This window comes from Episyrphus balteatus, chromosome 3 (genome assembly GCF_945859705.1).
Source record: "Episyrphus balteatus chromosome 3, idEpiBalt1.1, whole genome shotgun sequence".
NCBI lineage: Eukaryota > Metazoa > Arthropoda > Insecta > Diptera > Syrphidae > Episyrphus > Episyrphus balteatus.
Genome location: NC_079136.1, coordinates 41,868,872 through 41,987,284, shown reverse-complemented (window position 1 = coordinate 41,987,284; position 118,413 = coordinate 41,868,872). Strand labels below are relative to the sequence as shown.

Here is a 118,413-nt window from a genome sequence, read left to right as displayed (position 1 = left end):
TTTGAATAAAAGTGGGTTACGCACGCCACTATTTTTCTCATAGCCATAAATCTACTTAGCTAAATCTCGAATTTAAGGTAGGTATTATCATACAAAATATTAGAGGCGTTTCATTGGACGTGGTAGTTTACTCATGAGTATCAATGAAAAACGTAAATAACTAATACTTACTAGTGTGTTGATGTTTGAAAACTAAGTAACGGCAGAGTTATAAAAAAAATACGGCTTGATATCCAAGCTTTAAAGCTCGAAAGAAAGACCTAATTACGTAATAATTTAATGTAAAAAGTCACTGTGGCGTATGTGTAACATTTGTTAACAGAAATAATCGTTCTAGTGTGCGCACTGTCATACATTTTCATTCTAATTAAGAGACCGACTAAATTGTCGGCCGATAGATAGTTTGTAGTGTGCGGGGGCTCCTTTGATTGTGTAAGCTCTTCTTTTGTTTTCAAAAGACTATTACTAAAAAAAAAACACTACAAAATAAGGAGAACTAAAGTGTTATTTTTCGTAAGAATTTTTCAGTTCTATTTTTTTCTCATTTTCGGTATCCATTAATTTTAATATCATTTACATAATCTGACAACCGATTCAAAGACATTTATATATTTGCTACTAATTTTTTTTTAACCTTATTTACTTACTTCAAGATAATAAAAATGTACAAATCATCTGCTTGAAGCTTGGACAGAATTCAATATAAACAAAGAGAGACTATTAAAGTTTATACAAAATTTTATTTTAAAATAAATAATTGGTAAATCAGAACATAACAATTCACTGATACATTTAATTAAATCTTAATATGCATACAACTATCTTAAATGTATAAACAATTTTCAAAAGACAAGAAAAGAGATACAAAATTAAACAAAGTAGTAGTTTACAAATTGTATTTCTTTAATAAAAAAAAACACAATATAAAAAAAATTAGAAAACAATTTTTATGAAAAAGGAAAAAGAAACTCAGCACCATTTATCTACCCTTTCAGACAAAAAACAGTTTAACATTTAAGCTTCATACAAAAAAAATAAAACAAAAAGACTGGCAAAGTTTGCTCATGCATTAAATGAAGAAAGTGCAGTGCAGTTAGATGATGTTACAGACTAAGTGATCAGAGGGTGCATCTCTTAGAATCCAGCCTGTCCGGCCTGATATCTCAGATTTTCTTGTGCATACGGATTTATACCATGATTCAGTGCTAAAACTTTACTAATTATATTAAGTTCAGGAATATGATCAAAACGTATACCTGACTGATAAGAAGCTGCAACATTTTGCAACTGATTTGTATTTGGAGTTATTAGTTGTTGTCTGTAGAAATTCTGATTCTGACTTGGTGTTAATTGATTCAAACCGAAATTTCCTGTTTGTGAATCTTGTCGGAATTGACGAGATCGATGAAGCTGTTGTTGTTGTTGTTGATTTTCCTGTTGTTGAAGGAAATTATTGGCACCGTTTAGGAATGGAAGGTTTTGAAAGGCTTGATAGTTATTTTGGGGAAGGTTTTGGAAGGGAGATAGTTCTGGAGGCTGTTGAACTAAAGTTTCTGATAGATTTGGCAGGAATGGAAGTTGATTTGATGGCTGAATTTGAACAATCGATTGTCGTTGGGCGCCATTTAAACCAAACACATTTGGATTTCTATTTTGCAAGAATGCTTGGTTTCCATTGTTGCTTGTTCCAAAAGCATTGTTGTTTGTATTGAAGAATTCATTAGAGTTAAATTGATTTCTGTTCGAATCGCTATTGAACTTTGGAGAATCCTTCAAAGGAAGTTGTTGGTTTGACGACAGACCAAAATTGTCTGCTGAGTTACTGACAGTAGGAACAAATTCAATAGATGGCCGAATTGTAAATCCAGTGTTTGAACTTTTCTGGATGTTTGAAGTGCTTTGGGTTGGCAAACTTGACTCTGGTGTTTGAAGTTGTTGGTGTTGTTGCTGTTGCTGCTGTTGCTGCTGACGTTGTTGCTCGAGAAGCTGCAGTTGTCTTGTGATTTGTTCTTGTTGTTGTTTAGCTTGAAGTTGAAGCTGGTAGATTTGTTGTTCCAATGTGCGCTGTCTCTCAATTAAGTAATTATCGACTAATGGAAAACTAGGACTTTGTTGGCCGTTCTGAAATGAAAAAATAATAAAAAGGATTTCTTGGGTTTTCAAAGAAAGTAAAACAAAAATGTGTCAAACCGTATCTGGTTCGGGAATTCGGCTGGCCACTGTTGCTGGTGGAGCAGATTTTTGCTGTGGTACTTCATTTCTTGAATACTGTGCAGAATTTTCTGAACGAAGTGCTGGCGGCAGTAATTCCCCAGATGGAAGGACATTAAGCCTAGCTATAGTTGCTCCAAGCCTTGGGATGGCTTCTGGTTTCTTGGTTGTTGTTGAATACCGTTCAATAATGGGTATGACATTTTTGGCAGCACCTCTTTCATCAAGATCTACTGTGAAAGCAGTCACTAGAGGAGCTGCTTGAATTTTTATGTCATCCTTGTCTACCAGCTCAATATTTTCACCATCTTCATTGTGAGTAGGCCTTGGAGTAGTAGTTGTTGTGGTGGTTGTTGTTGTAGTAGTAGTTGTTGTTGTAGTTGGTGGTACAGGCTTCTTTTTCACTTTGGTTATTTGAAATTGAATTTCGGCCTTACTCTCCGACGAAATTTCATTTGTACGATCAGATGCTACACTGCGAGTGGACTGCAGTTTATCGGGTGAAATTAAGGCAGTTCCAGTAAGAACAACGGGAGAGCCTAGACTCACTTTAGCTAAGATTTTCTTCTTTAATTGTTTTTCTTTACTAATAAACGATATAAGAGGTTGTTCTTTTGACAACTTTTCATCAAATGATGCAGTGAAAAATTGCACAGTTGGTGCAACATCAGGAGTTGTACTCTCCTCGAGAATTTCTTCAGGTACACTTGTAGTTGTTGATATTTCAACAACTCTGGCTGGGAACTCAGGCTCTTCATCAGTATTTTCATCATTGTTTGTTGTATCCTCGTCAGAGGAATATGATGTTTGCTTTTGTAGTTTGTCTATGGCACGAAGGAGAGCTTGACGAACAGTGTCGTCAATGTTTTTGATTGATTCTTTGGGAATGATTTCATTATTTTCTGTTGAAGTGTTATCATCTCCAATGGCAGTTGATGAAAGAATTAAAAGGAGAAAACAAGTGAAGGTGTTCTGAAAATAAAAATAAAATCATCATCATTTAATGTTATGTTCAAAAGAAAGGTAGGCAGAGGGAAGTTGAGGGAATCACTTAAAGGGCCGGATTGGTCTCTAAAAGCCTGGAGTTGGCAATGCAATCCTTTCACCAAAAAATTTCATTATCAAAAGAACAATTCGTAGAAAGCTCAGGGAATAAAAATTTAAAAAAATTAAATTCTTAAAGGAACATTTTGGTATGCGTCTTTCCTTTTTCATATTTAAAGTTTCAGTGCAATAAATTGCAATAGACCGTTGGCGTCGATCAAGCTCAATGAAGATACAATTTTCTCATACACTTGCCCTCAAACAAACTTTAGGGAAAATAAATTTATGTATATTTTGAATTACAAAGTCAATTGCACCTATGCAACCAATATTTCAGTTCCATTCAACAAAACAGCTCAATCAAAATGTGTTGGGTATTGTAGATTGTAGATAAAAAAAATGTTTAATTTCTCACTTGATTGAGTTGAGTCTTGAGTATATGCCTTCTTCAAAAATTACACTATAGCTGAAATTGCCTCCATAAAGCAGGTGCCTGAGTTTTTCTTTAAGTTTTTTTTTTTTTATTTTCAATAGAAACATGTATCTGCGAGCACCTTATTGCTACAAAGAAGAAAGAAACAAAACAACCGACTTTGAGTGAATAAAATGTCTCGCCCTTTGGCGTGAACCCTAGAAGATTGTAATTTCACGTAATTGCTGGTAGAGTATAGTTAATAGGTGGAATTTAGTAACCGAGACGTTTCAGTTTCACTCCCACCTGAAGTGGCAAAACTCAATTAAATGGGTCACCACAGGGTTATGCAATGGTACGTTTATTATACTTGCTTCAAAGAGTGCTTGGTTAGTATGAGTGCGTTACTATCGGGCGTTATGTTGCTACAGGGGTCAGATTGAAGTTAATAATAATTCATTGGTGTGTTTTTTTTTTTGTCTATATTTCCTTCACCTTAAGCCATTAAATAATGTTATGTTGCTTAAAAATGTAATTGGCATTTAGTCTTTTAAATAGAGATTTTAAGTTAGAAAAAAAAACATAAAACTATATGAATCTACCCGCAAAAGATACATTTTATTAGAAGACATTATAATTATCAAAGTCTTAAAAGGGGATTCTCATCTTTCTTCTACATTAGTAGCTTCTCTTTGTTCTTCATGGCAACAGAAGCTTTTATCAATAAATTATTTATTGATTATAATAATCTTTGTGAACATGATGAAATATAACACTATTTAGCTTCTCAAAACCATTATCAATCATACTATTGAGATTTATATTCTTTCACCACCTTTGTATATTTTATATAGTGTTTAGTATTTAGTTAGCTTATGCTCGTTTACATATTTCTGATAATTTTATGCCTCTATTGACACAATGGAAATTAATGTCCCTTGAAAGTCTGAAACTTTAATGAATTTTAAATATTTCTTCATCATCATCTTAAAGATCTTAAATTATTATTTCGAGCTCAGTAAAAAATGTACAGATCCGGTGATTGTATTTGAGGGTTTTTATAGTTAATTGAAATGCGGAGAAGAAGTACCTATATATGTACCTTACGCACTTTGCCTCATCCATTTTCGATATGCATTCTTTAAATATAGTATAAGAAAAAAATATCATTTTAAGATATCTTGGAGCTAAATTTATTTTAAAAATTAACTTATTGTTACTCCAAGAAGAAAATTGCTTCTTATATCAGGGCCCTATTGCACCAACCACTTTGCACTTTGCATTTTGCAACTTTGCATTTTGCAACTTTGCAAAACAATACATTTCTGCAAAGTAAAAGTACAAAGTGTTTCACCAAAAATTAAAAGTTCCCCACTTTGCACTTTGCAATTTTTGATGTTTTTTTTGCAAAGCAAAAAGTGCGGGCGTTGCACCAACTTAAAATGGAACTTTGCGTAATTTGAAAATTGGCAAAGTAAAGCGATAAATAGTTTCAACATTTTTTCGTTGTTAAAAAAGGTTGAAATCTTCTTTTTTTACTTAAACAACGATATCTTTTGAAAATTTGTTGTACTTTACTCTATCATTTTTAATTTTGTTGGTTATGGTTACTTAGACTGTTGCTTTGCTGTAATTTATTTAAAGAAGAAAATAATAGAATTTTTAATATCAATATAATATTATTATTTCAACTATAAATTGCAATCATTCTTTGAATGACGGATAATTTTTAATAAGGTGGTTGGCATTTAGAGGAGGCTATGTGGCCATGAAGCAGAGGGCAGAGGTGCGTTCTTTATTTTACCATAGTTTACTTATGTTTATAATATCGAACTAAATGGTCTATTGTTTAGTTAAAATTTCTAACTATTTGACATAGTTCCTAGACTCCTTTGTCAAATAGTGTCAAATAGTCACGATTCTTAACTATTTCCAACTCACTTCCATGATACGAGTTTAGTGAGTTGTTGATCTAAGAAAAAAGGTGTTTGGTTTTCATGACAATTCAAACATTTTTATTACTTTTATTAATCAGCGGAAAAATTAAATTAAAATGGAATTTTTGAAATGATGGGAAAAAATTTATTTTGAATAAAAACATGATTTTTGGTTATAATAAAGGAATTGAATTATTCTAAAAAAAATTGGTCATTTGACAGTTTAACATTATCTAACAACAAATCGTTCCTAAATGATTTTTAAAAAGAACACAACAAATTCTAATAATGCCACTTCAACTTCTTTTCACATACTAACCATAGATTAATATTCCCAATATTTAATTATTCCTAATTTCAAAATTCATTCTTAATTTTACATCACTCACGTACCTATTACTATACTCTTTATCTTCAAAAAGTCATTCAATGCGATTCATTTTAAATTATCATTTATTATACCCGAACTTTACACGAGAAATGGCCATCCGCAAATGAAATTTTGACTTTGCATTATTGCAAAACTTTGCAGAATTTGATATGGAAAGTGCAAAGTTTTTTTGGTTGGTGCAACGAAATCGAAGAATTCTCTGCAAATTGGCAAAACTTTGCACTTTTCAGAAAAGTACTTTGTGCTTTGCAAATTTGTGGTTGGTGCAACAAAATTTGCAAAGAAGGAATTTTTGTTTTACTTTTCAAAAAAATAATTTCCTCTTTGCAAATTGGAGTTTGGTGCAACAGAATTTGCAAAGTTAAAGTGCAAATTTGCAAAATGCAAAGTGCAAAGTGGTTGGTGCAATAGGGCCCAGGTCTTGTTTCTAAGTTGAAAATTTATCGTTGTTCTACTTTGTTTTTAAAATTATCGACTTCAAAGTATTTTTCGTTAATTTTTAATTGTTTTTTTCCCTCAGTGTACAACATCACTTCGCGAGCTGCGAATTTGATGCTACCTATCATCGATATCAAACTCAATATCGATGTCTAAACGTTATTCATGAATGAATTTGAAAAATATAATTCAAATGATAATATAACATATGATGCATGGCTATTAACCAATTTTTGTCTTCCCATATCAAAGCCCCAAATTTTGTGTATGAAAAATTTAATTAGCCATTTAAACAAGCATTTAAATTAGGATTGGCCAGTAGATTATGTAGATTTGCCTTAACGTGCATTATAATGCTTAACAATATTTCAAATTATTGATTTTGTTTTTTTAATAAGTTGCGTTTGGAGCATATCAAAATATCAAATCATTTAAAGAAAACAATATGTTTTTCATTTTTATGTTATTGAATTAATTAACGACTTTTGATTATGAATATTGAGACATATGGGTAGGTCAGTTTATTGATTGACATTATGGTTTCATTTGAATTTTAGCCATCTGTTGTGTCAAAGAAATACAAATATACCCTTGTCCCGAATTTAAGTGAAATTTGCACAACAAAAATGTTTGTTTTGTTTGTATGATGATCAAGAAGTGCTAATTTAACACTTAAAATACAAGTGTTTCCATGATGTCTAGCTTAAAAATATTTGAATTTTAATGAATTTTTCTTTCTCAATAAATTACTATACTTTAAGTGCAAATTAACTTCGTCTGATCCAAATAAATTAATTTATGTTTAGTTTGATATTGAATAAATTTTGCATGCAAGTTAAACTTTATGCATCTTTGGCAAAAACATAACAGAAAAGTGTTAAGGTTTTTAGACTTATTTAAAAGCTCATTAATTTTAATTAATTTTTAATCTGAATGACAAAAGTTCAAATTTTGGTGGTTGGCCTTTCAATATTATGAAAACAAGAATTAAATAAATTTAAGAAAAAAAAATCTTCTGAAAGCTGTCAATAATGACAAAAATCCCTCAATTTTGACTGTTTTGGACTATGAACGAGGAAGAAAAACGTAATCCTAATTTTGTTTTCTTTATTTATTTTTTTATTTTTAGGGGAGTATTTGAAAACGAGGTATAATAATAGTTGGAGTCAGTTGTTTTCCTTGCCAAGTACATGTGTAAACATTTATCACGAAAACATCACACATCATCAATTCACTATAATTTGGACAATAACTCAAATCAAATACGCCTACTGTTTTAACTGAATTCATGAATAATTCCCAAACATTTATTGTTTCCGTTAAGTATGTTATCTTTACATTAATTTTAAAGCCTTTTAAACTAGTTAACACACCAATAAAAACAGAGTGACTTGGAAGATATGATGGCAATCCAAAAGATATCTCCTAAATTCAAATGATTGTTTAAATGCATACAAAATGCAAATGTAACTTTGTTCGTAATTATTTAAATTGGACCTTTTATGAATCAAAATTTACTTTATTAAACCGAACCGAGCGATTTAGATTGATATTTATTGGTTTTAATTGATATTTTGATGGGAGAAGTTTAAATCATATGGAAATAGTCCGATTGAATAAGTCGATTGTTTGTATATAATAAGCAGATGTCCATAATTTGCGTGATAAGTAAGTATGGTATTGGAAAACCTTGGCAGAGATATCAAATTGCATGAAATCTGATCATAATGGTTGAAATTGATCCCAATATTTAATGGCCATTTAGACTTTTGGAAGAGATTGATTCAAAATTATATTGATAGTTATTTTATTAATATGCATCTACCTCTCTTAAGAGCACTTAAAATATTTATTTTTGTTGTGCATTATTTTACCTTCATTCCTTCAAGGTTCAACAATAGGTACACGAAACTTTTTCAAAACGTATATCCATATGATGACTCATTGCTTCCATAATTGATTGATTGGATATATTGGATTTTGAGAACAATTGGTGGAGTTCTAATGAGTAATAGTACATTAAAATTCTAATGATTGCTCACAAAAAGTCCTAACCCTATTCTGTTATCTGATCAATTTTTTGTACACTGAGGGAAAAACCGTTGATTTAATGTTGAAAAACTAACATGAAATATCTTTAAATTAAAATGGAAACAACTTAAGAATTTTTTTTATTTTTCTTGGAGTTCAGCTTTTGTAGCATTTTATCACCTTAATTTTCAACAGTGAGATAGCACAGTGGTAAAGCATTCGGCTAGTGACCCAAGAGTTGTATGTTCGATCCCCAGCAGCTGCCAATTTTTTTCTTTTTTTTTTATTAAATTGATGTTTTTTTTTTTCAAAGTTGAAACAATTTTGGTTTGAAAATGTTTTAAACGGCAAACCACTTTAAACTAACGTTGTTCTACTTTGATTTTAAAATTTTCGTCTTCAAAGCAAAAATAGTAGAAAATAGTTGAATCAACGTGGTTTTCGTTGATTTTAAGTTGTTTTTTCCCTCAGTGTATGTATGTATATGCATTCTTGAATCACAGCTTTTAGTTTGGCCGAAAAATGATTAATGACGCAAAATGTACTAGGTGAGAAGTTCTCACTGAGAACTTCCTTAAATTCGTACAGTTGTGAGAAAAAATAACAAAATTTCAAAACGTTCAAAATATAGAAATATGGGTATCAATCGATAAGACGTCATTAAGTTCATTTGACGAAAGTACCCAAGAAAAAAAAATGGTTTTTAGATAACTAATGTTTTGGGAAATATGCACTCAAATGAAAAACCATGGATAAAAATATTTATTAGGTTGTAAGTTCTACTTTCAAGAGAAAGAGCTATAAAGTAGATGTGGAATACCAGCATATTTTATATGTTGACCGTTCTACTCCTAAGAAACTTTTGAGTATAATTCACTGTACATGCAAAACATCAAAGGATTATACATACATTACAACGAAGTGTACAAGTTGATTGTATTTATTCTCATGATCCAAACGAAGACGATGCACAGTGTGTCGAGCCCATACAAAAGTTTATCATAAATACTTGCAGCTAAGATTTTGGAGTTTTAATATCTTTTTTTGTGTTTTTATGGCAGGAATAGAAAAAAAATTACAAATTAAACAACCTATTACTTTTTACTTGCGATATAGGTACTATAGGGCAAGTTTAGGATTCGTAAAAAAAATCGAACTCGAGATAACAATTTTACATGACATTACGATGATGGAGAATGCCAAAAAAGTGGGTCCGGCAATTCTGTCTGTCTGTCTGTCTGTCTGTCTGTCTGTCTGTCTGTCTGTCTGTCTGTCTGTCTGTCTGTCTGTCTGTCTGTCTGTCTGTCTGTCTGTCTCTCTGTGTGTCTGTCTCTATCTGGAGCTGCAGCCTAAACGAGTGAAGTGATTTTCTTCAAACTTGGTAGTTAGCAGTTTTTGGTGATTCCCTAGAGGGGAAATTGAAATTTTTTTTTTATCACCAAAACTAACGGTACCTGCCATATAACGGAAATAGAAAAGTTAATTTTTTTCAAAAACGGCTCTAACGATTTTGATTAAAATTTTTGTGTGTAGTACTACACATAAGGGCCAACTTTTTAAATAAAAAAAATATTTTTTGTACCGTTATTAACGGTACCTGTCATAGAACGGTTTTTTTCGTTTCTGAATATCTCGTACAAAATTAACCCGATTTAAATGAAAATTTTTATACAAAAGTGTGTAAGTAAAGATAATATTAAAATTTTAGAAAATTTTCAAAAAACGCATTTTTGGTTTTTTTAAAAATATTTCAAAATTTTTTTTTGAAAAATCAATTTTTTGAAAACGGATCAATGAAAAATTTTGAAATTTAGTTCTTATGTGTAAATTAATTATTTCTTCAAAATGGCATACCAACTTTTTTTTTGAAAAATGTTAAAAAAATTTTATATATAAAAAATTATTTTTTTAAAAAACGGCTCCTACAATTTTCAAAATTTTTTTTCTAAAAATACCTTTTTATACGAGAAATAAAATGGCATATTTGTTTTTTTTTTTTAAGATATTTTAAAACGGAGTTTTATTAATTATAAAAACAGATTTAATTTTTTTATACTACTTATGAAATTTCTTCAAAATATCGAATTTTAATTTTCTTGAATAAAAAGCTTTAACATTATAGTTACTTTAAGCATAAGAGCAAGTACGTGCGACCCCAGTCGTGCAATTTATTTTTTTAGTATAATTTATGAAATTAACATTTATTGAAGAAGCCACTTGTGAGCAAAATTAATTTTTTTTCTATATAAACAAAAATATACTTTTCGTAAGGTTTTTGGTGTGCTGAACTCGAATCCGAAGTCAGAAAAATTCTATCATATCACGTTTTTGAAATATTCCCGTTAGAATATTTGAAATGTCGTTTTTTAACAGTTTTTAAGGTTATGTTCTTGAACGTGGTGATTTATTTTTAATAAATTTGTGACAGTTTCTAAAAGAACTAAATGTTTTCTTTTAAAGCCCGTTTAAATCTTTTCAATATCTTTTTTCTACTTTGAAAAATCTTAAGTTGAAGTCAACTTGTTTTGTTTATCTTCTCTCTCGAATAGTTTTTTGTCAATCGCTTTCAAACTTTGAAATAACGTTTTATTTGCATTTTCGTAAATTCTTATATCGGCGAGGTTGGTAAATACGCTATAATACACAGTAGAGCGTGGCCGGGTCAAGTAATTATATTAAAAATTTAGTATGCAGAAAAATATAATTTTTTTCTTGTTGAAAACAATATTTAAAATATTTTTAATTACATAAACAGCTTTTTGTCACTTGTGTATGGCTAAAAATTATTAAAAACATCGATTTTTTCATTTTTGTGATCCCCTTGAAAATGTTTCTCAAAAAATGAATTATTTTGAGTACTTGACTCGTAGCACATAAATGTGAATATCTCTGGTAATCGCAAACTGAAGCAGACCAAACTTTGCCAATATTAAGTATAGGCCTAAGGCAAAATAATATAAAAAAATTATCAATATGATTTTATAAGTTTTTTTTTAAATTAAGTTTAAAAATTAAATTTTTTTTTTTGGCCATTTATCAAAGAAATTTTAATAACTCATATATAATTTTATAAATTTAATTTTTGTTTGTAATACGTTTTACAACAACACTCAAATAAACAAAATAACATTAACAAAATTTTTCAAACAATTACCAAACGTAAAATATACACTCTCAAAGATTCCCATAAATTCCTCAAAATATTTTCGATTTCCGAGGTACTCATGTTTCGGAGCTTATTTTGAATACATAACCTGGGTTATTTTGTAAGATAAATATGTTTTCATATGAGTTGACACTTCTAAATTATATTTTAATAGCAAAAATATTAATTTTTAACAAAAAAAAAAAGTGATTTATCATAAGGGGACGACACACTGTGCGATGGTTGATGTCTGGTAAAAATTTAATTTTAAAAGTATCTACAAAAAACTTATCATAATAAATCACATCAACAATAATTACATTTTCTTCAATTTTTATATTTGATAAAATTTTGTCACAACTTAAAATAGTATATTTCATACAAAAAAAAAGTAAGTAGGTATACGCCCAAGTGAACACATTATAATATCTACCTAAAACGTCCCGTATTATGGTCTTTTGTTGAACTTAAGTACTTGTGCATCATTCCAGCATACGGCTCTAAAACTACTTGAAAAACAGTTGAACAGCAGATCATCTCTAAATACTTTGAAATTAGTTGTCTTCTTCTTAACTTTTAGTTCTGTCAAAAATGTTGGGATTTGTCTTTATGCTGACTTTTCACGAGTCGATTGTCACTTTAGTCACCTGCAGCTTACGTTCACACGAGTCGAATTACGCCGAAAAGCCTCAAAAAACAACTGAAGAAAAGGCTCCAAAGTCAATCCCTACTGCATTCTTTTCACTGAATTTTTAAAATAAACTATTGCTTTTCAAGATTTTGTAAATATGTGTTTATCATAAAAATCACGCCATTTTATTCCATCCTATTTTATTTCTTTTTTGGTTTAATTTCAAAAACCACTAATTTTGTTCGTATTTAGATTCCAACCTTGAATCGTCAACTTTTCCCTGAATTTGCTCCCACTGAGTACCCACAGAGTTCCTGGGGATTTATTTCCTTGTACCTACTGAATTATTTTGATAAGACAAAAGGAAAAAGGACGAAGTTTGAAGTTTAAATATGAAAACTATTCTCAACAAAAAAGATCATAAGAAAGTTGAAATTCTATTAAATTTTAATTTTAACACTACCTTATACTCCTAGGGACTGTTTAAAACTTTTTGCTATAAGATCGAAATGTTAGTGTTATTTTAATATCAATTATGTTTGTCATTTATAAATCCAGTAAAAATATGAAATTGCTTTTTGCCAAATCAAGAACTTATAAAAATAAAATTTACCAAACGAAATTATTTTTTTTTTTTTTTTTATTCATAAATGTTAAACGTTACTTTTAACAAATTTTAATTTAGACAGTCATACATCCAGCCAAACATAAAAATTAAAACAAAAACCATTACTTACATCGGTGATAATAGTTGCACATCATCTTGTTTATTTTAAGTTGCCACACCATATTACATAACTTGTAAAAAGACTGGTTACGCTTACGGTATGTAAGCAGATGAGTGCACGTTTTACCAAATGAATAAACCAACAACTATTAACCAAAAAAAAAAAAAACAAAAACAAAAAGGCGCATCGAGGATGCATTCCGACTATAAACTTTCTCCCTGTCAGCAAAGCAACAGCAGCATCATCTTCAATGAACGACGACCAGGAGATCCAACTCAAAAAGTTGCTTTGAATGTTGAATTATAAACGGCCACCGAGAAGAAGACGACATTGGTTTAAAAATCTGTAATGATCTGTGCTGTTATGTCTGTCGTCTTCTTGGGTTTTACCCAATTCACAAGTTTTAAATGTTTTTTTTTTTTTTTAAGGGAAAAATATTGAACTGAATACAAAGTCTTCAAGACCTTACCAAACCACCAATTTTCAATTTATGTTCAATTTAAGAAACCATCTTATGACTATGATCATAAGCCGCCCTTTAATAGGCTTGAAGCTGATACTGATACTTCTGGCATTTTTATTGCCTGCAATTTTCGGTTAAGTACAAAGTTTTTTTTTTATTTTTTTTTTTATTTCTCCGTGCAAGCATTGAAATTTCACTACGTCTTGAAATATTTATATGGGAATCCAAACCACGAACATCCAACAGTAAAGTCAATGGCATCTCAATGGATTGGGATTTCACTTTGCGCTGTTAAAAACAACACTACAATAAAAAAAAAAAAAAAATAACAAAAAGACATGAAGTGAGCATCTTCACCTTGCAAACCTTTGGCTAAGAGCAGGGTTACCACCAGTTTTGACAACTTTACAGCTATTGGAGAAAAGACCCTCTAAAAGACATTCAAAATAATTCGCTGATTCGATTCTTTCTAAAACTAATGTAAAGAAATTTTTGCAAGACCTTAATATCTGAGTTTAAAAGAGCTTTATAGTAAGATTGAGTTGATCAAAAGAAAGCTCAATCTATGTACCTTTAGTGACTATGAATTAGCCCTTTGTTGGTAACCCTGGACTTATTTTGCACCTAAAATTGTTATAGCAGGATACAAATAAGATGCTCGGTGATAATAACTCAATGTGAGGTCTTTAATTAATTTCTCATTTAGCGTCGAAGTACAAAAATACAATAAATCTATGATTGTTCCGTCAGATATTTTTTTCAGCTATCGATCACTATATCGGATATCTGCTATGCTCTCTGTGACTTGATTGTGATTTGTGACCTTTGTGAAACTGCACATAAAGTCGATAATGAAAATGGAATTTATTGGATAGGAACTATTTATACTCCAATACAACTCTCGGAACGTGCGGCAAGATGTAATTATGATGTAAGAAATCTTTTAAGTTGGTCATTTACTCGTACTTCCACTTCACTTTCTACAAGGAATGCTGTGGTGTGTGTATGAGATGAGGAAAACACATCATCTCTGATGCGAAAGCAGAGATTCATAATTTTATGTGAATGAAATATAATGAAGTTAAGAGAAAAACAAAAATGTCTGCCAGATATGTGAACGATTGGAATTTTACTTGGAAAAGAGGGAAGTAATAACATAAAGTACCTGATCTGAACAAAATTGAAGATGAATTATCAGGTATTACACAAAAGTAAAGTAGGTAAGCAGTGGTACCACTTTACTTCAATTGAAGTAGATCTACTTCTTTTTTTCAAAAAAAATTTAAATCTACTCCCTACTTCGCACCATCACAAAAATATCGAAATCTACTTCATTTTAAAATCTCTGTTCCAATCTACTTCAAATTATCAAAATATAAGCCAATTCTACTTCTTTTTGCAGAAAACCAAATATTTGACTAAAAATTGTTATAAAATAATGTATAGAAATATATTTATACCGAAATTATATAGTTTGAAAGAATTCTAAACTTTGGTTTTAGTTGTTTTTACTAATTAAATTATTTAACTTAGGGCCAATTTTTCAACAGTCAGTTAAACAGTCAGTTAGTACTTATTCTCCTGATAGAGGAAAAATCATTTTTTCAACAGGCAGATATAGCTTATTCCTATAAATAAAACTATCTGCTTCTTTCAGAGACGAATAAAAATTATTCTAAGGAATAATATCAATAAAAATACTGTGTCAATTGTCAAAGCTGCTTTGAAATAATTTTGACAAAGAATACAGAGGAACACAAGAAAACAAAAACAATTATTAATAAAAAAGACGTTTAGTTTTGAATATTATTGAATTTGACAATTTTTTTTTTTGTTATTCTGTAGAATAAATTATTTTTGATTGAAAAATTCAATGTTGTTATCCGATTGTTTATGAGCCTAATAAATTTATTCGTCGAACAGTTAACTGACTGTTTATTAGAAGATGGAAAAATCGGCTCTTAAAGAAATTTAAGAGAATAATTTTTTTTTTAAATAGATTTTTATTAAAAAAAGGATATTTTGAAATCTACTTCGATTTTTCTCAATCTACTTCCATTTTTTCTTCAAATCTACTTCGACTTTTTTTCTGCAAGTGGTAACGCTGTAGGTAAGTTATTTTTATGACTAAAGAGTAGTGGGATAACATCACTCAAACTAAAGTCAAATGAAATCGACAAATAAATATTCCAACTAGTGAATATAATTATTTTGAGTTCACACCTAATAAGCAAAATAAGTTGGTAGTATGTAGTAGTGATGCATATGTTTTTGGAATTAGCATCTCTGTGGCCCGTTCTTTTATTAAATAAAGTCAACTTTGGTTGTTGTGTCAAAAAAATCGTTGTATTTGTTTTTGTTAGATTTTGTTAAAAAATTTCAACTTTGATTTAGGAACGACTAATGTTACATTTTGTTGATATGTCAAAACAAAAGTTTTTGAGATCAATTTTATGAATAAATAAACAATAATTAATTTGGTACTGAAATAATTCTTTTAAATTGAATCACAACAAAAACATTTCTGTTAAAAAAGAGCCGAGTTCTCCTATGTTGAAGTTATGCTAGCACAAAAAGTACTGAAATGTAAAAGTGTACCAAGTTCTAAAGCTTGGCTGTAAATTTGTATAGGTACATAAAATGTTGATTGTTCTCTTGACAATTTTTCTTTAAATTACCGATTTGTAAAGCTATTTGAAAAATTGCCAAGTAAACAATCAACATTTTATGTATACAAGCTTTAGAACTTGGTACACTTTTACATTTCAGTACTTTTTGTGCTAGCATAACTTCAACATAGGAGAACTTGGCTCTTTTTTAACAGTAATGTTTTTGTTGTGATTTCACTACTTTTTGCAAGGTATTGCTCAGAGAAAATGGGCGGTTACCACGACCCTTGTCTAAAATTGTCAAGTTTTAAATTTTTTCTTTTGTATAAACTACCATGTCTACCATTCTACCAAATTTTAATGTTCTACGAAAGTTAGAAATGCTCTATAATATTTGATGAAAATTCACCGGAAATGGGCGGTTGCCACGCCCCCTGGCTGAAATTCTCAAATTTTAATTTTTTTCCTTTGTATAAACTACCAGCTCTACCATTCTACCAAATTTCAAGGTTCTACGATAGTCGGAAGTGCTCTATAATATTTTATGAAAATTCAGCGGAAATGGGCGGATGCCACGCCCCCTGAATTGAAAATCTCAAGTTTTCGATTTTTTCCTTTGTATACACCACAAGCCCTATCACCGTGTAAAATTTCAAGTTTCTACGATATCGGGAAGTTCTCCATAATTTTTATGATCTGTCAGTGAGTCAGTGAGTCAGTGAATCAGTGAGTCAGTGAGTCAGTGAGTCAGTGAGTCAGTTACGGTTTTTGCGATTTTTAAAGCCCTATATCTCAGAAACTACTCATCGTAGGAGGCTGAAATTTTGCGAGTTTGAAATTTTTTGACCAGCTCAACAAATGTAGCGAGTTTGAAATTTCTAGCATCTTTGGTGTGGAAGTTAGAGGGGGGTCAAAAATGGCCTGAGTTGTTTCCTGTAAATAAGGGTGTAGTGCCAAAGTTGCTAGAGAACTTGGCTGGGCACTACCGTGCCCCTTGATTCTAAGCAAATTGAAGCAAAAATATGAATTAAATAATTTCAAATTTGAAAACAAACAAAAAATTCTCTTCTCACATCTTCCCCTCTCTTCCTCATTTAGTTGTGTTTGACAGATTAACATTGAAACTCAAGTCCAGAAGCTGAGTTGGAAAAAGTTACAAAATGTAACTATTTGACACTTCAACATTGGATTTAGGAACGATGTTGTGACGTCACGATGCGATGTTACATTTCGTAACTTTTTTCTCATTTAGGAACGATGAAAGTTAACTATTATTAACAATAGTTAACATCGGCGAATAAAAGAACGCACTTCAGTGCAGAAAGGAATTAAATATCATGGGTGCTGAACATGTAATGGATTATATCTTGAAAGTCAATTTAATCTATAAAATTTCAAAATTCAATGTTTATCTAAAAAATGAAAAAAAAAATTTATTATTTTAAAAGTGTAGGAGAAAAAAATGCTATTTGGTAAAGAGTGTTAAATTGAAGTCAGAGCGAAACGCTTTTTACAGCTTTATTATTAAGAGTTTTTAGATACGTGTAGGTTTATCATTTCATTACATAAGGAATGAATGTACAAATTGGCGTTACTAACTCGTAAGAAAACATGCCTGCAGCCTCAGTATTGTCTGCTCGATCCTTAAGAAAGAAGAAACTCTAAAGGTTGTTAACTACAGGGGAATCAGCAAATCCTCTTGACATCGCCTATAACATCCTCTCTGACGTAATATTTGAACATCTTAAGCCCTTCGTCAACAATCTGAAACATTACTGCAGATCTTGGAAAAAACCTATGAACATCACCTATCCATCAATTTCAAGATATCATATGATTGTATCTAAAGAGGCGTGCTGTATAGAACCATGCACGTCCGGTTGTGCAAGATGACGATGGAGAATGCACGCTTTTCCGTCAGCGTCGACAAGGACTTCACTGAAAACTTCGATGTTTAAAGAGATTTTAGGTGTCTCTATAGAAGACTCTTATCATCCCAGTTTCGAGAGAAAAGTTCTTCAGATGATTTTTGCATTGATAGTGATTGGATAAGAAGGTATGTACAACATGAACCTAGCCAAGAGAGTAAAAGTGCAGCACCTGAGATGGCTAGGTCATGAGGAGCGCATGGACAAGAATATGATACACTGTCTTCTCGTATATAATGAACACCCGGCGCACAGTGGAACGTCTAGTACAAAATTCCGGACATTGGGTGAAAATTTTTTTTTCATTCTTGTAAATATTTTTTGTTTGTTAATCATAGAAAATTGTCCCTTCTTTCATAATCCACAAGTTATTTTTATCAAAATGTTTTGGTTTCCAAGATACAGAGTCTCAAGTGGGGACTATTTCACAAGAAAAAAAAGATGTTTTTCTTAGAAATTTTCATACTCTTATATCTGGCTCATTTTTTAAGATATCTTCTTGAAATAAATTTTGTTGATAAGATACTGATATCTAAAATATATATTTAAGAAAAAAATCCTAAAATTATATTTCTAAATAATTCTAAAACACGTTTTTCTATAACCCTTTTTGAAAATTTCTCTTCAACTTTGAAAATGCTTTTAAAAAATGCTTACATATGCCCGCTCTCTTAGTAGTCTAGAATGAAAGCTTAATAGTTTGGGTGTAATATTTTAAAACATTTGGATCCAACCGAATCCGACCCCGTTTTTTAGAGCACCATCTTTATAAATTTAACCCTTTAGGTAGTATTTTTTTATTTATTTTTTTATTTTTTCCTATCTGTAAAGGGGAGGGTTGGTGTTATTTGGCTAGCTTAAAGTGTCATGGGGTATTTTAATCGAAGAATATAACTACTGAATACATAACGTAAGGCAGATTGACCAAAAAACTAAAGAAAGAGTGAGTAAAAACAATTAATTTTTAAGGTTTTTTAAGAGTAAAGCACTGTCAGAGCGATCAACGAATGAACCAACTGATGTAATTTTTTATGCTTATGTATTTTCTAACAAAATCTGGATAATAAAGTAAGAATCTAACTAAAGTTTAAATTAAAAAAAATATATATATTTCAATTTCTAAAGCGAAACGGAAATTTGTATAAAAAAACAGCAGAACGAAAAATTTTGTTATGCTTTTCGTTTCACAGCACACGAGATTGACAAACGATATTATTACCTGTACTTGAATACTTGGAAAGTTTTCAATAATGTTTCACTAATGTTTTTTCAGATAAAATTCCTTGGTCCAAAAGAATTTTGCACCTTGTGAATTTTAATTTCTTCAAAATTATTTTCAAGTTTTAATTTATTGACATTATTTAATTTTGACTTTCGTTGCTGACTTTGGAGGCTTAGAAACATTTTCGTTTCGCTTCAGCAGCGTACTAGGTTAGCTTAAAATAATGTCATGGCTTCGAAATAAAATTTGTCTTACAAACAATTTGTTCTCTGAATTGTTTCTTATTTAAGAAAATAAAATGTATTTTTTTTTTTGGTTTTTTGAAAAATTTAAACTCCAGTTTTTTGTTAAGAAATTTGTTCTAAAAATATGTACAATTTCATTTGTTCGTTCATTTGATCATTCGTTGGTCGCTCTTATGTACATTGTACATTTTAATCCATCATTTTCTTTTAAATTAATTTCATTATTAAGTTGAAAATATTTATATTTTATCATATTTTTTATGTTTATGTTGGTATTTTCATAATAATACCAATTCATTTTAAAATAACACATATTTACATAAGATAATCCTTTTTAAGCTATTTTTTATTCATAATAATTTTTTTTTGCAAAAAATCGGTATTTTAAAAGACTGTTAACAAAATGTGTAAACGCTTTTTTTTACTTAATAAATAAGACAATAACGTGAAGTATTAATTTTATGTGTAGTAAAATAAGGATTTGGTAGTTTTTGTATGTTAACAGCTATTTTAAGTAAAAAAAAATTAAAGAACTAAACATTTTTTTGATTTTTTCATTAGATTTGGTTAGATCAGAAGTTACAGTCCCATGACCACTTTTTCATAGTTTCGATCCACTGTGCGCGGTTAAAAAATTATACCAATTTTCGAAAATTTAGCGATAGTGGTGAAAAACTATTTATTTGAGTTTGAAAAATACACAATAAATCTATGCATACAATTCACCACTAAATTATTCTGATTTAAAATTTGAGACGAAGTTTATTTTTTCAACCTCAAACAGTTTTATGAACTAAAACTTGCAACATTTATGGAATAAATGAAAATGAATTTTCATTCACTTGCATAATATGGCAATAAGAAAATTATGAATAAATATGAAATTGAGTCATTGAGTGCCTAATTTAATTGAGTGAACGAAGCAAATTCTGTCTACTGATTTTGGATCCTACCCCGTCTAAAACTCGAGCGCCTCTAATATTTCAAAGAATTATTGAAAATAAGTTTTTCAAAAATTATAATTTCTTTTGTTGTTTTTACATCTTTTAAGAAACGGTCCGTTATAAACCGAACAAAAACATTAAGAATGTGGGATAATTAAGTCGATATATGTATAAGTAAAATAATTAATCGCTGTCTTTATTTTTAAAATGGCGGCCAGCCAAATAATGTATTTTTTTTCCAGAAAAATATGGCGTCTCCCACTTATGTAGTTTGGTGAATTTTATTTCTCCAAGGTGTACTTGTACTTCCTACACCAAAGTATAGTGTACAAAATATACCATTTTGGTTGCTTTCAGAATCGAATAATTAAATGCACGAATAATGGTGTTTTTATAAAAACAACTCAAATTTTGCACTGAATTTTAAAAGAACTGTTGAAATTTTGGACCGAAAAGACAATGGTATAATTTTTACACCACTTTTTTTTACAAATACGTCATTTTTTTCAATTTTTCTAAATTTTACACTAAAATTTATGAATTTATACCAATTTATACACCAGTTTGCTACTCGACTTATTAAAATGACATATATTTACTTATATACACATTCATAGATTTGAGCTAATAGTATGCGAATATACCCTTACTGACAAAAAAAAAAAAACAAAAATTAGGGACTTGTAGTTTAGATCCCTCCAATTCTGTAATCTGAATTTGTCTGATTAATTGCTCAAGAATAGAACAAATAGCATTAAACTTTGAAATTTGTTAGTAAAAATAATGTTCCACATACACCACAGTGACCCACTAAGTGTAGAAATTAACTAAAAGTTTTGCCAATATTGTTTGTTTCGTAAAATGTACTGCTTCAGAGTTATTTGATGAATAACCTTTTTGTGCATTTTTAACTCAAAATGGTGGATCGAACATTCCCTTGAGGTTGAAAGATTTCAGTTTTCATAAGAGTCAATGATGTAAAAAATTGGAACCATTTTTTCCTTTTGAAGAGCAAAACTACCCACTGATTCGCGTCCTTTGCTTAAAAAAGTATTGACAAAAATGCTAGATTTGGACGGAGTTCGAAAAGCAATATTTTGGAAACAAATCGTGGACACAAAGCCAAAACCACGAATCTGCAAAATTGTAGTTTTGAGAAAAACGGCTTCAAAGTTTTGGAAACTCATGCATTCTTATGGAAACTCGTGCAACGGAAATTGATATTTTAGGCTCTTATGCAACAGCTGAAGGATTGGGATAGAGGCAGTGAATAGAGGGACCGATAACAAGTAAAATGACGCATTAAAGTGAAAATGTCCAAAAATGCAGATTCGCGGTTTTGGCGTTGTGCCGACGAAATAAGCTTACAGTTATGGTTCAAGGCTCATATGTACTATAGGAAATTTTATCTATTTAAAGGCCGTGATAAATTATTTTGATGACCAACTAGCCCTCAGAAAAGACTGAAAAACTCGAGTATTTTTTTGACATGTTATGCATGTTTGACAAAAATGCGTTTGACTTATTTGTCTGAAAACTAAGGATGTTCATTATTCCATAACTATAATTGTTTATATAGTTATGGAAAATCAAATATCAGAATTACCAGATTTAACGCACCGTCTGATTTATAAATTTACTGTACCTATACTAATGTACATAATAAAAAAATTCACATATAGGCGTATTCATTGTTCAAATTATTAACATAATCAATGTTATTTTAATTTCTTCAACAATAGTCCAGTAATTTTAGGTTTTATCTGCGGAAAAATTCCTACTGGGCTGAATTTTGGTATACAGCTTAATGACGGCTTTGTTATGAAGATGTGAAAAATCGACATTGATATCGTGTCCGCGTTAAGAGTTATAGGGGTCAAAAGGTCACAAAAACTGGTTTTTCACGATTTTCAGCAAAACGGTAAGTCTTATCAAAAAATTTTCAAAGCAAGAATTGTAGACCAGATTATTATATATAAAAAGTGTCATGACACTTTTTTTCCTAAGACCCACCGTTTCTTAGGTATAACGATTCAAAAAGTTGAAGTTTAGTTGTAATCTTCATAATCCTATTCCTGAAAAAAAAACTCCTAACTGAAAAGTTCCTGAAATTTCATTATTTTTTTAGCTTGAATTTCGTTCCTCAACTGTTAAGAATATGGGGAAACCAAAAAAAAATGGAAATTTTCGCCATTTTTCCAATTGGGGCCCTTCTCCCGAAACCATTTCCCTGGGAATTTTTGTTTAGAATATGTCTGAAAATATACAGGGTGTGCAATAGAGAATGGACAACCCTAAAACGGCTTATAGCTACACTTATGATTGTTCTAAAAACAGATAGAAAAAAGTTCTATCGCAACCAGTTCATAAAATATGGACTTTTTTTCGTTCAGTGTATTTTAAATTTTATCATCTTATGTTTTCGTTCACTACAACCACGAATGAATGAATTTTATTTATTTCTTTTTTTTATAATTTTCTACAATAATTGGATAAGTACATAAACACTTTAAAAATTTCATAGCTATTGCACATTTTCGTAAAAAAAATTTTGAAATCTGTTTTTTGATGCAAAATGCAAAAAAAGTATTTTATGAAAAATTTTAAACACCTGTGATATAAAATAAATCTATAGAAACCTAGGTTGCCATCTTTCTTAAAAATATTCTCCTTATACCAGAATATTTTTAAGAAAGTTGGCCACCTAGGTTTCTATAGATTTATTTTATATCACAGGTGTTTAAAATTTTTCATAAAATACTTTTTTTGCATTTTGCATCAAAAAACAGATTTCAAAATTTTTTTTACGAAAATGTGCAATAGCTATGAAATTTTTAAAGTGTTTATGTACTTATCCAATTATTGTAGAAAATTATAAAAAAAAGAAATAAATAAAATTCATTCATTCGTGGTTGTAGTGAACGAAAACATAAGATGATAAAATTTAAAATACACTGAACGAAAAAAAGTCCATATTTTATGAACTGGTTGCGATAGAACTTTTTTCTATCTGTTTTTAGAACAATCATAAGTGTAGCTATAAGCCGTTTTAGGGTTGTCCATTCTCTATTGCACACCCTGTATATTTTCAGACATATTCTAAACAAAAATTCCCAGGGAAATGGTTTCGGGAGAAGGGCCCCAATTGGAAAAATGGCGAAAATTTCCATTTTTTTTTGGTTTCCCCATATTCTTAACAGTTGAGGAACGAAATTCAAGCTAAAAAAATAATGAAATTTCAGGAACTTTTCAGTTAGGAGTTTTTTTTTCAGGAATAGGATTATGAAGATTACAACTAAACTTCAACTTTTTGAATCGTTATACCTAAGAAACGGTGGGTCTTAGGAAAAAAAGTGTCATGACACTTTTTATATATAATAATCTGGTCTACAATTCTTGCTTTGAAAATTTTTTGATAAGACTTACCGTTTTGCTGAAAATCGTGAAAAACCAGTTTTTGTGACCTTTTGACCCCTATAACTCTTAACGCGGACACGATATCAATGTCGATTTTTCACATCTTCATAACAAAGCCGTCATTAAGCTGTATACCAAAATTCAGCCCAGTAGGAATTTTTCCGCAGATTGGGCTTAAAAATGACTAAAATGACTGGGCTACAATAGAATACAATAAAATACAATACTGTGTTTGGGTGTGTTACAAATAATAATAAAAAAAAATATATTATTAATATTGATTTCGATAAAACACGTCTATTTAGTGGCTATAAAATCAATAATGAAAAACAATATTTAATCTGGCAACCATTTTTATTGATCATGGGAAATTATTTATTAAATAAAGTTATGTAGGAATAATAATAGCTGTGTTATTGGCTATTATTGAAAAGAAACTTTTTGACTACTGTTTGAAGAAATATGATAAAGTATATCTAATTTAACAAAAGGTTTCAACAGCTTTACTAATTTTTCTCTTGTAAAATGTGTAGGCGTTTTATTAATGTTAATGTAAAAGAAACTCGTTATTTAACTACTTAGAAACACAGCTTAATTAATAAATTAAGTACCGTTAGTTATTAGCTAAAAATTTATATCTTTTATGAGAAAGTTGGAATGCACTTCATACAGAGGAAGAATGTACCAATATAATTAGTTAGTTTATAGAAGATCTGATAAGGATTATTTACCAGTAGACCGTCAACTTTAATACATATGTTTCGATTGAAATTACCTTTTTTGTAACTTCCTAATATAAAAGCTTTGATGTATTATGCATTTTATATTAAAGCTGTTGATAACTAAATTTGCATTCGAACACAAAATTATAATATGTAGATAATTAATTTGTGGTTTTAAAACTCTTCGGTCTTCTTCCTATAAATTTAAAAATGTTAAAATGTCTTATTTTATTTAATGCTTGCAACTCTTGGATATAAACGATGAATATTCTCAACGATGAATATTCTAAATGTCAAATAAAGCCTATTTTGAAATAAAAAATAAATTAAGCATCCTTAGCAGAGGCTTAGTCATTGATTAACTGCAATGATAAGCAGCTTTGCATAAATTTAATATTTGATGTTCAAATAAAAATGGGAGGCATTAAATTTATTAATGACCCCATGTGTAAATAAAGCATAATTGTTGACATCTTTATTGATAATTTTGTGCACATAATTATGCATAATCTGAGAAAATATGCTATGGATCTTTCAACAGCAATGTTAATTTTCACAGACTTGTAACTGACCCAAATTATTAAACTTGTCAGATTGGTCAGATTTTGGCGATTTGGTTTTGTATAATAAGAAAACAGACTACATATCATGAAATTAATAATAATGTGTTAATTGCTTATTAAACTACTATGTATAGTACATTGGAATTTATGGGAATATTATTTTGAGCAAATTGGTATTAAATGTGAAAGCTGGAAATGAATATATAATTTAAGCTAACAAGTTTACCACTTTAAGTCATTGTCAATAAAATAACAGTATTTATTTAAAAAAAGATTTTTTATTGCGTCACAAACTAAAATCCGACAGTAATGACATTAAACTATGTATATAAGTGTACAAGAATGTAAATTTAAATCAAACATTGATATTTGGACAGTGAGTGAATTTTTTTGAAATATTATGAAAGCTAATAAGGTGTTACATACAAAAGTTAGTCTATATCCCGACAAACAATTTTGGTTCTATAAAGCTTTACACATGCAATTGTTGCTTCTGTAAAGCATTATAGCAGCAAAATTGTTAGTAGGGATGTATGTATACTTTCAAGCGTATTTATAAATTAATGAAATAGATTTTAGGGCAGACCTTTTTACATATTTTGAAAATTTGGAGCTCTGCTTCACTTTAAACCTTCGTTTCGAATTTCATTAAATGGGCAATAACTTTTCTTAGAGCAATTGTATTTACTTGATTTTGATATCATTATCAATATCAAAATCAAAATATCAAAAAATTTACTAAAACATGTGTCATATCGATACCTTTCCGTAAGAATGTATTGAGGCACATTTTTGGGCCACGTTTTGGTACATTATTTTGGTATATTATGATAATATTGCATAAACTACTTTTTACTTGCTCTATAGGGCAAGTATTGGTTTCGTGTAGAAAAAAAAATCGAGGTTTTAATCAAAACCAAAATTACGATGATGGAGAAGACCAAAAAAGTAGTTTTCGTCATGCCGTCCGTCGCCGTCGGTCTGTGCGTCCATCTGTACATCGAGCTAGGGCCTAAACGGATGGATGGATTTGATTGAAACTTGGTACAGATGATTTTTACGTAATTCCCTAGACCCTTTTTTTTTATTTTTTTAATATCACGTTTTTAACGCATATCTCCCATATAACGTTTTCGAGGTATTGCAACTTTCTCGAAAACGGCTCTAACGATTAAATTTGGTGTACGTAATAATCTTATTGATTCTAACAAAACTGCGTTTTTAGTTTTTCCCAAAAAATTCGGAGAACGGAAATATGGCGTTGCCGTTTTTCAAAAATTGACATATTTTTTAAGTTCATATATTTCATCAAAGCATAAGTCAATTTTATTAAAAATTTACAGAAATCATTTTAAAGTGTCAAATGTAAAAAAAAAAAAAAAAATTTTGAAAAAAAATTTTTCTATAACGTGTTTGAAAAAAAGATTTTTTTAACTTTCAATTTTTTTTTTTTTAATTTGTTTCTCGAGACTAAACAAAATCTTAAATTTCCAATAGATATTTAAGATAAAGATACTTTGAACTACAAGAGCAAGTACCTACGTGCGAACCAGTCGTGCATTTTATTTTCACTTTTTTGATGACCTAACATCCAGTCTCTTCCACTTAATTTTTTTTTTTAAGACTCTTTTGATCCTTGTTTCTTATTCCGAAAGGTTTTTTTTTACATATACATATGTACAAACCTACTTCAAATATATTTACATTTCTAATTTTGTTTCTTTTTTTTATTGCAATTAAACCAACTTTTGTGAAGCAAAGATAGATGTATATTCACTCTGACTGGACTAAAATGGAAATGAAATAAATTGAAATAATTTTATTTTTACAATGACTAAAGCTATCTCTTGATTCATTGATAACATCCAATTACATTGTTATTGGTTTAAATTGTGGGAATTTAATGTGATTTAATTAACATTTATTAATTAGTTTAGGGTGGTTCCATTAACCACCAACTCCTGCTTAAATGATATCTGTGCATACATTTCTAGGTCAGGTTTAACTCTGTGTCGGCAACGACACTTTTTCTCAGTGACATTGTCTAATAACTAGCAATTAGAAATTTTTTTTTTTCAAAATAAATGCAAGACAATATAAGAAGGTACTTTTGCATATCGTGATTGTTTATGAGTTAATGTTGGCATTCGTGACGTGCTCTAAGAGAAGGTCGGTGTAGCATCCATCTGTTTGTTCATTTATTGCCTCCTTCTCAAAGGCAAAAAATAAAATCTTTTGTTATGCTCAACAGATGACTCTGCTATTTGTTATTCGAAACCAAAAAACGACACATTGGAGTGTGGGTTTTGTGCCAAGCACGTTCAGCGTACCTACATCTTATTATTTATTTTTTTGCATGTTAAAAAAAAAAAGAAATAGAAAATGAAATGAATGAATAAAGCCATCTTAAGATTTATCACGAATTCGCTGTCATAACATGAGGAGAGATGTCAGTATTTTTTTTTTGTTTCTTTAAAAAAAACTTAAGACATTTCTGTTAGTAAAATATTTAAATCTACCAATATTTTGGAATCAATGGACCTAGACAAAATGCCATTACTCTCCCACAAGCTGTCCCACAGGTTTCCATATGAATTATGATCACCTTTATGACCTACGAGTGATCATTCATTCTTGATTAAAAGGCGGTACAAACAAAAAACGAAGATGAAGGTAGAAAAAGATGGATATTATAGATACAGGTACCTACATAATATACGTGCAGTGGTTTCAGAGCTAAACATTGCGTGCGAAAAATCTTCGTTAAACAAATTACTTTTCAGCACATTTTTGCATACAAAAAAACGAAGCTGTTGAAAGGCGATCAGAGGTGCCGGAACAGTTGATTATTGGTAAACTATTATAAGAGAGGCTACTCGTACAGGCTGGAACATATTATGGTTATTTTCATTTTGTTTCTTTTGCTATACCTACGAGCCAATATGAGGAAACAATACCTACCAACTACTATTTATTAATGGGTTCAATAACACTATAGCTATTTTTATTAAAACGATAAGTTTTAAGATTTCTGTGGCTAATTAAGAAAAATTTATATTAAATATTTGAAATAAAATGGATATTAAATAAATTTTTATAACTAGATTCAGGTTCAAACAGAAAATAATTTTTTGTTATTTTTATATAATTACTTGGAATTTTAACTATTGTTATCTTATTAAAGCTAAAATTTGTGGTAGAAGAAAAAAAATAAAAAAACATCTTGAAAATAAAATGCACGACTGGCACGCACGTATTTGATCTTATAATTCAAAGTACATAAATATTATTTAACCTTTCAATTTGAAAATTGGAATACCGAGAATCATTTAAAGTAAAAAGAAAAATTTGTCTGTAAAGTTTGAATAAAATCGGTCCAGCCTTCAACGAAACATAGTTAAATAACCAAAATGTCAGTTTTCGCAAAAAAAAAAAAAAAAAAAAAATATGTATCATATTTCCACTATCCATTTTTTTCTGAGAAAAACTAAAAACTCAGTTTTGTAATAATAATTCAGACTAAAACCAAATTCTTTTAAAATCTTTAGAGCCGTTTTTGAGGTACAAGAGAGATAAAAATGATCTGCGCCAAATTTCAAGAAAATCCATCCAACCGTTTAGCCTCTAGCTCGTTGTACAGATGGATGAACCATAACGAAAACCGCTTTTTTTTAAGTCTCCATCAACGGTAAAAATATATTTAATATAGCAGATAGGTTGCACTTTTCAAATAAAAAAATATTTGAGACCATTATTAATGGTAATGGCCTTACAAACGTTTTCTTGATGCCTGAATTTCTCGTAAACGATGACGTGACCGATTTCTATGAATTTTTTTGTACAAAAACGTAGCTCTAACGTTAAAATTAAGATTTTTTTGAAAAATCAATGTTTTTAAAACGGAATTTTATTGAAATGTTGTTATACTCGTATGTGTCGATTAATATTTTCTTTTGAATGGCAAATCATTTTTCTTTTTTTTTGAAAATGTTTGAAAACTTTTATATTAAAAAAAAAAACAATATAAAAAAAGGGCCAACATTATTTTTCTAAACATTTTTTTTTATGGCATACTTCATTTGTAGGTTTAAGCCATTTAAAGGTATGTTCTTGTTACTTGCATTTAAATTTTGTATTCAATTTTTTATTTCTTAAAAAAAAATTCTGCTATGAATTTTTAAAATTATATTCCAAGCAACTTTTGACATAAGATCAAGTACGTGCGACCCAGTCGGGCATTTTTTTTTACATCTTAACCTCTTTATATAGGCGGGTGTTAAGTAACCTGAGAAGAAAATTCTAAAAAAGATTTTTTTTCCCTAAAAAAAATTCCATGTCCCGTTTTTGAAAAATAAAAATTTTAAAAAATCCAAAAATGTACTTTTTTTAAACATTGTTTTTGAATAATATTTAGGATAGATGGAACAAAAAATTTTGTACAGAAAAATTTTATTTAAAACTGGCCTTGTCACTAACTTAATTTTGTGACTTCATTTCAGAATTCTTAAAACTGTATGTTTTTAACTTTAACTAACCTCGTTTTTTCATGAAAAGGATCAACGAACAAAATTACAAGATCTTGCATTGAAATCTTTACTTACGTAAAATACATACACATATTTTTAATGAACATTTTATTTTTACCTACTTTAATATGAAGATGAACCTACCAAAGCACCTATCGTCAGAAGTCAGATGAATTCCAAATAGTTTGTTATTTTGTTGTTGAAAAATCTATATTGCCGCAACTAATAAGCAGCAAATTACCTATGGCAAATTAGTTAACAACTAAATAAAATATACTTAATTGTATAACTTACATGTTGAATGTAATTAACTTTAATTTGTAAAACATCTCTTTCAATTAGATAGAATAAAATGAAAACAAATGAAAGGGAAAAATATTTTCTTGACTAATTGGGAGAGAATTCATGCAAAAATATTCAATTTAACTGAAAGTATAGAGGAGTTAAACAAAAATGTTGAGGAAAAACAGAAATAAAATTAACGCTTTTACCTTTGCAATGATTCTCCAAATTTCGCTTACCTACTCTTTATTTCAAATTATATACATATGTTAATTTGATAACTCCTTATATTGAATTTATGATCAAAATTTTACACAATTTTTACAATTTTACTCTCTTTTTGGAAAAGCTATAGAGAAGAGCCATTTTCAAAAAGAGAGAAAGGGAATTTAAAAAATATATTTTTCCAAAAATTATATTTTCTTGGTGTGTATTTTTCGTGTAGTTAAATTCAGGATTACAATTTCGATAAATGAATTGCACTTTTTAAGTTTACAAAGAATACGATTAACATTTTCGATCCAAAACAAAATACTTTCCGAAAAATCAAATATACATAAAACAATTAATTAATAATAATAAGCATTGGTATGGGTCACTGTGGTGTATGCGCACTATTTTTTATTTTTTCAAAAGTCCATAAATATTTCATTTTTTTTTTGTCTTTAACAGATCAAACTGGTAAGTTAAAGAAACATTATGAATCATTTTTTACTCTCCTAAATGATGTAAATCTTATCTAATAGATAACATCATGATGGGCGCTATAAAAGTCAAGCTCAATATAAACACCGAAATGATGCCCATAAACTTAAACAATCACACCATTATATCTAGCATTTTAAATAGCCTAAGCTAAATTATTACATTAAAATGTGTAACCTAGTAGCTTTTACCAATGAAATAAATAAACCAACAGAAAAAAAAAGTCACATTACTTTACTTTCCCACATTTATCTTCCCAAAGCAAGAAAAATAATTCAAGACCAAAAAAAAAAAAAAAAAACGATAAAAAACTCACCATCAACTGCATTTTTAATTCCTATTTTTTTTCTGTCTGTACTGGTTTTTTTTTCAGTTACAATTAGAAACTTACAAATTATAGTAATTTCTTTTTTTTACCACAAAAAAATAAAAAAAAATTAAATTTCTACAAACAATTTCAAAGTAAAAACCGCAGCGTGAACAAAAAAAATCGAACCGAGATCGTGTCTCAAACTAAATTGAAGATCACCTTTTAACGAAACAATGTTTAACCACCAGGTTTCTTCTTTTTCAAAAGTAAACAAACCGTCAGTCACTCGTCACAAATTTACAAAAAAAAAATTAGAAAAAATAACAAACTCAAATGTAAAATAATTGAGTTTGCGCGCTTTTGAAATTTCTCAGGTTGAAAATTATTCAAAATCTCAGGGCAATATTGGGACTCATACGGATGATCTTATATTGAAACTCCTTTTATAGAGTTGCTATAGGAGCGTTTCAGTGTTTACAGTTGGAAAGTTATTTGCAGACTGTTTGTCTGCAGAAATCACAAGCAAACAGAAGACGTTCCATGTCAAACTTACCAACCAAAAAGGCAAAAAGATGTTCGACTGCTTCTGCGGGTGGCTTACCACGATTGGTGTTAGTCTTGGTGGGTAGTTGTTTGGTGGCTTGAAACTCTAAGAAGTCTGAAGAAAAGACACCAACTAATTGAAAACACCGAAAAATTATCCGAAGATAAACAGAAATGAGTGTCATGATGTTTGCAAAAGATACTTTTTTTGTTAAGTTTTCACATTGCTGTATAGTCTTTATCTTCATGATCATCATCAAGCCCGCACCCCTTTCTTTTTATTCAACTTTTGACATTAAAAAACCAAACTCTTCGATGGATTTTTATTGTTAACTGCATCAACAAAGTGGCTATAAGGTGTGGACAGTATGCATTTATCATTTCGTGAACCTTTTGTCCGAATAAGATCAGAGAAGGTCGTGTGATTTGAGACTTAAGCTAATGATAATGCACCTCGAAGCTATTATAGTAGGTATATTGCATTGTCACAAGATCTTTTGTATTTGATTACACTGGTCAACAAAATTTGACTTTTTTTTGCCACAAGAACCAAAATATACTTATCTAGTATTTTTCGGGGTGCTGAATCCGAATCTGAAGTCAGAAAAATTTGATTGGCCTCCGTTTTTGAAATATTACCGTTATAAAATGCTAAAAAACGTCATTTTGGCTGTTTTCGAGGTTCTGTTTTTATGTGGGGTAATTCATTAGAAACAAATTTTTAACGGTTATTATAAGAACTGATATTCTAATTTCAAAAACTGTTTAAATTTTCCCGATATCTCTTTTATTGCTCGAGATATCTTAAGTTTCAGTTAATAAGCCAAAGAGAAACTAAACTTAATTTAAAGATTAAGTCTCTGATCACAGAATTTTTGCCACAAGAACCAAAATATACTTTTCTGAAGGTTTTTGGGTTGCTGAGCACGAATCCGCAATCAGAAAAATTCTATTAGCCTCCGTTCTTGAAATATAACCGTTATAAAAAAAAACTTTTTTTGCACTTTATAACGGTAATATTTCAAGAACTAAGGCTAATAAAATTTTTCTGATTGCGGATTCGAGCTCAGCAACCCAAAAACCTTCAGAAAAGTATATTTTGGTTCTTGTGGCAAAAAAAGTTTAATTTGGTTTGCCAGTGTTGTTTCTGATTCAAAGACCGCTGCTTAAATTTTAAATATCTCGGGCAGTAAAACAGATATCGGAAAGATTTAAACATTTTTTGAAAGAATAAAATCAGTTCTTATAGCCACCGTTACAAATTTATTCACAATGTATTACCCCACATAAAAACAAAACCTCGAAAGCAGCCAAAATTACGTTTTTTTACATTTTCTAACGGTAATATTTAAAAAACGGAGGCCAATAACAATTTTCTGACTTCAGATTCGAGTTCAGCACATCAAAAACTACTAGAAAAGTATATTTTGGTTGTTGTGGCAAAAACCTTGTTGACCAGTGTTATTTACACTTCATTACTTGGTCAACGGAAGTAACACTTAGTTTGATTTGTTTGCCATTTTATTTGTTTGAGGATGTGAGACTAGTTGGGTTTTTTTTTCTCCAATTTTATTATAATTTTGTTTTGTTATTTTATAATAATGATCAATAAATATGAAATTACACTGCGGTGTTGAAGTTTGGTTAATCCAAAGAGAAAGTTGCAAATTTAATTTGCACTGCTCTGCATTAAGCACTTTTCTACTTTATTGATTGCAAACTTATACCATTATTTAATTTAGTATTTAATTTTGACCCAACGCCTGTATTCAGCTAGAGTCAATTTTCTCCAACACGTTTTGATTATTTCAGAGCAAAATATTGTTGTAAACGAACAAATTTTTTAGGGGTAGGCAATCCTCAATCACTGTATGTATCTCATTAAAATCAACCATGGAAAGAATTGAAATTATTTTTTAGGACAAGACTTGACGGTAGGTACTTGCCATAAAACAAAAATGGAAAAGTTTGTTTTGCTCAAAAACGACTTAACATTTAGTTTTTAAAGGTATGTATATTCGAAAACTGTTAATGTATTCCAATGTTTTGTTTTGTATTTGATTTATCAAGGGGCACAGTAGTGCCCAGCCAAGTTCTCTAGCAACTTTGGCACTACACCCTTATTAACAGGAAAGAACTCAGGCCATTTTCGACCCCCCTATAACTTCTATACTTCTTATGATGAGTAGTTTCTGAGATATAGAGCTTCGAAAATCGCAAAAACCGTAACTGACTGACTCACTCACTCACTGACAGATCATCAAAATTATAAAGAACTTTCCGCTATAGCAGAAACTTAAAATTGTATACGTTGATGGGGCTTGTAGTTATAGGTACAAAGGAAAAAGTCGAAAATTTGAGAATTTCAATTCAGGGGGCGTGGTAACCGCCCATTTTCGCCGAATTTTCATCAATTATTAAAGAGCACTTCTGATTGTCGTAGAATCTTGGTAAAAGGATAGAGCTGGTAGTTTATACAAAGGAAAAAAATTTAAATCTGACAATTTCAGTCAGGGGACGTGGCAACCGCCCATTTTCGTTAAATTTTCATCAAAAATAGAGATTTTAAATTCTACCGCAATACCTGGCAAAAAGTAGTGAAATCACAACAAAAACATTACTGTTAAAAAAGAGCCAAGTTCTCCTATGTTGAAATTATGCTGGCACAAAAAGTACTGAGATATAAAAGTGTACCAAGTTCTAAAGTTTGGTTTCAAATTTGTATCAATAATGATTGTTTACTTGGCAATTTTTAAAATAACTTTAAAAATCGGCAATTAAAAGAAAAATTGTCAAGAGAACAACCAAAATTTATTGAACACGTGGTACTCCGCGAAAAGTTAATGAAAGACTGCGAAATTTAACAAATGAGTAAAAGCTTTCTTGATTCAGCATAAATAGAACAATAAAACTGTTTATAAAAAAAATTCCAAAACACAAAATGTAGCTTAAAACGGTCTCCGAACTCTAAAAAAAAGGTGAAAAAATGTGGAAGGAGTATAGCCCGACTCAGGACTACACGACTTTGTACACCCCGACTCACGACAGCCCGATTCAACCCATAGCCCGACTCAAGATGTTGTACTTTGAGATTCAGCCCATAAAATCTACACCCAATTTGGTGCTTGAGCATAATAAAAAAATATTTTCGAAAAAAACCAGTACTCCTCTATTTAGAACTGTAAAAAAATCTGAATTTGACCGAAAAATGGCTGAGTAAAAAATCGTTGAAATCTGAAAATATTGAAAAACGGTTTTTTGACGATAACTTGAAATTTTGATGGTCTTCAAAAAATTTCAAGTGCCGAAATATGATGTACATACTCAGTAATACCTACAACCTCTCCTAGGTCATTTCCAAAGTAATTGACATGATTTTTGTTTTGTAACAGTGTTATTAACATTCCTGTTAAAGTACGATTTTCTTGATTTCTGATTTTAATTCTAAACTGTAAATGAAGATTTTTATTCAAAAAATTTTGAGTAGCTGAAATATTAAAATTTTTTTTTTTTAATTTTGTCTGTTCCATATTTTTTGAAAAATGTTTGAATATATTATATAAATCATAATTAATTGGCAAACTTATTTAAATTTTGAATATTTCTTCATGTTTACAAAATTCTAAAGAAACTTCCATTTTTTGAATTTCATTTTATCATATTTTTGTCAAAATAAAACAAATCAGCTGTTCCTTGACACTTCTCACTCATTTGCTCTACCTTAAAAGTAAGAGCAGAAAATTTGAACTAAACTGTACTGAAAAACTTCATGGAACACAAAATGACAGTTTGTAGAACAGTTTAGGACAAGGTTTTCCTTCATGGAACACAGAAACCTGTACTTTTTGGATCCTTTCTGTGGCGGATCAGATTTATTAAACACACCTTATGTTTCAAATAAATGGCTTAACAATTTTCCAAAAAAAAAAATTAATTCTTTGATACAATAAACTAAATAGCACACGTTAGCGTTTGGGGGTGTAACAGTTCAAAAAAATGTTTTAATTTCATTTCTTTTAAACTTTTTTTTAATTATTCATTTAAGAATTTTTACAAAGCTATAACATTCTAAGTACATCTACATAGGTAGTTACCTGCGATCCAATCTTGTATTTTATTTTATTTATGTATATAAATAGGTACGAATGCATTCAGTTGTTAATCTCAGACAAGTTACAAGTAAAGCCTGGTACGCTGCTCGCGCTAAATTTTAGCTCCCATACAAATTATCGAAAATTTTTAGCCGAGATAAAATGGATCCCATACAAGTTATCGATAACTGGTATGGGAATTTTATCTCATCTAAAATTTAGCGCGAGCAGCGTACCAGGCTTAAATATGAAAATAAATTAGTAGACAACAATTTTATGTCCAATGAACGAGTATGTGCTCTTCTTAAGTCAGGATCGTATATACACATACGTAAACCTTTTATTAAATCTTTTGCCCTTAACATTTAAAAAAATGAAGAATCACTTAAATATTATTAACCTTTGTGAAAGAATTATAAATTTATCATAGGTATTTATATATTTTTTAATACGGAATTTAGTAGGTGTTTAATGTATTGTAGTATAGTAAAGACTGTAACTAAATAGATAGAGTAGACATGCGTCTAATGTCTAATGGACTTACATAGTGAAAATGATAAATTACTTTTTAACAATATTCAAGGTGTACCTACCTACGTACGAATATGATCAAACCCACACAAAATTTACAATGGACTTACGACCTTATATCAAATTTATGTCTCGGGCCGATATCGAATTTCAAAAAATATAGATATCATAAAAATTATTATGTTATGTAATGATTTTATTTATCATAACTTTTTTTAAGAAAAGAAAAGAAAATAAACACAGTTTATACAATTATCCAAAGATCACTCTTAGAAATATTGATATTTAATTTATATTCCACGACGGACTTGACTAAATGTAGATGTCTTGGAGACCATGAGACCAACAGAAAATAAAACGCAATGGTTAAATATAAAGTGTAAAATCCAAAATCAATAAATGTGATTCCATACTGTTTTGTAGAGTACATAGAGCAAAATTAGGCACTTAGAATTAAGATGAAATTAGAGTGTTTTCATTTTAATACGAATTTTCTAAGTAAAAAGATTTCTCATTGATTTTATGTGCATGCTTTTTGAAATTAAAAGATTTTACAAAAATAAAAGGATGTACAGTTAAATTTAAATGTATTCATTTCTATCAATTTTGATTGGGCATACCTTTTGTATTTTTTAAACGCAAGAAATTTAAGAAGATTTGTCCGCTTTTTTTTCTTGGCAAAAAAACATGTAAAAATCCGCTTAGTTTAAAACAAATTCTTTTTGTCTTTTAGCTCGTCTTTTTTCTCCGTGTATACACACCTTTCAAAAATGCGAAATGAAAAGCACGGAAACAGTTTGGAGTTATTGGGTTATATATCCATATCCATATACTTAATTTTTTCTAAGTATCATCCTTATTTTTAAAATTACATTGTTAATACCGTGAGTCCTTAGTCTATCAAGAGCATTTTGCTTAAAACGGCGTAATTTAAAAAACAATCTAACCTCATATCACTGGGTGTTTTTCGACGCTGGACCTCATGGGAAAGTTTGCCTGAAAATAATATTAAGAATCGTCATAGCAAGTTCTGGAGATAGTGTTTTTTTTAGAAAAAAATTCATATTTGTTATTTACGATTGATCTCATAAATAAGTATCATTTTAATTGATGCTTTTTTTCCATATATTTTTAGGCCTTCTCTTTAAAACTTCGAGCATCAAAATATTTAAATTTTGTTTGCAAGCATCGAATACTCGCTTACCACACTATTCGAAAAGAACATTCTCATCAATCTCGAAGTAATCGACTTGAATTTTCTTATGCCTCGTCTTCGCGATCGTGTTGGAACCTAGAACATTATACGATATTGCCTTTTTACTCCTTCTGTATTGTGAAGCATCTTCAACTCAGGCAGCGTTAAATTACTTTAACACATTTTGTACATTGTCCAAATGAACGTACATAAGTGCTAAACGAACTGCAGCAGCTGTGTAATTTTAGCTAAAAGCGAAATAGCCCATTGTGACACAGAAAACGAACTTTTCGCACTAATATGGTATCAATTTTCCTCCATTCACCCTTAGATTACTTTATATATAATGGTTCCATTGCATCTTCAGCCAAGAATTGCTTATAGCATAGTGCAATCAATCATGAGGATGTCAGGTCAGAAGAGCGTTTTTGTGAATTTAACAAAAAAAAAACTTTTTTTCTTTTATTAACAATTATTATAGAATTAATTTATTATTTCTTTCAGATTTTTTTATATAAATTCTTAAATATTGATCCTACACGAACACTATAAAAAATAAATCGTGTCCCTTTTTTCAACCATTTTTTTTTTTTGGCATATCCTTCAGAATGAATGTATATTGTATATACTCGTATTATAATGTTTCTACTGATATTATATTTAGAATTTGTTTAATAAAAAAAATATATATTTTATCTATTTATTGCATTTTTTAAATTAATACTAAGAAAAAATTAATATCTATCTTATAATTATAGTTTTAATAATAAAATAAAAAAAATATATATATAAATCAACAAAAATAATGTGAACTTAACACGAAGTCAAGAATAATAATAATAATATAATTAAATTCGTGTCTGGTATATGGACTAATTTGTGTCTTATAATTTTTTTCTTATTGTCCTTAAAAATTTGATTTTTTTTTTTTAATTAATAACTATAAATGGAATATAAGTAATGTATTTGTTTTGTCTCTACTTTATATATGAATAACAATGATTATGTATTTTGTTGGAATGAAAAAAGAATTTAGTTAATAGAAAGCCTCTTCCTCATAGAAATTAAACTATTTTTCATAACTCGAAACAGACTGTGAATCTGATTTCGAGTCAGAAGACTCTGAGTTGCTTGATTTTGTTCGCTTTTTCGCCGCCCATTCAACAACGCAAAAGCATGCTGTGCCAATTGTTCCAAAAACAACCAAAATACTCAGTTGAGCTCTCAAACCCAAATATGGTGAATAGAAGAAACTGATTGCTGCAGCAACAGACTGAAATTAATAAAAAAAAAGAGGTGAGAATAATGAAAGCTTTCAAGATATAATAATTGGCTTACCTGTGTGAATTTAAAGAGTGCAAAAGCTCCAACAGAATTCTTCACAAAAACTCCTCCCAACATTGAGTAAATTTGTGTATTAAAACAAGCATCGCCGAAACCAAGCAAAAAAGCACACAACAAAGCCAACCAAGCCTTTGGTGGATCCAAATAAGAGATGTCTGTTGTGCTTTGGAAAGGAGCAGCGTCAGGAAGATTCAAGAATATCAGGAAAAACGCAATGAGATGTATTATATATCCGACAATCACAATTGGATCACGACCATATCGTGTAGTTTTGGAACCCAAAAGTCCGAATAGACCTCCTCCCAGGACTTCACCAATTCCAATGAATATTCCAGCTAAACCAACAATTTCTTTTGGAGTTTCCGATATGGCAGATGTGAATCCAATTGATGAACCATAAACTCCACTGAAGAATGACAACTCAAGACCTAGAATTTCAAAATTAAAACCAGTTCATTAAATAAAGAAAAAAAATTATTACCTGAATAGAAAAATGCCAAACTAAGAAGCAACATATCTCTGGTCATAAACAATTCCCCAGCGGATTTCATAGCATATAGAGCACTTCCAAATCCAGATTTAACTTCATGGAGTTCTCTATCTGGTGTTGAGTTGTCCTCGACTGTTCTCAAAGTGGCCAAAAAGGCGATACCCAAGATTGCAACAGCAATGAGAACTCCAATGACAAGTTGCCTTGTTTCAGCATCGATAGTGCTTTTATCCTGAAACTGGAAGTAAACGAAGAGATTTCCAAAGAACATACTGCATTGAAGGAGGGCCCAGAAAATTCCTGAGTTTCTCGAAATATTCGTTGGGTCACTGCATCGAGCCAGGAATGTACCTTGGCCAGTCCATGTGATTGAAGCTCCAGCTCCAAGAATTGCACTGGCTACATAGAGAAGCCATGTGCTTGGCCATAGAAATACGACCATAAAGAGGCTGTAAGGGATTAAATGAATGAGATTAGTTTAAACTTTCAAAAGATTTATCTGTTCGACTCACGTATAGGTTAAAGACCCTACAAGCATTGCACATCTTGGACCAGTAAATGATAAAAATGACGGCGCTAACCAATTGGATAATGCAAATGATGCATAGATGACAGCTAGACTTGTGTAGCCATCACCTTTAAAGGTTTTATCTTCTTCAGCTATACTGTCTAGGATGGTTTTCTGCAAAAAAAGAAAAACGAAGATTAAAAAAATGCATCCAAATTATTTTTAGTGAATACAATTGTTGTAATGGCAGTTCTGCTTACAACCTTGCATCAATCATATAAAGAAAGTTTGTATTACGCCATTGCAATACAAGAAACGATATCAGGGCTACATATAAATCAAGTTTCATAGCCATAGGCAAGCTCAATCATTCCTATGACTAAATATAACAACGTTAAGTGAAGATTAAACTATAGATCTCTAAACTTTAAGAATTCTTCAAGTAACTAAAAAAAAACTTGCATAAAGTTCAAAATTTATGTTATCATTTATTTATTAGCCTAGTTGACTTTTTTTAAACAAAAGCTGTTTCGTAAAAGCACCTGCAAGCATACTTTGATTGTTTTGCAGACTCCTTGAAGTATGCACAGAAAAAAGGGGTTATTATTTAATGTTCGTTACGATTTTAAATAGTAACACAGATATTAATTTCTATACGATATTAATCCGCATTGGATGTGAACCAAATGAAACCAAAAACGCGTTTTTGTTTTTATTATTTTCACCTGGTGGTAATTTTGACTGTTTTAATTTGTAAACACCTACAGTCACTCACATAAATATTGGGCCAAATGAAAATAAAAAAAAAAAACAAATATTTACAATAATATGCTGATAGCAAATAGATGTAGGGGAGAGTGGGGAACTTTTGAACACGGGGAACATTTGAACACTGCGTATGAAATATCAATTTTTTTAAAAGTAATTCGATATTTGAACCCGTCAACACCATGTCCATAAATGTCAATGATTTTACTTGGTTTTCTCAGCTGGTTTTCAGATTTATAGGTGGAAGGTGATTTTTATATTGGTTATATTATATGGCTCGCAAAACCTGGTTCAAACTATATGAAGTGGACTAAAAACGGTATAATATAAAACAGTTAATCAATAAAATACTGAAACAGAAGTTAAACTGAAACTACAGTGCCCAAACTCGAATTTGGATTTTTGGCCGAATAGTTTTGTGGCGTTTTAGACTGCTTTTTATAATTTATATATTTTTGTTTGATTTTGCTTGAAAAATATACAAATATCTAAGCATTTTTCAAAACATTTTATGTATTCCTTATTTATTTTTTTCAGACATTTAACTCAAGACAAAGATTTGGCCCAATAATTTCGTGACTGACTGTATAATAAACGTGGTGATACATTTGAATAGGATTCTGAAACTTTTAAGGTGTTTTCGTAATTTTAAAAACAACTTAAAACTCTTTTACGTTTCTTTTGAAATTACATGATGATACAATTAGATTAAGATTATATATTATTTTATAAAAAGCTTAAACATACTAAGGGCCAGTTTGTTGAAAGTGGGTTAAATCTCCAATTTGTTTATTACGGATTCCCATTAATTGAGAATTAAGAATCTCTGATAATCAAAGAGCGTTTGTTCACATTTTTTTCACCTTGATTAGCAAATCATAGTTTTTCCACAAATCTTTCCAATTTCCAATCTATCTGTCAATTTGTTTGTCGAAACTTAATCAAGAGTTAAGTTTTTTTTGTCATTTAGTTGACGTTTGTGATATTTTGTGAATTTGAATTATTTTAAAGCGCTAAAAGTAAGGAAGGTAAAAATAAATACTTATTTACAACCATTAACTTTATCTTTTTGGCTTACAGAAAAAAGAAAAAAACATTTATAAAAAAAAAGACGCAATCAAGTCCAACCAAAAGAACGAGAAAAGAAATATTCTGTACAGATGGCGGCCTATTACCCCCAACACAAAAGAAGCAAAGCCCGCTCCTCAATAAGCTTAGCGATATCATGTGCATTGTGTTGATGTGTTAATTTGAATTTAAATTAAATGATAGATTTCATTAAAATATATCAAAGTTTTGTGGTCAGTAATTTTCTTTTGTTTTGGCTTTTTGCTTTTAAGATATATTCAATGATGTGCTTTAAGAAGTGCCAGAAAATAACCGGTAAATAACTCTGTACGAATGTTGTCGTTTTTATATGGTGCTATCCTGGCTTCAAGCTCATTGGTGGAATCTTTTCATTAAAATCGACTACCTATATTATGAAGAACTGCCGTTGCCGCAATAACATTTTGGACAGTTTTTGCTCAAAACAACAACAACGCATATTTTTTTACTGTGTTGAGGGATAAAAAAATATTTATTTTACCTTTCACCAATGTAGATAATCTATATCATGCCAGTGCGAAAATCAAGCATGAATAAACTGAATTCCAGTATATCCTTGGTTAAATGGTCCTAATCGAGCAAAATTGGATGATTAAGAAAATCTCAAATTAACTTCTCTAATAACACGGTGTTACAAAAATGAGGTTTTAAAATATACGCGGGCGGAGACCTATCAGGTTTTGTAGAGCTAGTCGCACTGAATACGAAACGGTATTTGAAAATCCCCTAACACCCCCAAAATCTGGAGTTACGGGCAAAAAACGGTTTTTTGGACCTTCACCCATTTACAAAATTCTAGCTTCGACAATTTTTTACCCATTTTCGATTTTTTTATAGTTTCTGATAGAAGATAAATATACCTTTTTAACAATGTATAAAACATGTAACTCGGTTAAACCACTTAGAATTTATAAGATGTCAAAGTTCAAAAATTCAATTTTTTTTGTCATTTGCCCAACTTCGGCATCAATTTAAAGTATATGTTTTCAAAACAACATGCTATTTAAAAAATATATTCTAAAACTATATCTATTTCCCAATTGATCGATGTATTTTTTATGAAAATCACTTCAAAATTGGCTTAGAAAAAAAAATTTTTCGATTTCAACCCAGATACAGAAATTCGAACTTTTAGGTATAAAACAAAAATGTTGCTTCGGCACGTAGAAGGATAAGTTGGACGCCAGGATTTGATGAAGAGTTTTTGTAGAGGAGCTCAATACAAACATTTTTTTTCTTTAAGAGGGGGGTCTATCTCCCCCCGTTTAGGTGGGAGGGGCATTTTTCTAAAAAAAAATTATCAAAATAAAAAAAAAATATTAAAAAACAACGGCAACACTTACAGTTATAAATGATACCATTTCCAAAAGGCAAAGTTGTGCATTTGATTCTAATTTTTAAATCAATATAATATTACTAATAGTTTTTGAAATAATCGATTTCAAAGTTAAAAATAGGGGAAAAAAAATTTTTGAAAACTCATTTTATACTATTTTTGTCCAGACTGTGAATTTTAGTAAATAAATCACTCCCACAGAAAACTGCTTCAATTGATTCCTTAAAGAACAGTGAAAATTATATGTTTCTATGTCTTCTAGTTTTTGAGTAAATTGAAAAATTATTTTATCAGATTTTTCTTTTTTCAAAATATTTTTTGTTTTTATTTGTTTTTATTTTTCAATTTTCTCAAAAACTAGAAGACATAGAAACATATAGTTTTCACTGTTCGATAAGGAATTAATTGAGGCAGTTTTCTGTTTACGTAATTTATTTACTAAAATTCACAGTCTGGACAAAAATAGTATAAAATGAGTTTTCAAAAATTTTGTTTCCCCTATTTTTAACTTTGAAATCGATTATTTCAAAAACTATTGGTAATATTATATTGATTTAAAAATTAGAATCAAATGCACAATTTTGCCTTTGGAAATGGTATCATTTATAACTGTAAGTGTTGCCGTTGTTTTTTAATATTTTTTTTTTATTTTGATAATTTTTTTTTAGAAAAATGCCCCTCCCACCTAAACGGGGGGAGATAGACCCCCCTCTTAAAGAAAAAAAATGTTTGTATTGAGCTCCTCTACAAAAACTCTTCATCAAATCCTGGCGTCCAACTTATCCTACTACGTGTCGAAACAACATTTTTGTTCTATACCTAAAAGTTCGAATTTCTGTATCTGGGTTGAAATCGAAAAATTTTTTTTTCTAAGCCAATTTTGAAGTGATTTTCATAAAAAATACATCGATCAATTGGGAAATAGATATAGTTTTAGAATATATTTTTTAAATAGCATGTTGTTTTGAAAACATATACTTTAAATTGATGCCGAAGTTGGGCAAATGACAAAAAAAATTGAATTTTTGAACTTTGACATCTTATAAATTCTAAGTGGTTTAACCGAGTTACATGTTTTATACATTGTTAAAAAGGTATATTTATCTTCTATCAGAAACTATAAAAAAATCGAAAATGGGTAAAAAATAGTCGAAGCTAGAATTTTTTCAATGGGTGAAGGCCCAAAAAACCGTTTTTTGCCCGTAACTCCAGATTTTGGGGGTGTTAGGGGATTTTCAAATACCGTTTCGTATTCAGTGTGACTAGCTCTACAAAACCTGATAGGTCTCCGCCCGCGTATATTTTGAGTGTTACACCGTGTAATGGATTAATTGATTACAATTATTGTGAACAAACGAATTCTACGATTATCAACTGGAATAATCCTTGATTAAAGATAATCGATTGTCAACAAACCGGCCCTAAGATCGTAAAAATAACTTTGAGAGAATAAACGTAGAAAAGTTAGTTTCTTGTATTTTATGTTGAAAACTGTTTTTCGTTAATGTTAATAAATTATTAAAATAAATAAAAGAATGGAAACATTTTTATGCTTTAATAAAATAAAAAAGTTCACCAAACCGCTTTGATGTGGCGGTGCGGTTAATGATTTTAAGAGGTGGATGAAAATCTTATAAATCTGACCACTATTCTACAAGTATTTTCAAGGTCAAGACAACAGCTAGTTGCAATTATTATTCTTAACGACTTAGTTTAACAACGAACCTATTGCTCTTAGATCTGGTCAGTTATTTTGACTAATCTGCTAAGATATTTTTATGCAATTTTGCACATGCAAAAACAATACCAAACGGGTTTGGCAATTGATCGGCCAAGGTTGCTCCAATATCAAGGTCACCATTATTTTTTTTTTTTTTTTTTCAAAATCAAAAAAATTTAGATTAGAAAATTCACACAGTCTGTAACACTTGAATAGCATCAATTGTAGTACAATTTTAAATTGTGCGTTTGTACTTTTTTGATGTTATTTCAAGAGGATAATAGACAATGTCTTTTTGAGCATTAAGGGGAGTTAATATTTCTTACACAACTTTTTTTTTAAATAAAGCAAAAAACATTGTTTTGAGAGTATTATAAATTGAGACTATTCAAGTGGTGCGAAGTGTTAATAAATTTCAAACACGTTCTTACAACAAAAGTTACTAGATCAATTAAAATTACGTCTTATGAGATATCATGGATATAATTTTAATTGATCTTACAGACTTGATCTAATGTAGCACTAAACTATTGTTGTATAGTAGGAGCACATGAAGAATTATTTTTATATAAGTAATATGTAGTTTAATTAAGGAAGCAGCCAGATCTAAAATTTTAATTTGTAACATCTAATTGAATCTCCAAATTTCAATGAAGTTCAATCGTAGATACATTTTTCTTTAACTTTTCCACTTAGAAGACGGAAGTCATGATCGTAGATGCATTTTAATCAAGAATTATTCAATTCTAATAATGTTGAACGTCAGTGCTGTAGGAGATAATTTGCTTCGCGAACCCATCAACCACCTGAAGTTCGACACTGTTCGCTCATTTTTTTTTTTTTGTAAGTGCGCATTTCAATTAGTCGTTGCTTTTGCAACACATTTATAGAATTGACAATGACAAATTGCTTATGTCAAAAATCAGACATATATAAGTCGCTTCTTTTTATCTTAAATTATGTGTCAAACCTGATAAAAGGTTATTATAATTTGCATTGAATATCATAATGTTTATCTTTTAACGGAAGACATTAAACCCATTTAAATGTGCTAAAAATGGCCGACAAAACGTCAAGTCTTCCTGTTCTAGAGTTTAACTTACTTCCGCTAATTAAAACTCGACCGTGATAAACTATGAATACTAAACTTTAGCATAACCTTGGGCGTAACAACTTGCACTATTTCACCCATGGTAAAAAAAAAAATAAAAGATGAACAAATTGTATCTATTCATTTGAGACAGGATACAAAAACAAGATAATAACGATGAAACCAAAAGGTTAATCTTTCGCCTTTTAAACAAAGGTTTTAGCTTTTTTTTATTGTGTTTGTTTTCATTTAAATCAATTTAGGTTAACGTTCACATTATCATGTTTTTCACATTTGTATGTATGTATTTTCAATCGCATCGCATGCGATGTGTCATCTGCCACTCTCACAATAAATATTGGTTGAATGCACTGTTCACACAAACAATTTGTTGTGATTTTGAATAAAAAAGAAAACAGTTTTTTTGTTTGTTTTGGTTAAATCAAGCTGTAATAAAATTTAAAATATTTAAATGGTACTAAAATTTTCAGATCACGTTCAATGACAACATGGGCAAGGCCACAATGTATCAATAGAAGTTGTGGACACAAAAAATGGTTATCGCATTATATTCCGAAAACAGATTGAACACCACATATAATAATTATTACTTTACACTGAGGGAAAAGCCACCATAAAACAACGTAAAATCAATTAAAACCACATTGATTTAACTATTATTCGGAATGATTTTGCGTTGAAGATGAACATTTTAAAATCAACGTTGAAAAAATGTTAATTTTTGATGGTTTCGTATTTTAAAGTCACATAAATCAAAGTAGCTCATCCTTGAAACAACGACGTTTCAACTTCAATTTATTTTTTCCCTCAGTGTATTTACTAGTGTTGCCGTTGTCTGATCTTATCTTTGCTTCTTTACGGTAAAAAAAAAAAAAATGATTTCAAGTACGCTTAAGATAATCAAGAATCAAATGAGTTAATGTTCATTTATTAATAAAAGGTTATTTCAAAGATGCAGGAAAAGATTGGAACATTTTCATCAAATTTTAAAAAATATACAAAATGTATGTCTGATATATTTTTTACATATTCCTAATACCCTCTAAAAAGATGGAAATGAGTCGCACATACTTGCTCTTATTAGTAGAGTAACTAAAGCAAATTATTAGGGAACCCGGCCGAACAGCTCTGATTTTGATGATTTTTTTGTTCAAACGTAGGTAATTAAAAATACTTTAAAGTCTATAGATTAAAAATTGCCGGTGTTGCCGTATTGTTTTTTTTAAATTAAAATTAATTTTTTTTAACAAAACCATTTTTTTTGCTTAAATTTCATAAAACAAATGATAGCAAAAGATTCTCTAGGTAATTTAAGGAAAATATATAAAAGTCAGTAAGGGACAATCTTCCATCGTTTAAGCAATAAATGCAATTTTCTAACATTCTGACCTCAAACACAAAAAAAATATTTAGAAAACAACGGCAACACCTACAATATTTTAAAATACATTTTTAAAAAGCCAGAAGCTCATTCTTATCTCTTAAATTTAAATCCACTAAATTTAATCAAGACTTTTTGAAAAAATGGTCCTCAAACTCAGAATTAAAAAAAAAATGTTATTAGAAAAATTTAAAATGACTTTTTTCCAAACTTTTTCTAATAAAATATGAATTTATTTAAAAAAAATTTTTGGCCATAAATATTATCAGTTGAATTTCGAAGCAAAAAAGGTAAAATATATCACACTTTTGAAAAAAAAAATGAAAAATTACTTCATTTCAATGGTTTTTTTTTATTAAAACTGAATTTTTGCATTGAAATAATTAATTTTCTCAAAGACTGTGGTAAATAGGAACTTTAAATTTTTGCGTTTTAACTTTCAACAGTAAGGGTTATTAAATGAATAAAAAATAATTTTATGTTTAGATGTTGAACTTAAAAAAAAAAATAAGTTACATTTTTTTTCAAAACTTTTATTAAAAAAAGTTCTTCGAAAATGAAATACTTTTTAATTTTTTTCATAAACCGTAATACATATTGACATTTCCTTTTATAATTTAAAATCATAATAAATGCGGCCAAAAAAATTTGAAAATAAATGCATTTAATATTACGACCAAGTTTAAAAAACGAAATGTTAAAATTTTTTCAATAATTTTTTTTTTTCAAAAATCTGAGTTCAATTACCATTCTTTCAAAAGCCGTTCATTCAATTAACTTAATTTTAATTTTACATATATGACTAAGCTTCTAGCTTTTAAAAAATGTATATTTGAATATTGTAGGTGTTGCCGTTGTGTTCAAATATTTTTTTTTTGTATTTGAAGTCAATTAATAAGAAAATTGCATCTATCGCTTGAACGATGGAAGATTGTCCCTCACTCCCATATATTTTTTTTCCTTGAATTTCCTAGACAATCTTTTGGCATCAATTAATTTATGAAATTTAAGAAAAATTTTTGAAAAAAATTTGTTTTTGTTCACAAAAATCTTCAATTAAATTTAAAAAATCAAAACGGCAACAATTTTTAATCTATAGACTTTAAAGTATTTTTAATTACCGACGTTTGAAAAAAAAGATCATCAAATTCTAAGCTGTTCGGCCGGGTTCCCTAATATTGCCAATTTTTGAGCTTTAGTTACTCCACTATATAGGAAAATATGATTGCAATATTTAAGCTTTTTATTTAAAAGATATTTAAAAAATATTTTTAATTTAATTTTAAAAATTATTTAATATTAAACAAAAATAAAATGTTTTATTACAAAACATATTTTTAAATGTTTTGAACTTCAAACCGAGTACATATGAAATTTTATTTTCTTGTATAACAAAGAACTTATAGAAAAATGTTGGAGTTGTTTTTTTTTTCAAAAATTGTTTTTATCTATAAAAAATTTCAAACAAAAGTGGTTTGCCTATAAGAAGAAATAGTTATACCTAGACAAAAAAAAAATTTTCCGTTTTCAAAAATTGAATTTTCAATAATAAACTTTTTTTCGGATTTTCTACCGTCGTAATGTCATGTCTGATTGTGATTCGATTCGATTTTTTTTACGAATCTTAAACTTACTCAATAGTACGAGTACCTAATGTACCTATATCGCAAGTAAAAATTGGTCACCGTATCCATAATGTTTCACAGTAATTCATGCAAACGACTTGAGTCTTAAAACAACAAACATAAAACATTTAAAATTCAATTTCAATTTCAATTTATTTAGAACCATTGTACAAGAAGTAAGACTTAGTCTTTTATAGTACCTAACATAGGCTATTGATTATGTAGTTTAGAAAGGAACTAAGACGTTCACGGGTTTTTATCGCAGTAATCGTTCAATGGGTTATAAAAGAAGATAAAACCGCGGATTGCTATTAAATGAGAGGGTGGAAATTGAAGATAGGGGTGCAAAAGCCCCCCTTTTGGTTTTTTCAATATACCTCGTAAACCAAGCAAAATTTTGATAAATTCCACATAAAACTTTTTGTAGAGAATTAAATTTCCTATTGAAATAATGTTTTATAAAAATTGAAAACAAAATTTCCATACCAAAATAGTCCAAACAATCATACAAAAAATATCAAAAAAATCGATTTTTTGAGTTTTTTTGCTTTTTTAGTTGTAAATTTTTTTTGGGTTGAGATAGACATAAACATTGCTCCAAAGAAAAAAAGAAGATTAAATTTGCTTTAAAATGCTGTACTCAATAAATTTTTTCATTGAAAATTGACCGAAGTATGGCCATTTTAATCTATCTTTTTTTTTCGCATTTTTAGTTTCACTTAAGTAAAACAGAAACATTTGAGGGAAAAGTACGATTACTTGAGCACCAAGAACTGATAATGAGATTTTGTAGAGGGGTTAAATACAATCATTGTTTACTATGGGAGGGAGGGTCAATGTCCCCCCGTTTTGGAGGGAGGGGCAATTTTCTAAAAAAAAATACTTAAAATTAAAAAAAAATATTAAAAAACAACGGCAACACTTACATTTTTGATTGATACTTTTTTCAAAAGCTAGAATTATAAACTTAATATTAATTTTAAAATTAGTTGTTTTAATCAATTCTTTTTGAATTGAATTTTGAAAAGCAAAAAAACTCAAAAAATCGATTTTTTTGATTTTTTTTGTTTCGACTATTTTGGTATGGAAATTTTTTTTTTTTTTATTTTTAAAAAATATTATTCCAATTGGAAATTTAATTCTCTACAAAATGTTTTATGTGCAATATATCAAAATTTTACTTGGTTTACGAGGTATATTGAAAAAACCAAAAAGGGCGCTTTTGCACCCCTATCTTCAGTTTCCACCCTCTCATTTAATAGCACTCCGCGGTTTTATCTTCTTTTATAATCCATTGAACGATTCCTACAATAAAAACCCGTGAACGTCTAAGTTCCTTATTACCCTGTTTTTTTTTTCGACATAATCAATAGCCTAAAAATATGGATAGTAATAATGTAATAATATATAATAATAAAATTATTAAAATAGTTACTCAAGTGGCAAGTACGAACTTATAAACCCATTCATTTTATTCATAACAAGAAGTTCTATTAAATAATGTTTTCTTTAAGTTAGTATTAAAACAGAATGATGTAACTCGAGCTTTAGTTCGTTGTACGTAAAACTGTTAAAGGTGAAAAGTGGTATAGCTAGTTAGAAAGAAATGTTCCGTTTAGCAGATACTTACAGCTACATTAACATTTAACTATAATTTTGTAAACGACCAGTAAGTCTTCTGCTTATCTACTCAGCTGTTTTGTATGTGGTGAATGTGTTGTCCATAGAAATTGAACATATTAGTTTCTTTAATGCTAACTAATCAGTTGATTCTATGGATCAGATCATATTAAATTCCTTTCACTCGCAAATCCACTAATCCAACATCTCAGTTAACATGACAGCAAGCTTTGGGTGCACACTACACTACACACCCACTTTTCACTTCATTATACTACTACCATTGCGGCGGGCACTGTCTAGTTATCTACGTATTACTTGTACTATACTAAATTTTATTCAATAGCTTAGTCAGTAACAAACTACCACATCAAAAAAGCAAAAAAAAAAATCTCTTGGGGGTAATTGCAATTTCTATCAACAACGGCATTTATAAGATAAATTGTTCCATATAACCGAGATACAATGAATTTATTATCGGATTTTTGCGCAGCAAAATATAAAATCGCTGCAAATTATATTTTAAAAGGGAATTCCAAGAACTGGTGCAGTTTTGTTGTCTTTTTTGTTGTCTTTTTTGGATTTGCTTCATTGACTTTTATCGAAATACCTACTTAAATTTTGACCAATAAATACTCTTGTAAAATTGAAGCAGGCAAACTTGTTTTGAAAGCTATTTTATGGGAAACCATCAAGGCCGTCCTATTTTTGTTCGAAAATTAAAAAAAATACAAAAAAAAAATAAGAAATAAAAAGAAAAAATAAGAAAAAAAAAAATTAATGCCATTTTGCAATCAGCCACGCGATGAATTTTTACGCGAACTCCTATACAAATCAACTTTTTCCTATAAAACAGCAAACTTTAAACTTGTATAGTTGAATCATTGCTGAACTTTAAATTTCATTGAATCTTTACAAAAAAATGTTTGCTTTTGTTATTAATTTTTTTTGTTTTAATAACAATAGCAAACATTTTTTTTTGAAAATTAACACAAAACAAAAAATGTCAATGATCCGTTTAATCATCAATGAGATCATATTGATCTCGTTTTTAATTATAGGTACATATGTAGGTAAGGTACGTCAATTGAAAAATGAATAAATTTACATCAATAATTTTTAATTAAGAATTTGATTAGCTTACTACTTAGATCTTGACCAAAATTCTAAAGTGTTTATTTTTTTTTTACTGTCGTTATCACTCAACAAGACCTTGTTAAGAAAATTATTGTTAAAAAATTTTTATTGATGAGGTAGCCTTTTAGCAGTTAATATTGGATTTGTTTTGAAAAATGTAAACATGTTTGCAAATAAAGTGGTTATTGGTCAAGATTTTGTTCGTGTGATGGAAATCACATTTTGATAAATAGGCCAAGGATATATTCTATAACAACTTTGAAACGTCAAAAGCGATAAGACTCGTGCAGTTAGAAAAGATGTTTTTTTTTTTTGTTGATATAATTTTATAACAAGTTTAAGTTGATGTATTAATATAGATTCTATTGAGTCTGTGGTTTTAAATTCTTATGCAATGATGGGCGGTTTCCAGAATTATCAATATGAAAATGGATAGAATTTTGTATTTGAACATCTGTTTTTTCTTTAAGGTACTGCAAAAAATCGACAACGCAAATTCTTTATTTAGACGCAAATCGAATTTTGTTGGCAAAAAAATAACTCAGTTATTGCAACGTTTTGAGATATTTCGTTGTTACACATTAAATACAATAACATTTTTTTCAATTCGTCTTAAGCTTATAACTTTAAAAATCGTCTCAAACTGCATTTTTTCAAGTCAAATTTTCTAAATTGAAAATAAAATGTTAAATTTTGTTGAAGAATCTTAGTAAAAGCATTTTATCAGAACATTTATCTTAACATTTTTTCAACCGTGTTCCAAATATTTATCTTATGATAACATTAACTTGTTTAGACATAAACAGAGTAAGTTCAACAATTTTGTCGGTGAACTGACTTTTATTTATTGTTATCATTAGTGTTGTTTTATGTAAATATTATTTTATTTTTTATCAATGCAATTAATCGGAAGGCTTTTAATTGAAAATATGATCGGTTCATTGATTCTATCAATAAGGTAATGCAATCAAATAAATACTGTGCGTCGGTATTTAAACAAAACAAAAATCTGATAATATAGATAACGTCAAAATGCACTTTGATTTTTTCTATTTAAGTGGACTAAAATATTAATGTCAGATACAATCAATCGCATAGCCTCGTTTCGCTATCAAAAGTGTATTGATAAATGTTATCTCTAATTGAATTGTTTTGACCAGTTAACGGGATAAAGCTTTACTACTATCATAAGTGAAAGTTATTTGTGGTCTTAAGTAAAAAATATTGCCGGTTATTAATTTTAGCTTTAAACATATTAAGACGTTTTTAGCAACAACAATAAAAAAAACCTTAAACAAGTTCGTTGCATGAGGCTTTTTAGAGAAAACAAACATAGGTATAGTTTATAATAATATCAGCAAAAAGTTGCATAATTTTTCTTTAGCCAAATTAAGCCATTAAGTTGAATAAAATCTAGATCTTGAGTATATTTTTATTCAATGAACCCTAAAAAAAAACCTTTATTACAAGGCCAGCATGTCAAATTACCTATATCTAAAAGCAAGCTGCAAAGATCAATATCCTATCCTGTTATAAAGGTGTTCATTTGCAAAATCTCGTGAATCCACTCTCAAAGGATATAGTGGCCAAAGCAAATTTCAACTCAATTTATAACAAGTTTAACATTTTAATGGTTTTAAATGAAAAAAAAATTCAATTGAAGGTCAATTGTTAGGCCATAAAGTTTATTTATGAGAACCAGTTTGACAAGAAAAATCAAATGTTAATTTATTAGCTTGTCATGGATTACTCTCATTTATTATTTTTAAATTATCCATTATCTCCAACAAAGTTATAAATAGTTTATAAAAGAAATAAGTCAATAAACTTACAAGCACTTTTTTGTTGTTGTAAAAATGTTTGTATTGCAAATCATACTGACATTTATTGCTTGGCTTACCATTTACCAACCAGTTACAATCAAGGTTGGTTTAGTAGATGCGCCCCCATTTGGCTTGAATAGAAAGGAAAAATAAATAAAAATAAAAACCACTTTCAGTCAAAGTGGTTAATTTTTATATATATGGTTAAGCTGCATTTCGAACCACAAAACCATCATCATCAGTAACTTTTGTGTGGTGAATGAAATTTAATTCGATTGTATTCGATTTGATTTGATATTTATGTGTAATGTTATTATGTTCATTAGTTTGTTTTAGGTTAATGAACTTACAGCACATTCGATATTAATATCATTTCTTTTTATTTGTATGGGTACTTTTTTGATTATTTATTTCATATAGAAATATTTGATAATACGAGAGTGATGAAAGTTTGATGAAAATTGCACAGTATTTTTGTAGATTTTAAATTAAATGTAAGTGCAAAATATAAGGTTTTATACAATATACATATATCTATAATAAAAATTTTAGATTTTAGTTTTAGATAAATTTAAGCAAAAAGAGTACATTGAAATAAGCAAGTTATTTCAAATTTGGACTCGATAAATTTAAGCTTTGTTACTTTGGGAAGTGGCAAAGTACTCCTAGTACTTTACCAGCGATTTTCAATGGAACGCACTTTCAACGAATTCCATACAAATCGTATCTACTCGGGAAGAAGAGCATGATTAGATGATAGTACTAGATTGATAGGAAGATTTGGTTGGTTACTTTTCTTTTCTAAATTAAACTTCTTATTTTTTTCTCACGCATTATAATAAATTTTTGAATTTGGTTCGACCGTTCAACCCAAATTTCAGAAAGCTTGCGAAAATCATGTAGTTTTGAGAGATTGTAGTGCATATTAGCTTTTATTTTAAAATCTTTTTTTTCGCAGGACATCGATTGGGCAAGTGTTCCCCTTTTTAAAGAATATCAACGAAAATGAATTATTGAAAATTCACTCCTGTTTTCAACTTCAGTTAGTGAATACAAATAGTTGAACAAATAAATCCAGTATTTAATTTCGACATCAACTTTCCGAAAACATTGAAGTGAATAACTTCGACAATTTTAAATCGGGTCTACTCGTTTCTGCTCAAATAGAGAGGTCCTTAAACTCATTTAAGACGCTTTTTAAAGACAATCGCAAGAGCCTGTTTCCTGAAAACTATACAAAAAAAAATGTTGGTAGTTCAATAAGTTCATAATTAAATATCAAGCTCTTTTTTCTTTTTAATCCCTTGATTGTGCGATTATAATAAAAAAGGGCACAATTTAAACCAGTATCTATCAGTTTTTTTAATAAATCGGAATAATTTCCAAGAAAAAAAAAAAGCTTTATTACTCTGACTAAGGTTTAACATGAAAGTTGAATATTTCATGCTAAATAAAATAGTTTGAAATGGATGTCAAACTAGTTAATATTATATTTAATTTCTTACTTATCGGTGACTTTTTAATGTTGAATAAACAAACCGAGACAAAAGTGTTCTAATTTAAGAAAGTAAAATATCAAAAACAAACAATAAAACACCTGCTTTCAATGGTTTTGTTGCTAAAAGATTAATATGGATATAACAAGTGATAAAAAGTTAGTAATTTATTAAAATTATTCAAAACAAACGTATGTTCTATAACAAAAAGACAGTCTTTGGCACCATTTCACGTAGATATTTTATACCATTTTTTAACAGTTTCTGTATCATTTTAATATATTCTTAAACTCGTACAAGTTTATATAACATTCCCCAGGTAAAAAAAAAGAAGAAAAAAAAACAAATTCAAAAATATGTATAATGCTGTATCGTCGTGACCTTGAAAACAGCTCCAATTTTTAGTACCTGCTGTTTTATTGCCAAAAAAATTAACACTTATGTATTTAAATATACGAGTGATAAGAGTATGGTGTTTCATTATTTTGGGCAAAATAAACAAATATCATTTGAACCCATTTTTCTCTTACAAATATTTTTTATAAAAAAATTATTTTTTTAATTAAATAAAGTATTGAGTAACGTAGGAGTCACTTATTTTATTCCTTAGAAACTCCTAAATTAGTTTGCACTTTGAACCTGCTTACTATCAGAAATCAAAATCCCACAAACACCTACGAAATTGTTTTGTTTTTCTGAATAATTTCGTTTTATCAGAATAAAGAAAAAAAAAATTCCAATACACATTGTTGCATCATTCAATTATGTAGATTATCTTAAGCGTCATTTTGTTGATAAGATCAATAAAAATTAATAAGCGAACCCAAACCCATACTCGTAAATAATAATAATAATCGGAGTAGATTGGAGGATACCCTCATTAAATGAAACTTATCTCTATGGCTCGTTAAACAATTTATTGATCAAATCTCAAATATGGCATCAAGCAGTCATTTCAAATTTACAACACTAGACTTTATAAAAATACTTTAAAAATAAAACAAAAGCATAATATTATTTCAATCTTTTGATAAGTTTGGAACACGAAATTCTTTTATCAACAAAAGTGATAGAAAAGCTATAAAATAAACACAAATACACCGACAGAATATAATAAAAGCGAATCTGAAAAAAAAAAATAAAATTTGGCTTGATCTTCTAAGGTCAATGAATTTAATCAACACACAAGAAGAATTAGTAATTTGCAAACATTTTTGGACTTGACTTGTGTTTATTTGTTTATATTTTCAGGTTTATTCGCGCTCGAAATTGATGGCTTGAAGCTTGAAGGTTCGCAAGAAACTAGACAACTTCTTCTAAATATGGCTTTTGCAACTATATACATCAGGTTTTAAGGTGGTTTGACATTTTTGATGCAGTCTTTGAGGTTGAAGCTTTGAATATAAAGTGCGTAGAAAAATTGTATAGGTAGCTTTTGGTATAGCGAAGTAGAGGTCTTGCAACGTATAAAAGAGTATTTTTATGTTTAGAAGAAAAGTATATTGTTTTTTATATTACCATAACAAAAGTAACCCCTTGAACATTTAAAAGATTTTGAATCTCGAAAAGAGTTTGTTGTAAACTAGTTTATAACGAAGGAAAAATAATAAAAATTATTTTTATTTTAAGTGGAGCGATTGAATATAATTCAATTTTAAAGTTCAAGTGACCTCAGCTCCAAAGCTTTTCGCCCACGTACGACAGTGGTTTTATCAGTTAGATCTGTCTTAGTAAGGGTACGTAAGGGACCTGGGCGAAACGCTTTGGAGTTGAGGTCACTTGAACTTTAAAATTGAAGTAAACTACCTAGTTCATTTTCATCAAAGTCTAAAAACTTCGTACCCTTTTAAATCTCAGTGGTTCTTGGGGCAATTTTGTCCTTAGTATGTACGACCAGAACCATCACTGTGCGAAATTTTAAGTTCCTACTTACTAACTAACTATCGTGAGTAACAGTTTTTTATGATTTTTGAACCCCTGAATCTCAGAAACTACTCAATCTATGGATGATTAAGTTATATTTAGCTGAACAAATAATGCGGGTATTAAGTTTTTGACTTTTTTGGTAGGTATAGAATATAAGCGTTCGAAAGTGGAAATTTGTCCGATTTTATACGAAAAGGAGAGTTTTTACCTGTAGGAAGCATATCTCGAAGCATGATTCGTATAATACAAATTGGCTGACATGTCTTTTTGTAGGTATGTAAATCAATTAGTTTTCCTGCTCCTCTTTTATTATGTCCTTTGAAAATGACAAGATTTTATATTTTACGTTTTAACTTTTGATACTCTTTGTTGAGTTTGTGTAATCAAAATATTGAGTAGTTCCATTCTAAGTTAAAGCAAATACGTTAGTTTACAAGCAAGCGCAGTTTTCGAAGTGATCATGGAATCAATCATGAATGTTATGTAAAGATAACTCATTGAAGTGTTTCATAATTCTTTAAGAAACTGATTTGTCATTGCACTTTACCTAGGAAACGGTCCCGATACATCCTATAGAAGATTAACGTATTTGTTATCCTTATCACTATTAATGGACCTCCTTATTGTAAAATGAATATGAATTAGTTACCTCACATAAGAAAAAATGGTTTAAAGAATTGACATTCGATATATTTCTTTATTATTGATTCGATTTGCATGAGAACTTGAGACTGGCAACCAGTTTTACCAAAATACTGCTATAACTTTATCCTACTTCTTAGATTCCCTTCGAGCTAAGTAGGACATACCTATACCGCTGATCTTCGGCTCTATTCTTCTATTTGATTCACGTGAATTTCTAAAATAAGAAGCGTTTAAATGGGCCCATTAAGCAATTTTTTTCTAAAACAAACGGAAGCAACGCTTTGCTTTCGATAAATTAAAGGTTTTTCAAAGCCAGTTTGACATGACAAAGGAAGAACATCTTTGGATTCAAATGAATCGAATAGCAGAATAGGGCTGATTGCCTATAACAGGGATGGTTAACCTTTTTAGAGCCTCGTGCCATTTAAAAAAAATTTATTTGAGGTGCCTTCGGCGTGCCATACACTTTTGATCTATTTTTTTTTTTTTTTTTTTTGTGACCACTAGAAGCAAAAATAATTAATTTTAAACTACGCAGCGTTTTATTTGTAAACACACCTATTAATTTAAATTTGAAAATAACAAATTTAAGGCTTGGCCACACTGGAGGGTATGCGGTAGCGGTACTGGTAGCGGTGAGGGTACTTGTATGAAAAAAATTCCAAACTGACACATCAACGTTCAGGTGTGGAATTTTTTTAGTACAAATATCGTTACCGCTATACCGCATACATTCCGGTGTGGCCAAGCCTTTATTCTTGTAGTTCGTTTTAATAAAAAAAAAAACCAAATTTCAGATTAAAGGTATAACTACAACGGCCACTTTTTGCAAAAAGTGAAAATTTTCAAACTCATTTTGTGACAGTTTTTCCGACCACAAAATTAAAAACAAATCATACAGAAAGCTTATTTTTTGGTTTAATAAACAATTTCTGTAGTTTTTTCCAAAAACAATTAACTCTAGAAAGAAATAAAAAAAATTTACTTTTGTAAATTTACCACTTTTTCACTTTTTAGGTCATTGTAGTTAAGGCTTTAGCAAAAAGTGGGAGATTTACAAAATTATTATTTCTTTATAGCGCTATTTGTTTTTGAAAAAAAAAACTACAAAAATTGTTTTTGGAAGCAAAAAATAAGCTATCTGCATCAAGGCTTGGCCACACCGGAGGGTATGCGGTATAGCGGTAACGATATTTGTACTAAAAAAATTCCACACCTGAACGTTGATGTGTCAGTTTGGAATTTTTTTCATACAAGTACCCTCACCGCTACCCGTACCGCTACCGCATACCCTCCAGTGTGGCCAAGCCTTCATTGTTTCAAATTTTCCGTCGGGAAAAACTGAGTTTGAAAAAAATTAATTTGAAATTTTTCGCTTTTTAATTTTTAGAAGTACCTTAACAAAATAAAACAAAGAAACAAAAAATAAAAAGTGAAAGAAATACATATTGTAGTGTGAATTCTCTTGTTGTGAACTCGATGCCAAGTATATAGTTTATATCAGGGCTACGTTTCGTCACTTTAAGCAAAATGCAGGCTGAACTGAAAGATAAAGTTGGAATCATCTGACAATCTGCTTCTAAGCAAATCTTTAATGTTATTCATTTGGACAAATTATGACTCACAGACGTAAGTGGATGAAAATATTGTCAAGATCTCCAACTTTTCCAATTTTATGTTTCCATTAATTGGAATTGTTTTTCGTATTGCCCTCCACCCTCTCTAGTTCGATTATTACTTCCAACTCTTTCCTCATTTCGACTAATTTTTGAGTCTATATCGGACAAGTTTGAAATTCATTCAGCTACATTTCAATTTCTTTAATTTCCAACCAGTAAAATTTAGACATGTTAAGTTTATCAAAGGATGTAGTGTCATTGTCCATAGTAGACCTAGCATTTCCGATAATTCTTTAATTTGTGAAAACCTAATTACCTACCGATAAAAAACTGTTAGTTTTACTTCGTCTGGTTTTTCATGTAAATTCAATCCGTTGTTCAGAACGTGAGTATTAAAGTGGGTCAAAATACAATTTTTTGTATTTTCAAAAAGGCTCAGCGATCAAAAGGTGCTAAATGGTTCGGTTAGCTTATAAGTAAAATTTCATTTCATTTCATTTTAAGCCTAAGTGCCTCCGGATTATGGTTTCATTTTTGAAAAAGCAGATTTTTGCCTAAAACCACACATGCTTTGCTTAATTTATTATTATCTCATTTCTTATGCAAGCAAATTCAGGAGGATGTGCCAAAAAGGTTAAGCGTGTAGGTTGGGTCAGGACAAGAAAAAAATCGTATTGGAGGGGGTAAATATTCGCCCCCGTTTAGTCAGGAGGGGCAATTTTCTAAAAAAATGATTTAATTAGGAAAAAATATTATTAAAAATCAACGGTTATACCTTTTTGTCAAGCCCAATGTCTCTTTTTTATTTTGCTTTCAAATATAGCTGTTTTATAAAATAGTTTTTTAAAAATTAATTTTCAAAACCAAAATTTTGAAAAAAAAATTTTTTTTAATTTGCGAACTAATTTTTTTTTAAAAATTTTATTTGATTAAGCCCTGATTTTTCAATCGTCAGTTAGACTATCAGAAGAATAAATGTCAATATAAAAAAAAACTTTATTCCTAGGAATAAGCTCTATCTGAGGTTTATCTGACTATTGAAAAATTGGCCCTAAGTACTATTTAAGTTTTCGAAATTCAATGCTCTTATTAGACCGAGAGCCGGCAGCATATTTTGGCAGTTTTGATATAACCGAAATTCGAGTGTGCGCATATCTAGATATGCACCACAGTATATCAACGGAACAAGTCTGGCAGTGATCTTTTTCAGCTTTCCCTTGCCAGACGCATCCAAAGTGCAGCAAAAAATCAATTTTTGGCGTTTTGGTATAACCGAATAAATGGTACACCAAAAAATCATAAAAAATCCCCTGATTTCGAATCTGTGGGTACCGCAAGTTTCTTTTTCAGCTTTCCCCCCGCCAGACCGCTTTAAAGCATTTTTAAGTGCATTTTTCTAATAAAAAACCTAATTACTTATTTTCTGTTAGGTATAACCGTATGATGGTAACAAATAAATATTCTATGTCTATTCCAGGTCTAGAAAATATAATTTTTAGCCAGCTATTTTTCAGCCTTCCCTCTGCCAGACGCATCCAAAATGCAGTCAAAAATCAACTTTTGGCGTTTTCCTAGGTATTAACTGAATAAATGATACACGAAAAAATCATAAAAAATCCCCTGATTTCAAAAATGTGGGTACCAGAAGTTTTGTTTCAGCTTTCGGCCCGCCAGACCGCTTTGAAGCAATTTGAAATGCATTTTTCTAATAGCTTATTTTCTGTTGGGTATAACCGTATGATGGTAACAAATTAAAATTCTATGTCTATTCCTGGTTTAGAAAATATAAGTTTAAGCCAGATATTTTTCAGCCTTCCCTCTGTCAGACGCCCTTAAACGTTTCCCAAACAGGTTTTTCCATAGAAAAAACACCTAGTTTCTGTTTTTTTCTTATAAAATTGAAATAATATTTTTTGTTTAGAGTAACCATATGACGGCCAAATATTAACTTTCTCTGCCTTTTCCTGATTTAGAAAATGTAAGTTTAAGCCAGTTTTGTTTCAGCCTACCCTCTGCCAGACGCCCTAAAAGGTATCTCAATAGTAGGGGAAAGTTAGATTTTGCTATATGGGGCATGGGGGTCTGGGAAAAAATCCGAAATGCATTTTGTCTTCAGGGATTAAAAGAGCATAAACCCAGGGATCGAAAGAGTCTAAAACCACATTTTGTACAACCGCACCAAGAATCATTTTGTTTGTCCCTATACAAAAAATTGCAATTTTTTGAAGTTTTTTGCCTACAGATCGAAAACGGTGTGTGAAATCGAAAAACCTATATTGTAACAAATGAAGGTAATTAAAAGATCTACAACTTTTACAACGAACAAATTTTTTAAAAAACGCTCAAGTAAAAGAGATATGACAAAAAAAGAAAATCACTTTTTGACGTGTTTAAAAAAAAAAACACCCTAACTTTTAAACCAAAGGGATAATCGAAAAATGTTATTTAACATATATTGTAGAAAATTAAATTATTTCAAGTTTGTCATACCTACATTGTTTTTTTTGTAGGTTCAAAAATACGCGAGTTATGTGAAAAACTAAAATTTGTATTAAAAAAAAATGGCGGCCAAATGACTCTTGGTGCGATTGAACAAAATTTGGTTTACGACTCGTGTCTTTATGCCTTTCGAGCCCTGAAGTCAAAATGCATTTTGGATTTTTTCCCAGACCCCCATGCCCCATATAGCAAAATCTAACTTTCCCCTACTATTGAGATACCTTTTAGGGCGTCTGGCAAAGGGTAGGCTGAAACAAAACTGGCTTAAACTTACATTTTCTAAATCAGGAAAAGGCAGAGAAAGTTAATATTTGGCCATCATATGGTTACTCTAAACAAAAAATATTATTTCAATTTTATAAGAAAAAAACAGAAACTAGGTGTTTTTTCTATGGAAAAACCTGTTTGGGAAACCTTTAAGGGCGTCTGACAGAGGGAAGGCTGAAAAATATCTGGCTTAAACTTATATTTTCTAAACCAGGAATAGACATAGAATTTTAATTTGTTACCATCATACGGTTATACCCAACAGAAAATAAGCTATTAGGTTTTTTATTAGAAAAATGCATTTCAAAATGCTTCAAAGCGGTCTGGCGGGCCGAAAGCTGAAACAAAACTTCTGGTACCCACATTTTTGAAATCAGGGGATTTTTTATGATTTTTTCGTGTATCATTTATTCAGTTAATACCTAGGAAAACGCCAAAAGCTGATTTTTGACTGCATTTTGGATGCGTCTGGCAGAGGGAAGGCTGAAAAATAGCTGGCTAAAAATTATATTTTCTAGACCTGGAATAGACATAGAATATTAATTTGTTACCATCATACGGTTATACCTAACAGAAAATAAGTAATTAGGTTTTTTATTAGAAAAATGTACTTAAAAATGCTTTAAAGCGGTCTGGCGGGGGGAAAGCTGAAAAAGAAACTTGCGGTACCCACAGATTCGAAATCAGGGGATTTTTTATGATTTTTTGGTGTACCATTTATTCGATTATACCAAAACGCCAAAAATTGATTTTTTGCTGCACTTTGGATGCGTCTGGCAAGGGAAAGCTGAAAAAGATCACTGCCAGACTTGTTCCGTTGATATACTGTGGTGCATATCTAGATATGCGCACACTCGAATTTCGGTTATATCAAAACTGCCAAAATATGCTGCCGGCTCTTAGACTATATTTGTTTGTAAGCAAAAACAGAAAACCGGATGCAAAAATGTTTTGTCGATTTTGTCAATTAATTTATGAAACATTAGGTGTGTTTTTTTGTTTATCTATATAGATAAAAAAAACGACATCGGGATTTTTGAAATCCATGCAAACATTTGGCACCACTGTACATATACTTTGGCAGCTGTCTGTCAAAATGTTGCTTTTGTTTTTTTTTTTATTTTAACTCCGAAGTGGGAAGGCCATTACATCCATGTTGGATGCAAACAAAAATTTTCATATGGCCATGGCATCCATGTTGGATTCAAAAAAATTGTTTTTTCACAAAAAACCAAAAATTATCTGTATATTCTTAGCTACATTTTGAGACCATGACCATTAACATTAGTTGCGTCGTTCTTGTGTTATAAGCGTTTGAAGGTAGCCATATAGAATTTTTTTCGATTTTTTAAAAATCAAATGTGAAAACTTTTTTATTTTTATTTCTAATTTTTCGAAAAAACTTTGGTAATTTTATATACATATCTGTTCAACAATCTTATCATTATCCATTTAAGACTTTTATCTGAAAAGTGCATTGCGTATATCTCGAGATATTAACATTTCAATGCAACCATGTCAAACAAATTTTTGATTATTTTTTTCTATGAGAGTTTTTTTCAAACCTCGTTTTCTCCGCTTTTTTGTTTTTGTTAATATTTTCAGATATTTTTGTATGAACACAGCAAATAAAGTACCTTGGCACTACTGTTTTTATCGAGAGAAAGTAAAATCTGGATAATTATCTGGATTTTTCAAAAATCTATACAGATAAAGTTTTTGTTGTTTTTAACACGTAAATTGTTTTGTTTTCAAAAATCTCGATGTCGTTTTTTTGCACAAAATCTATATAGATAAACAAAAAAACACACCTAATATATCTTTCTTTTGTTATTTTTAAGGGGATATCACGCCTCCAAGGTAGAAAATCGTTAGTTTGAATATGTTTCCTTTGCACTAACTATAATTCTACCAAGTTTCAAGATTCTAGGGTATTCAGAAGTATACTTTTTAATAATAATTGATATTCAGGGGGCGATTACCACGCCCCCTGAATGTAAAATCTCAATTTTTCGATTTTTTTCTTTGTATGTACTTCATGATCCATGACCATAACAAGTTTCTATGAAAACTAGAAGTTTGCCATAATTTTTATCATATGTTAATTAGTGTGTTAGTGAGTAAATCAGCTACTCTTTTTGAAGGCATTTTTCTCAGAGGAGCTTGATTTGGACTATGTTAACAAATAAAACGAGTTTGAAATGTTTGACATTATTGAAACAAAAGTTAGAATGGTTCAAAAAAGGCCTGTTAAAAAAAAGTTTAATTTTAAATCGAGTTTGTACTTCAGCTCTTTTCAAGGTAAGTACTGAAAATTTAAATTGATGACAATATTTTTCTTTTTTAGTAAAACTAAACAAATTTAGCATCTGAATTATGTGTAACAACACTACCTTTAATTTAATATATAAAAAGTGAAAATAACCCCATCTGTTTGGGAGCTAGAGCTAATTTTCTCCGAAAAACAGTGAAAAAAACAGAGATTTTTGATACTTTGAGCGAGTGTCGGCACCATTTAGACTTATCCAATCGAGCTGAAATTTTGGCTATCTAAAAATCTGCAAAGGCGGAACATTTTATGGCGTTCCCCCAAACAAAATTCGACAAAACATTTTTTCTATGGGAGTTGCGGTCACTCTAATGACCATCATAGCCGTAGCTAGGATTTCATTTCGGGGGGGTTAGCTCAGACCAAACAAATTTTTTTTTTAGAAATCACAATACTTTGTATCAACTATATGTAACTGCAGTCGATTCTAAATCCCGCTAAATCAAATTGTTATTTGAACTGTGTAGAAGCGAAAAATTTGCCAATATCCTTTTTAAGTATTTTTTAGGAGAGGAATTCGTAGTTAAAAGTTTAAAAAAGCTCTGCTTACGGTAAACGAATTTAAAAATGGCCGAATATTCAGCGGCATCTCTAGTTTTGTAGGAACAAAGAGTGATAAGTTGGTTGATATAAATTGCGAGCGTTAGCGAGCAAGAAAATTTTTTTTAAGAAACAAATCTTAACCATTCTAAGGCTTTATAAAAAAAATTATTTCGTACAATTTAATATAAAAAAAATTGAAAAATGGACTTTTTCTTGCACTGAAATTTTGTAGCAGAAAATTGACAGGTACATTCTATCTATTGAGTTCTAAATGAAATTAGCAATACTTAAGAACCAAAATTTTAAATAATCCAAGTTGTTTGACGTGAGCTAATTACACTGGTCAACAAGGTTTTTGTTACAGAAACCAGGGTATACTTTTCTATAGGCTGAGCTCGAATCCGAAGTCAGAAAAATTCTATCACATCACGTTTTGGAGATATTCCCGTTAGAAAATCGAAAATGCCTATTTTTACCAGTTTTCAAAGTTATTTTTTAGCGTTTACTTATTTTTTTTAAATTAAATTTGTAACAGTTTCTAAAAGAATTGTGTCAAAATTTGAAAGCGATTGGTACAGAACTTTTCGATATTTGCTATTAAAAGCAAATAAATATGAGATGTCCCAAACACTTTGATTTCAAGTTATGATTTCTCGAGGAAGAAAATAGATATTTAAAAGATTTAAACGGATTTAGAGAGACAAAACTTAATTCTTTTAGAAACTGTTACAAATTCAATTTAAAAAAAAATAAGTAAACGCTAAAAAATAACCCTGAAAACTGGTAAAAGGCGGCATTTTCGATTTTCTAACAAGAATATCTCAAAAACGTGATGTGATCGAATTTTTCTGACTTCGGTTTCGAGCTCAGCACATAAAAAACCTATAGAAGAGATATTCCCGTTCCCGCGTTTTTGAGATATTCCCGTTAGAAAATCGAAAATCCCGCTTTTTACCAGTTTTCGAGGTTATTTCCTAGCGTTGGTAGGTACTACAGTCTCTGAATAAATCGATACATTTATTTTCGCTTACATACTGGATTTAAGGTTAACATAGAACAAAAGTGGGTAATAAGCAACTGAAGATATCTCGGACAGTAGAAAAGATGTCTGAAAGATTTAAATAGATTTAAGGGTAATATTTCAAAAACGAGATGTGATCGAATAAGTCCGTCTTTGGATTCGAGTTCGGCCACCGAAACCCTTTGAAAAAGCATAGTTTAGTCTCGGCACCAAAAACCCTGCATAAGTACTTGTGGTATTTAAAGGGTTCTTAAAAGAGCATTTTAAGGTGTTAACATAGTGCTTAAGGAAATGGTCAAAGAGATAAAAACTCTTTGTAATGGACCAAACAAGTTTTGTTTTCCTTTATACAAACTTCATCGACAGCTTCTGCAACGATGCAAAATTGGTAGTGATTTAAGGGAGATTTTCATATAGGTAATCAAATCACTAAAATACAAAAACAAATCATTTAGTGCTGCACATATTAGACTTGTATATGTTTATAATATACAGCCATGGACAGAGAAATAGCACACTATTGAAAAAAATCATGCGAATCGAATTTTAGATATTAGGAATGCTTTTTTTAAATTTTTTCTTTTGGTATACTGTCGAAATAAAGTGATGGAGACAAAAATATCTTAAAAATACCGTTATTTTCTATATTTATTTGCACTAGCAATATAATGCTTTTTCTGTCTCTTTCGCTAGTGGACACAGAAATAGCACACTTTTGTTTAACCGTTAAGTTTTTATTTCGCGTTCAAAAGTTGTAGACGAAAATGCATTCATTTTATTGCTACTATTTAATTAACAAGTATTTTTGAAAAAAATAGGCAGAACAAATTATTAAATTGCGAAAAAAGGGAGAATTACTTTTGATCTTCATAGTCAAGGGAAAAATCCTTCTCAATTAGCTTAAACTCTTAATTTTTCGAATAAATGATGGATAAAGCCATTATTTAGAAAGAGCAAATAGAAATTTAAACTCTGAAATTAAATTGCGTTAACTTCTTCCCAGCAAAACTTCCATACGAGTGGATAGAGCGATCACAAAGAAACGCAAATATGGGCCTTTTGAGTCATCTCGCACGATTTTGTCCGAAGTAAATATAGAATTCGGCGAAAAAAGTGTCAAGCAGACTTTTAAGAAGGATACTTAATGATACTGAGTTGTACAGACAGGTAAGCAAGAAAAATCCAATGATATAAAAAGACACATGAAACATCACCTAACATTAGCTATAAAACATCTGAATAAAAACATGCAGTTTTGAATGAGAGTCTTTTGGAGTGATGAAATAAAGGTTAACCGCATTGGAACCGATGACAAAACATTTGTCCATCGCCTAAAATGTTAAAAGGACAAGCCAAAGTATTATCTCAAGACGATGAAACTAAGAGGATAGGATTTGATGGTCTGGGGCGCATTTTCCTGGCATCGTAAGGACCCATTGGTTAGTGGATGGCAGAATTGATAAATTCTTTTGTCTTAATATTAAATTAGAATACCGAGGAACCATATTTCTCGCCAGTTAATAAGATATTCATACATAACAATGACCCAAACATGCATCAGAAATAGTACAAGATAGGTTTTCGGACGAAAAAATCGATGTTTGCACCTAGCCATCTCAAATTCACAATCTTAACCCCATAGAAAATTTATAAATTGATGTCAAGGTTACGCGTGGGAAAAGAAAATTTAAAAATTCAAACGATCTTTGGGCCAGAATCAAAGAAGCGTGCTACCGTACTCCACAAAGTGGATACCAGACGTTAGTTGAAAGTTTACCAAAGAGGTGCGAAGGAACTTTGAAAAACTGTGGTCTATTAACAAGTTACCAACTTAGTAGTATTGAATTTATTGGAAATTGTAAGAATTTTTGCTTAGAAATGATTATTTTTATGATTTTCGGAATGTGTGCTATTTCTTTGTCAACAAGAAAAAAGGGTATTCTCTACAAATTATAATTTTTAAAAATTGAATTGAAATAAAATAATTTATAATTATTAATTTTATGAATCCCTATAAGCTAATGCATGCCCTGATATAAAAATTATAATATATAAGTTAAAAGGTCCCAAATAAATCCAATTTTTGTAAGAAAAATCAAAAGTGTGCTATTTCTTCTATTTCTTATAAATTTATTTTTTATTATGAACCAGTTAGGTAGATTATAACAAGTTTAAAAACCCGCATCTTAAATGCACTTAAAAAAAGTAATAAACTGCATCGTAAATTTGAATAAATAAACTTTCAATTTGTAGGAGGCATGATGCAATCCAACCTAAACTCTGTCTCTGCCTCTGCGTTATCATCTCGTTTAGCATGTTGCAGCCTTTTACCAAATAATAACAATATTTTTCTTGACATGCCTCACAGAAACAAGAGACAATCTACACAATAGACAGATTGCGTTAATCTTTTTCTTTTATTTATGTTCAATTTAATTTACATAATAAATTAAAACAAGTCGCATTATTTATTAATAATTTATTTAGGTAACATCATTAAAAAAAAAAAGTGTACATAATCTAAACAAATAAGAAGAATTCACCTACCTCAATATTTCCCATCGTTTGAAATGAAGTAAAAACAAACATAAACCCGAATCCGAGGATTAACACGTTTAAAAATTTAATATCCATGATGCTGATTTGTTTGTTTGTTTAGTTGGGATAAATCTGATTGAAAATTATTATTTTTTAATTTTATCTCCTTCCCGTGCAACACTGCGCAAAAAATTACTTTTTTTCTTTAATCAAAACACTTTAATTTTACATCAGCATCATTTCATTACGTTCAATTGCATTGGAATCTCTAAAATTGTTAAATTAATTTAATCCTTATCTCTTATCATGGATTAGTTTCTCTTCCTTTCACTTACAAAATTTATGATAACAAAAAAAATGCAAACAAGGTGCCAGGAGAAAACGGAAATATATAATTGACGTGTTGCAAATTAGCGATGTGTGCAAAAAGACAAAACTATACGGTGACAAAAAAATTTGACAACAGAAAAAAATTACGCGAAACACACGACAATGAAGTGTTCACTTGTCGACGGGGAAAAATGCAATGAAAGTGAGAATTAAAACAAAAACCAAGAAGGGGTTTTTGAAACTGTATTATTATTTTTCTTCAGTAGATGGAATTTTTGCTGTTTATTGTGTGGGATTGTGTGTGTACCTGTGTAGGCGTTTTCTTTTTTTCTTTGTCCAGTTCATTCGAAAAAAATGGAAAAATGCAACACAAAATTTAGAGGGGAATTTTTTACGAATGAAAGATGAAAGGAAAATGAATACGTTAATGTAAACGTAACGTAATGTAATAGTAATGTGAAGATATGGCTGAGAAATATTGTCGGTATTGCAGTAGTACCAAAAACGTATTGCATACTTTTAGGATTTTCAAATTAATGGTATGCTTAAACTAGTCATTAGTAGTTAGTACTAGTAGCAGTTTAATAAGCAGCAGTTTAATAGAATCTGTGCCAAAAAAATTTTTTTCCATTTTCGGTTGGGTGTGTTTTTTATTACCACCGGACAAAAATTACAATGGACAAAAAAAAACACATCGGGGCTTAACCTGAATCTTGGCAGCACTGCATATTAAATGTTCCGAAATCAGCAGACACAAACAAAATTTAGAGTTTACATATTTTTCGCTTTCGGGTTTTTCTAGTATTTTTTACAAAGAGATACAAAAATGTATGCTAGCAAAAACAGTTAAATACATTTTATCATTCCAAACGTCAGTTTTCACGTTTCTTAACAAATTCTAAACATTTTATGAAAAAAATTAGTTTGGTAGCACAGGTTTAAAACTGTTCAAAAAGTTAAGTCCAGAGAAATCTCCGGGCTTAACATGTAAATTGCTTCCAGCTAACCCCGGTGGCAATAAAAAAAAAAAACTACCATTAAAGTTGTGAAATTTCAATTCGTTATCTTAAGCGCAATGCGCAAGAGGGTGTGCTGGTAACGGTTAAATTTTTAGGTTTTGTAGGTAATTTTGATTTTTTTTTTCATTTTTTTTTAAAGCAAATATTTTATTTAAGTTTTACTTGTCTATCTACATCTGTCTTGTCTATCTACATCTGCACGAATCGCTGCATGCAGCGAAGCACCCTAAATACATGTGCATTGCTTTTTAAATTTTTGATGCCGATTTCGGTCAAAAAAAAAAAAAATGAATAGGTACCTTGAAATCTATTTTTTTTTTTTTTTTTTTGTAAGAAAACGATTATATACTCTAAAAATGGATTATATGCAGTTAAAATGGAAGAAATATTTGAATATATAAAACAAAACAAGATGTTTATGTTTTGTTTTATAAATTCAATTAGTTTAAACAAAATCAAAACAAACGTTATTTGAATATTTGAATGATAGATTGTGTCAACTGCCAATATCAGTAATGCCAAATTGGCATGGAATTTAGAAAAAGAGACATATGATGCAGCTCTGCGCTGCATGCAGATTTTTCTCCCATAAGAGCCCGTGTTATTTTATTTTGCTGCAGGGATAAAACTGCACGTCTGTTTAAACGCTTCACAGCGTTTGAGTTATTATATTTTTATATTTCTATTTTGTTGGCAGCTGGTGAACTATGAATTAGTGTTCGAAGACGGAATTAATAATTTCTTTTTGATCGTAATAAAGTAAAAATTTATCGATAAAAATTTTTAAAAAAAAGTATGTAAAATTGAGAATTTCTTACATTTTCATAATAGTCTATTGAAAAGACCCTTTTGGATGGAACAAATTCGTTCAAGAGTTTTTATTGGCGATTATGATTCCTTGGCATACAAGAATACTCCAGCCAAAAGTGCTACTAAATCCATTGGTGCATTTCTGAGAAAACGGCAGCACTGGTCGGTTTTCAGTTTTTTTGATTTAACTCGAAAATCAAGCCTGACTTTGAAATGGTTCAAAGACACTTTTTATAGCAAATTTAATTTTCTGTCAAGTTAAGATGGTTAAAAAATTTTAAAAATTATTTTTGACTAATATTCTAACCTAAAATCAAAGAAAAAAAAGTTAAAAAATTGACAATTTTATTTTTTTTTTACTAAATCAAGGGGCATTTTGTGTATGTAGCCGGGACGTCCAAACTTTGTACTAATGAAATAAAGTAGAGGTAAAATCCTTTGATAATATGCAATTTTTAATTTTTTTTGTCAAGAAACAACTTAAATGTACCTATTCAAAAATTAGCACTTTTTCTAAATTTTTGACTTTTTTAGTTAAAAGCAAGTTTTTAAAACTCGATAAAATCGTATTAATTGGTAACTGTTAGACTTTTAAAGTAAACATACTTCGAGGGATTGATTTAATATAAACTAAATATGACAAACAAAAAAATGTATTTGCATCCTTATGGCTTTTTGTGCAATTTTGTGTATGTGCATTTTTATAAATTCGGGTCGAATGGATATACGGAGAGCCATTAGCTTTGGTCTATTGCATAGAAGAACATTTAATACCAACTCTTTTACTGTTTTCAATGGCCTGAAAAACAATTCTTGTAAAATCCGCGACCAACGAAAAGTTTCTCTTGAAAAACAAAAAAAAATACTCTAATGAGTTTGAAACAAAATAGCTCAGGAAAATTAGCAAATCAAATTGCACTTTTCGCGGGACAAATTTTTTTCATGGAACGTGTTTAGGTGAATGTCCTTATCGTAAAAGTGAATTTTTTGGGATGATAAGATATCGGGAACAGCCGCCATCTTGGAAAAGAGGTCGGTGCCGTTTTTATTTTATAACTCCATTTTTACTCATTTAAACCAAAAATGTCCGAGGATAAACTTATTATCAATTAAATTATCTAAAAAATGATATACAAATGAATTCCGTGAGTTAGTTGAATTCAATTTTATAGTCGGTCAAAGTCCGGGTTCTTCTCTCAAGGTTAAGACAATATGACATTTTTTAAAATATCTGAAGAACTTTTGATTTGTTTGGGATTTTCTAAAAGAATGAAATATAGCACTTTTAATTATCTATGAAATGAGCCCTTTATCGTTACTGTAACCAACATAATGTTTAAGTTATCTAACGTCGAAGTTCACATTCTACCAGTCAAAAGTGAGAAAATATCAAGTTTTCTTCTATTAGACCGAGCAAATTTTTGAAGTGGAGGTATAACCAAAATATAAGTAAACAGTTTTTTAACTATATTCGTCTAAATATTGAATTCAAAGTTTGAAATCTTTAATGTTAACCTTTATATGGTTTTCGAGGTTTTAAATGAAGTGAATTTTCCAATTAATGTGAATAAGCTAAAGTGACACTATTTAAAATTCTAAATATAAGGGCTGATGCCCTGTCATTTTTCCTAAACATGAACACCTCAATCTCAGCATTACGATAAGTATAACTCAAGATATGAGGTGTGTCAGCCGTTATGTTTTCGAGACTATTGTGTTTAATTTTTGATTGTTTATTTGAACTATTGAAATCCCAAATATGTTCAGTTTAAAAATCGTATATCATGACTTCGACGTTTGTTGCGTCTACAATGTGATGGTTACAAAAACAATAAAGGGTTCATTTCATAGATAATTAAAAGTGCTGTAATTCATTCTTTAAGAAAATCCCAAACAAATCGAAAGTTCTTCAGATATTTGAAAAAATGTCATATTGTCTTAACCTTGCGAGAAGAACCCGGACTTTGACCGACTATAAAATTGAATTCAACTAACTCACGGAATTCATTTGTATATCATTTTTTAGATAATTTAATTGATAATAAGTTTATCCTCGGACATTTTTGGTTTAAATGAGTAAAAATGGAGTTATAAAATAAAAACGGCACCGACCTCTTTTCCAAGATGGCGGCTGTTCCCGATATCTTATCATCCCAAAAAATTCACTTTTACGATAAGGACATTCACCTAAACACGTTCCATGAAAAAAATTTGTCCCGCGAAAAGTGCAATTTGATTTACTAATTTGCCTGAGCTATTTTGTTTCAAACTCATTAGAGTATTTTTTTCGTTTTTCAAGAGAAACTTTTCGTTGGTCGCGGATTTTACAAGAATTGTTTTTCAGGCCATTGAAAACAGTAAAAGAGTTGGTATTAAATGTTCTTCTATGCAATAGACCAAAGCTAATGGCTCTCCGTCCATCCATTCGATCCGTATTTATAAAAATGCACATACACAAAATTGCACACAAGGCCATTAGGATGCTAATAAATTTTTTTGTTTGTCATATTTAGTTTATATTAAATCAATCCCTCGAAGTATGTTTACTTTAAAAGTCTAACAGTTACCAATTAATACGATTTTATCGAGTTTTAAAAACTTGCTTTTAATTAAAAAAGTCAAAAATTTAGAAAAAGTACTAATTTTTGAATAGGTACATTTAAGTTGTTTCTTGACAAAAAAAATTAAAAATTGCATATTATCAAAGGATTTTACCTCTACTTTATTTCATTAGTACAAAGTTTGGACGTCCCGGCTACAAACACAAAATGCCCCTTGATTTAGTAAAAAAAAAATAAAATTGTCAATTTTTTAACTTTTTTTTCTTTGATTTTAGGTTAGAATATTAGTCAAAAATAATTTTTAAAATTTTTTAACCATCTTAACTTGACAGAAAATTTAATTTGCTATAAAAAGTGTCTTTGAACCATTTCAAAGTCAGGCTTGATTTTCGAGTTAAATCAAAAAAACTGAAAACCGACCAGTGCTGCCGTTTTCTCAGAAATGCACCAATGGATTTAGTAGCACTTTTGGCTGGAGTATTCTTGTATGCCAAGGAATCATAATCGCTAATAAAAAGTCTTGAACAAATTTGTTCTATTTTTGCTCTGGAGCTCGGGTCTATTAAATAGACTATAATAGAATATTTAAATTTATATATTTTCAGCTGGGTTTTGTAAAAAAAAAAATAATTAAATGAATATAAGAAAAACCATATTTGGGAGTAATTTTGTTTTATCTTGAGGGAATTTTAATTAAAGAAGTGCCAAAAAAAACCCATTTAAAATATTTTAACCCAATTCGCACAGCAAAAAAATAAATTTGATCCCTTTTTTAACCAAACCTCAAGTTTAATCATGGTAAAAAATTTAACCAACATTTTAACGCAATTCGCACACAGCCTCAATGTTAAAAAAAAAAGTAGTAAAAAACTAAAAAAAAATCTGTTGCCATCCCTGCCTAATTACCACACTACCCTGCCAGCTGAATATGTTGCCTACGTGATACACGTAACGTTTTTCTCTTCTTTTTTTCCATGAGCAGCTGCAAAAACAACAATTTTGATGGCCACTCTCAAACACCAGCAGAAAAAAAAAAATTAAAAACTGACATTTCTTTTCGTCTTCGCAAATGGCGGATCATCTCTTTGTGTATTTTCATACGTGTAATAATAGTTTTTTTTTTGTGTGTGCTAAAAGGACAGAAAAAATAACCAATTAATTTTTCATTCATAAAAAAAAGACCATATTTTTCCTTAAAAAAAAAACCAAATAAGTGGATCAAGAGACTAAACATTTTTGTGTGGTGTATAAAAACAAAAAGAAAACTATATAAATTTATAATGTCAGCTACGCGCCTCAACGCTGCTGAAAAAGACCTCGAAAAATTTATCAAATTTTTAGCCATCAAATCCGTTCAAGTTGTCGTTCAATCACGATTGGGTACAAAAATCCAAACCCAATGCAATCCATTAGCCACTGGCAATGATTGGTTCAATATTGTTATCGAAGATTATCCCGATGTTTATGCTGAAACAAAACAAGCCCTAAATTTATCGCCAGGTGAGACAATCCTAAATCGATTGCCAGTTTGTGTTGAAATTTCATTGCGAACTGTTGATGGTGATCAAATGGTTTTAGAAGTTTGGTCATTAGATTTACAATCACCAACAGAAAATAAATCGGAGCAAGTCTTGAAAGTTGCTCATCAAATTTACAATCGTATGAGTATTTTGTTGAAATCATTAATATCTTTAACTCGTGCCACACCCGCATACAAACTATCACGCAGACAGTCTTCAGATTCATATCGAATCTTTTATAAAGTTTATGCTGAGGAAAAACCTCAAGTTCATGCACTAGGGGAGGGTTTTAAACAAGTTCGTGTTGGCCATTTGAATACAATTGTTGGCAATTTAACAATGTCTGTAGCATATCGGACAAAAATGACTTTTTCTCCAACAACTCAGCATTGTGACAGTGCTATAATGTTGAAGAGTGATCATTTTTTAAAGGATCAAAGTCCGAAACATATTCGTTATCATCATGTTAAAAAGGCGGGGGGTGAGAAGAAATTCATTGACATTGATAAGCCTTTGAGGCCGGGTGCTTTTGTTGATGTCTCGAAGATTAAACAATATACTGAAGATGATTTTATACTCCCAGCGACTCCACCATTTGATTGGTTGATTAAGAAGAATCGAACTGATAGTACTGGAAGTTCGATTCATGAAGATCGAACACAGTCTCCTTTGGGCGGTGGGAATAACAATAATAATGTGGATTTTAAAAACTATGAACAACAACCACAATCGCCAATTAAGAGTCTATTGGTTCCTGTGCCATTGGATGACTCGAAAAGTAAGAAGCCATCGAGAACGGCAATTCCTCCGGATGATGATAATCTCTTGAAAGAGTTAAACTTTCCATTTGCCAGCCCAACATCGCATGTCAATGATTTGGCTAGATTTTATCGTGATTGTTATCATGCTCCACCATTACACTCCTGCGAATTAAATTCAGCTACAGCTGAAAATAATGAAGGTGGTGTTGCCTTGGATCCTGTAGAGGATCTGTCGAAACAATTGGAATTATTTGAGACATCATTGGAAAATTATGAAATATTAGTGTCACAGCTGGGCTGTTCGACGACGTCATCGAAAAGTAGCAGCACAAAGAGCACTTAAGATGGATAGGAGACGACACCAATCATCCAGAAGAAGCACCACTCATTCATTTCTTTAAGGAGAGAATCGCTGATATTGTTTAAGTAGTTATAAATATCGTCGTTAATATAATAAGATATTGCTTTCTAATATTGACTATTTTTCGATGTATATTTTATCATTAGATAGGAATATTTTTTATTATTATTATTATTATTACACATAACATACAATGCATATATATATATATATAAATTTGTCACATTATACATAAATACATTATATATATATAAAAAAAAAATCTAATTAATTATTATTATATCGTGTTGATTTTTTTGATTGATTTTGTTTTTTTTTGTATACAATTTAAAAGTATTTTAATAAAACGTTAATCGTTAAAACGAAGAAAATAAAGAGAATCGATCGATATTTATTTTTTAAAAAGAGAAAAAAAGGGGGTGTGACGACAGACAACTCCCACTTTTTTTTTCTTGAAAATTAATTAAATAATTAAATAATTTTAATTAAATAATAATTTTAATTAAATAATTTAAAAAAAAAAAAACAAAAAAAAATATTGAATATTTATTAAAAGTAAAAAAGAACAAATTTAATGATAAACAAAATTAGAAACGATTTGTGTGGATTGAGAGAGATTGTTGTTGGCTTATAATCTTATTCACACACAATTACACACACAAAAACACCAATATTAACTTAAAAAAATGAAAATTTATATCAATTTTTTTTGTTGTTAAATTTGAAGAAAAAAATCAAATCAGTTTGGCCATTTTTTATATTAGATAAGATTTTGAGATGAGATTTATTATTTAATTTGCATTGCTACCTATGTATTTGTTGTTTTTTCTTGATTTTTTTTGTCTGCAAATTTATTAGATTAAAACCGAAAGATTATAAGTTACAAATTATATTTTTGTAAATAATAATAATAAAAAAAAAATAAAATGATAAAAAATATAAAAATTCATGGCTAATTAACGAACGGCTTAGAAAAAAAAAATGTGTTTTCATTCTTTTTGTTGGTATTTTTTTCTCTGGTGATAATTATTACAAACTTTATTTCAGCTTGACATCACGTTGGTTTTTTGCATTTAAATTTCCTCGTTTGTATATTTTTATTTTTTTTATTTTTCGTTTAGTAACAGCAACAACAAGTCTCAATTCAACTTAAAATATTATTGCACTTGACTCTTGGGTTGTGTATATATATAGTGTGTTTATCTTTATAAACACAATTTTCTAGTAAAAGTTGTTGTTGTTATTAATTTATTGTGTTGTTGTTGCCTAGACAAGATTGATGAAAATAACAAAAATATAAAAATTCAAGAAGATATAAAAAAAAAAAACAAAACAACAAAAAAAAATTGTTGAATAATGTTTACAATGAGGGAATATAAATAAATTTAGATTTTTTTGTTTTCATTTGTTGTTGTTGGTTGGTATGTAAATTTTTTTCGGTGGGGTCGCTGTTGTTGGGCAGCAGAAAATAATAACAAGTTTGCATTGTAATTCCTGTGTTGATAATAATAGAAGCAAATTTAGTATTATCATGTGAATTTAATTAAGGGAGTTTTTTGTTTAAAAGTACATTTTATATGAACAGGTAGATATAAATTGAAGGAAAGGTTTTTTTTTATAATTTTAAAAGCTTTTTTAATGAGATTGGTGTGATGTGTGCATATGACACATTCTCGTAGGTAATTGTTTTCACTTTCAAAATAAAATGTTAATGGAATAAATTATTTGTCAAATACAATTGTTCAACATCTAACGTATGGGTGTATAGAAATCTTTGGCTAGATAAGGTATTGGGGCTTTCAATAGAAAAATTGAAGAGGAATGTGAAAAGGAATAATATACATGACTGGGTCGTACGAACTTCCTCGTAGGGTTGAAGTTGCTTAGATTGTTGGAGCTTTTTGTTTAAAGGATTTCAATGATAAATGAAATAAAAATATTAAATTCGATTTATAGTAAAATAAATTTTTATAACACAAAAAAAAATCAAAATCGTTGGAAACCTACATATTAAAGTAAATTATCACTAGAGCGTATTTTACACTTCCTACAGAAGTATTTAAATATATAAAATATTTTTAAACATTAAAAAAAAATTTAATTTTTTTGGTAGAAGTCAATTTTTTGAAATGACAATAATTTTGTTTTGAAAGTCGTTGAAATAACTATTATAGCTGCGTTCCTTTGGAAATATTTATCTACTTTTTAGTACTTAAAGCTGCTTTGAACTACTTTTTCAGTATAGCAAAGTAGATCAAAGTAGTTTTAAGTACTAAAAAGTAGATAAATATTTCCAAAGGAACGCAGCTTATAATGAACAAATAAGGATTATTTTATTGAAATATGTATTTGATTTAACTTTCTCAAAAACTATATTAAACCTACCCTAAGCTATTTTCTTTTTACATAATTAACTTTAGCTTAGGCATTGACTATTGATATAGTCGCCAGGCGGTGCATAGGGTAATTGTTTTTTGTGGAAATGGCCTCAGTTTAAAATATATAGTAAATTTTTTATAATAAAAAAAAATAATCTATAAAATATTGAAATTACACTGCTCAATTTACAATACTTGTCAACAATATTTTTACGAAAGATCTTTCAAGAAATTTTCGTTTCGCTTTTTTTCGTTAGGCTTAAGACTGATATTCATAGTCTTTACTCAAGTTGAATTTTTTCTCATCTTGACCATTCGCTCAATTGATGTCGGTCACTTGAATAAAGCATAATCTTGACTTCAGGAAATTTTTTAGGGTCCAAGAAAATGTCTTTATTTTTCTAGCTTGAATTACTCTACTGCTAAAATAGGTAGAAACTCTAGAGTACCTAACCTACATGTTCTTTTTTTTTGTCACATAGTGTTATTATTTTTGTTTTGACTCTTCATAAAAAAAAAACATATAATCCTTTTTAATTAATTGCCAATATTTCGGGGAAGTATAAAATTCATCTTTATAAATCTTGATATTATTACTATATCAAATTATACGTGACCACAATTGATTAATAATTTTTGATTAATGATTTAATCTTTATCAAGTTAATAGTAGGTAGTAGCCAGTTGATTCCCACCAAAAGTTTAACATGTTTAACATTTAAAGCCGCAGTTTTGTGGTTACATAGGAAGTAGCAGCTTCCTCAATTTATTTAATTCATAATGAAGCTTACATTTTGTGAGTCTTTAGATATCATAGCACCAATTTTTATAGATTTTCTTTTCAGAAGGTGTCAGGATTGCCATATTGTTAAGACATAATTTTTCTATATATGTAAATTCATTTGCACATATGACGGTAGTGTTATTACAAATTACATTATAATTATTATTATTAATTTTGATTAACATAAAATTACACAAGAATAAAAAACAACAGGAAAGCTATCCAAAATCAATTTCTTAAGCAATAGAAATTTTTGAAAAAAAAAGTTGCGTATACACCACAGTGAATTTTATATAAAACCGCCTATAGCTCTATAAATATTAAATCCCATCTACCTAATCATTTGATATGCAGTGTATTCACTTGGTCATTTTCTTTATACTCCACTTGATTGCCCAAGAATAAGAGATGAAAACAAAATTCTTAAATGAAAAGTCATTCGCCTACATTCCTATACAATTCAAGCCGCTGAACCTACATCAGAGTCCAGAAACCACACATATCAGCCGGAAGACTGTTTAATATTAATATTACAACAACAAAAAAAACTCTACTTTATATGCAAATTGCAAAGTGCAACACAAAACAAAGTGAATGCAACAAACATTCATATTATACAAAAATTCCAATTAAAAAAAAAAAGACCCAGAATTTCATTCACGCCTCCCCTCTCTATTGTCACCATATTGACTTCGACTTATACCGACGAACGCCAACGATAACAATTTTTTTTTTTTTTGTATAAACTTAAGCAACAAGCAATGTATAAATTATTGAAAATAAAGCAAGTCTGCGGGGGTTTCTCCGTTTTCCTCTGCTCATAAGGTTAAGCTTGAAATGGACATTGGACACAGAATAGGTCATTGTTATTGCATTTTGCATACCTCAATTCAAAATTAATTATAAATTTTTGTGTTTTCACTATGTAGGTATTATAAAACTGTTATTATTTCATAGATTAAAGTATTTTCAATAATGTCATATCACCTGACACTCGAGATCAGTTTGATGTCAAAGATTAGAAATATCTATACTTTGTTATTTTCTGCTATACACACCCATTCCCATACCACTATGAAGATTTAATCAAAGTAAACAATTTTAAATTTATTTATTTGTAAAATAACGTAAACAAGTTAAGGAATATCTATTGTATTCGTAAAATGCACTAGCCCAAAAAATTAATAGAACTAAAAAATATTCTTTATTTTTTTTAGTGATTTTCGATAGGCTGTATGTCAGTAAAAATGACCGCCGTATCATGACAAAAAAAAGCATGTGGAAGCTAAATTCCTCTATTTTGAAGGTTTTAGTATTAAGTATTTCATTTCAAATGTTGAAATAGCAAAATCATTGGAACTATCCAATTTGTTTATTTTTCTCTTAATATACGATTTTTTTCTTGGCTGAGTGCAACCTACACGCCTAGGTTCTTGTTACATCTAATGCAAATTACCCTGTACTAGAACCTTTTTCCTATATTAAAAAATTGCAACCTTTTTGAAGTTTTTTTTTCCTACAGATCAAAAAACGGCCTGTCAAATTAAAAAACCGTTAATATAATAAATGAAGGTAATAAAAAGATCTACAACTTTTACTTGAAATTAATTTTGACGAAAATATTAACAAAAAAAAAAAACCACCCTAACTCTTAAACCGAAGGTATAATCGAAAAAAGTAATTTAACATATATTGTAGTAAATTAAATTATCTTCAAGTTTGCTCTACATTTTTTTTTCTGTAGATTCAAAAATACGCGAGTTATGTGAAAAATTGAAATTTTTATTAAAAAAAACAAAATGGCGGCCAAATGACTCTAGATGCGATTGTGCAAAATGTGGTTTTCGACTCGTGTCTTGATAATCTTTCGAGTCCTGAAGTCAAAATGTGTTATAAATTCTTTCCCAGACCTCAATATAATAAAATCTAACTTTCCCGTATACTAAAATGCGTGTCTGGCAAGGTGTTAGGCCCATCCGATGGGTCTGGCAGCTTACAAAAATTATTGTATTAGTTCCCTGAGTACCATTATATAAAAATCAGCCTTGAGAAAATAAGGAAAGTAAGTACGTATTTTTCGTACCTTTAGCACCTGTTACCGGTAAAATGGCGGTCGGCACAAGGCAGCCGGTATCCATACACTAACAGTATGTCCTAGCACTAAGTAATTCCATACATTTTATTCTTGAGAAAATAAGTAATGTCTGGCGGCCCTGGGATCTTGGACTATAAGAAAGTGGAAAATTTTGTTTTTTAAATTTTTTTAAAGCTACAAAATCTGTCATCAAACCTAAAACCATACTCTTGACTTTGACTATAATACCTCAACAACGGATCATTTAACAGAAAATTCAAGGGTACATTGATTGATTGATTGATATTTGGGGTGTAAGATGTACTGCGACCTATAAGATCTATTGTACCCCCCTTTTAAGCTATATGAGTTAGTACCTCATTTTATAGCTCCTCCTCTAACCTAATTCCTTTCATGAAATTGATTATTTGGGGTATTTTCAAAGAGTGCAATTTGTCCTCTTCGACTTGGTAGCGACCCATGTGTTTAAATCTTTGGTGTTTTAGTGCATTGCAACTACCCACGATGTGATCTGGTGTTTCTTCTTTTTCGCTACAGAATCTACATGTTGCACTTTTTACTAAGCCCAAAATATGTAGGTGCCTTCTTAACTTACAGTGGCCTCGGGAGGAGCCCAGTGATTAACCTGAGATTGTTCCTACTTAGACTGATACATGATTTGAAACGCTCTCGGTTGTAGTTCCCGAGAAGCATTTTCGATTGTCTCAGTTTTGGTAGTTCTGCCCAGTTTTTTGCTCTCCTGGTCTCCTCTTCTAGTTTTATTTTATTTTTAATAACATTTTCTCCTATTCCGCAATACGGTTCGGTACATACAAAAACTTCTTTTAATTTTCTTCAAGGAAAGTTTACTATGTTAAAAAAAAAATGTTTTTTTACATTTAAAATTAATTTAGAAAATAATATTTTTAGAAAATTTACCGCTATTTTATAACTATTGGTGATAACTGTTTAGATTAAAATGAGACTTAATTATTGAAGCTTAGAATACCTGAAATAAATCTGCAAAGTTACAAATTTATTCATCAAACAGTTTTTCTGTTGTGAAAGATTGAACTTTTGGGATGAAATAAAAAATTGTTGCACCTGTAAATGACCTACTTCTCATGAACATTTTATTAATAAATATTGATTAAATTTTAGAAAAACTAATGAAAAATTAATAATTTTCAAAATAAGTATTCAAAAATGGTATGAAAAAATTTTTTTTCCAAAAATGCAAAAATGTGGTGTTTTATTTCATCTCAAAAGTTCAATCCCTCAGAACAGAAACATTGTTTGAAGAATAAATCTGTAACTTTGCAGATTTATTTCAGTTATCTTAAGCTTCAATAATTACGACTAATTTTAATCTTATCAGCCGTATGTTTTACAGTATTTCCTACTGATTAAATAAAATGCACGACCTGGGCGCACGTACTTGCTCTTGCCTTCTTAAAACCTTTTTTTTAACACGAACCCAATAATTGAAAAATAATAGGATAATTTTTGATCGTTTATAATTTCATTTCTTTCTAAGCCTTTCACACCATTTTATCGTAAACAACTTTTACTTTTTGTTCTAAGCTCTAATCGAGACGATGTTGGTTTGTATGAGAAATTATTAATGAAATTTAAAAAACTAATTGTATTCCATTTTGTTTTCAGTATTGGAAAAACTACAATCACAATCCATAATTTAATAATAATTTTTTTAATAAGGATTTTTTTTCGCGCTAACGATGTATTTATTTGCGAGAACAGGTCGATTTCAAGATTTCAAAACTTCTTAAGCTTAAACTTCTAGTATGGAATGGCCTAAAAGGCTTATCTCCAAAATCTTATCTTCAAGACCTTTTTTGTATTAAAAAATTCGAAATGATCTTCTATTCGTTTACTACACTTCTCCCTAATTTATTCAGTCTCCATTATTTTAAAGTCACCCGGGATCGGGTCAAAATTCTGGCTTCAAAATTCTGCTTTTCAAAATTCTGCTTTTTTAACGAAAATTCTGTTTTTCAAAATTCTGCTTTTTTTCTATTCTGCTTTTCAAAATTCTGCTTTTTAAAATTCTGCTTTTCAAAATTCTGCCAGTATTATACTTAAAGAAAAAAATTCTGCCAATTCTGTTTTTTTTTATAGCATATGTGCTGACTAAAGAAAAATACACCTCATTAATGTAATTCAACATTGGTACTTTCCTAATTTTTTTTGTTTAAGTGTCGGAAATATTTTTTAAAATGCATAGACTGACTTTCTTTCGAATAAAATCTATAACTTATTGGAACCGATGTTGTTTGATACAAAATATTCCTTTTCCTATTCAAATTTTTGATTATTCATCTTTATTTGATAAATTAAAAAAAATTTGAATTATTTTCGGAAATGTTTAGTATTAAAACAAAAATTAATATGCATTCAAAGAATGACAAATTATGTAGGAAAGTAATCAAATAAGCAGACAATTTATCAAGAAGATGATTTTACAGAATTTTGCAAAAAATTAAAAAAAGGTTTGGAAAATGTTAAAAAGCGCGCGCTTTTTAACATTTTCCAAACCTTTTTTTAATTTTTTGCAGAATTTTGAAAAACAGAATTTTGAAAATCAGAATTTTGAAAAACAGAATTTTGAAAAACAGAATTTTGAAAAGCAGAATTTTGAAAGCAGAATTTTGTAAAGCAGAATTTTGAAAGCAGAATTTTGACAAAAGAATTTTGACCCCGGCAGAATTTTGACCCCAACCCAAGTCACCCATTAAAACAGAAAATTTTTAAATTTTGTGTTAAATTTAACAGATTTATTATTTTTATTGACATCTTTAAATATAAAGGAGATTGAATAAAGGGGGCATTAAAAATAAGTTCAATTTTTATTAATTTTATTAAACATTTCTCGGCCCTTGATATGTGGTGTCCTAAAAAAAAGTGCAATTATATGGCTATCACATGATGATTATTTCTTTTTTTAACTTGTGATTTGTTTATATTGCCTCATTTACTTAAATTTTTGTAGTAGTAAAATATTGTATTCATATATCAACTCCCAGCATAATGAAATATTAGTATGCTAAAATTAACCAATTTTTTGATATACTCGCATTTTTTGAGTATGTATTAAGTACTCAACAAAAAAGAGGTTTAAAGTTCAAAGTAATTGTAAACGCATTTTATCATTTTATAAGATGGTAATATGTATAAGGAAACAATGTAATCAAGGTAAATAACGCAATAAAGGTGCTGCCTCTCAGACGGAGTTCAGTGGATTTAATTGTGTTTGCTCTGATTTTTAAGGGAATAACAGTATGTCTGAATTAAGGTTGCAACACTTTTCCTTATTTTACATTTTAAAGCGTTCGACACAATTTATAAAGAATTCTTTTCATGAACGTCTTTGCAGAGATATTACTCTTCTTGTGTTTGTATGATTAATAATAACCAATTATACAAGTTAAAGGAACAATAAAAGCAACAACTGATTTAACTACCTATCGTATTTGGGAACTAAAAGAAAATTCTTTATCAGTTTTAAAAGTTGAAACTTTATAGAGCAGTGTGGCGTATACGCAACCTTTTTCTATTGAAAAATTTAACAGTATATAAAAACATTTCAGCTTCCAACTAAATAATGAAAGTAGTGGGCTTTTGTTGGAAATTTATCAATCTTCAAATTATATACTTCGCCATTCCGCATAACACGTAGGGGTAGAATTTATAGTTATTAAAACACTCTTAAAAAAAACAAAATCTTTAACCCTTTCGAACCCAAGCTATGAAAATCAATATTAAAAAATGTTTTTTCAGTATTATTGTATCAAAAACATCACAACTAAGAAATATGAATAGCAAAAAGTTATTTTCCGAAATAATAAATAGCAAAACTAATGTGTTACTCTCATGTTGCATGTAAGTAACATGCACTGCCTATGACCACCAAAAAAAGTCGGACATCTGAGAAAATAATTTTTTATGGAACAATAATATATGCTACTTCTTCTAAGCCAAAAAGCAAAACACTTTCTGGATTAACTTTTTTTATATCTTTTTTTTTTCAAAATTATGAACATATATAAAAAAAAATTTTTTTTGCAAAAAAAAGAAAAAATGTGAAATTCAGTTCCTTTTTCGATAAAAAAAAATTAAAGGTTTGATATTTGACTAAATTTTTGTAATAATCCAGTAACTAGGCATCATAATCTTTCAGTTGAGCCATCGAAACCTAAAAAAATATTTAATGGAATATTTTTTACGAATTTTTAAAAATATGTTACATGAGAGTAACGCTGGGTCCGAAAGGGTTAATACGAAGACTTAAAATCTCAAATATGGGAAAATGTATTATTCTGACTTACCATCAACTAAACGTTTTGTTAATGAACTTTTCATTTTATGCTTATGTAATAATTAGAGTTATACAGTGTTATTTATTTCTATTAAAGTAAAGATGTTGTGAATGTTAAGATTAGATAGTTATACTTGGCCATGAACCTATTCGACTGAGGTACAGTGTGTATTTTATTCAATAATGTAGACACATGTTTAATTCAAATGAAATTTAGAAACTAAAAACCTAGGCGACCGACAACAAACGTCATTAATTAAAGTTTTATGACCTTTATGCCTAAATACCAAGCTGGAAAAAAAAAGAAAAGTAAATGTCGACACTTTGTTGTTTTTGTTTTTAATTTTATTGTTTCATTATTTTTTAATTGTTGCAGTTGAAGGAATGTGCCCTTGGTTCATATGAGATACTTGACTTTAGTTTTGTTCTTACAAGTTACAACTAGCTACTATGCAAATTTATTTTTAAATTAATAGGAAGGTGATATTTATTCATAATTTACCGGAAAAAATACAGAAATAATTAATTTCGCTTAGTGTTCAGAAATAACCGAAGGTTAAAAAGATAACAGCTGAAGAGTTATTTATAGATTTTAATTGTTTTTTTTTTTTTAATATGGAGTTTTTGATGAAATTCAATTGAATTTCGTAAAGTTTTTGGAACAAAAGGGTAAAGCCTGAACTACACAGAAACACAAAGTGAAAAAAGTAAAAAAAAGTTTCTAATTTTTAAATGGCACATCAATAAAATTGTTTTTGTACTTTTGTTTGTTTTTATACTTTTTTTGACTTTGTTTTTCGATTAAAGCTATAAGCCTATTGCCTATTGCAATAGGCCTATTGCGCTGCTGATGCGAAACGAAATTTTCCATACAATATTTCGTTAACGAAATCTTGAACGAAATTTAATATGTTTTGTTTTTGCTTTTAAACTTTTTTCGGATTTTTTTTCTTGAATTTTTTTATTTATATTTATATTATTTTTACTTTGCTATAATACCTGATGGTATTTTTTTCTTAACATGTCCGCTGTTTACTTTGGAGACTTCAAAATTTTTCGTTTCGCTTCAGCAGCGTACTAGGCTTAAGATTGAAATCATAATTTTCTTTAAGAAATGAATATGGGCTAATTTTTGAAACTAGGTTTCAAAATTGAAGATTCTGTGTAAGGTGCCTTTCAGATGTTTTATATTTTCTTCAACTGGGGGTCAATTCCCGATCTGTGAAATTGTGAATGAATTTATCATTTATCATATTAAAATGTGGAACCTTTTTATCCACATTCGTATAGTTTATCTGAACTAAGAATCTCAACACATCCAGAAAGCTGAGCTAGAAAGTGAACTGAAACGCCATTATTATGGTTTAATGTGAGAAAATGTCACTGTCACTGAAAAATGTTCGAAAATATAACAATGACCAAAGGGGAAAGGTGCGGACAGTGAGACACCCTTTTTTTAAATTGGTATATCTTAGAATCCTTTCAAGATAATTTAACGAAACTTTGAAGTCAGTTTAAGACATATTTTATCTTAATGTTGCAAAAAAACTTGTAGTTAAAGAATGAATGAGAGCATCACATTGGACTAAAATGTAGAAAAAGTCAAAACGTCTCACTGTTTGCAAAGGGTGCGATCAGTGAGACATTCTTAGGTTAAAAAAAATTAACGAAAACGTCAAATAATTAGGTAATTGACAAGTATATAATTAATTAATTTATGTTACTTTAACCCATTTTTTTCAAAAAATGTAAGAAAAAGCCCAAAAAAAACGAAAGAAAAAACACTACGAAATCATATTGAAGTCATGCTAAAATAATAGATTTTTTTTAAATCTTATGTCTCACTGTTTGCTTTTTTAAAAATCTATGTCTCACTGTTTGCTTTTTAATAATGTCTCACTGTTTACTTTTTGTCATTTTTCGGAAAAATATAAAATTACAAAAAACGAGAAGAAATTCTATTTACATGATATTTTTTTATGAAAGAACATATAAATATAATACATATGTAAAAAAAGTTCTGTCCACTAACCAGATTTGTTTGTGTTATACACTCTTTTTATAACACTCCAAAAACTACTTTCACCTGATTTTGTGTGATATTTTACGGTGTAGGAACATGGACAGCTTTTATTTAGTCGGGACAAAATTAAAAGACGCAGACGGGGAAATAAACGTTTTGACCCAAACTAGCGTTACTGTGCTTATTTTCAGGAAAGAGCAAAATGGATTGTCTCACTGTTCGCACCTTTCCCCTATACTTCTTCAAAGTTCGCGGTTGTATCATATATCTATTGCCTTTTTTGACAAGATTCTCAAGCTTTGCCTTTTGAACCATGGCAATACTGAGTTCATTAATTTAAAAATAGCAAACACGTGACATTTCTAAAATATTGATTTTTTCTCAACAAAGTGCGGCTTGGATACAGCTAAATCCGTCGTAATCGGCAAGTTGAATTCCTCAACCACGATTATACAACTGGCCCTAAATATTTTAACAAATGATTAAAATGCGGTTTTAAAACAAATCCTCATAAAAAATGTTGTAATAGCACATATTTGACAAAATTCGAAAAAAAATATTGACCCAAATTTTTCAAACCTTCTTTCTCCCTTGCTCTTATGTGCTTCTTGAACTTTGCGTCCTCATGTAGAAGCAGACTATTGAATAGCAGATAAAGTTGTGTTTTTCTCGCACTAAATAATCCTTAAGAAAAAATTGTTTTTTTTTTTTTGTAACACAACCATAACCTCACAATATGTATTAAAATATGTATTTTTTTCTCGCTAGCGTAATTTGTTTGTAAAAAAGAGTACACAAATTGTTTAGACCAAAAAATGAGCTTTCAAAATCATTTTTGTAATTTTTCCGTTGCGAGAAATCATCACAAAATCGAATCACCACATACGATTACGATCAACGATCATACGTTAACGTTTTGACTATTTCTGTCTCTATTTAATTAGTAGAAAAAAATAGGGGCACAGCGACTATACGTTAACGAACGTATGTTGTAATTCGACCCCAGTTTGAAAATTTTCACTTTTGTACTTTTTCACTTTTTAGGTCAATGTAGTTAAGATTTTAAACTTGTTGAGCAAAGCAAAAATAAATGTTTTATCAATTATATGAAACTTGGCATCACTCATCCAAAATCACCAATCACCAATGCTGTCACAAGAAAAACTTATGACACTGACAGTTTAATTTTTTTCTTTAGTTCAGTTGTCAATTTATGCCTAGTACAAGTAGAAATAGAAAATTATTTTCTTTTATTTAATTTAAATAATTTACACATGTTTTGATTAAAATTTAATAATAAAATTAAGGTAAATAAATAAATACTGTGATAGTTCTTGCATACTTATAAACAAAAACTGTTTACTTTATCTACAAAAATGAACAATTTATCCTCCAAAATAGAATCTACGTAAGAAAAAAATTTCTATCCGCCTTCATCCAAATTAGGGAGAGGCTTGGTTTGGTTTGGTTTTTAGTAGTTTATCGTCTGTCTTCGTCTTCGTCGTCGACATCTAGCATCACACAAATCACATCATCATCAAGCAAATTCTTCAAGAGGAATTTATTTCTATATTCTCAATTGATTATGCCACCTATCGTCCAGTAAGCATAATTATTATCATTTTTTTGACCTCATTTCTAATCCAACAAAATTCATTTATCTTCCTAATGTTTTTACTTTTCTTTGGCTTAATTATTTTGGCTAATTGCTCATTTATTTGAAATGACATTTTTTTCATATCTGGAAATGGAATAAAAAAAAGAAACACATTTTTAACACAATTCTCTTCTGCATCGACGTTTTTGATTTAAATAAACATAACAAAAAATTCTATTTTTAAATCAAAATATATGCTTAATTGTATGTTGAGTGTTATGCTTTAGCATTTGTTGTAACTTACCTTAATTGAAAGTGTTGCGCTGAGGAAATAAAGTTCAATTTGTTGAATTTAGGTACTTGGGCGCCAGATGTTTTGCTTTTTAGTTGATGACGTCAGTTTTTATTAGAATCGATGAGTAATTCTTATATTTAAATTGATGCTACTAAAATTTGATAGATATTATAAATTGAAAAGGAAGATACTTACCTGAGGGTACAAAGATGCTCTAAGAAAAATAGTTTATAGTAAAATAAATACATTTCGACATGTCTTTTGTTGAAAAGTGCAAAGCTGAGTTCACTTTCAAGGTCTTTGCAAATTATGTAGGTGTTTTCTTTAAAAGTAAATTTTAAGTTAATATTTAAAGTAACAATACCATAAAAGGTCTTTTTATTAATATCTTTTTTGTAAGAAACATGCCAGTTAGTTTCAGACAATCAGCAAAAAACAAAAAAAGAAACGCCTTTAGGCTTTTTTTTTAGTGAATAATAGTCTTTAGTTGCAAAGAAAAACGATAAGGTATTACTTTCCGTCCGTTTATGATTGCTTACTTAATTCCCTTTACTTAACTAGTCACTAGTCACAGAGCTCTTTCTCGAATTGAGTGTAGATTAATTTTTTTGCTTATGGCACAATTCGTATTGTGGATAATGAATTTTGAATGCATTCACCACTCAAAACTGAATTTGCAACGAATTTCTAGGGTGATTTGACGCCAGATCCTCCTCTTAGAAAGGAGTGCTTATTAGCTACCTACAAGCTGGTGCTTTTCCCCATTGCGTGTTTGTAAACGTTTGATTTTAACCTTATCCCTCTTTTTGATATTTTGGTACATCTTTTTTAAAATTATGTAAAAAAATTGACATATTTTTGAAAATCAAGGAAAATGTGACTTATACCACTTTCAATTATAACGACTCAATTGTTAAAAAAAAAATATATAATGTTACTGTTGTTTAGCGCTGATTTGATTTTGATAAGTTTATTTTTGAAAAATTTTGTGTTATTTTTTGAAGAAATTATGCACAGGCAATGTTTTTATAATATATTGTTTTTTAAAATTGTATGAACATAATACAATTTTAATTTAAAAAAATTGTGTTAAAAGGTTTGTGTTGCGGTTCGGAAAAGTCGCAAATGAGGTATTTCGTTGTTGTTTATTTAATACGTTTAATACTAACGTTACAAATCACAAAAAAAATACTTAAAACTAAACTTATATACAACAAAATTTTAACTACTCAGAGCAAAAAATGTACATCTAAAGCTTTCAGATTTACAGTTATCATTTGTAGAACCAATGAGAATAAAGAATTTATTAAACATTTTAATTAACTGATTAAGAGGTAAGAGGATCGCGCCGTAGTTTGATCTGCTGAAAATAGTTCGAAGTGGTAAATTCCTTCTTAAGTTAGTCTGACTCACATTGAAACATATTCGATCGAGAATTGATGGACATGAAATAGATCCATTTATAACACCTGTTATGAAGCAGAACTGCAAGTACCCTCTGTGACCAGAAAGAGATGGCAAGTTTAACAATTGAAGTCTTGAAGTGTATGGAGGCAAAATAACCCTATCAGTCCATGGCAAAAAGCGAAGAGAAAATCTTAAAAATTTACGCTGTATACTTTCAATTCTATTTATGTGTATAGAGTAGTATGGCGCCCATATAACGCACCCGTATTCAAGAATTGGTCTGACAAGAGAAACATAAAGGATTTTAATTACATAAGGATCACGGAAATCACGGGAAAACCTTTTCACAAAGCCAAGCATTTTATTAGCTTTCTTTATAATATAATTAAAGTGGTCAATAAATGTTAATTTTGAGTCTAATACGATTCCGAGATCAGAAAAACTAGATTCACGATGTAAACGCGTTGAATTTAAACGATAGTCATAATTAATTAAATTGCGTTTGCGTGTAAAACTCATTGTCTTACACTTGTCTATATTTAAAATTAAACGATTGTTGTTGCACCATTCCCAAAATGTATTTAGATCATTTTGTAGTTGTTCACAGTCCGTAATGGAATTAATTTGTCTAAGTATTTTTACATCATCAGCATAGATTAATGTCATTGAATGTTTCAATACAGATGGAAGATCATTTATAAATAAAATGAACAACAAAGGGCCAAGGTGACTCCCTTGAGGAACACCAGAATTAACTTTAAATTGACAAGAACGGTTTCTTCTAAACATAACACTATAATATCTATCTTTAAGGTAAGACGAAATCCACATAACAAAATGATCATTGAGTCCAATTTTATTTAATTTACTCAGAAGTGTTTTATGACTTAATTTATCAAATGCTTTGCTAAAATCTGTGAAGATGCAATCTACTTGGGAATGATTTTCGAATGAATCCAAACAAAAAGTAGATAACTGTAATAAATTATTAACCGTTGATTTTTTCTTCACGAAACCATGTTGATTTTCACATATAACTGACGAACAATTAAAAGACATTATTTCACAGACAAGAGACTCGAACAGTTTAGGAATAGCTGAAAGTTTTGCTATAGGACGATAATTTGTTATTAAGTTCATAGGGCCTTTTTTATGAACTGGTAGTAGATAAGAATATTTCCAAATACTTGGGAATTTACAACATTTTAAAGACTCGTTGAAAAGAATAAACAATGGATAAGAAATATAAGACACACATTTTTTTAACATAAATGATGGTATACCATCTGGACCAGGACTAAAACATTCATCTAGTTTGTGCACTGTATGATCCAATCCAGAAAAAATAAATACAAAAAAAATGTTATTGGTACATGCTCCTGCCGAATCCCTGTTCGGACGAGTGTTTTGCCACTTGTAAATTAGAGTCTGTGTTCGTTATTGAAATGCAACAGATTTTGATTAGGTTTCTCTCACATTCCGAATTGAGTCATATAGAGTTTGTGGTCGATAACAAAAATCATAGGCCTTGAAATTGAATTCTTTAGTCTTTTCCAGGGCTTGAAAATCCTTGGCTGAATTAGGAAGGGCTGTAAAATCAATCAATATGTTGGAAGACATGGGTCATATTCGTAGTCATGTTTTAAAACTAGCTCTAACTAAGACCGGAGTCTAAACTTATTACACAGGTTAGAAGCAAAACCTTTTTAAACAGAATTGATTAGATAAACCTAAGTTTTTCTTAGAAATGACACATACCAGGTTATGAAAGATCCATTAATATGGGCTATTATCTGCAGCCGGTTTCTCATTAGTCGTTTCCGAATTTAATATAGAAAAACTGAGTGGCAATATGAGTTACGGAGTGTGTGGACACAAAAGCTAACAATCGACCCTATCGAGGAGAGGAAACTTGTCCGATTTCATACGAATCGGTGAGTTTTAACCTGTCGGAAGTACACCTCATGTTTTGTATGAAAACATATAATTTTACACACTCCTCGATAGAGCCGAATATCTTTTTTAGACATCAGGTTTTCTTGAGCTTAGCCCATTTCCGGCGGCTACCAGTTCCAGTTGACTTAGAAACTTGAAATTTTACACACTTATTGTTTTTGATCTAATTAGAAGAAATGTGAAAAAAAAAATTTTGGAAAAGCTTCTGTTTTTCCGGGAAATTCACTTTGCGTTTTCGCAACGCACGCCGAAAATGGACCTTATCAAAATTATTTTTAAAAAAATTTAATTTCTTACATAGAATATAAATCAGTTTTATTTGAATATTTTTATGAAGAAATGACCTAGATATAAATACACTGGTAGGTAGGTAGGTAGAGATGGCGGTCAAAGCAAACGAGCTTGATGACCCAATTAGCGCAGAATGCGCCGTTTTGATACCAAAACTCATGGAACCTATGATGGATTTATTAGAAGATAGAATTTAGATTGATTTTAAGAGGAAAGACAAGTGTTTAGGAACTCCTAAATCCACTTTGTTGAGTTGAAGAACGAGATCAAGTCTTTGATCTTTGATTCTGATATGTTATCTATGTCATTAAAGAATTCACTCCCCAGAGAAAGTGCTCTATATCTAGCGAGGGCCGGACATTGGCATAGAAAATGGAAGACCGTTTCTTTTTCTTGCTGGTCCAAACAGCTGCGACAGCAAGTATTGTGTGGTATACCCAACTTTGCTGCATGTTCCCCTATCGGCCAATGTCCTGTACACACCGCAACGATTCTGCTAATATCTTTTCTGGGTCTGGAGATTAAATCATTGGTTTTGGATTTATTATAAGTGGGCCATATTTTCCTAGATATGACGCAGCTATCTAAACTATGCCACCTATTATTTGCTTTTTTTAAATAGTTTGAGAAGATATTGCCCTTCATGACTCCTATTGGAATGTTAACTGCTTCTGCTAGCGACTCATGAAGGGCCGATCCTTGCCTGGCCAGTTCATCTGCCTTTTCGTTGCCCTCAAAACCACTATGTCCTGGGATCCAGACTAGAGTGATTGTGAGGCTTTCGCTCAGTATTGAGAGTTGCTCTCTGCACTGCTGAACCAGTTTGGATGATGTCATGACTGAAGAGATTGCTTTTATAGCTGCCTGACTATCTGTTAGTATAGCTACATTCTGGGTTTGATTTAAATTTATTCTTAGTACTTTGCAAGCTTCCCTAATTGCGAGTAATTCTGCTTGAAACACGCTTGCAAAATTTGGAAGTCGAAAGGATTTTGAAATATTAAGGGATTCATGATAGACACCCGCACCGACCCCACAGTCCATTTTTGAGCCATCAGTGAAAATACAAGTGTCGAAGTCTCTCGTCACAATTCCATCTTCCCAGTCTGTCCTCAACGGGAAGCTGACCTTACAATTCCTTACAGTGTTCAAGGTAGGAGTGTGATAGTCGGTAGGGGTCAGAAACATATCTGATGGTACTAAATTAGTTATGTCACTATGACCAAAAGGTTTTACCTTCCAACAGCCGGTTTCTTTTAGCCTTAATACGCTACAAGACACCTGGTATTTGACATGAAGGTCTATGGGTAAAAGGTGCAAGAGAACGTTTAGAGCCTCAGTGGGGCACGACCGGAGGGCTCCAGTCGTCCCTACGCTTGCCGTTCTCTGGATTTTCTTAAGTTTGTTGATGTTGTATGCTTTACTTAGAGCAGGCCACCAAACAATGGCGCCGTAGGTAAGAATGGGTCTTACAACCGCTGTGTAAGTCCATAGAATCATTTTTGATTTAAGGCCCCATTTTTTCCCAAAGGTTTTACTGCAGGCATAGAAAGCAATGCTCGCTTTCTTAACCCGCTCTTCTATATTTAGCTTCCAGCTCAGTTTAGTGTCCAAAATTACACCTAAATATTTTGCGCTAGAAGAAAGTGATAAGATTTGGCCGTTAAGCTGAGGTAGAGGGAAGGCAGGGATTTTGGTTTTAGTTGTAAAAAGCATCAGTTCCGTTTTACTTTGATTAACTCCTAGGCCACAGCTTGTAGCCCAGTTGCTAACTCTTCTCAAAGCCGTGTCAGTGATCTCACTGATCACGGGTAAAAATTTTCCTGATACAAGTACAACCAGATCATCCGCATATGCCACTGCCTTCACTCCACTTCTCTCAAGCTTCACGAGGATATTGTTCATAACAAGGAGCCATAAAAGGGGGGAAAGAACGCCACCCTGAGGCGTACCCCTGTTGACGCATTTATAACAGTGTGAATTTCCTAAACTTGCTTGAATTCTTCTCTCTTTTAGCATTGAAATAATCCAACTTCTGATGTAGTCTTCTACTTCAAAAGTCACTAGGGCCTCGAGAATAGATTCGGTTAGGACATTGTTAAAAGCTCCTTCTACATCTAAGAAGGTAGCTAGGGTATATTCTTTAAAATGGATCGAGTTCTCAATTGTTCGAACGACTTCATGGAGGGCTGTTTCCGTAGATTTGCCCCTCATGTAAGCATGCTGCGAACTCTCCAAAGGACATCTTTTAAAGATCTCTCTAATATGGGTTTCAAGAATTCTCTCCAAGGTTTTGAGTAGAAAAGATGTTAAACTGATTGGCCGGAAATCCTTCGCGGATTCATGCCCTCTTTTTCCCACTTTGGGAATGAAAACCACGCTTACTTGTCTCCACGACTTGGGCACATGGTTAAGAAGAAGGCAGCCTTTAAAGATTTTTTCAAGCCACGTAACTGCTATCTCTTGCTGCTTTTGTAGCATGATAGGCAGAATACCATCAGGGCCTGGAGACTTATATGGAGAGAAGGTGCTAATAGCCCAGGCTATATTTTCTCTTGTTATCAGGGAGTTAACTTGTTCTGCCGTAACTGACAGCAAAGTGGGATTTATGTTCACTTCAGAGGTATTGTCTTCACACCCCGGAAAATGAGTAGTCATCAGTAGTTCCAGGGACTCAGCTGGAGATATAGTCCAGGATCCGTCAGGCTTTTTAAGGAATGAGGGATTGGTATGTTCCCTCGATAGAACTTTGCTAAGCCTGGCGGAGTCCTTTATATCTTCAATGGAATGGCAGTATTCCTCCCAGCTTTCTCTTTTGGATGATGCTATGGTATGCTTATAGACTCTTAAACAGTCCTTATAGGGTTGATAGAATTTGTGTTTATGGCAGATGTTGAAGATTGTTCTAGTCATTTTCCTTAAATTAGACAAGTCTTCATTCCACCAAGGAGGAAAAGTTTTGCTACTATGTCTTACCGGGCACGAAGCCTTGAAGGCAGTGATCATCGATCTTTCAAAGTTCAAAACATTTGACTCAAGATCCGCAACCGTATCTGTACTCAGATTAGGTATGCTGCGTAGCTTTGCGCTAAAAATTTGACTGAATTTCTTCCAGTCAATTCTTTTGGGATTTCTATAGGGGGTTGGGATTTTGGTTTCAAAATTAAGTTGGAAGAGGATCCAACTATGATCTGAAAAAGATTTTAAGGGCGAAACTCTCCAATTTTCAACCTGCAAATCGGAGCAATTATTTATGAGAGTAAGATCCAGTACATCCTCCCACCCTTCATAGTTACCCGAACTCGGGAAAGTGAAGGTTGGAGTAGTACCTCTATTGCAAATAATTAGGTTATTTTCAATAATATAATCAAATAATGACTCACCTCGTTCGTTGATTTCTGAACTACCCCATAGTGTATGCCGCGCATTTGCGTCACACCCAATGAGTAAGCTAGTCTTTGATGTATTGGCTTCAGATGTCAGTCTGCGTACCTCATCCGGCGGTGACTGCTGGTCATGTGCCATGTACGCCGAGGCCAAAAGTAAGCTGTCGGTATTTGAACCCTCTAATTTAATAACTGTTAAATCAGAGGTGCTAAAATTGGGACACAAAAAAGCTTTTAAGTGTTTTTTAGCTAAAATACATGTTCTTGGCTTACCTTGGTTCGAACTGACGGGCTTATAAAAAAGGTCATATTGGCTGTCTCGGAGGCCTCTCACTTGAAGGCCATTTACCCAGGGTTCTTGGATCATGCCCACATCGAAGTTTTCCTCCCTTAGGAAAACTCTCAGGTTATCTGAGGCACATTTCGAGTGCTTCAGATTAACCTGAATGACGCGCAGCATGTTTTTAATTCGTGAAAGATCCTGCACAGTCAGTTACCGGCACCTTGCCGGAGGTCCCAGCCTTTTTGGAGACATCGTCAACCTCAACGATATCCTCAACCAGGTTAGGGTCCATTTCCTGACTCTGCAGAACCTACATAAATACACTGAGTATTAAAAAATTGTTGAAAACAAAATGACAAATTGTGTTCAAAAATTCTACCTCAAATTTTTCAAGAGCTCGAATTTTAAAAGTCCTAAAAAAGCACGAACAAATGTTTTCACAAAAAAATCCAAAAACAGGTCGATTAGATAATTGAACTATCTTTCAAAATCTATTTTTAGTTTATTTTTAATTATAAGTACCTGGGTGACCGAGCTTTGCTCGGTATCTTTAAATGTCATAACTTTCAGTGAAAAAAGTCAAATGTAAACAGCAATTTTTTGGAGTGGGTTTGAGTTTGCAATGACCAGTTTTTTCGCGGGTTACAAAACACCACATTCCCACTTTATAATCCAGTTTATTTACGTTTGAATACACATACGACGATCAGTAATGGATAGAAGGGTTACAGGAATCTGCATTATCGAAAATGCCTACAGCAATGAGATCCCTTTTTGTTCAAATTTTAATTTACGGGTCAGAAAGTTTTGGATAGTATACATAAAGTTAATCTTTTTTTCAAGTTAAGCCTTGTCGGCTTGTTGTGAGTTATTTTATTTTTATACGTTAACAATAGTTGCATTTAATCAAAAGAAAAACGTAAGACAAAGGTAATGTGTGATACCTAATTAACAAATTACTTAAAAGTTTCAATACATGATCAAAAAAGTCATGATCTAAAAATTTTTGTTTAGTTATTGTAACAAAAAGAAAAAGAACAATGCGTAAAATATGGAACCATCCTTCAAAATTTTATTGAAATCGTTAAATCTGTCTCCGCGAAAAAAAACTAATGTAAGAGAAATTACTTTCAAAATGTTGTATTTGCCTAGAGGAAAAAACCCTCAAAATTTTATCGAAATCTTTAAAGCAATTACCAAAAAACTAATATGTGAGAAAAATAAGCGTAGCTGTGAGCGGATGTTTCTAAAAGTACTTCCAAAACATTTTATTCGGCTAGGGGACCAAAACCTTAAAATTTCATCGAAATCCTTAAAGTTGTTACCAAAAAAAATTCCATGTTAAAAAAGTGGGCGTGGAGGTGGGCGGATTTTTCCAAAAATACTTCCAAACTTTTTACTCACTTAGATAAACAAACTCCGAAAATTTCATCGAAATCCTTAAAGTGGTTACCAAAAAAAAATTCCATGTTAAAAAAGTGGGCGTGGCAGTGGGCGGATTTTTCCAAAAATACTTCCAAACTTTTTACTCGCTAAGATAAACAAACCCTGAAAATTTCATCGAAATCGTTAGAGCCGTTTCTGAAAAAACTTATATGTTAAAAAAGTGGGCGTGGCAGTGGGCGGATTTTTCCAAAAAAAACTTCCAAAACTTTTGACTCGCTAAGATAAACAAACCCTGAAAATTTCATCGAAATCGTTAGAGCCGTTTCTGAAAAAACTTATATGTTAAAAAAGTGGGCGTGGCAGTGGGCGGATTTTTCCAAAAAAAACTTCCAAAACTTTTGACTCGCTAAGATAAACAAACCCTGAAAATTTCATCGAAATCGTTAGAGCCGTTTCTGAAAAAACTTATATGTATGTTAAAAAAGTGGGCGTGGCAGTGGGCGGATTTTTCCAAAAAAAACTTGCAAAACTTTTGACTCGCTAAGATAAACAAACCCTGAAAATTTCATCGAAATCGTTAGAGCCGTTTCTGAAAAAACTTATATGTTAAAAAAGTGGGCGTGGCAGTGGGCGGATTTTTCCAAAAATACTTCCAAAATTTTTTACTCGCTTAGATGAACAAACCCTGAAAATTTCATCGAAATCGTTAGAGCCGTTTCCGAGATCCCAATTTTATATATATTTATATATATATATACATATACAGGGTGTCCCACAGTCACCGCCCCAAATGAAAACCATGGATTCCTGAGGTCATTTTAAGTCGAAAAACTTAAGAGGTAATTTTCTCGTTTTCGTCCCGTTTTCGAGTTACCACGGTTTTTATGATTTTTTCTCTTTTGTCCTTTAACTGGCCTTATCTTTGCCAAACTACGTTTGATTTGAAAGATTTTTTTTGCAACCAATCAAGAATTTATTGCAGTTTAAGTTTGTCTCAAAACTTTTTTTTCTGCGGACAACCGTTTCTCCACAATTTTGCATCAAACACAACTTTCTTCGTTTTTTAAGTTGTTTTTTACACTTTCATATTATTTAAGTCAAAAAAACACGTTAATGAGTATTAATTTTTTGTGCTTTTTATTAAACCCCAGTTTATTTTCATTAAAAAAATAGGTTTTATTTCATAAAAAAGGCTACTGAAAGTAATTAAAAAAAAATAAACAAACTGAGTGAATTAAAAAAAAAAAATAATTTTTCAATACAAAATTAATTTAAATGAATTAAAACTTTTTATGAGCTTTATCTATTTGTTCTTTTCTTAACCACAATAGCTCAGAAAAAGTTTTTAATTCATTTAAATTAATTTTTTATTTAAAAATTATTTTTTTTTTCATTCACTCAGTTTGTTTATTTTTTTTAATTACTTTCAGTAGCCTTTTTTATGAAATAAAACTTATTTTTTTTTTATGAAAATAAACTGGGCTTTAATAAAATGCACAAAAAATTTATACTCATTAACGTGTTTTTTTTGACTTAAATGATATGAAAGTGTAAAAAACAACTTAAAAAACGAAAAAAGTTGTGTTTGATGCAAAATTGTGGAGAAACGGTTGTCCGCAGAAAAAAAAGTTTTGAGACAAACTTAAACTGCAATAAATTCTTGATTGGTTGCAAAAAAAATCTTTCAAATCAAACGTAGTTTGGCAAAGATAAGGCCAGTTAAAGGACAAAAGAGAAAAAATCATAAAACCGTGGTAACTCGAAAACGGGACGAAAACGAGAAAATTACCTCTTAAGTTTTTCGACTTAAAATGACCTCAGGAATCCATGGTTTTCATTTGGGGCGGTGACTGTGGGACACCCTGTATATAAACAATTTTAGCTCTGAACAATAATCTATAGGTGGACTGTATAATAAATAATGCAATTATGGTTATAAATAAATGAAACACAAATAAATTCTTTTCTTATTGGACTGCGCGTCCTATTTATTCAAAGATCTTGTTAGGACTGAGAAGAAGAGAGGGAGGGAAGAATAAGGAAACACACACGATCGTTGGTTGGTGTTGTTGGTTGGCATGTCATGCGTGTGTGTTGGTAGTCCTCTTCTCCGTGGTAGGCAAGGATTATTGAACAAGCTCGTTTAAAGTTATAAGATAAGTTAGGTTCCAGAAGTCTTCAAACATGACGTTGCGAAAACGCAACGTTAGCCGGAAATGGGTTAGTAATTCGTTGATCGCTATCACTAAAAATATACAGGGTTGGGACTACCTTGCCTAAAACCACACTGATAGCTGAAAAATTCATTGGAAAAATGTTCTAGGCGCTCACTCAAGTTATCCACAAAATTTTATGTACGATGTTGAGAAAACAAATACCTCTTCAGTTGGCACTCATAGTGTCTCCCTTCTTGTATATGGGGCATACTATGCTGAGTTTAAATTCACTGGGTATATTTTGGCCATCCTTGTGTACAATAATTCACCCTGTGATAAATTTTCCTGATAGTAACCCTTCCGTAGCATTGCTCGATAGACTCTATCGCTAATTTTTTCGTGTTGTCTCTTCTTCCATCTTATAATTCGATGTTCCTCACACATTTTTTGGATGTAGATCTCATGGGCTGCTCTCTCAGCAGTTCTGGTTCTTGTCTGCAGCATGGATTTATAGGCCTTGTCCTTGGTTGTATGCGCCTGCCTTCAGTTATTGTTCAAACAGGGATTTCAGTTTTGTCGCCTGTTGAAACCCAACATATTGGTTGCAGAATTTTCAATGGGTAATTCAATAGATTAATGTGATTATTATAAACAATGTAAACAAAGTAAATTATTTAAGAATCACACTTTTTGAAGTTCTATATTAGACTGATTCAAAAAATTTTTTTTTTTCTTTTGTTCAAAGCATTGTTGAAAATATTGTTGGAAATGACGAAAAAAAAATACTGTAAAAGTTTCAGCCCTTAATGTTAACATTTAGTACCGCCGCATCGCAAATTTCTATTTCCCATACGATTTGTATGGGAAAGATTGTGTATTTGTGTTTAGAATTTTTTATCTTTTTAATGGGTCATCAAAAAGGCTAGATTTAATCATTTTCTTGTATAAAATTGAACGCTCTACAAAATTGCATTTATGAAATTTAAAAAAAACGGACGCGAAAAATTAATTAAAATAATTTTTAGTTGAAAAAATGAATAATTCGAATTTATTGAAGAAATCTAAAATGGTAGTATTAGGGGTTTGAGAGTTATATAAAAGGATCTGTGAAACCAAAACACAACATAGAATACAAATATTCGAAAATTTTGCCAAATTTTTTGAAAAACCTAATAATTTCGTCAAAAAATCGGAAAAAATGAGAAAAAATTACTTTTTATATTTTAAAGTTGAATAACTTCGAAACGCGGGGGTAAATCGAAAAAATTATTAAGAGCTTTTTTGTAGAGCGGACAATTTTATAAAAGAAAATGATTTTGCCAAGCCTTTTAGATGAACCATTAAAAAGATAAAAAATTCTAAACACAAATACACAATCTTTCCCATACAAATCGTATGGGAAATAGAAATTTGCGATGCGGCGGTACTAAATGTTAACATTAAGGGCTGAAACTTTTACAGTATTTTTTTTTCGTCATTTCCAATAATATTTTCAACAATGCTTTGAACAAAAAAAAAATTTTTTTTTTTAATCAGTCTAATCTATATTCTAGGGGCAATTACATGATTATTTTTTTATTAGATTTTTTTTTCAGAAAAGACTTGTGACAACCTCATGAACTCTTTATGAATTTAAAATGGCCATAATTGCCAACATTTATGCTTTGAGAAATACTCACTAAGCTGGAGAAAAAAACGTCTTCATGACAAATCCACGAAAATTCCAAGTTGCATCCGATAAAACCGTCGGCATTTCTTTTTCCTTTGAATTTTTGCCTTAATGAATTAACTTGCCTTTTTGCATTTGTAAAGTCAATTAATTTGAAAATGCCTTTCTTTCAATCTTTTCAATCTCTTATTGGCAATTACAAGGTGGAGTGTAAATATCACTTCCTTCGTGCTGAATCGAACTAAAACTGCTTAACTCACAAACCCAAGAAAAATGGGTAGGACTATTTTTGTCACAAAATGTTGTACTCAAACTAAATCACTTCCGTTCCTAAACTTGATAAGAATAAGTTAATTTTTAAATGTTCACAGCAAAGAATTTACTTATTTGTTCATTCGAATAGCTTGGTAGACCAACTGTTTTGTCATTTCTTACGTATCGGACAACGTACCCAATTGGAATATGCTATGTATAATCAGTTTTTAAGTAAACAAAAATGTATGAGAAAACCCACATTTCTCAAGTATTCTGCGATAAAATTAAACCATTCCCAATCGGCTGGATGTAGGTGTGGTGATTCATGTCATAAAAGTGTTTGCTTTAAGATAAGAAAATGCTTGACACATTTCGATACTTTAACAAAATATTAAAGACAGTCCGAGGATAGAGCTGAAATTGCAATTAACAGTTTTTTATTTTTTTAATTTCTCATAAATCAATCACTAATCAAAATGACAATGTATTCACGAGCTGAAGTGTATGTTGTAATAATTCAACTTCATCTTAATTTATTAATCTTCATATTTTTTTTTTATTTTCAAAATTTACCTTTGTATCTGTATTTTTTGTTTTTTTTTTTTTATAGTACAACGGCAGCTACCATGTCCCTAGATACAATGCAGTGTGCTCGCTGCACCGAGGGATTTGAACCACGTGAGAAGATTGTCAATTCCAATGGCGAACTTTGGCATACACAGTGTTTTGTGTAAGTAGACGCCACTCCTCTTTACACAGAAGTGATAAATACTACTTGTCTTTTTACAGCTGTGCTCAGTGCTTCCGTCCATTTATCGATGGAATCTTTTATGAATTCGAAGGACGAAAATACTGTGAACATGATTTTCAAGTTTTATTTGCTCCATGTTGTAACAAATGTGGTGAATTCGTCATTGGGCGTGTAATTAAAGCAATGACTGCCAATTGGCATCCACAATGTTTTAGATGTCAAATGTGTGCCAAAGAATTGGCTGATTCTGGATTTATAAGAAATCAAAATCGTGCATTGTGCCATGAGTGTAATGCAAAGGTGAAGGCAGTTGGAACTGGAAAATATGTTTGCCAAAAGTGCCAGTAAGTATATGATTTTTTTTTTCTATTTCTATTTAGTATGTGAAGAATTGAAAAAAGTTTTATAGTAACCAAAACATGAGTAAGATTTGGCTTTCTGAAAACCACTTCCTTACACTTAGTCTAAGTCTGATAAATATTGATAAAGCTCCTGCCGCTGGCGCACTTACTCTGATTCTGCGGTTGAACATTCAGTATTTTGTAATTCAACATTTATTTAAATTAAATCTCTGATGAGATTATCTTTGAAAACCCACTTGCACGGGATTGGCCTCTTCGTGAGCGGAATATCGGTAAACACCCGATTTTCCACATTCATTGCCTCTTTCCAAAATTTGAATTACTTTAGTTCTACGCACAGTGTGGCCAATCACGAATCTAGCTGGACAAAATTAATAACTCGCGTTAAATCGACTTTTTTTCTAAACAGTTTTAAACAAATGAATGTGAATAGATAAAATTCTATAAAAAAGAAAGATTTTTTAAAAAGAAATCTATAATTTCTGCAAATAGTGGGTCAAAATAGTGATGAAGAAAATGCATTTTTATAGTATTTGAATTTATGTTTCCGTAAACATATTCTATGATTGGAACTTAATTATTTTAAAAAACGCTTGAAAAATCTCAATAAATAAAAACTCTATTGCTATTCACGAAAAAAGAGAGGCAGAATAATAAGTTTTTATTAAGAAATAGAACTTTTACACACGTTTTTGACAGGTGACATACATGATTTATTTTCTCAATATCAAATTAAAATTTTAGCAATGATTTTATTTAAATATGCTTCACAATCATAAAAAATGGCATTACCTTTAAAAATATCTGCAGATAATTTAAAAAAGTAACTCCTTTTTGTGCGATGCAAACTTGAAACATAAGGGCCTATTAAAAACAGCTGTGTTTATATTACCTTCGATGTTTTTCAAGCTAATAATTCTCTAAATTTCTTCGTGACCCTATTTCTGGCCTTTTACACTTGCTTGCTTTTAGCATTGAACTTGTTTTAGATGTTCCGACAGAAAAGCATCATTCATCAATGATAATGCCTCATCAGTTGAAAATTCCAGTGGTTTAGTGGTTCCAGAGGATCAGAACTTAATCTTTTATACATTTTGATCCTTCACTCAAAGAACATTTCGATAAATCCTTTCCGGTATTTTTGGAATATGCCTTTTCAATTTTGCGGAGAGCGATTCTACTGATTTTAACTATTTTCTAATGGATAGGTGCACTTAGGAGACTTTTCACCTTCCGTTTGTTATATTTTTCCCGTTTTTTTAGTTTTTAAAAATTCTTTTCTACTTTTGTTTCACTATCTACTGTTTTTGTTTATTTAGTTATCACATAATATTGGTCAAGCAAAATGAAATTCATGTTTAAAGAGCGGTCCAATGTGTCTTCCACCTTTTTTGTCTTTTTTTCGTTTTGACACATTTTTCGAAAATTTGTTTTTTTTTTTAAATCTTGACTTCATTTTGAGAAGTGAAAAAAGTTGTATGGCGGTCGCGAAAACGCGCGACATGTAAATAGCTAATCTTAATGACAACACTCCACAATACATTAATTAATTAATTTCAGGCCGGAAAAATGCGGAAAAATTAACTTTACCTCTATTTGAAAAACAAAGATATTTTTGTTTGCATTTCCTAGCCTTCTTACAGAATTTATTTTTTTTTAAATAGTTGCAATGGTAATTAATAAATAAAAATTATAATACTTTACCTCCAAATGTAGATTAACAATAAAAAAAAAAAAAAACAATTACAACACTAAAACTACCACAGCGTTTTTAATCGTCAACCAAACTCAAGCGAAAAATAGAATACTTTGTATTATCTCCATCCAACTGTTGACAAGAACCAACTTTCAAGCTTAGCTTACGCTAATCCGAGATGAAAACAAAAAAACCAAATATGAATTACAGTTACCCATTGTATTGAGAAGCTCAACTCATGATTTAAAATCATGTGGCTAAACTTTTTTTTTTCTATTTTGTCCAGTCAGATTGGCAAATTACCACACTGTGCTACGTCTTGAAATGTTGGTGGATTGTTGCCTTAGCAAGCAAAACTATCCCATCGGACATGTTTCCATGTACGTTGAGATCGTCGCTGTTCAACCACACTCAGAAATACAAAATGAGCAACAAAAACAAGTTAAAAAAACTCAATTGTCATTTTCCGGACATAATTCCTTGCCGTTAGGCAAAAAAGTCTCAAGTCACCAAATTAAATTTTTTCTTTATTCTCTTGAATTTTGTATCAAAAACATAAATCTAAGACAACTGCTTTTTGAAAAACTACAATTATTAAATTATTTATGTATGACTTAAGACCCTAACAAAAAATTTCAAAGAAATGTAATTTTTCACAACTTCTAAGAGCTATTGTACAATTTTTGAGATTGAAACTGTTTGATTCCGCAATAAGTAAGGGGCTTAGACAAGACATCGTATTTATTTTCTTGGGCCCTTGAAAGGCAAGATGACAGAGTATTAATTGATACTCCTATAAATATGCATTTAAGTCTGTAACTTTTTTTTTATTTTTGGGGGCCTCTGTAAAGAAAAGAACTTAAAAGATCACCTCCGCAATCTTGAAATTGAGTAATATTAATTTATTTTTTCAGGACGCAATTAAGGTATGGGCTCCAACTGTTGTTTGGTTAGCCAACTTATTTGTATTTCATTTGTTCCAGGTGATTCATGTTCTTTAAATAAGTATCTTAAGTAAAAATTATAGGCCTGAGTGAACATTTAAATCTCTTTGCTTCGTTATTATTATATCTGCTACTCTAATAGGGTAGAGTTGCCTATTTGCGGCCGTCTCCAGTTACCGGCCACCTTCCGGAAAATCGTTATAACTAAAGATTTCAAAGGGGTTTATTCCAAATTTCGTATGCTATTCTAACATATAAGAGAACAGCACAAGAACAAAATTTTGGAATAAATCCTACGAAATCCCTAGTTATAAAACGATTTTCCGAAAGGTGGCCGGAAACTGGAGACGGCCGAAAATAGGCAACTCTACCCTAGATCAGACGCTGGCTTTTTGTTGTTATTTTTTGTCGATCCACTGTCAAACGTCTTTGCAAAACCAATCAGTTACCCATGAGTTGCCGACTATTTTCTCAGTACTGGATATGAAAACAATTTCCAAAGTTCTCTAATAGCCCGTTTTTTCCCCTAAAACTCTGGTTTCTTTTTTAAGTACGTTCAAAAGCAGACACTTTCTTCTGCTGCTCTTCACAAATGTAGCAAGCAATGTATGCTGTTTAACCTCTAATTTTAATGCTAAAAACGTGCATCAGATTCTGCCTTCAAACCCTTCCGATTCATTGCCTCTTCTTTTAATGCCAATGCCAATTATATAACTTCTTTGAATACAAGTTCCTTTTCCTTCTCATAATAAATCTTATTTTCTTTCAGTGGTCTTATCGATGACGAACCACTTCGATTCCGAGGTGAAGTATACCATGGGTATCATTTTAACTGCACTGCATGTGGAGTTGAATTGGATTACACTGCAAGAGAAGTCAAGAGCAGGCCTGGTTTTGCAGCTAATGATATGGTATAAATTTTAATCATCCTGATTTTCTTTTCTTGATGCAAACGATTAATTTTACAGAACGAATTATACTGCCTTCGTTGTCATGATAAAATGGGAATTCCTATTTGCGGTGCTTGTCGTCGTCCAATTGAGGAGCGTGTTGTTACTGCTTTGGGTAAACATTGGCATGTTGAGGTATGTAACTTTTGTTTTGTTCCTCTTTTGGTTTCTTTTTTTCTTTTTAGTTGAGTTATCCTAAATTTCGGTTTTTTTTCTAGCATTTTGTATGTGCCAAATGCGAAAAACCCTTCTTGGGTCATCGTCATTATGAGAAACGTGGTCTAGCGTACTGTGAAACTCATTACCATCAACTTTTTGGTAATTTATGTTTTGTCTGCAATCAAGTTATTGCTGGAGATGGTAATTTAGTAATTTAGTTTAACCTTTTCAAATAAAAACTAATGAAATTTTATTTATATTTCAGTTTTCACAGCTTTAAACAAAGCATGGTGCGTTCATCATTTCGCATGTTCCGTTTGTGACATGAAAATGACCCAAAAATCTAAATTTTATGAATACGATGAGAAACCAGTTTGCAAAAAGTGCTACGAACGTTTCCCTAACGAGCTTCGTCGTCGTTTACGTAACGCACATGAAATGACAATGAAGAAGAACACTTAAATATAGTTTTTTTTTTTTGTTCGTAAAAAAAACAGCTTTAGGCTATTGTTGTTGTTTTATTTTATAAATTATACTCAAGTCTAAACAAAAATCTAACAGAAATATACGTAACTCTGTTTTGTGCCTCTCGAAAGTGCCGTTAAAAAATAATAAAATAAAATAAAAAAAATATTAAAAAAAAAAAACTATTTTTTATATAAACATTTTTATTTTAATATATGTGTATGTATATTTTTTTTAAACAATTTTATTTTTAAACATAAATATATATAATTGTTGTTTTTTAAACATCTAACACTTTTGTTTGTTAGTATAAATAGTATTTTTTTGCTTTCTTTCTTGTCTTACAATTGTTTTCATTAATTAAACAACAAATTTAAGCATTTTGCAGCTTATAATCTATGATAATATTAAACTATATAAATATAACAATTTAATCTTTTATAATACATAATTTATATAATTATAATATGTATATGGAAAACAAATTGAATCTTTAACCATTTTTTTGTTTTTTTTTTTTCTAAGAAAATTAAGTAAAAACTAATAAATTATATAAAATGAATGACTATGATAAAAGTTTTTTTTTCTTTTTTGATTTTTGTATTTTTGCAAGAGAATGTCAAGATATGGAGCAAGTTGTAAGAGTCTTTGAATTTGGTTTTTTTTATTAATGCTTTAAACTCGGTACCTACTTAAGAAATTATGGAATCTATTTATGGATGACAATTCAACTAAATTGACTTTTTTTTTTTAAGTTTAAATACATTAAAAAGTGACAACAAACTTTTGGTTGCTCGCAAACAAATAGTTATAATTTTTCAATACATTTACTGGAAGTCAAAATATTTTAGACTCAACTTGGTTGAATTGTCTTCCATAATAAAAAACACATTACTGTCCTGTAAAATGTAAAAACATTTTCATTTTTATGAGCTGTAGAGTTTTACCTTTTTAAACTCTTTATTTAATTCGGTATTTACACTGAATTTGTTGCACTTAACCTTATGGTAGAAAAATGATATGGATCAAACACTGTTTTGGGTTGTTTGGCAAAGTACGAGAAAAGCAGTGAGGTTGTCGAAAAGAATAAAATAATTGTTGAAGTATTCAAACGACTAGAGACACATCAAACAAGTCCAACTTTTTTATCTGATAGCTGTGTATCTTTCTTATTTTTTTTTATTTAATAAAAGAAAAGGAGTAATATTATGTTTAAAAGACAGAAAACAGACAATCGGGGAGCACTGCAGATGGAATTGCAGTGTGGCCTTTACCCACCCAACCTTGGAAATCCACGGCCATATTTGGATTCCCCCAAATTTTTAATACAAAATAGCTGTTGTAAGCAAAAAAATATCTCTTACAAACGGAGGGCTGCCAATTAAACAATAATGTACACTTGCACACCCACTAGAATAAGACATACACGCCGTCCGACAAAAAAGAGTCAGTCAAGCTCAAGATTGTGAAGCAAAACTGATCGGCCGTGTTTGTTCAATCGATTAAAAGTATTAAAAAGTATTACCTCAAAGAAAATACTGAAATAATAATGAAATTTTCAGTACAAAAAAAAATTCATTTGCCATCCCTGATGCTTACTCATTCTCATTGTATAAATGGAAATGGAAGCCATTTTGTAGTATAATCTCTAAGAAGTGTATTCTGTGTTTGCGACGCGATCAATTTTTTAATCGAAAAACGGACACTGAAAAAAGCGATGAAGAATCAGAAGACATTATTGATGATATAATTGAAGAGGTCTTCGTTGAAGATATTGAGGACGATTTCACCGAACAAAATGAAAGATCAGAAATTTCAAATACAAATACATGCAACGTCCAAAATGAGACAGTTGTTGCCGATCTATTGAAAATGTGGGAGCTTCCAGAGCTAGGTCTTCGTTGAAGACATTGAGGACGATGTCACCGAACAAAATGAAAGATCAGAAATTTCAAATACAAATACATGCAACGTCCAAAATGAGACAGTTGTTGCCGATCTATTGAAAATGTGGGAGCTTCCAGAGCTAGGTCTTCGTTGAAGACATTGAGGACGATGAGAATTCATGGGATTGTGAATAAAGTTTAAAGCAAGGTTAACTCAATGGAGATCTTTGAAGGTAAGATCTTTATAAAAAAGGAAGCACATTTTATTCATATTTTCAAATAATAACATTAATTAATAAATTTAGGAGTTACCTCTAAGTTCAATATCCGAAAGTTTTGCAATGAATTCAAGCAATACTTCCTCTGTAACAACCGACATAATGCAAATAATTCCGAAAACAAACACTGTTTTTCAATCGGATTCCAAAATTACTTCAGTTCATGAAGAACAACATTTGGTGAGTCATACTCCTAAGTCATAATTTTATTTATGAATGTTTAGGTTATTAATTCAATGATGAATATTCAAAGTAATCTAAATATTTGTTTATCATTAGTCTTAAAGAAGGTTCTTTAATCTTTAAACCTAAAAGAAATATTGAATCTTCGGAAATCCAGCCCATGACAGTGAGCAAATCCTTATTATAATTAAGGTTTAAGAATAATTTCCGAAAAAAAAAAAAAAACAAAATTAGAAGAGTGGTGGTTCCAGACATAAAGCAGATACGCTGTTATAATTGTAATTCGCTTGGACATTATGCGTCCGAGTGCAGAAAGGAGAGAAGACAATATGGAGCATGTCATATTTGCGCCCAGCTTGGTCACCGGGCGGTCGAATGCCCCAACAAGAGAGCAGTGGTAATACACTCGATGGACAATGATAATGAAGAAGATTAGGTAAGACAGTTATATTTTTTATTATGATTAAATCTATTAACATATAAATTATCTTTAGGAACATTATTAGATACTGGTAGCCCTATTTCTATACTATTTATTTTGAATTTTTTAAAATAAAAAAATATTCATATCGATTTTTTTGTCCAAAAAAAGGATCAACTCTCATAAATACATTTCAGATTGATCAAAATGTGACAACCCTTTCTTTGAGGAAAAGTATATACAGGGTGTCCCACAGTCACCGCCCCAAATGAAAACCATGGGTTCCTGAGGTCATTTTAAGTCGAAAAACTTAAGAGGTAATTTTCTCGTTTTCGTCCCGTTTTCGAGTTACCACAGTTTTTATGATTTTTGCTCTCTTGTCCTTTAACTGGCCTTATCTTTGCCAAACTACGTCTGATTTGAAAGATTTTTTTTACAGCCAATCAAGAATTTATTACAGTTTTAGTTTGTCTGAAAACTTTTTTTTCTGCAGACAACCGTTTCTCCACAATTTTGCATCAAACACAATTTTCTTCGTTTTTTAAGTTGTTTTTTACACTTTCATATCATTTAAGTCAAAAAAACACGTTAATGAGTATTAATTTTGTGTGCTTTTTATTAAAGCCCAGTTTATTTTCATAAAAAAAATAAGTTTTATTTCATAAAAAAGGCTACTGAAAGTAATTAAAAAAAATAAACAAACTGAGTGAATTAAAAAAAAATAATTTTTGAATAAAAAATTAATTTAAATGCATTAAAAACTTTTTCTGAGCTTCATCTATTTGTTCTTTTCTTAACCACAATAGCTCAGAAAAAGTTTTTAGTCTATTTAAATTAATTTTTTTATTTAAAAATTATTTTTTTTTTTTAATTCACTCAGTTTGTTTATTTTTTTTAATTACTTTCAGTAGCCTTTTTTATGAAATAAAACTTATTTTTTTTATGAAAATAAACTGGGCTTTAATAAAAAGCACACAAAATTAATACTCATTAACGTGTTTTTTTGACTTAAATGATATGAAAGTGTAAAAAACAACTTAAAAAACGAAGAAAATTGTGTTTGATGCAAAATTGTGGAGAAACGGTTGTCTGCAGAAAAAAAAGTTTTCAGACAAACTAAAACTGTAATAAATTCTTGATTGGCTGTAAAAAAAATCTTTCAAATCAGACGTAGTTTGGCAAAGATAAGGCCAGTTAAAGGACAAGAGAGCAAAAATCATAAAAACTGTGGTAACTCGAAAACGGGACGAAAACGAGAAAATTACCTCTTAAGTTTTTCGACTTAAAATGACCTCAGGAACCCATGGTTTTCATTTGGGGCGGTGACTGTGGGACACCCTGTATAAAGTTCTGTTCTTTTAATAATGTCAAAATTTGAAAAATAGTCGATTTAGAGACATTTAACAAATATGAACAATAACCGTAATGCAAATTTTTCGAAGCAAGAAGCTGCTCATGACACTTATTAAAAAATACAAAGATGTGGTCGAATGCAAGAAGATGGACCATGAAAATAACAGGTATTTAAAGCACGGGTCACTTGCGAGAATTGACAAAACTCCAAGAGTGAATCGTGCCATGAATAGTGCATGACTTAAAAATTCTATATGGGAGAGGATTGAGAAAGAGTTCAACTTTAATAACAAAATACAAAAATATCAAAAAAAGATGCAAGGCCAAGTTCGCGGAGGAAAAAGTTGGTGTAAGGGGAATTGGAGGAGGTCCACCCTTAAAAATTGAATTCACTGAAGCAGAAGCTGTTGCAGCCAATATATTGGGGTCACGGATGACGGGGCTCCCATCTTTTTATGATGATGACTCCAAAAAAAGATGAAGCAGGTATCTCGATTGAAGTCATCCCCGAAAAAGTTGATGGTTCGGAAGGTAAGAGTTCAATTTGCATAAAGTTAAGCACAAGAAACTGTGCGAAAAGTCGCGAACCGAAAAAGATAAAAATAAATTAAATATTCACAAGGATTACGCAGATAATTTCAGATTATTAAAATTACAAATTTTTTTTTTGTTAGTCCCCATGAGCAGGTTACAATTAAGACGCATGGAAGTTTGCTGTCCAAAATATTTTCGAGTATGAAGAGCTATGGAACTGTGTCGAAGGCACAGCCACCGATTCAAAACTCATCACGAAGGCGAAGTCCAAATTGATTTTGTTGATAGATCCCATTAACTACGTCCAACGTCCATTTCCAAAACGCTAAGACCGCCAAAGCAGTCTGAAACAATTTGAAGACGGCGTTTGACGACTCAGGTTTGACGAGGAAAGTTGGGCTGGAGAATTCTGAAGTGGATTGTTATATCCGATTCGATTAAGACCAAATTACTTCAGTATGTAACTCATGCACCAGTGACAGTCAGAAGATTCTCTTTATTAAAAATCTCCGCTCAACTCTGATTTACGCCACTAACGACGAAGTAAAAAAAAAGAGACACTGTTTTCAGAATGTCGACACGAAGTGTTTAAAAAAAAAAATTTGTACGACGCGAAGAAACGAAGCTGACGTAACAGTGCGATAAATTTTTTTTACATTTAAAAAAAGAAACAATTAAAAAAAAAGTGAATGAGTATAAGTCGGAAGATGAGAAAAAAAGCGTTTGAAGTGATATACAACGTAAAAATATTTGGACCAGCGAAAAATCTTCTAAAGGTTAGTCCACTGAAAAACTGAAAGGAGTGAAGAAAAATTAAAGACACATTTCAGACCAACGAAGGACCAGATAACCATCACTAAGGCGATAATAGACTTAAGAGTAAGTTATATTTAGAATTAAGTGAGAGCTGCTTGCGCATCTTGAATTATCGAAATCAACATGGATGCTCAGCACTGAATTAATTTCTTTCAATCCCCTAACTAATAATTTCTTTTCTTTTTGATTTCCAGTTGCCGTAACATCCCAAATGGTTATCCCAAGCGGAAATCAGGTTCAAAACGAGACCCAAAGTCTACATTCTTCCCAGGATGTATTATATTTATATGAATGGGAAGGCTGCACAAGTTGAAGATAGTTGAAGCAGGTGCCAGTTCTAGGTTTATTATTTTGTTCGTTTTGTATGTTTACCTGTTGTTTTGTTTTGTGATGTGAATTTTCTTAAAATAAAAGTCAGGATATATTCATTCCTTCATTCACTAAAGGATAAAAAGTTCAGCTAATGTTATAACGGAGATCTTTCTAAGCCATTGATATGAATTTATATCCTTTAAAGAATACCATCAAATTGAAAACAGTAAAAAGGAAGTAAGGTCACCTCTGTCATATGCCATATGCAAGACACAATCAAAAAAAGAAAACAACGAGGGTATTAATAAGGAAATCGTCGTCAGAACCATGCTAGCTGATATATTCGGATATTCGCAGTATAAAGGAGAGTTTTGTAGTCATTGATATTCATTTATATCCTTCAAAGAATACCATCAAATTGAAAACAGTAAAAAGGAAGTGGGGTCACCTCTGCCGAGAGCCATATGCAAGACGCAATTAAAGAGGAAAAGAGGATAGTCAGAGAAAATGAGAACATTGACCAAAACGGTAACCATCTCATCACAGTTCTAACTGATCTTGAACTTGAAAAAAAACTATATATCCAGAATCCAAATTGGAAAACAGACGAAAAACCAGACAAATCGCAGGAAATGGCATGATATTAGATAAGAAATGGTAACGGTTTCACATTTCGGGAGAATCTGCGAAGTGAAAAGAGTTTCCAATTAACACAATATAATACAAACTTTCCTCTATGGGTCATTTGTCTTTCCAGCGTATGCTTTGGGGTAAACAAAATTAACAAAATGCAATTGGAAAACTTCATGAAGAAGTGGCAGTAGCCGTTAGCCAGGTAAGCTTTGCTTACCTATCATTCTTAGAAATATAAAATCAAAGCAACTAGCTCTAGATTTTAAAGTAAAAACTTCAGAAGCTAAATTCAAATACGAGTTTAGACAGGATAGTAGTAATACTTGTTAGCTTTCGTAGATGAGCCGAAAGCCCATTGATGGAAAGTGATGGAAAGTTTTAAAAATACAATCCAAGCGTTGACGCTCATTCTTTCACTCTGAAAGACGATAAAACAGCGATCATAGTATTGAAGGCTTTAAATGCAGGTTTTGATCCTAAGGAGTTTCAGACCAAAATCGAATTCCTGTTGCTGGACACTGTACGAAAAGTGTCAGTACAGCATGTTTGTTAAAAATGAAGAAGAAGGAAAAGTTGTACAAGTCTTAATGGATACAAGTTCGAGTGCTGTTTGTACAGAATGTGGAGCAAAACCAAGTGAGATAAACAATTTAATGATAGTATGTAAAAGCAATCTGCCACAAAATGAAAATGCATTTATTAACGGCTAATCTTGTCTTCAAGCTCCATTTTAGGGAATCGATAATTCATATCTCAAACAAACTCTCTTTTGCTAAGTGGTCTACAAACACAAAGCGAAAATTGTGGAACGCATTTTTATTTCCCCCTTTACCTTTTAAGACAACTGAGATAGATATATCTTTTCATATGTAAAAATGAACCGGAATGATGATTGAATTGTGAATTTGTTAAGTGTCAAATGAAAACATTTCTCAATCAATCCTCATGGTGATGGCGGCTCGTTTTGCAAAAAAAAAAGGTAAGTTTTTATTTTTCTATTTTTACTATTTATAATAAAAATATGTTTTAATTTCATGTTTTATTTTATTCTTCAGGTACCAAAAGATGTTTTGCTGAAATTAGCAGGTAAGTATATTCAGTGATGGGACAGAAATGTTGATTGGAAAATTCAGGCTGCTTGCGCATCCTAAATTCTCCAAATCAACATGGATGACCATCACTGAGTTTATTTTCTTTCGATCCTAAATTATTAATTTCTTTCTTTTCTTTACAGATAACATAAACATAACATCCGAAACCACAACCAACAGGATTAAAAACAACAAAAAGAAGTTCGCCTACAAAAAAAATATCAACCAAAACAAGGAACATCAAAGGTTGATACCATTATACTGCACCCTCAACTTTACCTGGAGTTGCAACCGCCCGAGGATGATACGTCCAGGATGATCTTCGTCCAGCCAGGTTTGGCTTATATTAAAAATATAAATTAACTCTTTGTATCTATGTGTTGTGTCGTTCGTTTTGCTACCTCACTTTTATTCCTGAATAAAAGTTTCCAGTACATACTAATTCTCAGTAGATTTTTTTTTTTTTTTTATATTAATGATTCAGGGGAAGTGTTTGGCGGGACTCCGTCATATCTTCACAGGAAGGTGAATTGAAAACACTGGTCAACAAAATTGAACTTTTTTTTTGCCACAACAACCAAGATATACTTTTCTAGAGGTTTTTGATGTGCTGAACTCGAATCTGAAGTCAGAAAAATTTGATTGGCCTCCGTTTTTGAGATATTACCGTTATAAAATGCTAAAAAACGACATTTTGGCTGTTTTCGAGCTTCAAATTTTATGTGGGGTAATTCATTATAAACAAATTTGTACAGATGATTTTAAGAACAGATATTCTTCTATCAAAAACTGTTTAAATTTTTCCGATATCTCTTTTATTGCTCGAGATATCTTAAGTTTCAGTTAGTAAGCCAAAGAGAAAATAACTTTAATCTAAAGTTTAAGTCCCTGGGCATACAATTTTTGCCACAAGAACCAAAATATACTTTTCTAGAGGTTCTTGAATCGCTAAATTCGAATCTACAATCATAAAAATTCTATTAGCTTCCGTTCTTGAAATATAACCGTTATAAGAAAACCATTTTGTTGCATCTTATAACGGTAATATTTCCGGAACGGAGGCCAATCGAATTTTTTTGATTTCGGATTCGAGTTCAACAACCCAAAAACCTCTAGAAAAGTATATTTTGGTTCTTGTGGCAAAAAAAATTTAATTTGATTGGCCAGTGCTGCTTTTGAGTCAAAGACTGGTACTTAATTTTTTAATATCTCGGACAGTAAAAGTGATATCGGAAAGATTTAAACATTTTTTGGAAGAATAAAACCAGTTCTTATAGACACCGTTATAATTTTTTTCAAAATGAATTACACCACATAAAAACAAAACCTCGAAAACAGCCAAAATGACGTTTTTCGGCATTTTCTAACGGTAATATTTCAAAAACGAAGGCCAATACATATTTTCTGACTTCATTTTCGAGTTCAGCATCAAAAACATATAGAAAAGTATATTCTGGTTCTTGTGGAAAAAACCTTGTTGACCAGTGAAATCAATAAGACTGATCATAAACAAAGTTAAAAAAAAAAAAACTTACAAATTCAAGATAATTCGCTAGAGAAGAAAGAAGAAATAATGATAATGGCAATATTTCAAGGATATTTTTTTAAAATTTTTAAATAACTGTGCTTTAATCAAGCACAAGCAAAAAAAAAATTTTAGCATTTCTTTCTGTGAAAAGTATCATGGATTATTCAGTGAAAATTCCTGCAAATTTGTATACATGAGCACTTCTAATTTGTAAGCTTTAAATTGTAAAAAAAAAAGTGAGAATCAATATAGGTTTTTTAAGATTTTGGAATCATTTCATATCACTCACATGGTGGGTGTTCTGAAACAATATTATAATTATTTAAATTATACTTATTTATATATCTTAAAAATTTGACTCTTATATGTTGTATAACAGTTTTTAATTTTGTTGCAACTTACAAACATTGCATATCATACCCTATGATAATTCTCTCTCTTAATTTGCTTAAAAGCAACTGTTGTAACAGTTATCTTTATTTATTTTTTTTCTTTTATATTACACAATGTACATTACATTGAATAATTAAACATTTAACATTTATATCATAAAAAACATTCTTTTTAAAATTAAAATTTTAACAAAATACACAATTAACAAAAAAGACAACCTACAGTCCACATCGTATTAAACAGTGGGTTACTAATTTAATTAAAAACAAAGTAATAAATTAAACAAAAAGTGTTATATAAAATAAAATCAAGAATTAAGACTGTGATGTATGATGTTGTGAGTTATTTTTCATGCGTCTACTCTGTCGGTCAGAATGTTGAAGCATGAAAGCACTGCCCATGTGGACAAATGAAAGTGAGTAAACTGTACACTTGCTTCAACTGATACCTGAACCTGTTTCGAAAATCTACTTGTAAATTTGCTATTAAACAATTCTCAGATGTCATTGGCATTTGGCATTTAACAAAACCACTATACACTTCAATATACACAACACAAGGAGTTTGATGGACATTTACTTCAGTTATACTGCATGCCCTGGAGCACCCACGGTACTGATGTCTGAACAAGCGTTTAAGTTGTAAATTCTGTTGCAATTGCAATCGAACAAACGATTATGTGCATAAGTTCTGAGTGTGTGTTGGCAACCCTTACATAGAGATGTATGGATGAAAGTGTTCGGATAACTAAATGATGCTGTTGGTTTTAAGCTGAAATAAGTTACGGTTTTGTAACTGACTAGAAAAGAAAATGAGAACAACATTATATACCGACAAAAATTTTAGTCATTCGAGTTTGTGATTCATAGAGTGCACTTGTGATGCCAAAAAGAATGGCATTCCAACGTCGTGATACAAATCGTAATCTTAAGAATTAACACGTACAAATGTAGCAACTAAAGATAAACTCTGTAGGAACAGATAAACGCCCTAAAGAGATCCGTCAATTAGCTGAGAAGCGAAACGGACATCAATCAAACGGAGACACAACGTTTGCGGGAAAGCATAGACCGGCAATTCAAAGAAAACCGAATTGGCTAAAAAAGTTGTGTTTAGATTAAAATAGCCGCATATTGACATAGTTTCAGAGGCAGGAAAAATACTACAAATGTCATATGACGAGGAAAAATAAAATCGAGTGCCTAGTAAACAAATTCAAATCTCTATACAATTTTGAGACTCCGTGTTGAATTAAACAACTGACCAAGGCAGAGTGTCTTTTGAAAGTAAAAGAATAAAGTCCGTAATTGAAGTGTGTATTAGTTATTATAAAAGTGTCAAACAAAATATCAAATATATTAATCTCATAGCTATAAAGTAGTTGAACATCAGTTAGATGTGCATTGACGCAAAAACTATCACCTATCCTAGAAGTCATAAAATAACAATGGAGTTCATCAGGCAACAGATTTAAAGGAGCCATTGAAAGCATTCTTATTTAAAACTGAACTGACGAATTGACCATTCACGAGAAATGCTTTTCGTGTAATCTAAAAATATTTCTTTCGAGTGGATTGAAAAATTGAACATTAAAAACAATGCAATGAAATATGTATCATTCAGTTATACTGCATGCCCTGTAGTACTTACGGTACTGATGCCTGAACAAGTGTTTAAGTGTTATATATGCCACCTACGAAATTCTCCCCTCCCCATGAAGTGCATTCCGTACATCAATATCCATATCTTATTAAATATCATTCGATATTCAATATCTTCATCCTGTGCATATTATTGCACTAGACTTTAACTTAATAATGTCTTCCCTTATCACACTAAAAGTGCATCGCGTACACTAACTTAAACCCACACCACATTAATTAAGAAAAAACCCATCCATGAC

General features: G+C 30.4%; 4 protein-coding genes across 6 annotated transcripts; 2 read left to right on the top strand and 2 right to left on the bottom strand.

Moving 5' to 3' along the window:
• Positions 1-979: 979 nt before the first annotated feature.
• LOC129915540 (putative uncharacterized protein DDB_G0282129) lies at positions 980-31,001 on the bottom strand. The gene is made up of 4 exons (XM_055995129.1): positions 30,911-31,001; positions 2,191-3,183; positions 1,257-2,121; positions 980-1,205 (listed from the first exon to the last, which is right to left on the bottom strand). The coding sequence occupies exons 1-4, from the start codon at positions 30,920-30,922 to the stop codon at positions 1,135-1,137; spliced, it is 1,941 nt and encodes a 646-aa protein (XP_055851104.1). The 5' UTR covers positions 30,923-31,001; the 3' UTR covers positions 980-1,134.
• Positions 31,002-37,736: 6,735 nt separating this feature from the next.
• Positions 37,737-68,759, bottom strand: LOC129915527 (UNC93-like protein MFSD11). Its single transcript, XM_055995107.1, has 5 exons — positions 68,127-68,759; positions 39,611-39,780; positions 39,090-39,547; positions 38,603-39,036; positions 37,737-38,537 (listed from the first exon to the last, which is right to left on the bottom strand). The coding sequence occupies exons 1-5, from the start codon at positions 68,211-68,213 to the stop codon at positions 38,334-38,336; spliced, it is 1,353 nt and encodes a 450-aa protein (XP_055851082.1). The 5' UTR covers positions 68,214-68,759; the 3' UTR covers positions 37,737-38,333.
• A 5,084-nt stretch (positions 68,760-73,843) lies between these two features.
• LOC129915529 (autophagy-related protein 13 homolog) lies at positions 73,844-75,954 on the top strand. The gene has a single exon (XM_055995110.1). It carries the CDS (start codon positions 74,118-74,120, stop codon positions 75,459-75,461), a length of 1,344 nt encoding a protein of 447 aa, XP_055851085.1. The 5' UTR covers positions 73,844-74,117; the 3' UTR covers positions 75,462-75,954.
• Positions 75,955-88,254: 12,300 nt separating this feature from the next.
• LOC129915534 (LIM and senescent cell antigen-like-containing domain protein 1) lies at positions 88,255-107,238 on the top strand. Of its 3 annotated transcripts, XM_055995119.1 has the most exons (8): positions 88,302-88,381; positions 88,476-88,676; positions 102,366-102,485; positions 102,545-102,850; positions 106,278-106,419; positions 106,477-106,593; positions 106,677-106,818; positions 106,883-107,238. In XM_055995119.1, exons 2-8 carry the CDS (start codon positions 88,660-88,662, stop codon positions 107,077-107,079), a joined length of 1,041 nt encoding a protein of 346 aa, XP_055851094.1. In that variant the 5' UTR covers positions 88,302-88,381; positions 88,476-88,659; the 3' UTR covers positions 107,080-107,238. The 3 variants fall into 3 exon arrangements, with proteins under 3 accessions (XP_055851095.1, XP_055851094.1, XP_055851093.1); XM_055995120.1 differs by lacking the exon at positions 88,476-88,676 and having other exon boundaries at positions 88,255-88,381; positions 106,883-107,237; XM_055995118.1 differs by lacking the exons at positions 88,302-88,381; positions 88,476-88,676 and adding an exon at positions 102,104-102,257.
• Positions 107,239-118,413: the final 11,175 nt, after the last annotated feature.

Bases quoted from the DNA above. Each gene is read 5' to 3' on its own strand.
- LOC129915529 (XM_055995110.1), top strand. From the start codon at position 74,118: ATGTCAGCTACGCGCCTCAACGCTGCTGAAAAAGACCTCGAAAAATTT.
- LOC129915527 (XM_055995107.1), bottom strand. From the start codon at position 68,213: ATGGATATTAAATTTTTAAACGTGTTAATCCTCGGATTCGGGTTTATG. The intron at 39,781-68,126 runs GTAGGTGAATTC...CTTTTTTTGCAG, and splicing joins AAACGATGGGAAATATTGAG to AAAACCATCCTAGACAGTAT. The intron at 39,037-39,089 runs GTAATAATTTTT...TTGAAATTCTAG, and splicing joins TTTGGCATTTTTCTATTCAG to GTCTTGAGTTGTCATTCTTC.
- LOC129915534 (XM_055995118.1), top strand. From the start codon at position 102,232: ATGACAATGTATTCACGAGCTGAAGT. The intron at 102,851-106,277 runs GTAAGTATATGA...ATTTTCTTTCAG, and splicing joins TATGTTTGCCAAAAGTGCCA to TGGTCTTATCGATGACGAAC. The intron at 106,594-106,676 runs GTATGTAACTTT...TTTTTTTTCTAG, and splicing joins GTAAACATTGGCATGTTGAG to CATTTTGTATGTGCCAAATG.
- LOC129915540 (XM_055995129.1), bottom strand. The intron at 2,122-2,190 runs GTTTGACACATT...TTTTCATTTCAG, and splicing joins GAATTCCCGAACCAGATACG to AACGGCCAACAAAGTCCTAG. The intron at 1,206-1,256 runs GTATACGTTTTG...GTAAAGTTTTAG, and splicing joins TGCAGCTTCTTATCAGTCAG to CACTGAATCATGGTATAAAT.